The sequence below is a fragment of the Oncorhynchus mykiss genome, chromosome 27, assembly GCF_013265735.2.
Source record: "Oncorhynchus mykiss isolate Arlee chromosome 27, USDA_OmykA_1.1, whole genome shotgun sequence".
In the NCBI taxonomy this organism is placed as follows: domain Eukaryota; kingdom Metazoa; phylum Chordata; class Actinopteri; order Salmoniformes; family Salmonidae; genus Oncorhynchus; species Oncorhynchus mykiss.
In genome coordinates, this window is record NC_048591.1 from 21,122,501 (window position 1) to 21,229,629 (window position 107,129).

The following is a 107,129-nucleotide window of genomic DNA, read 5'->3' on the forward strand; positions in this document are numbered from 1 at the left end:
CCGCCAGCCAAGTCCAGCACATCTACTCTCCATCGCTGACCACAAAACACTTTCCACACGCCTCGTCTTACCACCTCCCTGCCAAGGAGGATAATGCGTCAATGGCAGTCCCAAAATAAATGACAGAACAATCCGCAAGTGGCTCTTCCCTTTTGGTTGAGATAGTGTTGCAGCAAGGCTATGTGACAGAGCAGAGGATCAGGGTGGATCAGACTGTATTTTCTCAGATATCATAGTATTATCAGAGTATCAGGTGCTGTCTGAACTTTGTCCTACTAAATCATCTTTACACAGGCCTTTAATTCCACTATAGAGACTGTACTGTACCGACGTAAAACTCTGTGGAAAGATGCCATGCTGTCTAGAGACATGCCCACCTAAACCATTGAAGCTCCCTGGCAGACCCCCATACCCAAAGCCAGTCTCCTCTCACTCTAACCCATCTGGAAGTCTCTCTTTGTGGGAAAGCCACTCAGCTTAGAAAAGAAAGGTGCTATGTAGAACCTAAAAGGGTTCCTTGGCTGTCCCCATAGGAGAACCCTTTGAAGAACCCTTTTTGGTTGTAGGTAGAACCTTTTTGGGTTCCAAGTAGAACCATTTCAACAGATGTTTCTACATGGAACCCAAAAGGGTTCTAGCTGTAAACAAAACAGGTGCTCCTATGGAGACAGCCGAATAATGCTTTTTTCTAAGAGTGTACTAACGTCTCTTAAGGGGCAGATCTCTCTCAGCTCCTGCCAATGCTTCTGGAATAACACTTCTATTTCTTCTGTAGCGCTCTCTCTCACTGGGACACTAAAATGGGTTAGCTATCACGTCCAACATTCTTCCTAAATGATTAAATTGAACCTGGCTATCATGCCATGTTTTAATGTTCTTAATTTATTAGTGGGATTCAAGGTTCTCTGTATGAGCCATTGATAAGCCATAGAGAAACAAACTGCATTGTTATCTAGTAGTTATACCCCACCAGTCTTCATTATTTACGTGGTTACATACTACAATGTTATGTGAAAAGACGCCTGTGTGTGAAATGTTTGACACTCCAGCAAGTGTGACAGACGTCACTGTGCATGCTTAACAGCTTTGCTTCCACAAGTCTGCTACAAACAAACTCTGTTATATACAGTAGGCAGCCGGATTCAAGTCATTGTGGCCCTAGTGCAACCTGAACCCTACGACTCATCTGAGCACTTCTCTGAGTAGCGGGCAGTGGTACCGCCCACCCATTTGGACCAGACAGCTCCATTGAAATGAGGTTGCAGGTGCTTGTTGTTTTGGGGTGACAGTGAGTGTACATTCTTAGCCTCCATTGCAGAAGGCTCTGGAACCCTATTAAACCACCTCACCATCTCACCGCAATGCTTGTGACACATCTGACATTTCTGTCTCAATCGAGTCTCTCTCCCCCTCTCTGCAGCCTCCAGCACTCATACATGCTTTCCTCTCTGTGACTCTCTGTCTCTGTCCCCAATGGCACCCTATTCCTGATATAGTGCACTAAATAAGGAATAGGGTTCCATTAGGGATGCATACCCTGTCACTCTCCCTCTATCTTTTTTCAGTGTTGTCCTCCCCCTCTGTCCAAACACTCCTTATTAAATCTTACTGCTGGCTTGTATTTCCTTCATTCTATTGGCAGACATTACTATTTGCTCTGCTATCACAATTAGCTCCTTTCCAATGCATTTCTCTTGTGATTCTTTGATTAGCACGGACATGTAGCATGAGTTAATACCTGTCTCCTGCACCTCGTCCTGCCCTGTTCAATGAAATATGACATGACAATATAGAAAGAGGAACAATGTATGACTAGCTTTCAGCACCCTGTGTGTGTCCCAAATTGCACCCTATTCCTTATATAGTGCAATACTTTTGACCAGGGCCCATAGGGAATAGGGGACGTACAAAGCTTTTCACTCCCCCCTCCTCCCTCCCCCTTGTTTCTTTGCCGTCCTGCCCATCCAATCTAGCCAGGCAGCCAGCTCTAAATCACCAGTGTTGTGTTGTGTTGTGGCTGCACAGTCAGGTAGACAGACCACTGTTTGTTTCACAGTTGATTGACTTTGGTGATTATCAGCATTGAAGGTAATTAGGAGGGACTTAGAGCAGGGACCATGCTTGGGTTTATGGCTAGGATAAAACCCCCCTCAGGATCTCTTTAAATAACATTAACTTTGACTGCATCCCAAATGGCACCCTATTCCATACATAGTGCAATACTTCACCAATAAGGCTCTGGTCAAAAGTAGTACACTTTATAGGAATTACGGTCCCACATGGGACGCAGACTTTGGCATGCAGCAGCCCTGATATAGGCTGTGTATGGATGTAGTGAAGACAGTATAAATCGCAATGGCTTTATGGAAAGCCGTACAGGGGCAGCTTTTCTGCCTGGTCTCTGAGCTGTGCCATGGGTCATGTACGGTCATCTCACCCAGCCAGCAGACTGCCTCAGCACAGCTCACAGCTTGGGCTGCCCCCGTCTGCTCCGCTCTACAAGGAAATCAAACAGATTACTCACAGGATAGGGCCTATAGTAACAGGCCTATGGAGTCCAGTCTTTGTGAAATAAATGTACCTCATTGCTTGCAGTTATTGTGTGTTTGTTGTTACGTTTCCTGAATCACATAATTCAAATGTAATGTGAAGAATGAAAGGATACCCAAAGGCAGAATAAGGTCAAGCAGTACACTGTAGTGCATGGAATTCTCCATCCTGTGTTCATTCTCTGAGCCTTTCGTTCAATCCCCTAATGAGACCAGCCAGACCTTCACAAGGGCTTGGTAACTGTCCAACAGCAGTCATAGAACTGGGATGTCTATGGTTGTGTGCATTCCAAATGGCACCCGTTTCCTAATGTAGTGCACTACTTTTGACCAGGACCCACAGGACTCTGGTCAAAAGGAGTGCACTATGTAGGGAATAGGGTGCCATTTGGGATATAACATAGACATCACAGATCTGATTCCTGCTAAAGGTATCAGGTTTTCCTCTAATCTTTTCTCTTTGTTTTCTTTGACTCCTTCAAACTCCGACCATGAGGGCCACTGGCTGTTCTTACAAACAGCAAACACTGGCATTGTGTCTTGGTTTGGAAAGTTTCAAGTTCAAGTATGCTTCCTTGTAGTTATATTAGTAGACATCGGTCAACTATGGCAGCCACAGGCATGAAAGATTATGGCAAAGATTGTGACATTTTTTAAAAGATGCAGTTGTTCCTGTCTATGTTTTCAAAGGGAACTTCCTTTTGGAGAGATGTCCCATGTGACCAGCTATGTGATGCAATTTAGGTGAAGTTCTGTAGACTACCTAGTAGCAAGTCAGATTTCACCACCATTTCATGAAAAATAATGTGTGGTACTCCCAACCTATTGTACCCTATCCATTGCAGGTTACACTGCACTAGATTATCTCTGCCTGTATCAAAGGCAATCATCTGGAACTAGCCAGCCATTTTGTTTTTCCCCCTAAAGCTGATGAGACTGAGTGAGGACATTTGCCCCATCTCAATGAAGACAATTCTGATGGAAAAACTGATGTTTTTGCAATAGACAAGAATAACATTTCAGCATTATGCCCACAACCAAAGCATGTATTTCAGTGGTCCAAACTCTACGTTTCCTTACTGTAGCCTAATTCACAATCATGAGTCCGAGATTAGATGGTGAGTGTAAACATCTCTTTCTAGCTGTCTGACAGCTTCTTCGACTGCGTTGTTTAGAGGGGAGGCGCTTCATATCTACCACCTAGGTTTTTGCTTCAGTACCGAATGTTTTCCTGCGCGACACAGTTGCTGCGCAAACGTTGGAGAGCTGGCTGAAAACATTTCATTCGCATGGAGTTCTCTCTCTGCTCACTTTGACGTTTTAGTGATATTGTTACATAATAATTCATTAATATTCTATTTATTTCCCACAAGGCTACGACTGTGAATTCTCTGCTTTGCCTAATGTTCAGAGTTTTAATCATCTGCAACCGCATGCCTGGAGTGGTTGGTGTGTTAGCAACGCGCTTGGAAAATCACCGCCTCAGGCAAAGTAAAGTGGTTTGGTAAGTTGGTTTTATACTCTATGCTATCAAATTTCTAGATTTTGTTTTATTCTTGTGAAGATAATATTTTATGTAAAACTCACATATTATGCAAAGCATAGCCTATGCATGTCTTTCTGAATGATTTTCTACAATATCTTATAGGAAACAGAGAAGGTAGGATATACTGCTTATCAAAGCCTGACAGTAGCCTATTAGTCAAGAGACCAAAACATGTTATCAAGCCTATATCGCTCTATATATATTCGCAATTCATTTGCATAATTTGTAGTTATTTTATTATATCCTGCTCATTTGGTGTGTGACTAAAAGGGGAATAATGTGTTTGCCCTTCAATCAAATAGACTACTGTGTGATTTACAGGACATTACAGAAATCACAAGTCCTTGTATTCTTGTTGTCTACTGGAATACTGTTCAACACATGGCATACACGCACACCTATTCACTTTGCGCGCACACACACGAGCGTGCACACACACGCGCACGTACACAAACAAACTGTAACAGGTTGAGGTTTCCACTCTATGAAAGTAGAAGGGATGAAAAGGAGAAGACTACTCAATGAAACAACCTTCCATAAGAAATACAGTTTCCTCTTTTCCATGTATTTCCAACCTCTTTTTTAATACTGTACAATGTCATAGTCTGATCATCACAGGTAATACTATACCTGTGACATAAATAGTAGGAGATTGTACAATACTCACTCACTCACTCACTCACTCACTCACCCCCATCGTGCCAGCTGGCCATAGGGCAGCAACAAAGGCTCTCCATGTTAGCAAATGCATTATAAATAAAGTGATACCTATCATATCATTTATACGGTATATTTTGCCACAACACCAATGTGTTCATTCTTTGTGTCTGTATCGACTAGAGAGAGAGAGGGATCAAATGATATACATTGAACAAATCAAACAGCATAGGCAAAAAAACAACAACAACATTTAAACATAGCCTTATCTTATGGTCACTCCTCCATAATGTCCTGTCATTAAATGAGCTGGTGCTGCAGGTGGCTGTAGTCCACTTCTCTACCTGGGAGAGAGAGGGACTTTAAAACCCCAGGGCTGGACTCCCTGTGTAGCCAGTTACACGGCAGCTTCCACAGACAAGCGACAAATTGGTGGTGTGAATGAGCAGCACCCAGTCGATGGTGTCACAGGGAGGTGGTACTCTGCTCAGACAGGTGCCAAGATAGCCTAACCCTGACCTCAAGTGTGAGGTGTCATCTCTGATATACTGGAAAACATACATAACCAACCAGACCAGATTCTCATCTAGCACTTCAAGTTAGGCTGAAGAGGTTCACTAATCGATGGCTGACCCGGTGAAACAACACATTTCTATGCATCTATCTGGTGTAAGTAACAACAATATATCATCTTTAAAAAAATATCAGAATCAGCTAAACGTATAAGTGCAGAGCCCTTTATTGTACATAGAAGGCTCTGGGTAGGTGTACAGTTTCTCACAGCTCCCATTTAGCGATAGAATAAAGAGTAACTCTGTGGGAACACTGTCTATGAGGGTGATGAGGGTAATATGGATTGCATTGTGGGAAAACAGCACACTGCTGCTTACATCCCTTTTTGTTCCATTCAGACAGCCACTTGTTGATTCAGGAATTTTCAGTGTTTTCAAACACGTCTTGTCCGGTGGGTGTGATTGTCATTGAGCTGCTAAGCTAGCTGCACATGCCCAGTTCAGATCTGGTTTTGAATGTCCACATTTGGTGTGGGAGAAGAGCCTATTTATGAGGCTCCATTTTCTCTGCAATGTCGCTCACATTCCCCATTCGTGCTGTCGGAGGTGGAACCAGACCTGCGCGAAATCTCCCCATGCAGAGAGAGAGAGAGTCGAGATGTGCATCAGAGAATCTGTGATGGGCCCTGTGTTGACAGGCCCTGAAACGCACACTGAGTGATGGGCTGTGTGTTTGCAATGCAGATGTAGGAGAGCCAAGTAAAGTCAAGCACCAGCCACATGGCAGGCCCGTGTGGTGAGAACGGGCCCTGATGTGCCTCCAAAGCGGATGGACAGATAGATATTAATGTTAACACTGTGGAAGGTGCTAACCACTTGTATAAGCATCCTGTAAATGTGTCTCAAGCTGCTCCCTCTCTCAGCTCTATTTTCCGCTGACATATTTATTCTGGAGAAATAAACGACAGAGCAGATTCGATTGACAGAGAGACATCTCTTTGCCAACATATAGTAGGCTCATTTCTGTGATAGCCCCTGCATAGTCTCCTTCTCTCCTCTTCTCCACTCCCTGCCTCCTCAGCCCCTCTGCCCAGGCCAAGCCAGATATAAATAGCCATGTGGATGGAGAGAATGTCAGCAAAGCCAGTGCCATGGCACATCAGCACTTTGGAAGAGCCAGGCAGGAGTTTTGTGCTTATTTCCTGTTTTTTCATTCCCTCCATTGCCCTGTTTTTGGCCGGCAGGTACTGCCTCACGCTGGTCACATGAGCTCTGTTTATACCTAGTTCTAACATGCAGCCTTTGTCCTGATCTTCAGGTGTTGATGATTAAAAGACGCATTTCGATCTGATTGTGATGAGATATTATAAGTGTAAACAGACAAGATCAGGTCATGACAAAGGACGGATGTTAACCGCAGGTATAAACAGGGCTTGGGTCACTGCAGCAAAACAGTTAGCCTTTATTCTGACTATGGACTAAACTTAGCCTTAAAAAAGACGCACAAAATGAATCTCAGGCCAGTCGGTGTATGTGGTATGTCCCAGGGAAGTCATGTACCTCAAAAATCTGAGGGCACACAACGTACGTAAGCATGCCGAGGGGGTGGTTTGATAATTTTGCTTTTTCAAACACCTGAAACAGCTTTTTCCTGCAATCTAGAGCCATACTCATATCATACTATGTCAAAAATGTATTTTTCTGCATATCTAAGCATACCTCATATCTCAGCATACTTCCTGTTTGTATCCTCCTGACTGGTGCTTATTATGCTTCTCTCCATCTCTTCTAAAAATCTGGTAAAAGATTGAAAGGAATGTGAGTCTTATTCAGTACATTCAGTAATTGCTTCAAAGGTCTACCAGCCTTGCCAGCAGGCATGCAAGATAAGATAGCTAGACAAGCTAGCTACTCTAACTTGATTGACAGCCTGAAAGGTTGGGAGATTGGGAACCTATCTGGGTTAGCTAAAGCCAACTTCATAAAATTGCTCGGTGGACAGAAGTATTACAGAGAAACCATTTTTTTTCTGTTCAAAAAGATAAAATAAATTAAAAGAAGAGGACAAATCTGAGGGGACACGTGCCTCTGTGCCCCCTATGGGCATGACGCCTCTGGCATATCCTGTCCACTTTCTCCCATTAAATGTAATTTTGAATCAGTCACTATCTGTCTATACACAGTCATAAACTGCTCCTAGTATTGCTGTCACTGCAGGTATTTTATCACCAGCGGCAACTGTGAGAAAGATTGTGGTCAGCTGCACCTAAGTGTTTCATGGCAACCACTGCATGTGTGAGCAGGCAAGGTGCAGACCAGAGTGAATGGTAGCTCGGGAACCGGGCTGAGAAGATTTCTATGCCGTTAGCATCGGAGGGGAATAGGATAGCAGGATGTGTATTAGTCCTGGGGAGGGAGAGAAGGCAGTGGGATAAGGGAGACAAACAACTTGCTCAAACTGGGCCATATAGGTTCATTGATGGGAATGCAGCCTCAGCCCCCAGGCAGAATGACATTCCTGTGCTGTGCACTAAAGCAGAAGGATATTCCTGTTACTACCATTAAAACTAAGCTCTCTGGTAGACAGCAGGCGCTATCTGTCCTGGTTAGTGGCATTATGATATGTGTGTGTGTCATACAGAGAGAACCTCAAAATACAACCACATTGAGGTGGAGGGTGACATGGGGTGTGCAGGTGCTTCCAGCACAGACGGCAGATTTAATTCCAATTTAATGTGTTTGATTTGATCCGTGTGGCTTGTTAACCAGACTGTGGCAGAGAGGGAGAGAGACAGCTCCCCCGGCTAGTGTGCAAGGTGTGGATGGGATGGCGCACGACGGTGCAACAGTGTGTGAAGTAGTGCCTTAAGCTCTGTGCTCCCCCAGATAACTAACTTCAATTTAAATGCAGATGGATGAAGGGTCCTACTCATCAGAGACTGGAGCGATATGATCTGTATGTAGGAGATCTGGAGGAGCTGGTGTTGTGTATCTGCCTCCAGAGGACTAATGTCCATATGGTAGGTGGAGGCAGGGGGAGAGAGACAGACAGAGGGATATATAGAGGGTCAGAGAGAAACAGGGGGAGTCAGAGAAAGACAGAGAGAGGCGGAGAGAAACAAGGAAGAGGGAGGCCAACCGAGTCAGGGGGAGACAGGAAGACAGGGGGAGACAGGAAGACAGAGGGAGATAGGGGGAGACAGGAAGAGACATAGGAAGACAGGGAGATAGGGAGAGACATGAAGACGGAGGGAGACAGGAAGAGACATAGGAAGACAGGAAGACAGAGGGAGACAGGGAGATACGGGGAGACAGGGAGACAGGAAGACAGAGGGAGATGGGGAGAGACATAGAGAGGCATAGGGAGACAGGGGGAGATGGGGAGAAACATAGGGAGACAGGAAGACAGGGGGAGATAGGGAGAGACATAGGGAGACAGGAAGACATAGAGAGGCATAGGGAGACTTTATTTTCTATTTTTATTTTACCTTTATTTAACTAGGCAAGTCAGTTAAAAACAAATTCTTATTTACAATGACGGCCTACCAAAAGGCAAAAAGCATCCTGTGGGGACAGGGGCCTGGGATTTAATTTTTAAAATAAATACAATATAAATATAGGACAAAACACACATCGCAAATAGAGAGACAACACAATTCTACATAAAGAGAGACCTTCGACAACAACATAGCAAGGCAGCAACACATGACAACACAGCATGTTAGCAACACAACATGACAACAACATGGTAGCAACACATGGTAGCAGCACAAAACATGGTACAAACATTATTGGGTACAGTCAACAGCATAAAGGACAAGAAGGTAGAGACAACAATACATCACAGAAAGCAGCCACAACTGTCAGTAAGAGTGTCCATGATTGAGTCTTTGAAAGAAGAGATTGAGATAAAACTGTCCAGTTTTCAGTGTTTGTTGCAGCTCGTTCCAGTCGCTAGCTGCAGTGACCTGAAAAGAGGAGCGACCCAGGGATGTGTGTGCTTTGGGGACCTTTAGCAGAATGTGACTGGCAGAACGGGTGTTGTATGTGGAGGATGTGGGCTGCAGTAGATATCTCAGATAGGGGGAAGTGAGGCCTAAGAGGGTTTTATAAATGAGCATCAACCAGTGGGTCTTGCGACAGGTATACAGAGATGACCAGTTTACAGAGGAGTATAGAGTGCAGTGATGTGTCCTACAAGGAGCATTGGTGGCAAATCTGATGCCGAATGGCAAAGAACATCTAGCCTTCGAGAGCACCCTTACCTGCCAATCTATAAATGATGTCTCCGTAATCTAGCATGGGTAGGATGGTCATCTGAATCAGGGTTAGCTTGGCAGCTGGGGTGAAAGAGGAGCGATTACGATAGAGGAAACCAAGTCTAGATTTAACTTTAGCCTGCAGCTTTGATATGTGCAAAGAGAAGGACAGTGCACCCTCTAGCCATACTCCCAAGTACTTGTGTGAGGTGACTACCTCAAGCTCTAAACCCTCAGAGGTAGTAATAACACATGTGTACACCATAGGGAGACAAGGAGAGAAAGGGGAAGACATAGGGAGACAGGGAGAGACCGAGGGAGACAGGGAGAGACCGAGGGAGACAGGGAGAGACCGAGGGAGACGGGGAGAGAAAGGGGAAGACATAGGGAGACAGGGAGGGACCGAGGGAGACAGGGAGAGACCGAGGGAGACAGGGAGAGACCGAGGGAGACAGGGAGAGACCGAGGGAGACAGGGAGAGACCGAGGGAGACAGGGAGAGACCGAGGGAGACAGGGAGAGACAGGGAGAGACAGGGAGAGACAGGGAGAGACAGGGAGAGACAGAGGGAGACAGAGGGAGACAGGGAGAGACAGGGAGAGACAGGGAGAGACAGGGAGAGACAGGGAGAGACAGGGAGAGACAGAGGGAGACAGGGAGAGACAGAGGGAGACAGGGAGAGACAGAGGGAGACAGGGAGAGACAGGGAGAGACGGGGAGAGACGGGGAGAGACGGGGAGAGACAGAGGAAGACAGGGAGAGACAGGGAGAGACAAAGGAAGACAGGGAGAGACAGGGAGAGACAAAGGAAGACGGGGAGAGACAGAGGAAGACAGAGGAAGACAGGGAGAGACAGAGGAAGACAGGGAGAGACAGGAAGACGGGGAGAGACAGAGGAAGACAGGGAGAGACAGAGGAAGACGGGGAGAGACAGAGGAAGACGGGGAGAGACAGAGGAAGACGGGGAGAGACAGAGGAAGACGGGGAAGACGGGGAGAGACAGGGAGAGACAGAGGAAGACGGGGAGAGACAGGGGAAGACGGGGAGAGACAGGGGAAGACGGGGAGAGACAGGGGAAGACGGGGAGAGACAGAGGAAGACGGGGAGAGACAGAGGAAGACGGGGAGAGACAGGGGAAGACGGGGAGAGACAGGAAGACGGGGAGAGACAGAGGAAGACGGGGAGAGACAGGGGAAGACGGGGAGAGACAGGGGAAGACGGGGAGAGACAGGGGAAGACGGGGAGAGACAGGGGAAGACGGGGAGAGACAGAGGAAGACGGGGAGAGACAGAGGAAGACGGGGAGAGACAGAGGAAGACGGGGAGAGACAGAGGAAGACGGGGAGAGACAGAGGAAGACAGAGGAAGACAGGGAGAGACAGAGGAAGACAGAGGAAGACAGGGAGAGACAGAGGAAGACAGGGAGAGACAGAGGAAGACAGGGAGAGACAGGGAGAGACAGAGGAAGACAGGGAGAGACAGGGAGAGACAGAGGAAGACAGGGAGAGACGGAGGAAGACGGGGAGAGACGGAGGAAGACGGGGAGAAACCGAGGGAGACGGGGAGAGACCGAGGGAGACGGGGAGAGACCGAGGGAGACGGGGAGAGACCGAGGGAGACGGGGAGAAACCGAGGGAGACGGGGAGAGACCGAGGGAGACGGGGAGAGAAAGGGGAAGACATAGGGAGACAGGGAGGGACCGAGGGAGACAGGGAGAGACCGAGGGAGACAGGGAGAGACCGAGGGAGACAGGGAGAGACCGAGGGAGACAGGGAGAGACCGAGGGAGACAGGGAGAGACCGAGGGAGACAGGGAGAGACAGGGAGAGACAGGGAGAGACAGGGAGAGACAGGGAGAGACGGGGAGAGACAAAGGAAGACAGGGAGAGACAGGGAGAGACAAAGGAAGACGGGGAGAGACAGAGGAAGACAGAGGAAGACAGGGAGAGACAGAGGAAGACAGGGAGAGACAGGAAGACAGAGAGACAGAGGAAGACGGGGAGAGACAGAGGAAGACGGGGAGAGACAGAGGAAGACGGGGAGAGACAGAGGAAGACGGGGAGAGACAGAGGAAGACGGGGAGAGACAGGGGAAGACGGGGAGAGACAGGAAGACGGGGAGAGACAGAGGAAGACGGGGAGAGACAGAGGAAGACGGGGAGAGACAGGGGAAGACGGGGAGAGACAGGGGAAGACGGGGAGAGACAGGGGAAGACGGGGAGAGACAGAGGAAGACGGGGAGAGACAGAGGAAGACGGGGAGAGACAGAGGAAGACGGGGAGAGACAGGAAGACGGGGAGAGACAGGAAGACGGGGAGAGACAGGAAGACAGAGGAAGACAGGGAGAGACAGAGGAAGACGGGGAGAGACGGAGGAAGACGGGGAGAGACGGAGGAAGACGGGGAGAGACGGAGGAAGACGGGGAGAGACGGAGGAAGACGGGGAGAGACGGAGGAAGACGGGGAGAGACGGAGGGAGACGGAGGAAGACAGGGAGAGACGGAGGAAGACGGGGAGAGACGGAGGGAGACGGAGGGAGACAGGGAGAGACGGAGAAAGACAGAGGAAGACAGGGAGAGACAGAGGAAGACAGGGAGAGACAGAGGAAGACAGGGAGAGACAGGGGAAGACAGGGAGAGACAGGGGAAGACAGGGAGAGAAAGGCGAAGACAGGGAGAGACAGAGGAAGACAGGGAGAGACAGAGGAAGACACGGAGAGACAGAGGAAGACAGGGACAGACAGAGGAAGACAGGGAGAGACAGAGGAAGACAGGGAGAGACAGAGGAAGACAGAGGAAGACAGGGAGAGAAAGGGGAAGACAGAGGAAGACGGGGAGAGACAGGGAGAGACAGGAAGACGGGGAGAGACAGAGGAAGACGGGGAGAGACAGAGGAAGACGGGGAGAGACAGAGGAAGACGGGGAGAGACAGAGGAAGACAGGGAGAGACAGAGGAAGACGGGGAGAGACAGAGGAAGACAGGGAGAGACAGAGAGAGACAGAGGAAGACAGGGAGAGACAGGGAGAGAAATGGGAAGACAGGGAGAGACAGGGAGAGAAAGGGGAAGACAGGGAGAGACAGAGGAAGACAGGGAGAGACAGAGGAAGACACGGAGAGACAGAGGAAGACAGGGACAGACAGAGGAAGACAGGGAGAGACAGAGGAAGACAGGGAGAGACAGAGGAAGACAGAGGAAGACAGGGAGAGAAAGGGGAAGACAGAGGAAGACGGGGAGAGACAGGGAGAGACAGAGGAAGACGGGGAGAGACAGAGGAAGACGGGGAGAGACAGAGGAAGACGGGGAGAGACAGAGGAAGACAGGGAGAGACAGAGGAAGACAGGGAGAGACAGAGGAAGACAGGGAGAGACAGAGGAAGACAGGGAGAGACAGAGGAAGACAGGGAGAGACAGAGAGAGACAGGGAGAGAAATGGGAAGACAGGGAGAGACAGGGAGAGAAAGGGGAAGACAGGGAGAGACAGAGGAAGACAGGGAGAGACAGGGAGAGACAGAGGAAGACAGGGAGAGACAGAGGAAGACAGGGAGAGACAGGGAGAGACAAAGGAAGACGGGGAGAGACAGAGGAAGACAGAGGAAGACAGGGAGAGACAGAGGAAGACAGAGGAAGACAGGGAGAGACAGAGGAAGACAGGGAGAGACAGAGGAAGACAGGGAGAGACAGGAAGACGGAGAGACAGAGGAAGACGGGGAGAGACAGAGGAAGACGGGGAGAGACAGAGGAAGACGGGGAGAGACAGAGGAAGACGGGGAGAGACAGAGGAAGACGGGGAGAGACAGGGGAAGACGGGGAGAGACAGGAAGACGGGGAGAGACAGGAAGACGGGGAGAGACAGAGGAAGACGGGGAGAGACAGGGGAAGACGGGGAGAGACAGGGGAAGACGGGGAGAGACAGGGGAAGACGGGGAGAGACAGAGGAAGACGGGGAGAGACAGAGGAAGACGGGGAGAGACAGAGGAAGACGGGGAGAGACAGAGGAAGACGGGGAGAGACAGAGGAAGACATAGGGAGACAGGGAGGGACCGAGGGAGACAGGGAGAGACCGAGGGAGACAGGGAGAGACCGAGGGAGACAGGGAGAGACCGAGGGAGACAGGGAGAGACCGAGGGAGACAGGGAGAGACCGAGGGAGACAGGGAGAGACCGAGGGAGACAGGGAGAGACCGAGGGAGACAGGGAGAGACAGGGAGAGACAGAGGGAGACAGGGAGAGACAGGGAGAGACAGGGAGAGACAGGGAGAGACGGGGAGAGACAAAGGAAGACAGGGAGAGACAGGGAGAGACAAAGGAAGACGGGGAGAGACAGAGGAAGACAGAGGAAGACAGGGAGAGACAGAGGAAGACAGAGGAAGACAGGGAGAGACAGAGGAAGACAGGGAGAGACAGGAAGACGGAGAGACAGAGGAAGACGGGGAGAGACAGAGGAAGACGGGGAGAGACAGAGGAAGACGGGGAGAGACAGCGGAAGACGGGGAGAGACAGGGGAAGACGGGGAGAGACAGGGGAAGACGGGGAGAGACAGGGGAAGACGGGGAGAGACAGGAAGACGGGGAGAGACAGGAAGACGGGGAGAGACAGAGGAAGACGGGGAGAGACAGGGGAAGACGGGGAGAGACAGGGGAAGACGGGGAGAGACAGGGGAAGACGGGGAGAGACAGGGGAAGACGGGGAGAGACAGAGGAAGACGGGGAGAGACAGAGGAAGACGGGGAGAGACAGAGGAAGACGGGGAGAGACAGAGGAAGACGGGGAGAGACAGAGGAAGACGGGGAGAGACAGAGGAAGACGAGGAAGACAGGGAGAGACAGAGGAAGACAGGGAGAGACAGAGGAAGACAGAGGAAGACAGGGAGAGACAGAGGAAGACAGGGAGAGACAGAGGAAGACAGGGAGAGACAGAGGAAGACAGGGAGAGACAGAGGAAGACAGGGAGAGACAGGGAGAGACAGAGGAAGACGGGGAGAGACGGAGGAAGACGGGGAGAGACGGAGGAAGACGGAGGGAGACGGAGGAAGACGGGGAGAGACGGAGGAAGACGGGGAGAGACGGAGGGAGACGGAGGGAGACAGGGAGAGACGGAGAAAGACAGAGGAAGACAGGGAGAGACAGAGGAAGACAGGGAGAGACAGAGGAAGACAGGGAGAGACAGGGGAAGACAGGGAGAGACAGGGGAAGACAGGGAGAGACAGGGGAAGACAGGGAGAGACAGAGGAAGACAGGGAGAGACAGAGGAAGACACGGAGAGACAGAGGAAGACAGGGAGAGACAGAGGAAGACAGGGAGAGACAGAGGAAGACAGGGAGAGACAGAGGAAGACAGGGAGAGAAAGGGGAAGACAGAGGAAGACGGGGAGAGACAGGGAGAGACAGAGGAAGACGGGGAGAGACAGAGGAAGACGGGGAGAGACAGAGGAAGACGGGGAGAGACAGAGGAAGACAGGGAGAGACAGAGGAAGACAGGGAGAGACAGAGGAAGACAGGGAGAGACAGAGGAAGACAGGGAGAGACAGAGAGAGACAGAGGAAGACAGGGAGAGACAGGGAGAGAAATGGGAAGACAGGGAGAGACAGGGAGAGAAAGGGGAAGACAGGGAGAGACAGAGGAAGACAGGGAGAGACAGAGGAAGACACGGAGAGACAGAGGAAGAAAGGGACAGACAGAGGAAGACAGGGAGAGACAGAGGAAGACAGGGAGAGACAGAGGAAGACAGAGGAAGACAGGGAGAGAAAGGGGAAGACAGAGGAAGACGGGGAGAGACAGGGAGAGACAGAGGAAGACGGGGAGAGACAGAGGAAGACGGGGAGAGACAGAGGAAGACGGGGAGAGACAGAGGAAGACAGGGAGAGACAGAGGAAGACAGGGAGAGACAGAGGAAGACAGGGAGAGACAGAGGAAGACAGGGAGAGACAGAGAGAGACAGAGGAAGACAGGGAGAGACAGGGAGAGAAATGGGAAGACAGGGAGAGACAGGGAGAGAAAGGGGAAGACAGGGAGAGACAGAGGAAGACAGGGAGAGACAGGGAGAGACAGAGGAAGACAGGGAGAGACAGAGGAAGACAGGGAGAGACAGGGAGAGACAGAGGAAGACGGGGAGAGACAGGGAGAGACAGAGGAAGACGGGGAGAGACAGGGAGAGACGGAGGAAGACAGGGAGAGACAGAGGAAGACAGGGAGAGACAGAGGAAGACGGGGAGAGACAGAGGAAGACGGGGAGAGACAGAGGAAGACGGGGAGAGACAGAGGAAGACGGGGAGAGACAGAGGAAGACGGGGAGAGACAGAGGAAGACGGGGAGAGACAGAGGAAGACGGGGAGAGACAGAGGAAGACGGGGAGAGACAGAGGAAGACGGGGAGAGACAGTGAGAGACAGAGGAAGACAGGGAGAGACAGAGGAAGACAGAGGAAGACAGGGAGAGACATAGGGAGACACATAGGGAGAAACAGAGGAAGACAGGGAGAGAAAGGGTAAGACAGGGAGAGACAGAGGAAGACAGAGGAAGACAGTAACAATCTTCTGGTTCCACTTACTGGAAGCCACTGTGTGACCTGTTACAGGAATAAGTCCCCAGCCCAGTGCATATTTTTAGTTTGCTGTGTTGTTCAGTTTGTTCTTGTTAGCCTCTCCTGTGCTGTGATGGGGCATCTGGCTCTCTGGCTCCAATCCATAAATGCCTTCGAGGCGTTTTACAGCCACTGACCCACCACCATACCTTCCGTGAGGGGGTAAAAAGACCCTGGCTGGTACTGGCACTGCAGGCCACACACCCATCTCTCTCTCCTGGAAAAGCGATGGATGACTTGGCGCAACATTTGCCATAGACAGAACTGTTCTGTCACAGCACAAGGTCATCCAAAAAGATCAATATACCTAATTTGATGAGTCATTGCAAATAGCTTTAATGGCACCATCCGATGTAATTGTGTAGGTAACTTCCAAAATAATGGAAACATTTGAGTAAATGAGGGATACCAAGTATATTGAAAGCAGATTCTTCCACATAGGTGTGGTTCCTGAGTTAATTAAGAAATTAACATCCCATCATGCTTAGGGTCATGTATAAAACATGTATAAAACATGCTGGACAGGCCATTATTTTGATTACCGTGGATATGCCCCCATAGGATGACAATGCCTCCATTCACAGGGCACAAATGGTCACTGAATGGTTTGAGGAGCATTCAAATGTCAACCATATGCCATGGCTGTCTCAGTCACCAGATCTCAACCCAATTGAACACTTATGAGAGATTCTGGAGTGGCGCCTGAGACAGCATTTTTCCATCATCAACAAAACACCAAGTGATGAATGGTGTCGCATCCCTCCAATAGAGTTCCAGACACTTGTAGAATCTATGCCAAAGTGCATTGAAGCTGATCTGGCTCGTGGTGGCACAACGCCCTATTAAGACACTTTATGTTGCTGTTTCCTTTATTTTGACAGTTACCTGTATGTTTGCCAGTTGAATAATTTATTTTTATTTTTATATATAAATGGAAAGAACTGATGCCCAATTTGGTCTGAAATTGGGATGTGTGCCTTTGTTGTTTCAGGTGAATCTCCTGCTGTCTGCTTCTGCTGTTCCAACATGACCTCAGGCCTCTGAAGACCTTTCTGTTATTCATCCTCCTGCGCTCTCTGTACCAATCTCCTGTCACTCTTACTCTATTCTACAATGGGTTCCCGCAGTCAAGGCAGCTTTTTCCACCATCACCACCACCACCACAGCTCGGTGGTGCCTACGGCCGTGCCAAGGCTTCTCACAGAGAACAGCAGTCTGCTAGGGGGCATCGCCCAGATCACCCCCAACCTCTTCCTGAGCCGGGGAAACGTGGCGTCCAACCGCAGCCTGCTGCTGTCCAAGGGCATCACCTGCGTGGTCAACGCCACTATCGAGCTGCCCAACTTCAACTGGCCCCACGTGGAGTATGTAAAGGTACCCCTGGCGGACATGCCCCACTCCCCCCTCTCCCTGTACTTCGACAGCATAGCTGATAAGATCCACAGTGTGGGGAGAAAGCGGGGGGCCGTGTTGGTGCATTGTGCTGCAGGGGTGAGCCGCTCAGCCTCCCTGTGCCTGGCCTACCTGATGAAGTACCACCGTGTGTCTCTGGCCGAGGCCCACGCTTGGGTCAAGTCCCGCCGGCCAGTCATCCGGCCCAACGGGGGCTTCTGGCGTCAGCTCATCGACTACGAAAGGAAGCTGTTTGGCAGGAACTCTGTGAAAATGGTACAGACACCTTACGGGGTGATACCTGACGTCTACGAGCGGGAGCGCAGGAATCTGGCACCCTACTGGGGCCTGTAGAGGAGAGCTGGGGCCTCGCCAATGGGAGGGAAGGAGACTGAGATTAGAGTGAGCAGGGCGGATGACCGACTCTGTTGCATCCCAGTCCTTCTCCCCTCCAGTCCTCCAGGGCTGCCGGTTCATGCATGTTCCCCCAGCCAGAGATGCAGAGTGAGATGAAGCGTGTGACTGTCTGTCTTTGTGAAGCTTAATTAATGAATGCATTGGGATGTAGGGAGTCTTAGTAATCAGTCACTACACTGCAGACTGGTTACTGGTGGGTGATGCTACACTACACTGCATCAACCCCCATCTGTCTGTCTCTGAGAGGGAGCAAGGCCTCCTCAAGTCTGGAATCCTCAGGACCAAAGGAGTAACAGAACCACGACCAAGCCAGACCCCAGATCAGCTGAAATGGCCAGACCCAGACTGTGACTTTGGAGTCTAGCTTGACTCCCCAGACTCCAAAGAACAAGAGCATTCTGGGAAGGTGTAGGTGGTGCTTTAGACTCAGCAATTCTGACAGGCAGCGGTGTGACTCACTGAAGTCCAGTCCCGACGTAAAGTCATGTGATAGTTTTGTGCCAGTTTTGCTGTTGTCTTTAATGTGAGAACTAGCAGCAGTCCTGTTCTGAGTTTAAAACTGTACAGAAATGTTTTGACAAATTGAATTATGCTCTTGGGAGATATTTGAAATCAAGAGAAGAAAATATATGGTGCCCAATGAATATTTAAAGCTGTTAGTGTATACACATTTGTAATCAATACATCTAAGGTTTAGTGTATACACTTAAAGGTCCCTATTTACTATGGGGATGATATTGCAGAATATACTGTACTGGTACTAATATTGTACAATATTATGCTGTTTTAGAACGTCACCACCCTCTGTTAAGAGGATGACAGTACTGTGTTAGAGACTTGGGAGAAACACTTTCTATTTCCCTCTTTTTGCCTCATATTGATGTTTAAGTGAAAAGAGGTCCTAGAAAGAATACAACCAGAGAGTCCTGGCCTTAACTGGTGTACTGTCATTGATAAACCTTCCTCTTTTTGGGGTTTTGGAAGAAGTCTATACTCTATACATGAAAAGATTTTAGATAAAATACTAATATTACTGTAGCAAGTGAACAATGCCCTTGTCACAGGTGTAAGCAGAAAGCCAAGTTTACATGAATTTAGTGCTCCATTCAATCTATCGCTGAAGCGTTACAGATTGTGCAATAGAAATGTAAAGGTCATTTCCGAATATGCAGCGTTTACCGTGAATGCAGTCTCTGCGGACATTGCCTTTACATTTGTATTACGCTGTAACTCTGAACTTCCACGATACGGATTGAATAGAGCCCTTAGTTTCATACCCTAAGGCATTGAATGATTGACAAGCTAATGTAACTGTTTGTGTTTGAAATTTATGACAAAATAAAATAAATTACTGATATGCATTGTCAGTTTATACTTTGCCTTGTAAATATGGAATAATACTGAAGCAGAGTAACATAATGGATCCAGATACAGTGTGACTGCACTAGTGTATATACAAAATATAATATATACACTGGGATTACCAAACATTAGGAACTAATATTGAGTTGCCTTTTGCCCTCAGAACAGCCTCAATTCGTCGGGGCATGGACTCTACAAGGTGTCGAAAGCATTCCACAGGGATGCTCCTCCCCTTCATCTACACTGATTGAAGTGGATTTAACAAGGGATCATAACTTTCACCTGGATCCACCTGGTAAGTCTATGTCATGGAAAGAGCAGGTGTTCTCAATGTTTTGTTTATGGAATGTTTCGGTAAGAATTTGGGGGACATTTTCAAGTCTTTTACTCAAGCACCTGATTCCTTTTTTGTTTTAGCTGGGCTCTTATTTTTTTATTTGATTGATAATGGTCAATATTCATCCTTGGTGTTGGTAAAGTCATCATCAGTTTGAGAGCTAATCAGTTAATTGTAACTGACCATGTAGATACTCATTGTAATATTCATAGTGATACTCACGGCCATGACATTGTTTGTCAGGTTTATTATTCAGACCAGTGGCGAATAAAGACGTAGTGAGGTTAACAGGACAATCAGTTTAGAATAATTGCAGCATTTTTCACTTTTGATAGATCCTGTTAAAGTCCTGCTATCCAGCCGTGCCAACAGTGAGGTTGGAATGATTATAACGTGGCTCTCTATAGCAACAAGAAGTTGCTGTAAAACATGATTGAATTTCATGGCTAATTTCAAAATGTACATTCCTACAACTTAACCGTGTGCTCTCTGTGTTTCTGTGACTTTAAATGTCTTTAATAGAGAGGTTGCTATAAAAGTACTCTGTACAGCAGCCCCTTCAACAGAAGACCATGGGTGCATCCCAAATGGCACCCTTATCCCTATATAGTGCACTTTGTTTGACCAGAGCCCGATGGTGTCTGTTCGCAAGTAGTGCTCTAGAAGGGGAATAGGGTGTCATTTGATTTGGGATGCAAACTATTGATGTTACTCACAACCATTTCCCCACAGAAGTCTTCAGATGGCACAGAAACGGTCTTCATTTGGCATGGCCACAGAGAACCAGACAGACAGTGATGGGGACTGTCTTGTGGCCCATTCTACTGAGGGATCTCCAGAATGGCCTACACAATAAACACCATTAACCACCCAGACACTGCCTCCATCAGATGACAGGCCAGGCATGATGAAGATGCAGGAGGGATGGATCCAAGTGATACATTTCTGTACCCGCTTGCTTTCCCCAATGGATTGACGCTCTGTGTGTGTGTGTGTGTGTGTGTGTGTGTGTGTGTGTGTGTGTGTGTGTGTGTGTGTGTGTGTGTGTGTGTGTGTGTCTCTGATTCTCAGGGAATAGTTAGACATCCTAGAGTAAACACATCTTTCATTAGCAGAATATGACTATTAATCAGGAAACCAGTAAGCAGAGCGATCTACATCACCCTGAACATCAAAGGCAGTAGACTGGGCAACAGTGCCGTAGTGTGGGCCATGCGGAACAAACTGCTGTGATGAACTTGGATGAGATGTCATTAGGCTGTAGGAAGGAGATGTGACCTGCCTGCCTGCAGATTATTTTGCTCTGCAGAGCTTGGAAGGTTGCACCCACACTGAATTTGTCTCTTAGAAGATCCTCCATTTTAAATTAGAATATGATTAAATGCAAACGATGTGAACAAGCAAATAATATTTCTCATGACACTAACATAGCAGTAATAGTAGTTATGTTATGTTGCATCGCCTCTCTGTAAAAAAGGAAAGCGTTCCTATTCCATCAACCTTGAACTTGAATTGATGCCCTGAACACTACAGATGTAGAATCTTAATTTGAGACAGTTTGTTACAGCAGGAAATGTGAATTAATTAATTATGTGCATTACAATTCATGGATATTTTTTGTAGAGGTTGATATTTACGTTAGGGAACATCAAGTGTCAAATGTTAGTGTAAATTACAAACTCTAGAAGCCTTTTAAAACCTTGATTTCACGACAAGTTTGCATTTCCTGCTGTGCAAGTAAATTCTCAAAATAGTGATCAAATTAAGATCCTACATCTGTATAATTCGATTTAGTGTTTTAATTCATTTTAATTAAAGCAGCTTATACTGTTTTTTTCCTGGTATATATCATGCTTTTCTATTTACTAACCAGGTACAGACGAGAGCATAGCCACAATATTCGGACAAATAATAATCACGCTTGTCACACCATTGATGGCATAAGAGAAGACTGCCTAAAAGGGACATGATCTAAAAGGGGTCACTTTGTGTGACAATACCTTGACAGTGAATTAAAACTACAGTAACCTTGGTAACCATCACCAATGGCAACGGTGCTGTTAGCGATGAATATTAACACTTAATCAATGCCTGGGCACAGTAATCAATTGCTGTGGCAAGTGGGCGTTGTGGAGGAAAAAATGGTGGAAGAGGAAGAGAGAGAGAGAGTGTATTGTATGAATGATAGACTGAGTTCATGTGCATTTGAAATTGAAAGTCAATAAAAAAAATTGAGACAGAATGTGATGGGTGAGGAATAGCTCAAGCATCATCAAAGCACTGTGACAAATACAATTTGATTGGATATATTTGTCCATTACGAAACACTCTCTGTGTGTTCATTCCAAAACCATTTGGTACAACGACAATCATGGATGTTTCGGGAACCGATCAAAGAATTCTTGCTCCTTCTCCATAGTCATATAGTTAAAGATTGAAGTTCAATCGAGAGAGAGACTAAGTAATTCAATTTAAGCAGGGTTGGATAAAGTCATTCTTTATCAGTCAGCGTTTGACTGTGATTCTAGCCTCTCTTCGAGACTGCCTTTCACTCCTCTATCCATTCCCTTTTAGAATGAACTCACTGGGTTGTCTGGTTCCAACTATAGAAAGGACATAGATGCTGAATACTGCTATCTATTTGAAAGAAAACATTTATAATAAATGAATGATTAATACATAGTAAGGAATTCTAATAGTTCCATCTTGTTATAGTTAAACTGAACAATTGAAAGTGTCTATAGGAGATATGACAAATCTTGTCCGTGCTTTCTTCAAATACCCATATTTGACCAGACTTGGTCAACTGAACAGGGGTTTCAAATCATTCATTTCAAAGTACAAGATCTTGGACACTCAAGTGAAAATATTCACAGATCTCAAGCCCTTTATGCCTCAAGCCTTTGAACATCTGCAAAACTACAGCTTAGTCTAAATTACACCCAGATTAGGCTGTGAACACTAGCTTTTATGGCCAATAGGATTACAAAGACAACAAAAATTATCTAGGGACATCAAAGTAATAAAAATACTCGCTAGAGAATTAACGATAAAGGCAATTATTTATATCAGGTGACTGACAATGGGCAGAAAATAGAAAATATGAAAGTAGCACTCCCATTCTCCCGAGGTGATCCTCTGAGGCACAGCCCAGCAGACAATACTAGGCATGAAGACAGGACATGGGGAGAGACGGGTGGATATGCATTTCAAATTTACACAGCCTTATTATTCAATAATTGATTTGTAATTTTCTGTAATCCAACAGCTCACAGTGAGTAGAGGACACGACAGAGAGAGGAATTCATTTTCAGCAGGATGTTCAATTAGGGAATGGTGAGAGATAAAATGTATGTTGGAGAACACACACACACACCTGTCCTGGACACACGAGACAGAATGATAATGAGACTGGTTCCATACATGGTGCCACTGTAGGCATCTTTTTCATTTGATTGTTTTAGCGCGCTGTCCTCCAGCAATGGCCCAGCAGGCTTGTCTGATGATAATGTACACTGCTCAAAAAAATAAAGGGAACACTTAAACAACACAATGTAACTCCAAGTCAATCACACTTCTGTGAAATCAAACTGTCCACTTAGGAAGCAACACTGATTGACAATACATTTCACATGCGGTTGTGCAAATGGAATAGACAACAGGTGGAAATTATAGGCAATTAGCAAGACACCCCCAATAAAGGAGTGGTTCTGCAGGTGGTGACCACAGACCACTTCTCAGTTCCTATGCTTCTTGGCTGATGTTTTGGTCACCTTTGAATGCTGGTGGTGCTTTCACTCTAGTGGTAGCATGAGACGGAGTCTACAACCCACACAAGTGGCTCAGGTAGTGCAGCTCATCCAGGATGGCACATCAATGCGAGCTGTGGCAAGGTTTGCTGTGTCTGTCAGCGTAGTGTCCAGAGCATGGAGGCGCTACCAGGAGACAGGCCAATACATCAGGAGACGTGGAGGAGCCCGTAGGAGGGCAACAACCCAGCAGCAGGACCGCTACCTCCACCTTTGTGCAAGGAGGAGCACTGCCAGAGCCCTGCAAAATGACCTCCAGCAGGCCACAAATGTGCATGTGTCTGCTCAAACGGTCAGAAAGACTCCATGAGGGTGGTATGAGGGCCCGACGTCCACAGGTGGACACACCGTGCAGGACGTTTGGCATTTGCCAGAGAACACCAAGATTGGCAAATTCGCCACTGGAGCCCTGTGCTCTTCACAGATGAAAGCAGGTTCACACTGAGCACATGTGACAGACGTGACAGAGTCTGGAGACGCCGTGGAGAACGTTCTGCTGCCTGCAACATCCTCCAGCATAACCGGTTTGACGGTGGGTCAGTCATAGTGTGGGGTGGCATTTCTTTGGGGGGCCTCCATGTGCTCGCCAGAGGTAGCCTGACTGCCATTAGGTACCGAGATGAGATCCTCAGACCCCTTGTGAGAACATATGCTGGTGCGGTTGGCCCTGGGTTCCTCCTAATGCAAGACAATGCTAGACCTCATGTGGCTGGAGTGTGTCAGCAGTTCCTGCAAGAGGAAGGCATTGATGCTATGGACTGGCCCGCCTGTTCCCCAGACCTGAATCCAATTGAGCACATCTGGGACATCATGTCTCGCTCCATCTACCAACGCCACGTTGCACCACAGACTGTCCAGGAGTTGGCGGATGCTTTAGTCCAGGTCTGGGAGGAGATCCCTCAGGAGACCATCCGCCACCTCATCAGGAGCATGCCCAGGCGTTGTAGGGAGGTCATACAGGCACGTGGAGGCCACACACACTACTGAGCCTCATTTTGACTTGTTTTAAGGACATTACATCAAAGTTGGATCAGCCTGTAGTGTGGTTTTCCACTTTAATTTTGAGTGTGACTCCAAATCCAGACCTCCATGGGTTGATAAATTTGATTTCCATTGATCATTTTTGTGATTTTGTTGTCAGCACATTCAACTATGTAAAGAAAAAAGTATTTAATAAGAATATTTCATTCATTCAGATCTAGGATGTGTTATTTTAGTGTTCCCTTTATTTTTTTGAGCAGTGTATTTCATTTGGTCACAAAGTGATAGAGATGAAGTCTCTCTGGTCTCAGAAAAAGCGTGCTACTGAGTGAAATAGAAAAGGTGAGAATCTCAATCCATTTGGCATTTTAGAAGTACTGCTTATATATTGCTGCAATAGACTCTGAACATAATTGGTCCAGATTAAACGACTGGTGATATTGGGACAATAGAATGCCTTCAGGATTCATGTTGACATTCAAACCAACCTTCTCAATTATATCAGAAAAGATTAGTAACAAAAAACAATTCGGCCGAATTGTGTAATACTCTGTAAATTGATTAGTATGGTAATAGGCTTCCAGGTAATACATTAATTGATCAATGACCATGAAAAGTATTGAATTTATGCATCAATGTATTATTTATGTAAATATCATCACATCCCCATCATCAGAGCGAGTATATATACACTGGCACAGCAAGACAGAAAAACAAAACCTACAGCCAACAATCTTTAAGAGTTAAGACTCCCTTTCAAGTCCCAATGTCACAAAAACTTTCAAAACAGCACATGAACATTAATTTAGATAAAGCAGTCCTTATCAAACAATACAAAGACATTAAAAAGCAGTCAATGTCACACTTACTTAAAATGGTAAATATAAATTAAAATGTTAACAGCCATGGACTATGCTTTTAGAGACCCGACCATCAAAGTGATTCAGTACCAGCAGTGTAATCAAGTGACATCAAGGCAAACAACAGATCGCTTTATATCTCAGTCTGTCTCCAAGTTCCTTCAGTCTTCAATGTTAGTATATTGCAGTTTTAATAGTTTGGTATGGACTTGTTGAGAACAGAAAGAGTGCATTACAGAAAGTGTTGAGAGACCCACAATCATATTCATATAACTGTCCACATTTTCTCCTGCTGACATAGGGACTAGACCTCCATTGGGTTAACATAGCACAACATTGGTTAACTATCTGAATACTGTTTGCTGAAATAAATCAAGCCTGCCAAAGAAGTCACAAACATCAATGCTAAAAGGCTTCCTGTAACTTATATTGCATTATACTGTATATGAGACCAGACAAAGGAAAAAAGTAGCAATGACACCATTAATAAAGTACAATTGTACAATACATTATGATACAGAATAGGCTTTACTGTGTCAAGCCTTGAATTTGTACAAACTAGCAGATTTGCACTTCTTCACCACTGCAAAGAGCATGGAGACTCCCTCAGAGAGAGAAGGAAAAGGAGAGAATAGAAGGCTAATAAATAAGAGAATTACAGTGACTTCTGAGGTCTCTCTCGCTCTGATCTCTGCGCTCGCAGCCCAAGGTGAGAGGCTGTGCGGTGTGCAGGGAGAACCCGGCTGCTGAACCTCGTCGGTGTTGATTACTCGGCGCCCGTTGCCATGGCAATGGTGTCCAGCACTCAGAGCAGGTCGGGCAGAATGAGGCCCGGTGGTTTGGGCTCCACGCAGTTAATCCAAAAATTGGCACAGCTGGCGTGGTACTGGTGGCCCCCGTACAGCAGCTTGAAGTTGTCTGTCTCTGAGTTGAAAGCCTGGCGGAAGGGTCAAATAAGGGCGAAATGGGGGTGATGGTTAGGACAACAAGGTTCAACTGAATAGTTAATAAACAGATGAACCTGGCAGGAGCTCTGGCTAACAAATAGAAAGCAGTGGTAGAGATAAATCAACAGGAACTAAATCATTCATCTATGAGAGTAACGCTAGAAGCAGGGATTTGTGGGCAGCTTAACCTGCATATCTCCACTGTGGCACACAAACAAGAGGTCAACAAAAACTGACCCTTTGAAAAAATATGACTCATGTTTGGCACAATGCTCGGTCTACTGATCAATAAGAGTGTTGCTCATTGCTCGATCTCCTGACAGTTAGTTGAATCTATCGAGATAGCTGAATGGCACTCCCACATAACATCTGAATATAGCCGTTGAGAAAATTGAGTGAACTGAGAGGGACAGAGAGCTGTTATGTGAGCTTGCATTTAGTTAGCTGAGCCCAGGTTGGTGATAAGGAGGAGATGCTAATGTTGGTGTTGTGCAGTTTAAGAGTTTGCATCCCTGATGAAATATCCGAGCTAAAGCATGAAAGAGAATGTGGTGAATCATATCCTCCCACAGACAGACTGCATATACAACAACCTGGGAACACACACACACAATATAGTATACTCATACCTGTCCACATGCTCACAAACCATTTACAGTACATTTACTATGCTGCGCACATCTGTTGCCTTTCTCACATACTCTGACACACACTCAGGTTTCACAACGTATTCTCGTTTCATCTGCCTCATCCAACTTCTTTCCTACAACCTTTATTTAGCCCGCCTGCCAAAGCCTGGTCTGTTGGAGAGGGAGTGGGTAAAAACAGAACACAAAGGCATAACCCCTTGTCTCCTTCTCCTCTCTCTTCTTCAATCCCACCCCCTCTCCCTCCCCAGTCCTTGCCTGCATAACCGGGATTATGTGCAATTTACCCATCAAACATGATTGTGCCAACAGACATGTAATATGGGAGAGACATAACAGAAGTAGAAAGTGCTGGAGAGAGGATATGCTTGGAAGAGTTAGACCATTGGATGGTAGAATAAAACCAAAATGAAAGGTCAGCATGATTAATCCTAGGTGTTAATTCTAACTGTAATCTAAAGGTTAATGACCCTCCATTAGGAAACCAAGACGACAGTGCTGCTCATGGTGCTACAGGGCTACAGACTAGAAACACCACCTGTTAATGCGAGGGGCATCATGCATAAAGGTGGAGGCTACAGTCTACTGCTGTTTAAGAGGCGAAAATAAGTGAAGCATACCCTTACCCTTAACCTCTTGTCATGGTCTTTAGCCAGTGCCTGTAAGTAGCACAAGAGGTGTCAACATTTTTCTGGTTTCATGCATTGTCCTGAGTAAGCAAAGTGAAACTGTACAGTAACTGAGTCCGTCAGTATGAACGTAACCAAAGGAACTGAAAAAGCAACCCGTCTCCAGAACATTCCAAGAGCCCCAAAGTGAAAGAATCTAAAGTACCACCCTACGACCATCCATCTCATTTTCCAATAAACATCAAACAGGGATGGGCATCTTTGAAGCAGGATTCCAGACTCTGCAATAGATTTGAGAGAAATACTGTGCAGTCTGCAAACCCATTGAATTAGGCACCCACTGCCAAGTAAACTTCATTTAATGTTATCGGCCTTTTCCAGAGAAAGCCATAACCAAATTAAACTAAAAGATCACTTCAAATCCTTGAGATATTTCAGAATCTGACATTTATGAATAATAATGCAACATGCTGCATAAATTATTATTCTGAAAAAAACGTCACTTCTACTTTTAGGAATAATTACACTCATTAGCATTTATTATTGGGAGAAAATAGCAATACTTCATTAAACTCAAACGATCACAGAGTTTTATAGCTTGCTGCAGTCTCCAAGTTTATTTTTCATGTATTTATTTAACCTTTATTTAACTCGGCAGTCAGTTAAGAACAAATTCTTATTTACAACGACGGCCTATGGGACTCCCAATCGCGGCCGGATATGATAGAATCTGGATTCGAACCAGGGACTGTAGTGACGCCTCTTGCACTGAGATGCAGTGCCTTAGACAGCTGTGCCACTTGGGAGCCCAAGTAACAAACTATGTTTAGATCCAGATGCTATCGGTTGCTTAGCCTGATAGCAGATACACTACATGTCCAAAAGTATGTGGACACCTAATCGTCAAACATCTCATTCCAAAATCATGGGCATTAATATGAAGTTGGTCCTTCCTTTGCTGCTATAACAGTCTCTACTCTTCTGTGAAGGCTTTCCACTAGATGTTGGAACATTTCTGCGGGGACTTGCTTCCATCCAGCCACAAGAGTATTAGTGAGGTCGGGCACTGATGTTGGGCGATTAGGCCTGGCTCACAGTCATCCCAAAGGTGTTCGATGGGGTTGAGGTCAGGGCTCTGTGCAGGCCAGTCAAGTTCTTCCACATCGATCTCGACAAACCATTTCTGTATGGACTTCGCTTTGTGCTCGGAGGCATTGTCATGATGAAACAGAAAAGGGCCTTCCCCAAACTGTTGCCACAAAGTTGGAAGCACAGAATTGTCTAGAATGTCATTGTATGCTGTAGTGTTAAGATTCCCTTCACTGGAACTAAGGGGCCTAGACCGAACCATGAAAAACAGCCCCAGACCATTATTCCTCGCCCACCAAACTTTACAGTTGGCACTACGCATTGGGGCAGGTAGCATTCTCCTGGCATCCGCCAAATCCAGATTAGTCCGTCGGCCAGCCAAACGGTGAAGCATGATTCATCACTCCAGAGACCGCGTTTCCACTCCTCCAGAGTCCACTCCAGCCTACGCTTTGCATTGTGCATGGTGATCTTAGGCTTGTGTGCAGCTGCTTGGCCATGGAAACCTATTTCATGATATCCTGACGAACAGTTCTTGTGCTGACGTTGCTTCCAGAGGCAGTTTAGAACTTAGTAGTGAGTGTTGCAACCGAGGAGAGACAATTTTTTACACGCTACGAGCTTCAGCACTGGGGCGCTCCCATTCTATGAGCTTGTGTGGCCTACCACTTCACGGCCTAGCCGTTGTTACTAGATGTTTCTACCTCACAATAACGCCACTTACAGTTGACCAGGGCAGCTCTAGCAGCGCAGAAATTTGATGAACTGACTAGTTGGATAGGTGGCATCCTATGACGGTGCCATATTGAAAGTCTGAGTTCTTCAGTAAGGTCATTCAACTGCCAATGTTTGTCTATGGAGATTGCATGGATGTGTGCTCAATTTTATACACCTGTCAGCAACGTGTGGCTGAAATAGCCAAATCCACTCATTTGAAGGGGTGTCCACATACTTTTGTATATATAGTATATTTATGTGCTTTAGCCAACCCCTTTGTCATGCCATACATGTTTGACATGACGTCAAACATGACTTAGCAGATCAGTCTGGGTTTTAGCTAACAGGCTACATGTGTAGCTGTTGCCCATCCCTGACTCAACATATGAGGATGATTGGACGAAGAACATGGAGACAGGCCTCCAATGGATAAGATAAAACCCAGACCCGAGTCAGCAGTATCAAAGACCAACAACCTAGCTCCAGTCTCTCAATGGTGCCCATCATAATATTATGCCAGTGATGCCATCACCACCACATGCCTATCTCTAGTTGGTAGACAGACAGAACCTACCTGTACTCTGAAGGACAATAGTATTATCGGCTTCTGTATTAAAATGCTTTCTGTGTTTTCATTATTCTCAGAGGGGATGCTATTCTGTGTTTAGCTTTTATGCTTTCTTACGAATGCTCCTCTAGACAAAAATGTAATTAAAAGGTGAGTTATTCATCTGATGTCAGGGGAATACAAAAAAACAACAACTATTATTTAGCCTGACTCACTCCACACGAGAGAGCGAGAAAAGCACAGAGTGTGTGAGAGAGATAAGATAGAGAAACAGAATGATAGAGAGAAATTGCATTAGACAGACAGACAGGCAGGCAGAGAGAGAGAAATACCCTAACCCTCAGCAGATTTCTTAGCACCTAAGCTCCCGGCTCCTGCCTGGTCTGATGCGTGAGGCTGTGAGCCACATCTGCTGTCTAAACTCAGTCCAGACTCCAGAGTCACATCCCTCTCAGCCATCCTCCCTCTGCCTCGCCTCCTCAATCTATCTGGCTAAATGATGCAGGGGAACAACGCAAGAAACAATCAAAGCAATCTTGCCCTGCAGACCGTACAGTCAAACTATATTATAAATGGTCCCCAATTTGACACCTAGTTACTGATGATCAGGTTTTGACAAGTGGAAAAGAAAGTGTTACAATAAACACATTTTAAGCCATAGTAGAACTCAAATGATGAGATGAGTAGTTAGAACACACAGATATTGATGCGTATGGCATAGACTTGCTGTTAGTAGCTGGTAAGAGGTGAAGTGAAAGGTGGCCGTCAGATGAAGGCATCAGCGCTACAAGCCTGATAAAGTTGAAAAGTTGAATGCTTCGCTGACCCTCCAGAAACCTACCAACAATTCCCTCAGCCCAACCAGAGGTGCCAAAAGTACAACTTTACTCTTATCCCGTCTGTCTCCTCTAACTCTATTTTTACCTCCCTCTTTTTCAATTCAATTCAATTCAAGGGCTTTATTGGCATGGGAAACATGTGTTAACATTGCCAAAGAAAGTTTTTCTCCTTCTCTCCCTTCCAGCAGAGTTATCATCTTAACAGTTATCATCATCTCGAATAGGACTCAGAAATGAAGATGACCTGAAATTATTGTGGAGTGGAATTTGGTGTAATAGGATAGCCTGGTCATTTCTAATGCGTCTGTGCATGAGCACAGTGCTGCGTCTGTGCATGAGCACAGTGCTGCGTCTGTGCATGAGCACAGTGCTGCGTCTGTGCATGAGCACAGTGCGGCGTCTGTGCATGAGCACAGTGCGGCGTCTGTGCATGAGCACAGTGCTGCGTCTGTGCATGAGCACAGTGCTGCGTCTGTGCATGAGCACAGTGCTGCGTCTGTGCATGAGCACAGTGCTGCGTCTGTGCATGAGCACAGTGCTGCGTCTGTGCATGAGCACAGTGCTGCGTCTGTGCATGAGCACAGTGCTGCGTCTGTGCATGAGCACAGTGCTGCGTCTGTGCATGAGCACAGTGCTGCGTCTGTGCATGAGCACAGTGCTGCGTCTGTGCATGAACACAGTGCTGCGTCTGTGCATGAACACAGTGCTGCGTCTGTGCATGAACACAGTGCTGCAGCTGTCGGCACTGGTAACGTCTCAAATGGCACTCTATTCTCTAAACAGTGCACTACATTTGACCAGGGCCCATTGGGAATAGGGTGCCATTTGGGATGCAGACAGTGTGAAGGGAGGGAGCTGTGAGAAGAAAAATGTGCTGTCATTTTGGCACCCCATCGCCTGTCTGTCAGTGGCGAATTTGGCCCCCAGGCCCCCAGTAGGAGAGACTGAAGTGAGATTCAGTTGACAGTTCACTGCATCATACTCTTTTAAACAGACATCCAATAGTTGTCTCTTCTTTGCTCTGCAAAATGTTCAAAGTCAAAGAAATGATCATTTAGTTATTATTAGTTATTATGCGTCATCCACTAGTTTAAAAACAACTGGCAAAATGATTCATGGTTTATTCAACTTGAGAAATGTGTTGGAACATATTTGTAATCAAATGTTTCAACAGTTGTTGGGTCCATCTGTTGAGGGATTGAGGGTGTGTTGGTTGGCAATCGTGATTGTGTGTTGACTGAGAATTAGTGTATGTTTACAGTATATGTGTTGACTTGACACAAGTGTGTGTCTGTACATGAGTGTGTGCAGACCTTGCTGCGTGAGTCCACGTTGAGCAGGCACACCCCACAGGCCAGCTCTTTGGCGTTCTTGATGCCGTGTCTCAGGATACAGGAGGAGAAGTCCAGCGAGCTCTCATCAGGCTGTACAGAGAAACACACAGATGCACACACATTTTAAATACTTTATTTGAATCCACAAATCAAATTACATTCAAGAAGGATTCAAAACATTTCAAAGGTCTTTGTATGCATGGACACTTAAGGACAGCTGAATAACAGAGCCATTTTTTTTTGCTTTAGGCAGGCCTGCAATCTGGAGGCCACGTACTGTAAGCCTATATTTGTGATTGAGACACACACACAGGTTGGTGTCAGATTGATCACCTGATCATAGGAATCTGCTGTAGGGCACACTATGTTGCTATGCCTCACATCAAGAACCATTTGTTACTTCACAAAACACTGCATGAAATGAGGGATCTACGGTTGAAATTTGAGGAAATGTACCATATGTGCAAGGATTTTAGTCGGGTGCCAACCAATTTACATTTAAAAAACAAGTTATTTAAGCAATAAGGCCCGAGGGGGTGTGGTATATGGCCAATATGTCATGGCTAAGGGCTGTTCTTAGGCACGGCACAACGCATCAGGGCGCAACGTGTTCAGGGCGCGAACGACCCGGTTTATACCTGGATACAGACCACAGTACACATGGATTTTGTGTTGTAGATACAGTGGGGCAAAAAAGTATTTAGTCAGCCACCAATTGTGCAAGTTCTCCCACTTAAAAAGATGAGAGGCCTGTAATTTTCATCATAGGTACACTTAAACTATGAAAAAAAAATCCAGAAAATCACATTGTAGGATTTTTTATTAATTTATTTGCAAATTATGGTGGAAAATAAGTATTTGGTCAATAACAAAAGTTTATCTCAATACTTTGTTATATACCCTTTGTTGGCAATGACAGAGGTCAAACATTTTCTGTAAGTCTTCACAAGGTTTTCACACACTGTTGCTGGTATTTTGGCCAATTCCTCCATGCAGATCTCCTCTAGAGCTGTGATGTTTTGGGGCTGTTGCAGGGCAACACGGACATTCAACTCCCTCCAAAGATTTTCTATGGGGTTGAGATCTGGAGACTGGCTAGGCCACTCCAGGACCTTGAAATGCTTCTTACGAAGCCACTCCTTCGTTGCCCGGGCGGTGTGTTTGGGATCATTGTCATGCTGAAAGAACCAGCCACGTTTCATCTTCAATGCCCTTGCTGATGGAAGTAAGTTTTCACTCAAAATCTCACAATACGTAGCCCCATTCATTCATTCATTCATTCATTCCTTTACACGGATCAGTCCTGGTCCCTTTGCAGGAAAACAGCCCCAAAGCATGATGTTTCCACCCCCATGCTTCACAGTAGGTATGGTGTTCTTTGGATGCAACTCAGCATTCTTTGGCCTCCAAACACGACGAGTTGAGTTTTTACCAAAAAGTTATATTTTGGTTTCATCTGACCATATGACATTCTCCCAATCTTCTTCTGGATCATCCAAATGCTCTCTAGCAAACTTCAGATGGGCCTGGACATGTACTGGCTTAGGCAGGGGGACACGTCTGGCATTTGGATTTGAGTCCCTGGCGACGTAGTGTGTTACTGATGGTAGGCTTTGTTACTTTGGTCCCAGCTCTCTGCAGGTCATTCACTAGGTCCCCCCGTGTGGTTCTGGGATTTTTGCTCACCATTCTTGTGATCATTTTGACCCCACGGGGTGAGATCTTGCGTTGAGCCCCAGATCGAGGGAGATTATCAGTGGTCTTGTAGGTCTTCCATTTCCTAATAATTGCTCCCACAGTTGATTTCTTCAAACCAAGCTGCTTACCTATTGCAGATTCAGTCTTCCCAGCCTGGTGCAGGTCTACAATTTTGTTTCTGGTGTCCTTTGACAGCTCTTTGGTCTTGGCCATAGTGGAGTTTGGAGGGTGACTGTTTGAGGTTGTGGACAGGTGTCTTTTATACTGATAACAAGTTCAAACAGGTGCCATTAATACAGGTAACGAGTGGAGGACAGAGGAGCCTCTTAAAGAAGAAGTTACAGGTCTGTGAGAGCCTGAAATCTTGCTTGTTTGTAGGTGACCAAATATTTATTTTCCACCATAATTTGCAAATAAATTAATTAAAAATCTTACAATGTAATTTTCTGGATTTTTTCTCTAATTTTGTCTGTCATAGTTGAAGTGTACCTATGATGAAAATTACAGGCCTCTCTCATCTTTTTAAGTGGGAGAACTTGCACAATTGGTGGCTGACTAAATACTTTTTTGCCCCACTGTATGTGGTAGTAGAGTGGTGGCCTGAGGACACATGTGTTGTGAAAGTATTATAATATTTTTTAAATTGCATAACTGCCTTCATTTTGCTGGACCCCAGGAAGAGGAGCTGCTGCCTTGGCAGAACACTGCTCTAAGGAATACACATTTCTCTTTTCATTTATTCATTAACCAGCTTAATAAACTGAAGTAGAAATGTGTCTTTAATCTGGGAAATGAAATACAGTCCATTAGTCTGTTGGCAGCAGAGCTGTGTGAACAGGTGAGTGTGCCCAGACAGCTCCTCTCTCTCTCTCTCTGATGGCAGAGCCTGCAGAATCAGAAAGCAGCTGTGGGTCTACGGTCAGAGATAACTCAGATTACTACTCACTCACTACGTCTCCCTCTACCTTCCCCTGTCCCTCTTCCTCTTTGCTTCACTAATTCTCTCTCTTTCTGTACTGACATTATCTCGAGTCAGGAGATGGCCAGTCTGTTTTATCTGCTGGCATTTGAGAAGCAATGTTCTTTGTGAGGCTGACTGAGGCAGTGAACTGTCAACTGAATCTCACTGCCTCTGTTCTCCACACATCACTACAGCCTACAACAGACTGCTCTACACTCCCCATCCACACAGCTACACACACTAACAGGTACCACCATAGGGCTTGGTTTAGTACACTGTCACACAATCAAGGTTTCATTGACAATCCTACTTTGCATGAGTCAATGGTAATCCACTCAACATTTCATCAGGAACATTTTCTAGACAAAGCAGTTAGTTACAATTAAGTGTCAATTTCTCAGGTCTATGTGTAGCCTAACCCACTGCATTGGAGGAAGGGAGGTCTGTGTGTGTGTGTGTGTGTGTGTGTGTTGACTGTGTTTCTTACCGCCAGGTTGGCCAGGGACATGAAGCCCATGAGGTTGTTCCAGACGCGGCTGATGTCCTTCAGCAGCTGCTGCAACTTCTCAGAACACACGGCTGTGGCCTTGATACCCAGCTCCACACGCTTGGTCACGCGGTACACCTCCACCACACCTGCCACATAAACACACTTCGACGTTAACACACAACCTTAACACACCTGCTCCCTGTTCTTTCCCACAGCCAGCTCCAACATCAGCCAAGGTTAGACAGTGAGAAATACAACAGGGACAATAAAAAAACGTTTCCAGGAAAACAGCTAACAGGTCTACAGTCCCCTATGTTGAAACATGCTCTGAAGTTGTATCATTAGACTTTTGGCAGTGCCATGAGAAATACCTGGAGTATAACAGCAGCAAACATATTAAAATAGCCCTCTGAAGCTGGATCAACCTGACATAATGTTGGCTGTAACACTACGCTCTCTCTAAGGGTTAACATGGAACGGTGATTGACAGAGTTGTTGTTCTCCGTTGAAAGGGGGACAGCTCAGAGTTTTATAATGGTGTGTTTTTGGAAGAAGACTCACAGCAGTGGTGGTACACTGTGTTCTGTTCTCAGCCCCTCACAATGGTATGTGTGCCTGTACCAATCTCACAGCTCATTAAAAAGAGACACCGCTGTCTGTTTGTCTGTGCGTACCAAATGACACCCTATTCCCTACAAAGTGCACTACCTTTGACCAGAGCCCTATGGGGCCCAGTCTAAATGAATAAGGTGCCATTTGGGATGCATCCACAGTTAGGCCGAGCACAGATAAGCCATCACTAGTATCCACAGTGTGTCAGGCCAGCGAAGATAAGCCATCACTAGTACCCACAGTGTGTCAGGCCAGCAAAGATAAGCCATCACTAGTATCCACAGTGTGTCAGGCCAGCGAAGATAAGCCATCACTAGTACCCACAGTGTGTCAGGCCAGCAAAGATAAGCCATCACTAGTATCCACAGTCTGTCAGGCCAGCGAAGATAAGCCATCACTAGTATCCACAGTCTGTCAGGCCAGCGAAGATAAGCCATCACTAGTATCCACAGTCTGTCAGGCCAGCAAAGATAAGCCCCCACAAGGATCCGCAGTCAACTCTGTAGTGCTGGACAAATCTGCCAGAGGGGATCAGGCAGTGTTTGGGGTTCTAGCTGAAGACTGTTGGGCCTTTTTAAAGCTCAGGACCTCCCTGTCGGCGGGTGTCGGTGTGTGTGTCAGTGATGTATGTGTGTCAGTGTTGTGAGTTTGTCAGTGTGGTGTGTGGTGTGTGTGTGTCTCACCCAGCAGGTACTCCATGCCCTGAGCAGACTGGATGACCTCAGTGCAAACAGTAGAGCTGCTGATGCTGTTCAGGGTGTTGTTGGCTTTAGTGATGACCTGGGGACAGAGACGGACAGCAGAGTGGGTTAGGGTTACACACACAAACACATGTGCGGATATAGCAAAAAAGGAGAGGGGGAACATTCCTGTACAATATCTTACCTGTAGAGCACTCACCAGACACCTCTGCCACTCATATGCATAGCGCTCACTCTCCTGAAACAACATGCAATAGTTGTTAGAATGAGTTCAGATATATGAGAAACATTTATACATTTCCATTAAAAAATACAAAAAAACAAATTTGTTAAGGCCAAAGCCTCTGTGGTTTGCTACTGAAATCAATGTCTACTGAATATGTAAACCCTCCACAGAGCATCTGGATAATTGGCAAATGTAGTTAACATGTCTGGGATAGTGTGACTGTGTGTGGGTCTCACCTCCACCTCCCCAGTCAGGTCCTTGTACTTGTCTCTGATGACGGGCAGGGCAGGCTTCTTCTCACTCAGGGTGCTGGAGCGGTCTCTGAAGGGCTGCTCCGGGGCCGGGGAGGGGGGCGAGCGCCCAATCTCCTTCTCCCCCAAACTGTGGCTACGCTTGTGGGAGCCTGAGGCAAGGACAAGAGTAGCGAGTGTCTTGATACGTACATAAATAATATATACAGGCAATGTCTGGCATACATACAGTACATACAAATGCCCTTTTAAATGGTCACTTATACAAACCCAGAGATGTTGGCTAATTCCAGATATGCACCTGTTTGTTTACTATGGCATAATTGGGACTTTTTACCCAAGCTCATATTCTGTTGTGGCTAATTACTTCCGGACAAGGACACAGACGACAAACACTTCATTTACAACAAATGATAATTATGTACAAAACAACGCCACGGCACCCAACGCAAGTATGAATAATTAATGAGGGCTCACTCGCTCAAACACACAGAAAAAATGGACATATACATACACACAAACACGAAAATAGACAGGCACACGAAAAAAGACAAACACAGAGTCACATGCTGAGCCCAAACTATTCAACACGGGCTTTGTCTGTCTGAGTCTGTGTGTGTGTGAGAACCAGGTAATCATCTCCTGCAGAGACATGCATCATCTTCCCCACAATATGACAGCACTAATACATTCCCCCACTACCACACACACCGATCAGATAACCATTCAATAAGGACAGGGGAATAACAACTGAAAATTAATTACATTTAACACTGGGAGAGAAATCAATGAGGCAAATTAGCTTTTATCACTTTGGAGGTAGAAAAAGCTAATGAACTATGCATGAAAAGTAACACTGGAAAACGACAGTGAAAAATGAACACCCAAGGAGTGAATACAGTTAATTTCGTATAGGCACGGATTTCTGGGCTGTGTTGTTAATTCATCTCATCTGCCAGTGTACCAAGAATGTCCACAACACTGCCATCTATTGTCTGACAGTGGAACTGCACTGAGCTGCCGGAGGGGCCACAGATGCTCCAATAAGAGGTGATGAAAGTCCTGACATCCGGGCCAGCTGATCTGATTCATACCACTACATCAGAACTAGAAGGCATGTTGTAACTGGATGCAATTTACATTTTGAAACCAGCATTTACTGACTGAGGATCAGAAAATTAATGTATATCTACTTATCAGTTGACTTCCAAAAATAAATCATTGAGAGAGAGAGTACAGGTCAGATGACTCACCTTGTACAGAGAGGTCAAAGGTGGCGAGTTCGCTCTTGATCATCTCTTCACTGGACTTGACCTTGGTCTGAGAGCTGGCCTTCAGAAAGTCTGACTTCCCAAACTTGGCCTTGTCCCCATGAAAGGCCCCGAACTCATCTGAGGCCTCGTTCAGGTTCACCTCAGAGCCTGGCTCAGCCGCGGGGGAGTCTGACTTCTCCGACACAGTGCTGGCAAAGTCCCCAAAGTCATCATCTTCATCCCCACCCAAACCTACTGGCTCACAAGATCCAAAGTCAGCAAAGGCCTCAAACTTGCTGTCGGTCGACACACTATCGTCTGTTGAGAAGGTGGTGATCTTCGTCTGGCAGGTGTGTGTGATGGGGATGTTTTCTGTGCTGCCGAACGGCGTCTCCTTCCTGTGGACTACGTCTGAGGAAGGGAAAGAGGAGGAAACACCAACACCGTCCAGGACCAGATGCTTCTTGGCCTGACCCTGAGCAGACAGGCATTCCTCTCTTTCTGACCAATCATAGCTGGCCAGCCTGCTGACTGCTGACGTTCCGAAGGGGTCAAACTTCATGTCGTCTCCTTCTGTAATGACAACACAAAATACACACTGGTGGCTCTAAGTGGGAAAAGCATAGTGTGCTGAAATGATAGCAACTAGTCAGTCAGCCATGATAGAGTGACAAGGCATCTGGCGAAGCTTTGATATGTTATACAAAACATACTTACTGTGGAAGCCATATTCTGTTTCTGATGCTGAATTTGTGTTACTTTGGTCAGAGTAACACCCCATCTACCCTACATTGTGACAGTGAGATCATATGCACTGCATTTAATCTAGTGCTGCACTATAGTGTGTGTAAGGGTTCACTTATTAGGATGTGATCACCAGATTAAAGGAGGGATAAAAAGCTGAAATTGATTGTGTTCTAAAAATGTCTATTTCCAATTGGTGACATAGATGACAGAAAATATAGGGGTACACCATACGTCGCTCACATACAGATACAGACTCACTTGATCTGTACAGTCGTGGGCAAAAGTTGAGAATGGCACAAATATTAATTTTCAAAGTTTGCTGCTTCAGTGTCTTTAGATATTATTTGTCAGATGTTACTATGAAATACTGAAGTATAATTACAAGCATTTCATAAGTGTCAAAGGCTTTTATTGACAATTACATTAAGTTGATGCAAAGAGTCAATATTTGCAGTGTTGACCCTTCTTTTTCAAGACCTCTGCAATCCGCCCTGGCATGCTGTCAATTAACTTCTGGGCCACATCCTGACTGATGGCAGCCCATTCTTGCATAATCAATGCTTGGAGTTTGTCAGAATTTGTGGGGTGTTGTTTGACCACCCGCCTCTTGAGGATTGACCACAAGTTCTCAATGGGATTAAGGTCTGGGTGGTTTCCTGGCCATGGACCCAAAATATCGATGTTTTGTTCCCCGAGCCACTTAGTTATCACTTTTGCCTTATGGCAAGGTGCTCCATCATGCTGGAAAAGGCATTGTTCGTCACCAAACTGTTCCTGGATGGTTGGGAGAAGTTGCTCTCGGAGGATGTGTTGGCAACATTCTTTATTCATGGCTGTGTTCTTAGGCAAAATTGTGAGTGAGCCCACTCCCTCGGCTGAGAAGCAACCCCACACATGAATGGTCTCAGGATGCTTTATTGTTGGCATAACACAGGACTGATGGTAGCGCTCACCTTGTCTTCTCCGGACAAGCTTTTTTCCAGATGCCCAAAAAATTGGAAAGGGGATTCATCAGAGAAAATGACTTTACCTCAGTCCTCAGCAGTCCAATCCCTGTACCTTTTGCAGAATATCAGTCTGTCCCTGATGTTTTTCCTGGAGAGAAGTGGCTTCTTTGCTGCCCTTCTTGACACCAGGCCATCCTCCAAAAGTCTTCGCCTCACTGTGCGTGCAGATGCACTCACACCTGCTTCACAACAATTGAACCGCTCTCTTTGAAGTTCTTGATGAACCGATAAATAGTTTATTTAGGTGCAATCTTACTGGCAGCAATATCCTTGCCTGTGAAGCCCTTTTTGTGCAAAGCAATGATGACGGCACGTTTTTCCTTCCAGGTAACCATGGTTGACAGAGGAAGAACAATGATTCCAAGCACCGCCCTCCTTTTGAAGCTTCCAGTCTGTTATTCGAACTCAATCAGCATGACAGAATGATCTCCAGCCTTGTCCTCGTCAACACTCACACCTGTGTTAACGAGAGAATCACTGACATTATGTCAGCTGGTCCTTTTGTGGCAGGGCTGAAATACAGTGGAAATGTTTCTTGGGGATTCAGTTAATTTGCAAGGCAAAGAGGGACTTTGCAATTCATTGCAATTCATCTGATCACTCTTCATAACATTCTGGAGTGTATGCAAATTGCCATCATACAAACTGAGGCAGCAGACTGAAAATTAATATTTGTGTCATTCTCAAAACTTTTGGCCACGACTGTAATTGTGACAGTGGAATATTTGTTTTGATAATACCAATAGGTTTAGGCTAAAGGGATACTTCGGTATTTTGGCAATGAGGCCCTTTATCTACTTCCCCAGAATCAGATGAACTTGTGGATACCATTTTTATGTTTCTGTGTCCAGTATGAAGGATGTTAGAGGTAGTATGGTGAGCCAATGCTAACTAGCGTTAGCACAACGACTGGAAGTCCATGGGTATCTGCTAGCATGCAGATAGCGCAATGACTGGAGGTCTATGGGTAACGCTAGTTAGCAATTGCACTAGCTAGCAACTTCCTTCAAACCATATGCCAAGACATAAAAATGGTTCATCTGACTCTGGGGAAGTAGATAAAGGGCATCATTGCCAAACTCCCAAAGTATCCCTTTAATTGCTACTGAAAAGGAGAACATAGCATTGACCTCTATTCATTTGATGTGTCACATGTAAATTAACCAAGGGTTGAGTTAGCTATCCTCTGATACAAATTAATTAGATGTCCTGAGAGGGTTGGCTGCTGGGGCTGAGGTAGATTGGAGATCAGACAGTTCTGAGGCAGATAAGACAGGACATGAGGCCCTGCTGTAGAAAACCTCTCCGTGGTTTTATCTAGGTGTGTGACAATACTGTAGCACAAACTATTAGGAGCAGACAGTTCTGCTAACATGACGATACAAAATGACATCCATTTCATGAGATTGCCATGGCAACGTCAGTCGTGGAGTGGAGCAGTTCTGTCTGTATTGATTATCTACCCCACAAACTGTGTTGTACAAGCAGAACACTGTTCAATTTGGAACATATCAGGCAGGAATCATAATTACTGGCAACACAAACAAGCACACATTCTTACAAGTGCTCACAGTCACACACTCAGAGATACACACACTTCTAAGATATAGTATAACCTGCAGGCACGTGTGGACCCCCGTCAGCGTAGCCTAATGCGTGACACAACCCTTGCACACAAAAAAGCAATTTGTGAAATTGACAAGGAACTAGTGTAGTAGTAAGCCGAATGTAGCTAGATCATAATCTGCCCTCAGGATAGGGAAGGGAGAAAATAAGACGGTACGCATTTCAGCAATACCAATAGCAATATTTATTACGACAACATGGGTAAAGAGAGAAAGATCACAAAATACTCTGAGAGGTCTATTGTTACAAGAGGTTTGTCAAACTAACACTTGTAAAAGTATATTTGAATCATTTAGAATACTACGGCATGCAGAGTCAGAAAAGAAGAAAAACAAACGGTAAAAGAAAGAAAAGCCCCAGAAGAATATAGATGCAGAATGAGAAGGCACAGTTACAGACTAAAATGAGTAAATCTCGGTAGAAGACGACACACTGTAGTTGTACTAATAGGGTGGAAAGCAACAGGTTGATTGATAGAAAGATAATTGAATACAGAACACTTGAAAAGCCAAGGTGATTTAAAGGACAGGTTCAAGGCAGGAGAGTGATTAACCCTTTGAGGACCTGAATGCTTCTCTACTGTTCTCGCCATGATAGTAACTCAAATGTCAACAGCAGACTTTTGAGATAAAATAAATAAGGGTTTTGTCATTTTTACATCACAACTGTTTGTGTCTTACTACAATTACATAACGTCAACATCATATACATAGGATATATTTCAATGGTCTAATACATTCCATTGCTGAGAATTTGGAGGAGAGGTACGGACCTCCAAATCCATTATTTAGCACATGTAAACTTGTCAAGTGATCCAGCTACATTTCTCTCCATTTGTGTTTTTTGCATGATTCTTTATAAAAACCATTCTGCTCAAGCTCTCAAAGGGTTAAATAAAACAAGTGGACTATCCTACCACAAGACCTTAGAGAGAGTATTCATCTTGTCCAATCACATGTGACAAAATAGATTTAAAGAGACAGTATCATTTTTCTCTCGCTACCTGTTAGTTCTAGGCTCCTGTGTACAAGCTCTTAATAGTAGCCATTCAATCACTAACAACAAGATGGGGTTTCTCAAGACAACAATCTGAACCAACCTAAAATATTTTCCATAACTTGCCTATCCTCATATATACATTTAATATTCAAATAGTTTACACAACACATTGTTTAAAATAATATCAGGGAGTCTATCTAGTTTGAAAATAAATATGAATTTTCCTGTAATAAAAATACACTATTAAATCTGTATACATAGTATTTTTTTCTTTTCTTAATAAAAAACAACTCGTAATACTGTTATGCATAAAAATGTCATCCTATAATATGTTCTTGTCAATTTCACAAATTGAACAGGCAGGCAAAAAAAAGCAAGGCAGGGAGGGTATCACTAACTTCAGTGTGTTCTCAGAGAACCTGTTCGTAGACCAACACATAGCAAAACATACCTGAATATCAAAGACAAATGAAAAGGCTTCCTTTTGAGCTGCTCTGACCCAAAGGAGCACCGGGTGGGGAAAATAGATACTGTCTCTTTAAGGTTGGTTACATTTTCTCCAGGATTGAACACAGTGCAAGCATGGTGAGGCTTTCACACTCCAAGGCCTGCTACTGTACACTTTCTCAGCGATGAAATTTGATTGGTGCTGTCCAAGAACAACAATACTGATTGGATGAACGTGGGTCAGAATAAAAGGAAAAGCAATTAACAGGTTCTGGGGAATGTTTTCAATGCTCCACTACACTATCTTCATCATATTAATGGCAACCATTTTGCTGCAGCTCTGGGATCAGTTGCCATTGGTTATTGTCTTACTCTCTCCTTCGAGAGTAGCCTAACCATTTCAGTTAAACTGAAAGTTGATTTATTCTGATGTGCAATAAAACTGAAACAAATAAATTGGCATCATTACATCGATAATTTCCGATTTAGAATAACTCAAATGGTCAATTCCTAGATGAAATTTGATTGAGATGCCCCTTGCCCAAACTGATAAAACCAATGAACTGATATGTCGGCTAGTGTTGAAATATTATAGTTTATATAATAAGGACATCTCACTGCAAACTGGGTGCTAAAAGGAGTGTGCTGCTCAAACACAGAGGCTGTAAGGAGAGAACTTGAAGGAATATATAAGACATGACATGGAAGATGAGATGCTTGGTAAATTAATTATGATCATGGGAAGGGAGGGGAGAGGAGAGGGTGCTGATATGGACAATGCCTGGACATTAAGGCTAATTAGATTCAATGAGAGTGTTTCCATTTAGAGGTTCAGGGCAGGGCAGACCCTGAGAGCAGTGCCTTTGTGCCTCTGTCTGCTATGCCAACCTTTGACCTCTTTGTAGTGATGTGGGCTGTGTGAGACCACTTAGGTTAAGGGAGTTGAAACAAAAGCACTAAGGGAGATTGGGTATCAACACTGGGAGTGCCAAGGTATACTATATGGGTACTCTCACACACTGTAGGAACAAAAAAAAAAAAAAAATCACTCGTACACATACAAAACACAATCAACCAATCACAATCACACATACCAACACACAATGAGCAATCAAAACAATTTTCTCAATGCAATATTAAACTGTAGAGGTTGAGGGGATTTCTGCCATTCATAAATACATTCTGCCTTTTCCTAAATACTTTCTTTTCACATAATAAGTATGTCCACTATCAGGGAACATCTTTACACATGTTTCTTGTACGCCTCGTATTATCATCATGCTTGATTTGATAACTGAGCATTAAGCGTCAACATAATATAATCAATCTGAGGAAGAATCTGGCTTGCTGTGATTAAAATGAAAGCCTATTGCAGCATACAGGAACTGGCCATTCTGAAAGTGATGAGAATATATAACATCTCCTGGTACAAAGGCCCATCACCATTACATGGCCCTGTGTTCATCTGCATTCAGCTATTTTAGTCTCATCACTCAACACACACATAATCACGACTGGGGAGACAACAGGTGCATTGAGGTGATGAGCAATGTGGGCTATGACAGCACAGACAGGGAATGAAGGCCAGTGGTAGCATAGAGCAGACTGACTACATCACATCAACCTGACTGTCTCTCATCAACTCTATATGAATGGAGCTAAGAGGAGGCAGAGAGGCTTGTGCTTTGTGTCTGTGCTACAAACGCTAAACAAATTAACAATAAATTAATTAATCTAAAGTACCTTAATATGTTTAATAAATAATAAATAAATATTAAGTGAATAAATACACTGAAATGAATACCAGGTAATGATGGGTTTGGGAATGAATGACTGGTGGGTGTGATGAGATGATATGATAATAGTGTGTGGCGTTTGACTGTCTCATCATGATTCAGCAGTGATGTGGATGAGCTAGCTCACTGCTTTGCCTTCTAGTCTAACTCCTGGTTTAGTGCGAGCTAAGGGGCATTGAGGGGGGTGGAGACAAAGGGGCCACCGCCAGGGCTACGATTGGTTCTTTATGTGTGACTGGGCGGGGTCTCACCAGAGGAGGCGCACTAGTTCCTCACCTGTGGCGGGGGGTTGGTGGGCCGAGAGGCCCGGCAGATCCAGAGAGCTGTCTGACATCACGTGCTTCAGGTCTCCACCCATGTCTGACAGCTTCATGTCCAGCTGCACTGACAGAGCGTCCTCAGAGTCCTCCTTGCCCACGCTGCTGCCCCCGATGGATGGGAGGTCTAGGGACTTGACTGATGCAGAGTCCTCCTTGCCTCCTTGTTTGAAGGCTGCCACCTTATCCACCAGGCTCTTCTCCGAGGCCCCCAGAGCTGTGCAGAACTTGGATGACTGGAAGTCGGTGAAGTCATCTGCTTCGCTCCTAAGGGAAGAGAACGAGCCGCCGGCGCTGTGCTTGTTGTCGTCATATGCCAGGCCTCCTTCCTGAGACAGCTGCTTGAACACGTCATACTTGTCAGAGCCCTGCTGGGGGCGCTGTGGAGTGGTGGTGGTCTCTCCTCTCCCCCGTGCCCTCCCCTCTCCAGACCTCAACCCCTCACCCTTGGCCTCCCCCCCAGAGCTGCCGAAAGCCATGAAGTCTGCAAAGTCATCATGAGACGCTGCCACACCCCCTCCTACATCAGGGCCAATAGGAGCAGCCTCCGAAGAGGAGGTGGGGCCAAAAAGGGAAAAGTCACCAAAGTCCTCGGCCCCACCCCCGGGTGGCTTGGCCCTGCCTGGTGGGAGCACTAGGGAGGGGGGCACAGAGGGGAAGGGGCTGGGCTTGATCTCAGCAGGGGTGGGGGCTGTGGGAGCCATAGAGAAGAGATCCAGGTCAGCCATGTTGAGAGGGTTTTTAGGCTGAGAGAGAGAGACTGCTGGTTGTTGTTGTTGATGTAGCTGGTGTTGTAGTTGCGGTAGAGACTGAGAGTTCGGGAAAGCAGGAGGGAATGCTGGCTGAAACATTTTGGCCTGGTCTGAAGGTTCTAGTGGAGAGATGCTGTCGGCGGTTTTAAAGTCTGTGAAGCCATCATCCACACTGACAGACTTGAAATCGGCAAATCCTTCCCCTGCGAAACAAACAGAACAATTGAAAGGCATTGCAAAAGCATTTAACACAGCAGCCAGACAGGGAGGACATTGGCATGACACAAAGTAACATCAGTCGCCTCACTTCCAGTTTTTTTCTAATTTCACAATCCTACAAGAAAGAGAGGGGATTAGTTACGCGTCTGTCACATAGAGGAGGCTCGTGGTGAATTTCAAGCTGTGGAGAGACCTGCGCTGGGCTGTAGTCCGAGACACTGCTAAGAGAGAACAGCAGCAGCAGACATCAGTGCACAAACCAGGCTAGGCTGTCTACAGAGACAACACCACCACATGCACTTGCCATCTGTCAGTCCCTAACTGGGACAGCACATGATTAAGCTGCGACTTCAGAGGAAAGAAGTCCCTTCCTACAATCTACAAAGACTTCCTCAGTACGTTTTTAGATTTTTAGAACCACACAATCATGACAGGAGGGCTATAAGAAAACCCACAAAGGAACTAATGGGCTCACTATGGAGAGTGAGCCTGGCAGGCAACACACAGGAAAGGTCACTGCAATCAGACTCAGGCAGGACTTACTGGAGTCGTGGGAGCTGCTGTCCCCATCAGAAACTGTTCTAGTGAAACAGGGAACAGCAGGAAACAGACCAACATCAGGGATACTGCTGAATGTACTGAGTACTCTGGAAATGTGTGCAACATAAAAGCACACAGACCACTCAGATATTATACAAACAGCATTCTTCTTGGTACACAGTCTCTCTCCAACCTATTTCTGTCTACCTACAAAAACAAGTCATCCAAATTATTAGGAGGAGGGAGAGCTCTACTTACCTACTGGTTTCCTGTCACCTGGTGGCTCTAGCTGTCGGAACACACTGTATTTGTCTCCGTCAAAATCTGGGTCAAACGAGATAAACAAAACAGGTACGCTTTCAACTGAATGATAAATGACAGCATATTTGGCAGGCAGGCAAATGTACTGTACTACAATACCACTCAAATACTATTAGGCAAGTATTCTACGACAAACATCAGAAATGTCTTCTATTTTCTACACATCTGTTAGTTGTGGTGGAGGATGTGTATCAGTAGTGATTAGTTGTTGAGGTGTGTGTGTGTTGTAGGGCCAGGTGAGTGTGTACCTGAGGCAGGCTGAGTGGGCTCTGGAGGCTCCTCCACAGAGAGCTGCTTGAAGACAGCATACTTATCAGAGGATGACGAGGAGGAGCCAGAGACCGGTGTCAGAATGGCAGGAGCACTGCAGACAGACAACACACTATGCTCAGTCCACAGGGGAGTCTGGGGCTGTGTCCCAAATGGCACCCCATTCCCTACATAGTGCACTACTTTTGACCAGGGTCCTGGTCAAAAGTACTGCACTATGTATGTAGGGAATAGGGTGCCATTGGGGACACACCCTGGGGTCAATGCTGCGCCCATCTCCTCTACCTTAATCCCCTTAAGCTGCCTGAGCTGATTGGACACATACAATGGTGAAATTCCACTGCAGTTGTACACCATACTGGACCGCAGATAAGACCCAGGAATCAAAAGCCTGGAGGGAATGAGGGATCTCTCCTGAAGCCTTCCACTGAACATCATCTCGTTAAGAGCCATTGTACTGCTGCTGTCAGAGTACACCTTTCTATCCTGACTGGCTGAAGATTCAGCATGGGGCTTCCTTTAAATTAGAAAGGGATCTGAAACCAGGGGGATTGGAGATACGCAGGAGGAAACAATTAAGCTTTTGTTTTTGAGGAAGTGGAAGGGGATTGTAAGTGACTATGCCACTCAGGCGTTAGATCCTTTATTTCCACATTCTCTTTGTCTTATAAAATAACGGGCTTTGGGCTGCCTCTCCCTGAGAGACAGACTCCCCACGCAGGGATTGAAAAGTAATATTAAGCAACTCTACTGTCCATTGAAATGGATTCATTAAGAGATGGCGAGGTGCAATTGTTATGCTGGAGAAACTACTACAAGCAACTAAGTGACCATGTACTTGTTACCCACAATACCTGTATAAGATGTAGAATTCAGCTTTACTTCCATACAGAATGTGTAATCTGATTTAAAGTAATACCAAACACTGATCCAGCCACTGAAGTCAGTCACTCCAGTCAGTCAGTCACTCAAGTCACTCCAGTCAGTCACTCACTCCAGTCACTCCAGTCAGTCAATCCAGTCAGTCACTCCAGTCAGTCAGTCAGTCACTCCAGTCAGTCAGTCAGTCAGTCACTCCAGTCAGTCAGTCCGTCACTCACTCCAGTCAGTCAGTCCGTCACTCACTCCAGTCAGTCAGTCCGTCACTCACTCCAGTCAGTCACTCCAGTCAGTCACTCCAGTCAGTCCAGTCAGTCAGTCCGTCACTCCAGTCAGTCAGTCCATCACTCCAGTCAGTCAGTCTGTCACTCCAGTCAGTCAGTCCGTCACTCCAGTCAGTCAGTCCGTCACTCAGTCCGTCACATCAGTCAGTCAGTCACTCACTAAAGTCACTCACTCACTCCAGTCACTCACTAAAGTCACTCACTCGTCAGTCCGTCAGTCCGTCACTCCAGTCAGTCAGTCCGTCACTCGAGTCAGTCAGTCAGTCCGTCACTCACTCACTCCAGTCAGTCACTCCAGTCAGTCAGTCAGTCCGTCACTCCAGTCAGTCAGTCAGTCCGTCACTCCAGTCACTCACTCCAGTCAGTCACTCCAGTCACTCACTCCAGTCAGTCACTCCAGTCAGTCAGTCCGTCCGTCACTCCAGTCAGTCAGTTCGTCCGTCACTCCAGTCAGTCAGTCCGTCCGTCACTCCAGTCAGTCCGTCACTCACTCACTCCAGTCACTCAGTCAGTCCGTCACTCCGTCCGTCCGTCACTCAGTCAATCAGTCCGTCTGTCACTCCAGTCAGTCAGTCCGTCACTCCAGTCCGTCAGTCCAGTCCGTCACTCCAGTCCGTCACTCCAGTCCGTCACTCCAGTCAGTCAGTCCGTCAGTCCAGTCAGTCACTCCAGTCAGTCAGTCCGTCCGTCACTCCAGTCAGTCAGTCCGTCCGTCACTCCAGTCTGTCAGTCCGTCCGTCACTCCAGTCAGTCCGTCCGTCAGTCACTCCCCCAGTCAGTCAGTCAGTCACTCCCTCCAGTCAGTCAGTCATTCCCTCCAGTCAGTCAGTCAGTCAGTCACTCCCCCAGTCAGTCAGTCAGTCACTCCCTCCAGTCAGTCAGTCATTCCCTCCAGTCAGTCAGTCAGTCACTAGCTCCAGTCAGTCAGTCAGTCAGTCACTAGCTCCAGTCAGTCAGTCAGTCAGTCACTCCCTCCAGTCAGTCAGTCAGTCAGTCAGTCACTCCCTCCAGTCAGTCAGTCACTCCCTCCAGTCAGTCAGTCACTCCCTCCAGTCAGTCAGTCAGTCAGTCACTCCCTCCAGTCAGTCAGTCAGTCAGTCAGTCAGTCAGTCAGTCACTCCCTCCAGTCAGTCAGTCAGTCACTCCCTCCAGTCAGTCAGTCAGTCACTCCAGTCAGTCAGTCAGTCACTCCAGTCAGTCAGTCAGTCACTCCAGTCAGTCAGTCAGTCACTCCAGTCAGTCAGTCAGTCACTCCAGTCAGTCAGCACTGTACCTGTTCTGGTGCAGAGAGGATGTGGTGGTGGGGAAGGTTTCCCCTGACTCCCCCTGGAACTCAGTGAAGGGCTGATCCCCTCCTCCTGCCCTGGGGGCCTCCTGGAAGTCCTGGAAGTCATCATCGTCTGCTTTCCCCTAAACACACCACCAAGACGATGGACACATGAGTGTCTACTAAAAGTGTCTACTAAATGGCATAAATTAAACATACTATTATAAATAATGTGAAATGAAACCACATGTATCTGTATATACTATGGAGAGGCTTGGTTGGCCCATTGGCTGGATGTGTTACCTGTACATGTGGGAAGTTGGTGATGAAGTTGGTGGGTGGTTGGGCGGAGGGTAAAGGAGCAGCAGGAGGAGCCCTGCCCATGACTGTTGGTGCAGGCATGGCCATGGACACAGGGACAGGGGGCTGAGTCATCATGGGCTGCTGGTGTTGGTGCTGGATGACAGGGGCCATAGCCATGGCCAGGGCAGGCAGGTTGGGCACCGGGGGAGAGGGGAACTGGCTCAGGATCTCCACATTCATGGCTGGAAGACCACTCTGCAGGGGAGGGATGAACAGGGATCAGTGGTCAGGTTCAGATGAGGCTGCATCTCCAGAATGATGGACTGTTAGTGTGACATCACTGAAAGTCCAAGTTAATGTGCTTAATGCGTTAATGTGGATTTTCATATGTTAGACATTTACAAAGTTACTTAAACGGGTGCATTAAACATCGCAAAGTCACCGTGATCATATATTATACAGACAATACTGTCAGTATGAGTGCATCGTTATTATAAAGCAGTGATGCTGGAAAATGTTGATTTTTCTTTCATCCAACTCAATCATCCATTAACATTCTATTCCATCCAGCAGGAGATGGAAAAACAGATGTTTTGCTGAAATAAATAATTCATTAAAGTCAAGTTCCATTTTAACAGCCTCCACTGGCGCGGCTTCCCAAACCTTTTCATCACTCTACAAAGGATGCAGCTCATGGCGGCACTACCTCAAGGCTCTTACATTTACATAACTAAATAAGTGTTATTATTCTCGCTGTGGCAGGTGGCGGTGGAGTGCAGATTGAGTTGTGAGGTGCCTGGGATTGTCAGTCTCCCAGGGGTGCTGGTGAGCGGCAGGGCAGATAAGAGGTCTGCTGTCACACTAGGCTGAGAGGAGATCCAGTCACCTTCACCTGGCTGCCTGAGCTCAGTCACACCACCACCACCACCCTCCCAGAGCAGAGATTCAGCACAGTCACTCACTATCAGTCTCAACTGCACACGTCATAGCATGTCTCAACTGCACACGTCATAGCATGCAGTAGGCCTAACTACTGAAGTAAGGTGCAATGAAACATAATATTAGAGACTGTCCTTTACTTCACATGAAGAAAATATCACAGTGAAGGATGGTCTTATGTCCCCACTGACAGAAAAACACCTCAAATCTTTCTGTTGTTAATAACTCCGACTCTTTAAAAAACACAAGGTGATGCAAATGCCTACCTGTGCCACACCAATCAGAGCAAGGACTGTGTAGAGCTCCTCCTTGGTCAGCATGCCAGGCGTGGTGCGATTGGCTGAGGCCCAGATCTGGCCCAGTGCTTCCCTGGGCAGGCCTGAGGACATCAGGATGGGGTAGAGCTTGGCTGTGTCGATACCCCCCGGAGTCATGGTGAACTGCAGGACCTTTTTGAACATCTCTGGAAAGGAGAAAGAGAAGGCATAGCAACAGATCAAACATATTACAGAAAGAATGGGTAGAACTAGGAAGTTATCTGATTGACTTGTTGGAAAGGATCCGAGTAGACACGATAGACCATAATACATAAGTGGTAGAAATCTATTCAAAAACGTAGGCGTTTACCTGGGATGAGGCTGTCGTTGTAGAGCCAGCCTGGAACCATGGGCTGGATGTGCTCTTGTTGAGGGTAACCACCAACACCTGCTGTCAGCAACACAGGGACAGTTGGGTTAGGAGCTGAAGCAGAGACTTAGGGCTGGGTGTACTACCTGCTCTGCATCTCACCAGACCAGAGCCTGCCTGTATAGTATTCTCCACCTGTCTGGAGATCTAAGTAGAAGTGTAATGCTGCTCTGCACTGATTCACTAAGGATGCATCCCAAATGGCACCCTAGTGCATTACCTTTGACCAGGGCCCATATGGATCTGGTCAAAAGTAGTGCACTATAACGGGAATCAGGTGCCATTTGGGATGCCACATCCTAAGCTTCCTGGTGCTTCATACAACTATTCATCTTTCCTTGGACCAGAACCAACTACTCCAACAGCTCCTGAGAGGGAAGAGAGGGTTGGATTTGGGTTGTCAAACAAAATAAATTAGCCTGTCTCTTCAATTCATACCAACATTGATCTAAATCTTCTGTGCAACCATGAGGTCATTTTTTCATTAGTGTACTAGGGTGGAGTTAGTGTAAAAGCAGGTGTAAAATCAGCTCCTAAAATACACTTAACAATGTGCATTTGGAGAGGAAGATGCCTCAATGGAAGCCTCAGACTAGTACGTCGAAATGACAAATGTTGACTCAAGCAGCAAATCCTCTCATCAGACCTCTATGATGAGGAACCTCCACATTTCCCTGGGACAGACAGCGAGCGACTGAGGAGAAAGACAAACAAACGAGAGAAAATAGATAGTAGCAGAGTGTCAGAGCGGCAGAAAGGCTGAGCGGCAGAAAGGCAGGGCGGCAGAAAGGCAGGGCGGCAGAAAGGCAGGGCGGCAGAAAGGCTGAGCGGCAGAAAGGCTGAGCGGCTGAGCAGCAGAAAGGCAGGGCGGCTGAGTGGCAGAGCAGCAGAAAGGCTGAGCGGCAGAAAGGCTGAGCAGCAGAAAGGCAGAGCGGCTGAGTGGCAGAGCAGCAGAAAGGCAGGGCGGCTGAGTGGCAGAGCAGCAGAAAGGCTGAGCGGCAGAAAGGCTGAGCAGCAGAAAGGCAGAGCGGCTGAGTGGCAGAGCAGCAGAAAGGCAGGGCGGCTGAGTGGCAGAGCAGCAGAAAGGCAGGGCGGCTGAGTGGCAGAGCAGCAGAAAGGCAGGGCGGCTGAGTGGCAGAGCGGCAGAAAGGCTGAGCAGCAGAGGGGCTGAGTGGCAGAGCAGCAGAAACGCAGAGAGGCTGAGTGGCAGAAACGCAGAGTGGCTGAGTGGCAGAGCAGCAGAAAGGCAGAGCGGCTGAGTGGCAGAGCAGCAGAAAGGCAGAGCGGCTGAGTGGCAGAGCAGCAGAAAGGCAGAGCGGCTGAGTGGCAGAGCAGCAGAAAGGCAGAGCGGCTGAGTGGCAGAGCAGCAGAAACGCAGAGCGGCTGAGTGGCAGAGCAGCAGAAAGGCAGAGCGGCTAAGTGGCAGAGCAGCAGAAAGGCAGAGCGGCTGAGTGGCAGAGCAGCAGAAAGGCAGAGCGGCTGAGTGGCAGAGCAGCAGAAACGCAGAGCGGCTGAGTGGCAGAGCAGCAGAAAGGCAGAGCGGCTGAGTGGCAGAGCAGCAGAAAGGCAGAGCGGCTGAGTGGCAGAGCAGCAGAAAGGCAGAGCGGCTGAGTGGCAGAGCAGCAGAAAGGCAGAGCGGCTGAGTGGCAGAGCAGCAGAAAGGCAGAGGGGCTGAGTGGCAGAGCAGCAGAAAGGCAGAGCGGCTGAGTGGCAGAGCAGCAGAAAGGCAGAACGGCTGAGTGGCAGAGCAGCAGAAACGCAGAGTGGCTGAGTGGCAGAGCAGCAGAAACGCAGAGCGGCTGAGTGGCAGAGCAGCAGAAACGCAGAGTGGCTGAGTGGCAGAGCAGCAGAAAGGCAGAGCGGCATGCAGAATCCGACTGAGGCACCAGCTCTAGACCCACGGGACTCCAGTAGGTATGGGTCAATCCAAGCGTAGCATCTCATCCATGTTAAACCCAAGCAGTCAGCAGCACGCGTGAGTCTCTCTCTGACGGCGTCAAATGACACCGATTCCCTACAGAGCTCTATTTAGGGAATAGGGGCCAAGCAGAAAGATTCCTCAGCTATATAGGAGAGTCCCGAAGCACTTACTCAACAAAACAGGATGAATGACATCAAGAGCTTTTAGGGTTGGTTAGTATGATTTCCATTACAGATAGGACAATCAAGAGAAGCATCAGGGGTAGAGACAGTAAAATCACATTGTCTCAAGTCTTATTAGTCAACGTTGAAGTGTTTGCTGCAAAATAAGAGAGAGTAATCAGGGGCATTCAACCATTCGCTTGAAAAAACAGGCCCCATGCTCTGCGCTGATTGTGTGTTAATTCTGCAGTGATCGAAGGCAGAGAAAGAGACTGTTAATAAATGGTTTATTTTCTCACCACCATCACTACTGGTTTGGGGAGGAGGGGGGTCAGCTGCTGGTGAGGGGGCTGTGGGCCCCAGTGCTGGTGCCTCTGGTTGTGGTGTTTCTATAGTGAAAGCAGAAATCAGGTCCCCAGGAGCCTCAGCCCAGTTCCGGGCCTTGGTGCTGGAATGAAACTGGGCCGAGACTGTAGCTCGGTTAGGGGCCAGGGTCCTCTGGGACTTAAAGCTAACCTGGGCCTTCTTTTCAGCCGTTAAATCACACGAGGAGAACAGTTTCTCTTCCAGGGACGGGCCTAGAGAGGTGAGTGAGGAGGAACACAGCTGATTGATATCACAACCATTCATAATGCCCGTTTCTTAGTTCTATTGGCCCCTCCTCAGTAATGAGGGTAGAGCGAATTTGGATTCAACAGAAACTGACCATCATTACTTTACAGCTGTCAGTCAGTGTGTACATCTCAACTCAGGGACACTTTAAGAGTGTAGAAATGTAGTGCTTCAGCAGCTTCACACATTACATGACAAATATGTTCAACTTCTGCACCTAGGTGGAGCTACTGGCTACTTATTGAATGCTACTGATAGGCTAGGCTAGGCTATCACTTTCCAAATCGGTGGCACTGGCAGCATATCAAAGAGCTAGAGCAGTGGTGTCAAACTAATTTTGCCCCAGAAACCGCATTAGGCCTTCAGCGAGGTCCGGAGGGCTGCACTAAAAATTGGTTGGAATTTTTGATGGTCCATGTCTGTTTAGCTTTCATTTCGGTGATTATAAGCGAGCTGGAAACAGTCAAGAAACTGTAGGAATATAGGTCCATTATAATTTCTACAGTTTCTACCTGGTTTTAGTCATTTAAAAATGACCACCCGCGGACAGGATTGGACACCCTCGCAGGCCGGATCCAGCCGTATGTTTGACACCCCTGTGCTAGAGCAGGTTTGCGCCATCTAATTGTCTCATGACAGACGGGAGACAAGTACCAGCTCTGTCTCCTGTCCTCCTGATGTGTTTACTGTCTGTCAGAGTCTTCCATCTCTTCCTCACTAGAACTGGCTTATCAGGGCCTCTGCCAGCCAGAGTGAGCAGTGACACTGGGAGTATTCTACTAAATGTCAGTACTGATTTTAATGGAGGCAGAACTGGTTGTTGGGTACAGCACTCACACGGTTTACTTTGTAGTGTGCGTTAACTTAAAGGCTGAAGCGATCTGACCATCTGTCGTGCCGTCTGTATGCTTACACACAGTAAACTGACTACAAACCGAGTCTGACGCTAGAGAGCCTTCAACACCACGATGCGGTACGGCTTATTGTCTCATCAGCAGCACTGGTCACAATTTCCAAACTGTGTTATTGGTTGATTATGAACATTAAAGACTGACTTAAGAGGTTGATGTGAACAAAAAACAGTTACCTTGAAATGCAGATGGGGAGCTGGAGTTGACAGTAGAGTGTTGGGTGGCAGTAAGAATGGACATAGAGGCAGGGAGGGACTGGGGGAAGGGGGCAGAGGAGGGTCTCTGACCAGGACCTGCGTCTAAAGAATGGGCCTGGGAGGAGGGGGGGAAGGAGGAAGAAGCATCTAAGGGACCCTGCATGAAGTCACTAAACTCGTCATCGGGGAAAGCAGGGGGGAGGGAGTGAGAGGTGACAGAAGAGTGGGATGGCGATGAGTCTGTAAAAATTGAGAAATAATAATAATGGCAGAACAAGACAACACAGGCTACGATGACGGGAGGTGGACACGGTGCACAGTGCTATAGTAGTGAAACAAAGGCTAGTTTGTGCAGGATCAGAAAATGTATCACACATTTTTAAGATAATTAAAAAATATATATGTTTATCATATGAAATAATAAATATGATAATGTCCATAGTTAGTATGAACTAAGGATGTCAGATCAGTTAATACTAAATAAATAAGGTGGTTAGTTTGATGTTTGCTAATAGACAACATTCTGTAATGCACAAGGTAATCACAGTGAGACACAGTAGGTCAAGTTTTTTAAAATAAATTACAAGTGAAACGTGACAGAAAAACAGAAGATTATGTTGGTCTCCTACTAAGTATGATATAATATTTGTGAGAGACAGAGGCAGATACAGACTGCTCTGTCCATTGCAACTGCTGCTGTCACATAGGCTGGCAGGCACCAGCCTGTCTGTCTCGTCTGTCTGTCTGTCTGTGTGTGTGCCTACACCCCAGAGGCAGCCTTATCATTCTCAGGGGTGGCTGTTCAGTCAGGCAGCAGGGGAGTGGAGCTGTGTCCTGACTCCTGGAAGACAGATAAGGAGGAAACACAGAGTGAAGGACAATGACTGTACTGATGAGTGTACCTGGCTTCTTGGGGTGTGAGGATGGCGTGGGGTGCATCTTGGCGTCTCTGCTGAACCCGTCCAGGTTGCCTTTGATGGCCTCCAGCGCGTCGTCCCGACTCGCCCCCATCTGTCCCTGTGGATGGGACAAAGCAGGGCTCAGGAGGGGAATGTGTCTAGACTGACAGCATGGATGCATTCTACATTGCACCCCATGTGTCTTTATCACACTGTGGGAACTAGGACAGAACGAGGGCAGTACTGAGGCAGTAGCCAGGCATGATGATGATGTGGCTCACCTTGGGTTTGACGCTGCTCAGCAGCCTCAGCTTCTGTTTCTGCTCCTCAAACTGCCTCCTCTTCCTGTCCTCCTCCAGCATCCGCTGCTGCTGCTCTAGACGCTTCCTACACAACATAACACATAGAGAGCATACAACTAACACACACTGACCACATAGACAGACAGAACAACATGTAAAGAGAAAAACAGAGGGGGGAGGGAGAGAGAGGGAGGGAGGGAGAGTAAGGGAGAGCAAGACAGACAGAGACAGAGAATGGCCCTTACTGGTGTTCCTCGGCCATCTGTTTCTGCATGTCGGCAGTGTACTGGGGCCCGGGGCCCCTCATGCTCATGAACTGTGGCTGGCCCATGAACTGCATCCCAGGGGCCTGCATTCCCATGGCCATCCCACCCTGCACAAAATGAACGCACACACACACAAAGCGGAGGCCTCGTTAGCAATCATAGCATTCAATATTATCACAGCAGTAGCAGGAAACCAATGCATTTCTAAAGTGGTTGTCATACAGCAGTCACTGCATAACTACAACCACTTAGACTGGGAAAAATGTGTGCTATTAACACTATGCAATGCAGAGATGTCCTAACATGACAGCAGTGAATAGAGGAAAAGTTGTCATTTGATAAAAGAAAGAGCAAAGAGACCGAGATAAAGGCAGAGGATTTGGTAAGGATGAGGCAATACCCTGCAAAGGGCTCCTTCTTCTAAATGTCTAGCCTGAATGAGAGAGGTAGCTTGAGGCAGTCTGCTCTCTTATAAAGAGCAGCATTACAGGAGAGATGGTCTTGCCCTTCTTCTTTTGGCTTATTTAAAACCTCAGAGGACCACATTGCCTGTAATGTAAAACAGAGTACCTTCACTCTAGAGTAGGGGTGTCAAACTCATTCCACGGAGGGCCGAGTGTCTGCAGGTTTTTGGTTTTTCCTTTCAATTAATACCTAGACAACCAGGTGAGGGGAGTTCTTTACTAATTAGTTAACTTAATTAATCAATCAAGTACAAGGGAGGAGTGAAAACCCGCAGACACTCGGCCCTCAGTTGAATAAGTTTGACACGTGCTCTAGAGTAATATGTTGTGGCCATTGCCTTCAAATACACACACTCGTACACGCACACACAAACCACCTGCATAGGCATGGCACCAGGAGGCATCTGGCCTCCGAAGTTCATTCCCATCATTCCTTGCATGTTGGGCTGCATTTGGACTTGAACCATACCAGGGAATCCCTGTTGTTGCTGCTGCTGCTGCATGGGCATCATACCTGGAAGAAAACACACAACAAATGTCCAGTCAATCATAAGCTCTGCAAATGGCTATACTGACAAAGGGTTGTTGCAAACCGTAAAGATAACATGTAGTCATTAAAGCGTGAACATGTACTATATAAGTAGAGTTGGCCTAACTGGACTGGAGTGTGCTATTGGTACTCCCCCAGACATCGGCTAGATGAGCATTGTGCCAGTGAATTATTATTGCTAACACATTTCCTGGACAGCGAAGAGTAAACAGAGGCTTGGAAACAACCCAATCTGTTTTGCCTGTGTGAGTGGAGTGTTGTGACAGCTCAGAGTAAAACAGAGGAGTACTAGGGAATAGAACTAGAGAGTGCGTTTGTTTGCACAGATGCTCTGGCTGACAGTCCCCCTGGAGCCTCCACATGATTTACCATATAACGCCCCAACCGGGCTGAATAATGGGTTATGGCTCATCCAAACAAAGTGCTGCATGCATTCTGATGCGTATTGAAACATCTAACGACCCCCAACACAGCCACAAGGGTGTGTGTGTGTATGTTTACCTAATAAACTATCATGAACAGATAGGACATAAGCCTAGGCCCTATGTATTGTATTTGACTGATGGTGTTGTTGATAGTGCACAATGCACATCTGAACTGACTTCACTCTGATAGAAAAACATCCTTATGAGTTATTGGTTAGGTCTATTTACTGAATTCAAAAATGTCTCAAGAAACCAGGGCACATAGGAGAGTGAAGTGCCTGTGGAGATTTGGAAAAGTAGTGCTGACTGACAGGACACGTCACACATGGCACACTATTCCCTATATAGTGCACAACTGGTCAAAAGTACTGCACTAAATAGGGAGCCATTTGGGTTGCAGAGTGTAGGATGACTCACCTTGTGGCGGTCCCAGGCCCCCTCCAACAGGATAAATAAAACTGCAGGAGAGAAGGAAAAACACAGGTCAATAAACACAGCTAGAGACAAGCCTAAAGGGAAGACTAATGGAGAACATCTAGGCTGAAATCATTCAACTGTCACTCATATAGGTTCAGAGATGTTAGAAATCAAACTGGATGGACAACAAATTTCTAGTTAACAAACTATAGTTTTGGCATGTCGGTTAGGACATCTACTTTGTGCATGACACAAGTAATTTTTCCAACAATTGTTTAGACAGATGATTTCATTTATAATTCACTGTATCACAATTCCAGTGGGTCAGAAGTTTACATACACCAAGTTGACTGTGCCTTTAAACAGCTTGGAAAATTACAGAAAACTATGTCATGGCTTTAGAAGCTTCTGATAGGCTAATTGACATAATTTGAGTCAATTGGAGGTGTACCTGTGGATGTATTTCAAGGCCTACTTTCAAACTCAGTGCCTCTTTGCTTGACATTATGGGAAAATCAAAATAAATCAGCCAAGACCTCAGAAACAAAATGGTAGACCTCCACAAGTCTGGTTCATCCTTTCCAAACGCCTGAAGGTACCACGTTCATCTGTACAAACACTGACTCAGTTACACCAGCTCTGTCAGGAGGAATGAGCCAACATTCACCCAACTTATTGTGGGAAGCTTGAGGAAGGCTACCCGAAACGTTTGACCAAAGTTAAACAATTTATAAGGCAATGCTACCAATACTAATTGAGTGTATGTAAACTTCTGACCCACTGGGAATGTGATGAAAGAAATCAAATCTGAAATAAATCATGCCCTCTACTATTATTCTGACATTTCACATTCTTAAAATAAAGTGGTGATTCTAACTGACCTAAGACAGGGAATTTTTACTACGATTAAATGTCAGGAATTGTGAAAAACTGAGTTTAAATGAATTTGGCTACGATGTATGCAAACGCCTGACTTCAACTGTATACAGTGCCTTGCGAAAGTATTCGGCCCCCTTGAACTTTGCAACCTTTTGCCACATTTCAGGCTTCAAACATAAAGATATAAAACTGTATTTTTTTGCGAAGAATCAACAACAAGTGGGACACAATCATGAAGTGGAACGACATTTATTGGATATTTCAAACTTTTTTAACAAAACAAAAACTGAAAAATTGGGCGTGCAAAATTATTCAGCCCCCTTAAGTTAATACTTTGTAGCGCCACCTTTTGCTGCGATTACAGCTGTAAGTCGCTTGGGGTATGTCTCTATCAGTTTTGCACATCGAGAGACTGACATTTTTTCCCATTCATCCTTGCAAAACAGCTCGAGCTCAGTGAGGTTGGATGGAGAGCATTTGTGAACAGCAGTTTTCAGTTCTTTCCACAGATTCTCGATTGGATTCAGGTCTGGACTTTGACTTGGCCATTCTAACACCTGGATATGTTTATTTTTGAACCATTCCATTGTAGATTTTGCTTTATGTTTTGGATCATTGTCTTGATGGAAGACAAATATCCATCCCAGTCTCAGGTCTTTTGCAGACTCCATCAGGTTTTCTTCCAGAATGGTCCTGTATTTGGCTCCATCCATCTTCCCATCAATTTTAACCATCTTCCCTGTCCCTGCTGAAGAAAAGCAGGCCCAAAACATGATGCTGCCACCACCATGTTTGACAGTGGGGATGGTGTGTTCAGGGTGATGAGCTGTGTTGCTTTGACGCCAAACATAATGTTTTGCATTGTTACCAAAAGTTCAATTTTGGTTTCATCTGACCAGAGCACCTTCTTCCACATGTTTGGTGTGTCTCCCAGGTGGCTTGTGGCAAACTTTAAACAACACTTTTTATGGATATCTTTAAGAAATGGCTTTCTTCTTGCCACTCTTCCATAAAGGCCAGATTTGTGCAATATACGACTGATTGTTGTCCTATGGACAGAGTCTCCCACCTCAGCTGTAGATCTCTGCAGTTCATCCAGAGTGATCATGGGCCTCTTGGCTGCATCTCTGATCAGTCTTCTCCATGTATGAGCTGAAAGTTTAGAGGGACGGCCAGGTCTTGGTAGATATGCAGTGGTCTGATACTCCTTCCATTTCAATATTATCGCTTGCACAGTGGTCCTTGGGATGTTTAAAGCTTGGGAAATCTTTTTGTATCCAAATCCGGCTTTAAACTTCTTCACAACAGTATCTCGGACCTGCCTGGTGTGTTCCTTGTTCTTCATGATGCTCTCTGCGCTTTTAACGGACCTCTGAGACTATCACAGTGCAGGTGCATTTATACGGAGACTTGATTACACACAGGTGGATTGTATTTATCATCATTAGTCATTTAGGTCAACATTGGATCATTCAGAGATCCTCACTGAACTTCTGGAGAGTTAGCTGCACTGAAAGTAAAGGGGCTGAATAATTTTGCACGCCCAATTTTTCAGTTTTTGATTTGTTAAAAATACTTTCGCAAGGCACTGTATATATATATATATATATACATACACACATATATATATATACATATATATATACACATATATATACACATATATATATATATATGGGTATATATGTATGTGTATGTATGTATGTATGTATGTATGTATATATATATACATACATACATATATTCATACATACATACATACATACCCATATATATATACACACATATATATATATATATATATATATATATATATGGGTATGTATGTATGTATGTATGTATGTATGTATGTATGTATGTATATATATATATATATATATATATATTTACCCCAAAAATATATGGGGGATTGGAAATTACATTGATGGAAGCCACAATCTATCCTCAATATTAAAGCTGATCCACCCCCTAAAAAACTATAAATAAACAAAAACTGTCTCTCATAATAGGCTATGGCATAAAGCTAGGAAAGATTGAGCTATTCATCAAACATCATTCAGCAAATGGATCATTATCAGTTCACACACCAATAATTTGTCAGACTTTAGGCAATGTGACACAATAGCTATTATTTTAATCATTCACGTTACAAAGCATTGCCAAAACTGGAGATTGGATATGATTTCCTTACAATGGCACGGAGACCATTGTAAGGAAGTAAAATAATAAACATGCAACTGTATGGTGATGTGGCAGCACCTAACCTCCCTTTCTCTGTTCCGTCTTTTTATTTTGGGCACTTTTCTGTTCGGCTAGGCAGCCTGGACTTCAGTGTGGCCCTTACTGTTCTAGCTCACCGCTTTCCAGGGAATGCATGAATGAATATTGCATTGATCGCGAGGACTAAACTTGACAGGCAGGAAGAAAAATGTATCAAATAACACTTGGCTGTTGCTCAGAACAACATTTATTGATCAGGGAATGAGCTCCTCTGACAACAGCCATTACGGAATTCTTCTCCTAGTGTATCCATGCTCTAATTTGCCATAATGGTTAAGTAAAAACAGCCAGACATATGGTTTTAATGGGATGTACATCAGTGCACATCAGTGGTTGTTTCATGTGCTGTAATTGATGGAGACTATGTCTAGATCAAATTCAGACAGACAGGAATCTATAGAAACTTTTTTATCTATAGAAACACAAAATGTAGGCTAAATTCTAAGAGCAGACAGTCAGAGAATGAGGTAAGAGACAGAGGGATAAAGAGTGAACAAGGCCAGCTTGGCACTATGACGCAGTCTGCTTCTTCTCTGACGCCTCCTCTCATTGGTTCTGTGGTCACACTGATGCTGGAGGAGAAAAGAGATGGATGAGGATACAAGAAGACAGCACTAGCCTACCTGGGCCCATCATAACACCTGAGACTACCAATACCCAGCTAAGCCCACTAGCCCAGTCCATCCTACAGAGCAGTACACTGGACAATGAGGCTTCACTTCACAACTGCCATTTCAGGCAAATCTGAGTTCGCGCCCAGGCTCTGTCGCAGCCGGCCACGACCGGGAGGTCCGTGGGGCGACGCACAATTGGCCTAGCGTCGTCCGGGTTAGGGAGGCCGGTAGGGATATCCTTGTCTCATCGCGCACCAGCGACTCCTGTGGCGGGCAGGGCGCAGTGCGCGCTAACCAAGGTCGCCAGGTGCACAGTGTTTCCTCCGACAGAAGCAGTGCAGTGTTAAGAAGCAGTGCAGCTTGGATGGGTTGTGTTTCGGAGGACGCATGGCTTTCGACCTTCGTCTCTCCCGAGCCCGTACGGGAGTTGTAGCGATGAGACAAGATAGTAATAACTAACAATTGGATACCATGAAATGGGGGTAAAATTTAAAAAATAATAATAATAATTTTAAATAAATAAAAAATAATCCTTTCCCAATGGTACCAAAGTGTCATGCGACAGAAAACTTCTGTTTTTCTATTTTAGAATTCCCAGAATCATAAAATGATCATTTGAAAAAAACGTAACATTCCTTTGTTTACAAATGCAATAACAATACCAGGACGCTTTCCCTTGACCTGGGCTTGATGTGGAGTGAGAGATTCTGGCTCACATCTGTTCTCCCTCAGATTTAGCCTGTAGCTTTACAGAGCTTTAATAGCAGTGCTATGCTACGCAACCACAGCAATTAAAACCCCCTGGAATAACAGTGCAGATTAACCCAGAGTGAGATCAGCAGTGCCAGTGATGCGAGCTGTGGGCTCTGTATAGGCCATCGTAGGACTAATTTAAGGCTTGAGCCATGCCACCAGGTGCTTCTACCACAGTAACTAGCATACCAGATCCTTGTCTATTATTAGGCCTAATGTGCTTACTCCTTTTCACTCTGGTAACAAATTTCAACAAAAGCACTGATCATTCAACATTAATGAACACCTCATATGAGCCTTAAATTATGTAGTGCATCTATCTATTGCAATGTGCACTCACTGCACTGTAACCTAATGTAAACCATACTTTTGAAGCCTTTCATACTTTAAATTCTCTTGGCATTTTGGACACAATTAATGAATAATGTGCACACTGAAAGTTCTGGAAGCACCAATTGTCCTATTAGCTAGGTTGTTGTCCTACATCTTAGTCATGTACCCTCCCAAAATCAGATTAAACAGCTCAGCTTTAAAACATTAATATGACACTTAACTATGAACCTATTTATTATACTGTATAACCATTTAACCTGTCTTGAGCAATTCATCCAAGTACAATTTCTCAGTCTCACTCATCCAACCACTTTGAATGAAGATTAATGCTACATATAGCTGAGGTTTTCCCACAAGCTCAACAGAACTCCAAAAGTGATCTAGTACCTGTTGCTATAGTACAGCTCTCCTATCGCAACTCCCTGTAGGCCTAGTGGTGTGCTAGTCAAATCATTCCTTATTTGCCACATGCGCCGAATACAACAAGTGTCAATGGGTCAATGTAGGGTCAATGTAAATTGTCCGGTGGTGATTTTTATGAGTTGTTCAGCAGTCTAATGGCTTGGGGGTAGAAGCTGTTGAGGAGCCTTTTGGTCCTAGACTTGGCTGACAATTTTATGGGCTTTCCTCTGACACTGCCTATTATATAGGTCCTGGATGGCAGGAAGATTGGCCCCAGTGATTGTTGTGGTGTGGTTGTTCGCAGTGGTTGTTCGCACTACCCTCTAGCGCCTTACAGTCAGATGCCGAGCAGTTTCCATACCTGGCGGTGATGCAACCGGTCAGGATGTTCACGATGGTGCAGCTGTAGTACCTTTTGAGGATCTGGGGGCCGATGACAAATCTTTTCAGTCTCCTGAGGGGGAAATGGTTTTGTTGTGCCCTCTTCACGACTGTCCTGACTATGTTTGGACCATAATGATGTGGACACCACGGAACTTGAAACTCTCGACCCGCTCCACTACAGCCCCTTCGATGTTAATGGGGGCCTGTTCGGCCCGCCTTTTCCTGTAGTCCACGATCCATTGTCTTGCTCACATTGAGGGAGAGGTTGTTGTCCTGGCACCATACTGCCAGTTCTCTGACCTCCTCCCTATAGGCCGTCTCATCGTTGTCGGTGATCAGGCCTACCACTGTTGTGTCGTCAGCAAACCTAATGATGGTGTTGGAGTCGTGTTTGGCCACGCAGTCGTGGGTGAACAGGGAATACAGGAGGGGACTAAGTACACACCCCTGAGGTGCCCCAGTGTTAAGGATCAGCGTGTGACAGAGTCTTGTTGCCTACTCTTACCACCTGGGGGCAGCCCATCAGGAAGTCCAGGATCCAGATGCAGAGTGAGGTATTCAGTTCCAGTGTCCTTAGCTTAGTGATGAGCTTTGTGGGTACTGTGGTGTTGAACGCTGAGCTGTAGTCGATGACCAGCATTCTCACATAGCTGTTCCTTTTGTCCAGGTGAGAAAAGGCAGTGTTGAATGCCATTGAGATTGTGTCATCTGTGGATCTGTTGGGACGGTATGTGAATTGGAGTGGGTCTAGGGTGTCCGGGAGGATGCTGTTGATGTGAGCCATGACCAGCCTTTCAAAGTACTTCATGGCTACCGACGTGAGTGCCACAGGGCGGTAATCATTTAGGCAGGTTACCTTCACTTCCTTGGGCACAGGGACTATGGTGGTCTGCTTGAACCATGTAAGTATTACAGCCTCAGAGAGGTTGAAAATGTCAGTGAAGACACTTGACAGTTGGTCCACACATGCTTTGAGTATACGTCCTGGTAATCCGTCTGGCCCAATGGCTTTGTGAATGTTGACCTGTTTAAAGGTTGTTCACATCGGCTACCGAGAGCATTATCACACAGTCATCCAGAACAGATGGTGCTTTCGTGCATGCTTCAGTGTTGCTTGCCTCGAAGTGAGCATAAAAGGCATTTAGCCTGTCTGGTAGACTCACATCACTGTGCAGCTCGCATCTGGGTTTCCCTTTGTAGTCTGTAATAGTTTTCAAGCTCTGTCACATCCAACGAGCGTCAGAGCTGGTGAAGTAGGATTCAATCTTAATCCTGTATTGACACTTTGCTTGTTTGATGGTTCGTCTGAGGGCATAGCGGGATTCCTTATAAGCGTCCGGATGAGTCTCCCGCTACTTGATGCGGATGTTGCCTGTAAGCCATGGCTTCTGGTTGGAATATGTATTGACGTCATTGATGCACTTATTGATGAAGCCGATGACTGAGGTGGTGTATTCTTCAATGCCATTGGAGGAATCCCGGAACATATTCCAGTCTGTTTTCTAACAATTGCTAGTAAAACAGTCCTGTAGCTACGAATAATACAGATGATAACTCTCTTGGTAGATATTGTGGTCGACAACTTAACATAAGGTACTCTACCTCAGGCGAGCAATACCTCGAGACTTCCTTAATATTAGACATCACGCACCAGCTGTTATTGACAAAAAGACACACCCTCCTACCCCTCGTCTTACCAGAGGTAGCGTCTCTGTTCTGCCGGTGCATGGAAAATCCCGCCAGTTCTATATTGTCTGCTTCTTCGTTCAGCCACGTCTCCGCGAAACATAAGATGTTACAGTCCCGTTGGTAGGATAATCTTAATAGTAGGTCATCAATTTTATTTTATAACGATTGAGCATTAGCAAGGAGAATGGAAGGAATTGGGAGCTTATTCGCTTGCCTCCGGCTTCTCAGAAGGTTCCCCTATCTGCGTCTCCTTTCCCGGCGTCTTTTCTTCACACAAAAGGCGTGGATCTGGGCCCGTTCCAGTGAAAGCATGATATCCTCCTCGTCGGACTCGTTAAAGGAAAATGTTCTTCCATTCCGCGGTGAGAAATCGCTTTTCTGATGTCCAGAAGCTATTTTCGGTCATAAGAGACGGTAGCAGCAACATTATGTACACAATACGATACAAAATAAGTTACACAAAATGCTAAAAAAAATTGCAAAATTGTTTGGGAGAATGTAAAACGTCAGCCATGTTCTTCGGCGCCATCTTTTATTTTCTTAGACCCATGATATGTCAGACTTTCTGGTCAAAAGTAGTGCACTGCATAGATGATAGGGTGCCATTTGGGACATAACATCAGTGCTATGCCAGGCAGCAGGGCCAATGAAGAGTAGATTCATGCCTCTGGCTCCTGTTGACAGCCTGGTATCAGGATGGGTTTCATTATTTCCAGGCTTGCTGCCAGCACATCGCCTGCCTGCTCCTCTTCCCTGGCTCAGTGTGCCACATTCTGTCATCAAGTACACCACACACTATCAGTCATACACAACACAGCAAAGCTATACACAGCTAGCCCCGGTCACGTTCGCTGATCTGAGACCACTCTTCTTGAACTGCACTGTTGATTAAGGGCCTGTAAGTAAGAATTTCATGGTAAAGTCAACACTTGTTGTATTAGGCGCATGTGACAAATAAAGTTTGATTTGATTTTATAGACTCCTCACTAATAGGGAAGGGGGAGAGGCCTGAATAATACCTATAGAACCAGAGAAAGTATTCTCTACAGATCTTAGATTTCAATATGGATGAGTTCAGCTGCTCAGCACTCTAAATCAGCACTTCACCTATATCTGACCCCCACCAATGGTCTTAATGTACACCAATGTCAGGACAAGAAATGTCTCCAGAACATTTGTTAGCCAGAGACAAACATCACCTGTTATTTTCTATGAGACCATATGTGAGATAGGCTACTCTGGCCAGCCTAATCTGTAAACCTAATCTTAAACTATTTGGTTTCCTCAGCTGCAGTATCTGTATCACCTGGCTGGTCGGGTTCAGAGGCAAGTAGCAGGCAGACATTCATTATTCACACTGCTCAGCTCAGGCCCAAGCTGGTGATGAAAAAGTCATGGGGCTAGCCTTTTCATCTCCACTATAGGACGAGCTGCTGCTTCACCTATATCAACAGGCTCATGCAGGAGTCAGCAGGACTCAAGATTTAACTAAATATTTACCATTTATCATAGACCTCTACACCAATCACTAATAACTGAGAGGAGATTTAAAACCAAGGCCTTATTTCACTACAACAGCTCAGGTTTAACACTTGAACTGCCTGGCCTTCAGCCTAGAAGTACGCTGGTGATTCGCTGATCCACCTCTACGCAGAAAACACCATTCTGTATACATCTGGCCCTTCTTTGGACACTCTGTTAACAAACCTCCAAACGAGCTTCAATGCCATGCAACACTCCTTCCGTGGCCTCCAACTGCTCTTTAATGCTAGTAACCAATTGCTCTTCAACCAATTGTTGCCCGCCCGACTAGCATCACTACTCTGGACGGTTCTGACTTAAAATATGTGGACAACTACAAATACCTAGGTTAGACTGTAAACTCTCCTTCCAGACTCACATTAAGCATCTCCAATCCAAAATTAAATCTAGAATCGGCTTCCTTTTTCGCAACAAAGCCTCCTTCACTCATGCTGCCAAACATACCCTCATAAAACTGACTATCCTACCGATCCTTGGCTTTGCGATGTCATTTACAAAATAGCCCCCCACACTCTACTCAGGAAACTGGATGTAGTCTATCACAGTGCCATCCGTTTTGTCACCAAAGCGCCATATACTACCCACCACTGCGACCTGTACGCTCTCGTTGGCTGGTCCTCACTACATATTCGTCTATAAGTCTTTGCTAGGTAAAGCCACACCTTCTCTCAGCTCACTGGTCACCATAGCAACACCCACCCGTAGCACACGCTCCAGCAGGTATATTTCACTGGTCATCCCCAAAGCCAACACTCCCTTTGGCCGCCTTTCCTTCCAGTTCTCTGCTGCCAATGACTGAAACGAATTGCAAAAATCACTGAAGCTGGAGTCTTATATCTCCCTCTCTAACTTTAAGAATCAGCTGTCAGAGCAGCTAACCGATCACTGTACTTGTACACAGCCAATCTGTAAATAGCACACCCAACTACCTCATCCCCATATTGTTATTTATCCTCTTGCTCTTTTGCACCCCAGAATCTCTACTTGCACATCGTCATCTGCACATCACTCCAGTGTTAACGCTAAATTGTAATTATTTCACCTCTATGTCCTATTTATTGCCTTACCTCCCTACTCTTCTATATTTGCACACACCGTACATAGATTTTTCTATTGTGTTATTGACTGTACGTTTGTTTATGTGTAACTCTGTGTTGTTGTCTTTGTCGCACTGCTTTGCTTTATCTTGGCCAGGTCGCAGTTGTAAATGAGAACTTGTTCTCAACTGACCTACCTGGTTAAATAAAGGTGAAATATATATATTTTTTAAACACACTAGAGAACGTTGAGAACTTAACTGGGCATCCCTTTTAGGATATTCATCAGATTCATAAAGCACCTAGACTTGAATAATCGCGCATAAACAATTGTAAAGCATGAATTGCATGAAGAAATATTGGTGAAAATATATGACTAAATATAACAATAAAAAAACGTAGGCCTAAAGTAAATTCGACACTTCCAGCAAATGCCACATTAACATTTTAAAAGTCTAATAAATACATTTCATATATGCTTTCGGAAGAATAATCATTTGGTTGTGCTTTTAAAGGTCTTAGGTCACATTAGAAAACTAAAAAACTATTATTTCAAAGAACATAATAGCATTTTCATTAGTTTGTTATTTTAGGCTATAAGTAAGTCCATCACAAAGAAGTCTATTATAATTTTGTTTTGGTAGGTCTATAGAAACATTGCAGAAATAAGAAAAAGCATTTAAAAGAAAATAGAATAGCATATTTTACATTTATTATGTTACTAGTCTTTGCTTAGTTGCCAGAGCAATGTTGAACGCATGGATAACACAAATATTCTTGGAAAAAGTGACGTTCGAAAATAGAGCTGCACCTCTTGAATTGAGAGTTATTTGACAAAGGTGTCATAGAAACTGCAGAATATGTCTTTCTGATACTATATAGAAAGCAAAAAAAATGTACACACATGTGACTCTGAAGATGCACCCACCCATCTCTTCATTGTACAATTTGACAACTGATAATATTATCACTCAGACTATTGTCAATTTAATCTTGTCTATAGGCTATGTCTGTCTATAGGCTATGTCTACAGGCTAACTCTTATTGTGCGTGAAATTAGTTTTGGTATAGTTTAGGTGTAGCTTCGATGGGCCGGCTACGCAGGCTGACTGGCATCGTTTGTTTCTCCTTGCTCGTCAACTTGGATAGCCACGGACAAGTTTTGCATTATTCTCAAGGACTAGTGCAGCACATAGCATGTTTTCGTTTCCCTTACAATAAATGTGATTAAAAATATAGTTAAATAAATAAATCAGTACTGTAACAGCTTCTTTTTAGCAAAGTAAAACATCCAAAGAAAATTAAATTAACCTGCTGTGCCCGGTCAAATTATTTGCCATAAACATGAGCGCCAACGCTGATAAATAGGCGTAACACAAACTTATCATTACAATATTGTCTTTCTAAATTAAATCAACCTCTTCACCCTCCTTATCATTCAGTTAGGCCTAATTTTTAATTAAATTGTGAAGTAAGGTGCACAATTATCACCCATTCATCCAGTAAGGAGAGATACACATTAGCGCCTGGGTGGGTACCAACAGCAAAAAAAAATTATACAAAATCAAACCTCAGTGTTTGTCAGCCTATGGTGGTTCTAGTGTTAAGACATGAATGATAGAGCTGACTGACTGAACTACAATAGATGTATTATAATATCAGACCAGAAGCAAAGATCAGAAAAGCAACGTTTTTAGTCTGAGCATGGATTTATCTTTCATGGGGGAGATCTAGGCTATAAGCAGGTGAGAGAAGATCATGATAAAGCCTAGATTTGGCCACTGAAAGTATAAGGCCATGGCAGCGTGCACGTCATGTCATCCCACATCTGATCAAACATCAACTTTGTCCAGGAAGATTCACCATGGCAGCACAGGTTAGCTGCTTTAGTGCTTGAACATTTAGGGATAACATCTCATGGGATTTGACCTCGGTTTTTTACGAGTTCCCAGTTGTCTTGAAAGCACCATCACCATTGAAGGAGGTTGGAGAGAATGTGTGGATGCTCTGATGTAACGTTAGTTGCTACCTTATTAGTTCGGGCTATATGTTATCTCACCACCTTGTCAGCTCAATCCAACAATCTGAAAATCACTGTGTTTAGGTATCGAATCATCTTAGCACAGGTATGGGCTGGCAGGCTGTTTGCACAAGCTAGTTAGCGTTACAGTAACGTTAGCTAGCAAACAACATCTGACAACTCAGCTGACCTGGCTACTAGCTAACGTTAGCTGGATGGTTAGTTAGAAAACTACATTACCGTGCTGCAAATACGCCTTATATCAGCTATAACATATTGTTCATGTTGTTATTGGCTATTATTATTCGACAGCCAGCAAAGATGTGACACAGTACAGCTACCGTTAGCACTTCCCCAAAGCTACATTCCTATGATAGTTAGCTAATTTAGGTAAGGTAACATTATTAGCTGTCTGGCTAGCCTGTCTCGCCTACCAGAAACGCTCATTCTTCACTCGCTATTCCGTGTGTAAATAGAATTTTCGAACAATTTAAACCACAGCGGTCAAGTGCAGAATACCGTCAGACAAATAATTGACTCGTTTCTTTTTTTTACACACATAAAATAAGTACCTGCCACCTCCCCCAGATCCTGGCCGTAACGCCATCTTGATAACAGTGGTCTGTGACAAAAAAAATCGTCGGCAGTGACGGATCTTCCGGGTCACAGTTTTTTCTTCTTCACAAGATGTCGCTGTTGTGCTTCTGTCAAACTCAAAATGTTTAGCCTTGCATCCATGGAACATGATGCCAAGACTTGGCAGGTTTACCGTAAGTATGTCAATTGTGTACCTGTCTTCATTATATGGAGAAGATGCTTCTCATATCATGAAGGGTCTAGTAGAAATAATTAAAATCACAAGACTAACCTTATCAAATAGTCCCACATTTCTCAGTTATTTTAGATTTGAGATAAATTAATTTCACTAAGTCACTGTTGATGATTAATTGTCCTAGGACTGTTCCGTATCACTGACATTATAACCCTCTCCTGGGCTCTATTGGATTAAACCTGCCTATGCAAGGTTTGCAATATGTGTGTTTTACACAAATACTGTCAGTTCAACACATGCATCAATCATGGTGTTTTTTCAGTCGCTCAAACACATGGGAAAAGTTCTCTTCATGGGTAGGCCTACTGCAACATGAGTTCAATTGACTTGACCCCTCAGTCTTACTAATTGATAAGATTAAATTTCCCTAATACATATGTAGGATCTTAATTTGATCAACCTGTTGCAGGAGAACTTTCCTGCCATGGAGGACATTTTAAACATTTAGTGTATTTGAGGTTTAAAAAGGTTTCTGAAGTTTGTCATTTCCACTTTGACATGTCATACTTTATTTTCCATTTTGAAATGTTTTATCAACCCCTACAAAAAAATGTTGATTAAATATAATCCACATAATAATGAACATTTCCTGTTGCTGCATTATTATTATTTTATGTAGCAAACTGGCTCAAATTAATATTCTACATCTGTATAACTGTTATCAGCATGTCAAATAAACAGATATTCTTTACAGATTGTTGTATTTCATGGCACCTGCATTTGTCCCATGAAGGATTTGTCTAACATTTATACAGGATGAATGAGGTATTGAGGCTATTTTGTGGACCCTCACATAAATGTTTTCAGCAAGCATCTTCATTGTTGCACCAGGTAGAGTTACAAGGATGAGCCCTTCTCCCATTGTTCTGTGGGTGTTGTTGTGAAAGATTTACAGTTTAATGAGGGTAGGGTGAGGCATAAGATGACAGGCCCCTCTGCTATCCATCACCCGGTCTGCCTCACACCCAGCCTCTGCCCCAGATCTATTCAAAAGATACATTCACAGTCATATCCACAACAGAAAGAGCAAAGCCACCAGCTAGGATTGACTGCATTTATATAATTTTTACTCTGAATGCATCTGATGCTCTCAGCAGTTCACAGTTCAGGGTAGATCCTGATTGTGTAGAATAATACCCAGATATGCAAAGAAGGATATTGCATATTTATACCTTTGTGTATACCAGTGTGCATCCACATTGGTATACTGTACTTTCTGACAGAAGCTACCATTGCTAGGATATAAATTGCTACGGGTAAATGACTGCACTACAAATATAAACAAATGACTTAACCCCTCAGTCCACATTGAATCCATATTAGTACACTGACACATGGCCAATGACACAAATTTAACTGATACTTGGTGCAATACATTCTTTGAAATAAAATACTAACTACTCTTTACTAAACTCTTATTACAGATACACTTATTAGCAGTTGTCCTATCCTGTGATTTGTTTTATTGTGAAGTGCTGATTTATATAATATATTTTGAAGTAATTTAACTTTGTTTGCTACTTTTTCCTCCTTGTGAATCTTCTCAGCAGCTCCTCATCAGTCTCCTCAGTCCCTCCTACACAGCTCTTTGAATCCATTCACAGGCCTTGAAGAGAGCATGGGTCTCCTACCCTGCTGGGAACCAAGAGTTTAGCTGGAGGCCAGCAGAGTCAGGCAGGTCCCCCTACCGTGGAGCTGCCTGGGCAGGCTGTGGGCAGGCAGACCCCAGAAGTAGCCCTGTGAGAGAGGTGGACATTAACCAAGGCCCACTCTGGGCATCCCACCATTCTCCATAAATCATTAACCTCTTCAGCACCAGGCCAGTGACAGCATCAGCATGACAACTGCAATCTGTCAGGATCCTTCTGTACTGTATATGATCTGTCTCTGACAGGAGAAGACGAGATGAGACACATCTCATTTACTATCCATTTAGGAACAATGGGCCAAAAAGAGCCCTCATTCTTATTCTGCCTTATTCCTCTGATGGCCTGCTAGTAAGATTGATTCCCTCAGGCTGTGAAAGGACTCCCTATTGGACTCATGTATCCTTTAACAATGTAATGTATCACATCTGATGGTTTATGGCCTACTGGATAAGATCATTTGTTGATATTTGTAGGGCAGTAATTTACTTGGAGCAATTTGTATCCTGGGAATGGTTATTTCTGTCAGAAAGTTTAGTATAAGCTACTCTGACAATAACTCTCAGAAGTATAGCACTTACGTAGCTCTATTGACTGTTTGTTTCTCCACTTCAGTTGTGTTGTCTCCTGTGTTTATGATACACTACTGTCAGGCTCTCTACTAAATTATGGCTTATAATAGATAGACCATCTACCAGGAGGATTTGTCCCACTTTTTCCATGTTAATTGATCCCTTTGTGTTGACCTGGACAACTACTTTTTCATTCAGTATGGTATAAGGATGTATATACTTGCACGCTGAAGGCAATAAAGTAATTCCACAACAATGACTGAGCAGGTTACATCCACTTACAGTACTATACATTTTTACTTGAAGTAGGAATTTCTGTCAGTTTAATTGCTAAGAAAAATGACTGCATATTAATTATATGCCGAGGAAAAAAGGAGATAAAATGGTTTAAAAATATCACAAAAGCAAAAGTGTTTTCAAATGTAATCTGAACCTACAACAACAAGGAATTGCATTGAAATGCGTATGTAAGAAAGAACCAAAGGCCTCCTATACTGTCTATACTTGTCAAACTACATCTCTGTAGGTGGTAGTGAGGGAGATGTACGGTGAAGGGCTATGATTGTTCTAATTCAGGCCTGTCTGAGAACAGAAGCACAACAGAGGAGCTCTCTCTCAGTCAGATCAAGGGCTTTGATGGAAGACGCCTCTATCAAAGCTGCTGTATACATGTGTATGTACTTCTCCATGGAGGGCCGGCCGGTGGGCCTGAACTCTGTTCGCTGTGGCCAATTAGCCCTGGTGGAGAGTGGCCTCCTGACCCATAACCCCTGCTGGGCAGTCTTATCCATTAACCTCTTGGGCCCCAGCTGGAGTTGATGTAGTACCCATTCTTTTGGGACTGCTAAACACACGGCCACATTCACCCTGCCGCTTCCACTTTCCGTGCCTTTGTCCAATCCCTCTGTTCCCCACGTGTCCATCTCGCTCCTTGCGTTGACCTCTGGGTCCCCACTGGAAATGAAGATTCCCTCCTCTCTCATGGCAATACACCAGTGAACAAGTGTAAACTCTCCGGGTGGTGAAACCTATCCTTACATGTTCTACTCTCTTATTACAATTTAGACATGTTGTAATTGGTATCTGCATGGCTTTTCTCTTTCCGGCTTAACTTTCTCCTCTACCTCCCTTTATCACCAACTCCACATCTTCTTTCTTTTTCACATTGTGGTCAATGACATGAATGACGACAACACCATGTCGGTGATTAACTTGAGCTTTCTCGCTAGAGATTCCATAACAGAGACAGACTGGATGACAAATGGGGACAGAAGTCGGGGAAGAGACTGTAGGTTCATTTGTTTAACAATGGTTGATGGATCAACATCACACCAAATACTATTGAAACAAAAACAATGATGTAAGACTAAAATAAATGCACAAGTAAAATCACTAGATTCTATGTTCAGATATTACAAGCTGCATTTAGATTGCCCACCAATTTTAGTTAGGATATAATATTTAAAGATAGACAGTCAAATATTTCCTCTCACAGAGCCAAAATGCAAACGTTGCCAAAATGTTGCAATAAAACACACAATGACAATGTACAATATTACATATTCAGTCCAATGCTATTGTCAATATCTGCTCACATGCGCAAACATAATCTGTGATTTCAATTGTAAATCAGATGAGCCCCAGAAAAATTTTACTATTTATTGAATTATAATTTTATTGAAATAGTTGTGTTAGCCAATAGGCTATTGGGTGACTTTAGTGCTGTATAATATAGCATTGTAAACTGCATTTTCCAAAAGGATGCAAATGAGTATAGTTCTCTTTCTTCTATAACCTGTGTTTCTTTCAGTGAAAAGTAGTAAAAGAGCAGAAGTCAGATCTTTAGTGGCTCCCTGGGCCTAAAATCAAAGGGCTCATTGATAACCAAACAAAGCAACATCATTGGATTACAAGGGTTTCCCCAGCATGACTCCTCCTCTTAGAACTATGGAGGACAGTCTCTTTCAGGGTCTTTCAGTTCTCTTTAAACTCAAGATAGAATAGCTCAGACAGAGTATTACTAGAGTAATTTTTCATCACATTACATGAACTCTCACAAGAAATATCCAATCACCCTCCTGTATATTGCTGTCCCTCATTGTGTATTCAGGTTTTCTTGGACAGCACAAAATAAATTGCATTGTAACACTTCGTAAAATAACATGCTCACTGACTCACAGATTAATTTATCAAAGTTGTCCCCTTCCAGAGAACAAAAAAACATGGGGGCTAATCTTGAACGTTGCTTTTTGTATGGCTGAGATGAGATCCTGTCATAAACAAATAATATGCAAAGCACTCACTGGTGTCAGTGGGGGAGAGCCGACCTTGAGAGTTGGACACTATAAACTGGATGAATGCTATACTTAAACCATATCATATTACTCCACAGAGGATGCGGTTTAAGTTCAGACTTGAGACACTATATGTTTGTTTTAGTTTTGAGAAAATGTTGTTGTATTGTACAGGTGAATTAGTTTTGTCTAACTCTGACTCCCACTATAACTGTGTTTTCAAAACAGTTTCTACATATGAATATTTCCATCCTCCCCATGTGTCATCCTCCCCGTGTGTCATCCTCCCCATGTGTCATCCTCCCCATGTGTCATCCTCCCCATGTGTCATCCTCCCCATTTTCAACGTTTGTAATAAAATTTGCATGAAGGAAAGACCCTTGGTTATTCAAGCAAAGAAATTATAAACTAACCTGTTAATGATTCACTCATTTCAAGTGCAAGACATTTCCAAATAATTTCTTTCTCAACCATAACAAGTAAAATGTAGTATTACTTTGATAAGGAAATAGTGTATACCAATTGGTTTTATATTTGTAAGTATAATCAAGTAATGATCAAGTTATCAGGGGCCTCATTTTTTTTTTAAATTGCTTAATTACAAGCAAATCTGCACCTATGAACGTTTTTGGAATGAGGCCCCTTGGAATGTCAGGATATTACAGTATGTGCAAGTCAAACATTTGCACATTCAAATATACACACACACAAATTTCTCAACAGCAGTCAGGTCCTCATTAATTAGTCCATCATAAAACAGCTGAATTCTCACCTGGAGACCTAAAAGCCTGAAGGCAATAAAGGATCTATAAATAATCATACATTTTCTTCAAAATATCCACATACAGTTGAAGTCGGAAGTTTACATACACTTAAGTTGGAATCATTAAAACTAGTTTTTCACTCCACAATTTCTTGTTAACAGACTATAGTTTTGGCAAGTCGGTTAGGACATCTACTTTGTGCATGACACAAGTAATTTTTCCAACAATTGTTTACAGACAGATGATTTCACTTATAATTCACTGTATCACAATTCCAGTGGGTCAGAAGTTTACGTACACTAAGTTGACTGTGCCTTTAAACAGCTTGGAAAATTCCAGAAAATGATGTCATGGCTTTAGAAGCATCTGATAGGCTAATTGACATAATTTGAGTCAATTGGAGGTGTACCTGTAGATGTATTTCAAGGCCTACCTTCAAACTCAGTGCCTCTTTGCTTGACATCATGGGAAAATCAAAAGAAATCAGCCAAGACCTCAGAAAAAATATTGTAGACCTCCAGAAGTCTGGTTCATCCTTGAGAGCAATTTCCAAACACCTTAAGGTACCACGTTCATCTGTACAAACAATAGTACACAAGTATAAACACTATGGGACCACGCATCCGTTGTATCGCTCAGGAAGGAGACACATTCTGTGTCCTAGAGATGAACGTACTTTGGTGCAAATCGATCTCAGGGCAACAGCAAAGGACCTTGTGAAGATGCTGGAGGAAACAGGTACACAAGTATCTATATCCACAGTAAAACAAGTCCTATATCGACATAACCTGAGAGGCCGCTCAGCAAGGAAGAAGCCACTGCTCCAAAACTGCCATAAAAAAACAGACTACGGTTTGCAACTGCAAATGGGGACAAAGATCGTACTTTTTGGAGAAATGTCCTCTGGTCTGATGAAACAAAAATAGAACTGTTTGGCCATAATCACCATCGTTATGTTTGGAGGAAAAAGGGGGAGGCTTGCAAGCCGAAAAACAACATCCCAACCGTGAAGCATAGGAGTGGCAGCATCATGTTGTGGGGGTGCTTTGCTGCAGGAGGAACTGGTGCACTTCACAAAATAGATGGCTTCATGAGAAGGAAAATGATGTGGATATATTGAAGCAACATCTCAAGACATAGGTCAGGAAGTTAAAGCTTGGTGAAAAATGGGTCTTCCAAATGGACAGTGACCCCAGGAATACTTCCAAAGTTGTGGCAAAATGGCTTAAGGACAACAAAGTCAAGATATCGGAGTGGCCATCACAAAGCCCTGACCTCAATCCTATAGAATATTTGTGAGCAGAACTTGTCACGCCCTGGCCATAGAGAGGCTTTTATTCTATTTTGGGTAGGCCAGGGTGTGACTAGGGTGGGCATTCTAGTTTCTTTATTTCTATGTTTTCTGTTTCTATGTTTTGGCCTGGTATGGTTCTCAATCAGGGACAGCTGTCTATCGTTGTCTCTGATTGGGAATCATACTTAGGCAGCCTTTTTTCCTTTGTATTTTGTGAGTAGTTATCTTTGTTAGTGGCACTATAGCCCTAGTAAGCTTCACGGTAATTTCTTTGTTTCTTGTTTTGTTGGCGACATTTACATAAATAAAGGAAAATGTACGCTCAACACGCTGCACCTTGGTCCGGTCATTTCCACCACGACGGCCATGACAGAACTGAAAGTGTGTGCGAGCAAGGTGGCCTACAAACCTGACTCAGTTACACCAGCTCTGTCAGGAGGAATGGGCCAAAATTCACCCAACTTATTGTGGGAAGCTTGTGGAAGGCTACCCAAAACATTTGACCCAAGTTAAACAATTTAAAGGCAATGCTACCAAATACTAATTGATTGTATGTAAACATCTGACCCACTGGGAATGTGATGAAAGAAAAAAAAGCTGAAATAAATCATTCTCTCTACTGTTATTCTGACATTTCCCATTCTTAAAATAAAGTGGTGATCCTAACTGATCTAAGACAGGTAATTTTTACTAGGATTAAATGTCAGGAATTGTGAAAAACTGAGTTTAAATGTATTTAGCTAAGGTGTATGTAAACTTCCGACTTCAACTGTACATACCCACCACCCCTCCACTGTCCTCTTCTGTAGGCAGCATAGGTTATCGATTGATATGGGACTAAATGTATACTTATGACTTAGCAGCAGAGGAAGGTCAGAGGCAGAGCTATAGAGATATACTGTCTAGTTCTGGACAGAGACACCCAAGAGGGCCCTGTGCAGCCTCTCACATGGCCTCTCACATAGCAACACAATCATGCTTAACCTCAGCTGAGCAATGTGAGAGACGGTGTACAGGGTGTATGAATTACACGTCATACATGTTGTTAGCGGTGGCGTGCCCTCTAAGGACCTAGCCACCCATAATAACAATGTGAGACTCCCAATATGGTGCTTACCGAGACACCAGACTGGGCCTTTCAAGTTGTTCTTTCTGAGGGCTTTTCAGTTGTTATTCCAGACAAGTGGGAGAGGTCTTCCACTGACTCCCTGTACTGTTGGTCTGTCTGTCGCACAGGGAAGGAATGAAAATAATTCTCTGCAGTGACAATATTATGGTTTAATATGTGGACGTTTTCATGTCTTTGTTCAGATCATAAGAAATGTACTGATGATGCTTAGAGCACACCATGGTAGGTGCACTTTAGGCTCTGTCGTCTTATCACATAGCAATACAACAGATCTTTGTAGAGGGCGCTGTCGTCTTATCACATAGCAATACAACAGATCTTTGTAGAGGGCGCTGTCGTCTTATCACATAGCAATACAACAGATCTTTGTAGAGGGCGCTGTCGTCTTATCACATAGCAATACAACAGATCTTTGTAGAGGGCGTTGTCGTTTTATCACATAGCAATACAACAGATCTTTGTAGAGGGCGCTGTCGTCTTATCACATAGCAATACAACAGATCTTTGTAGAGGGCGCTGTCGTCTTATCACATAGCAATACAACAGATCTTTGTAGAGGGCTCTGTCATCTTATCACATAGCAATACAACAGATCTTTGTAGAGGGCTCTGTCGTCTTATCACATAGCAATACAACAGATCTTTGTAGAGGGCGCTGTCGTCTTATCACATAGCAATACAACATATCTTTGTAGAGGGCGCTGTCGTCTTATCACACAGGAATACTACACATCTTTGTAGAGGGCGCTGTCGTCTTATCACATAGCAATACAACAGATCTTTGTAGAGGGCGCTGTCGTCTTATCACATAGCAATACAACAGATCTTTGTAGAGGGCGCTGTCGTCTTATCACATAGCAATACAACAGATCTTTGTAGAGGGCTCTGTCGTCTTATCACATAGCAATACAACAGATCTTTGTAGAGGGCTCTGTCGTCTTATCACATAGCAATACAACAGATCTTTGTAGAGGGCGCTGTCGTCTTATCACATAGCAATACAACAGATCTTTGTAGAGGGCGCTGTCGTCTTATCACATCGAAATACTACAGATCTTTGTAGAGGGCACTGTCATCTTATCACATTGAATACTACAGATCTTTGTAGAGGGCGCTGTCGTCTTATCACATTGAATACTACAGATCTTTGTAGAGGGCGCTGTCGTCTTATCACATTGAATACTACAGATCTTTGTAGAGGGCGCTGTCGTCTTATCACATTGAATACTACAGATCTTTGTAGAGGGCGCTGTCTTCTTATCACGCAGGAATACTACAGATCTTTGTAGAGGGCCATAAACACAGAAATTGACCAACAGGGCTCACTGCGTCAAGGGTTATGTGCATTGTGTTACACATTGCTCCAACTGGCAAGGGGCACGCACGCACACACGCACCCGCACACACACACACACACACACATACACACACACACACACACACACACACACACACACACACACACACACACACACACACACACACACATATACACACACACACACACACACACACACACACACACACACACACACACACACACACACACACACACACACACACACACACACACACACACAGGGACAATGTGACAATGTGTACTCCTGGGAATTCAGTGTGTCAATCAGATAGCTTGAATAAACATGATTTGCAAAGGCATGAGGTGTGTGGGGTCATCTGGTCGATAGGAATACATTCCTTTCACACTTCTCATAAGGAAACGGTCAGGTGAAAAGGTAACACTAGGGAAGGCTAATGTTGTCAAATGCCATGAAAGTTTTGGCTATGGTTAGGGTGATAACCATTTCCCTCAAGGTCCCTCATGAGTCATGACTAAGTATACATTTAACAAGGTAGGAAGAATCAATGTATTGCAAAATCTGTTTACCACTCTTCCCACTGGGCAAAATCTGGTTGAATCAATGTTGTTTCCACATCATTTTAACAAGAAAATGAAATGTGATGACATTGAATCATTGTGGAAAACTGATTGGATTAGAAAAAAGTCATCAATTTAAGGGAATTCAGTCTTTTTTTCACACAACTTTGAACATAAATCCAATGACATTGGTGAAATTGTTTGTTGATTTCATGTTGAATTCAGGTTAGTTGACAACTCAACCAAAAGTAAATCAAAACTAGATGTTGAACTGATATCTGTGCCCAGTGGGTTATTATGTCATCAAAAAATAGAACCTTTCTGTAAATACACATGAAAACAGAAAACACTGACCAACACTGATTCATTCATTTTGAAAAAAAGCTTTACTTGAATATCGACATTTTCTCAGAAAGAATAAATAATGATTTTAAAAGATTGATTTCCATTTAATACAAAAATAATACATTAAAGAGAAAATCACGTTGTCTGTCATCTACAGTTGAAGGTGGCCCTGCATTCCCTCTGGTTAGATGGCAGTGGGTATGTTTAGAACAAATTGAAACAAGGTAGTACACAATAATAACAAGGTAGTGACCTATTGAAAGGGAGTCTCTATGTGCCTACACCAGAATATGGAGGTGGAGAGGGTATGACTTCCATTTACAAAATATAATATCAAAATTATTATTCAGAAAACAAACAGACAGTCAAATGCAGGCTACACAAATACTCATGATAAAAACCTGATTGTTTGTAACCTCTGGTTGTTTTTTCTGGACGCCCCTGGTGGACTGGGATTGCAAAAGTAACTAATATTGTTTGTGTGGCTGGCTGTCCAACTCTCCATAACATTCCTTAACCTCTGTGGAATCCAGCCTGATTACAAAGGTTACTGTCACAACAAGAGGCACTTTCATCTTCCACCCCTTCACAAATTGCAAGACCCATATCACTGTTTTGCTTGCAAATACTTGTAAATACTGTCATTATCACAGGGGGGAGTCCCTGTTATGATTTATGACGGAGAATATATGTTTTTAAAACGCTCCAATTCCATATGTGTCTTTAAATGAGGAAACGTTGGGAATGAGGAAGTGGAAGGAGAGGGGATGGAGCCTGGGAAGGCTAAAGTCCCATTCCTGAAGTTCACCTGAACCCTATGAGCAAACATCAGTCAGAGAGAGGTCTCCCAGGAAGGCAGGCAGGCAGGCAAGGGATTGGGACTATGTGTGTATCCTAAATGGCACCCTATTCCTATTTTGTGCAAAACTTTTTTACCGAAAATAGTGGATTATACAGGGAATAGGGTTTGGGACAAAGCTATAACTAGGTTTGAAGGCATACAGTGAATATTTGAGTCAACCCTCCCTCAAGGCAGACTTTGTTTATGATGTCATGGCACGCTGACTCTCAGTTCAGAACGAAACATGGGAAATGGGTGAAAGAAAAACACCCAAAGTTTCCAACTGATTTTCTGGCTACTGTATATACAGGATGTACTGTACATGTATATAAAAACAAAATAAAACTTTGGTGTAATGTTTTGTGTCGTGTTGTGGGCAGCTCTGACAACAGAAACAACATGGTGGTCATTAAGTTCATAGAGTAATGGTGCGTCTCATAAATTCCTCTGTCTAAGTGTGGAGAACTGTACACGTTTCAGTCTTCTGGGGCTTCATATGCACTTCATATGCACATTGCATAGTCCTTAAAAATTCTAAAGATTGTCATATCTTTCAATCACAGTTTAAAAATGGAACCAAATAAAAAATACAAGTATATTGTCTATTATATTTCCCCCGTGTTGGGAAATAACAAATGTTGAAATCCTTTAGACACATAAACAAAGTTCTAATTATTGGCACTATTTACTGTTCAGTACAGAAAATGGCATTGTGAAAAAACAACATGGAAGACTCCTTCAAACAGAACAGGTATGTATGTATATGAAATATCTACAAAAAACTATACAGTTGCTCAGGACAAAGTTAATATGATTGTCATCCAGTAGTTCTGATAGTTGTGCATGGATGTTGATAATATACAGTATAGTGGGGAACAGATTATTCAGATCTGCTACTATGAGTGGGCACTTGGCTAGATGGAATCACTCAGTCCCTCATACACTCCTTCCCCACCACAGCCCAAAATAGCTGTGCCGACTGAGGCTGATTGTGTCCTCTCAACTCAGCATCCATATGTCTTCATCTTTCCACATCAGATCACAGTATCATGTTAGTTCTTCATGGACATCTACTCCACCAGTCTTATTCTTACATACCACAGTGTGTCAGGCATAATGTGAAGATCCATTTGTTTTGTTAGAGAAATGAATACTGTTTTCACAAAATTGGTTGTAGTGAAAAATCATACATCCTTGTTGATCCTCTGTATGTCAGAGGAAATTCAGTTCCTCCTCCCTTCATTTAGGTGTCTATTAATGCAAACCTGCAGTGTTTGTTTCTCTCCCCATCTCTCACTCCTCCCGCCCTCCACCTCCGCCACTCTGGATTTGTTGACTGACTCATTGTCCAGTGCACTGTTGACAGTTATTAGGAGTTGTCACAGTTACCGCAGTGAGAGGGTGGAAAAATGTGCTCCTGTTGCTAGGCACCAAGGAAGTCAGGTGCGTACTCTCACCAGGCTTGAAGAGGACACTGCAAAAAGAGAGAGCGAGAGAAAGGGGAAACAAACGTCAGAGTGAGTACATCACACAAATAAATTAAGAAAATCTATTCAAAAACACAAGAACCATTTTCTGGTGAGGATGTTTATAATATGTGGTGTCATGATAATAGGTCCCATTTCTAAAGTCCCCTGGGTATCAGATTCAGATAGGATGTAAACGGCCTACCTACGCCACACCTGACCAAATACATTCCACATTCTTCTTCCGCTTCACTCTGAAAAGCCTTGTTTACATTCAAATGGCCTTTTGGAGATTGTTTGTGGAATTTATTTTTTCCTTTCTCTCAAGGGGTGGAGGCAGTTGACCAGCAAACAGCCCTACCTGATAAAGGTGGACAGCTGCTCAGACCACAGTCTTTAGACACTGTGCTCTAAGTGGAGGTAAGTTTAACATGGGGTGAGAGGAGAGGGGGGTCCTCAGCAAATACGAGAGTTATAAAGCCTCAGCATGTTGTTCATGTCATAAGAAGAGCCTACTGGTCTCTCTGCACCACCAAGTACAAATAAAGGCCTGATAATGTAGAACAATGGGTCCTACATATATCAAACCAAAGGCAGCCAGTCAGTATCTAGTTAAACCACTCTATCAAGGGAACAGGTAGGTTTCAAGCCAATCGGAGCATCTGCCACATCTCAGCCCATCAACCCAATGAGCAGTGACAGTGCTGCGGCCCGGGCGACGTAGAGTCCTCTGTCTCAGGCAGCGTGGGAAATTGAGCGTGTGAAAGCAAAACACAGAGGAAGGCATTTCAGGCTAGAGCGATCACTGAGACAGGGAGAAGTAGGAAAGAGGAAGAGCTGTAATTACAAAAAAAGACCCCCCATAATAGACCACCCCCCACAATAGCAGGGAAGTAAGTAGCAGGACACAAGCCTCCTGAACTTTGATTACCAGTGGGTTTCATTTCCTGATCAGGGGACTAGGTCTGGCCAGGGATCGGCCAGCCTTCTCTCTCCCCAATGGAGAGGAAAGCGAAAGGAGGCATCGTTAATCAATTTAAGTTCAGGATGAGGGCACAGGTGATTGATTGGTCCGGCCTTTCAAAGGAAATAGGAATTCTGAGGAGTGTCCATACACCCGACTCCTTGGTCCAATGATTGAGATTTGTGGTCCACATGCTCTGACAAAATCAGAGTGAACTGAGTACTAGCGTCAAACCCAGCATCAAAGACAGAGCCAGGCAAAAACATTAGCTGTGAAACCGTTAAGTAAATAAATAAAAGTTGCATTAATCCAAATCTCATTGGTCTGATCTCATATTGCCATTCATTGACTTTACATGCATAAGAAGGGTAGTGTGTCTTGATTATGTGAGTTAAGGTTCCTGTATCAGTCTGTATAAACATTAATTTATGCCTATAAAGTAATGGAAAGCACACACATTTACTACGCAAAATATGGTATATTGCACACAAATATTCAGTAGAATGGTCTTGGCTTTGGGACAACAACACATCCCATTTGGATGAATTCACTGAGCCAGTCCAGTTAAACTAAGTTAGCCTGGTCCCAGATCAGTTTGTGCTCTTGCCAACTCCATTGCTGTCATTTTCAAGACAAACATAGTTGGCATGATGGCACAAACAGACTGGCACTCAGGCTAAAACTAAGTGATTTTATTAAGTGACCGTACTAAGAAAATAGTATTTACCCAGGAGAGACCCCCCAGTTGCACCATCTTGTTTACGGTAGAATCCTAATGTAACAGGGATTAAACAAGTCAACACACAATCACAACTCACACATCTAGTGTGCGTTCCAAAAGGAACCCTATTCCCTTTTGCCACTGGTCAAAAGTAGTGCACTAAGTAGGGAATAAGGTGCAATTTCAGACAGCCCTACTGTATCTATCCTAGTCTATCAGCCTACTGTATCTATCCTAGTCTATCAGCCTACTGTATCTATTCTAGTCTATCAGCCTACCATATCTATCTTATTCTATCAGCCTGCTGTATTTTTCCTTTAATTAACTAGGCAAGTCAGTTAAGAACAAATTCTTATTCTCAATGATGGCCTAGTGGGTTAACTGCCTTGTTCAGGCGCAGAATGACAGATGTGTACCTTGTCAGCTCAGGGATTCAATCTTGCAACCTTTCGGTTACTAGTCCAACGCTCTAACCACTAGGCTACGCTGCCGCCCGAGTCCTAGTCTATCAGCCTACTGTATCTATCCTAGTCCATCAGCCTACCGTATCTATCCTAGTCTATCAGCCTACTGTCTCTATCCTAGTCTATCAGCCTACTGTATCTATCCTAGACTATCAGCCTACTGTATCTATCCTAGTTTATCAACCTACTGTATCTATCCTAGTTTATCAACCTACTGTATCTATCCTCGTCTATCAGCCTACTGTATCTATCCTAGTCTATCAACTTACTGTATCTATCCTAGTTTATCAGCATACTGTATCTATCCTAGTCTATCAACCTACTGTATCTATCCTAGTCTATCAACCTACTGTATCTATCCTAGTCTATCAGCCTACTGTATCTATCCTAGTCTATCAGCCTACTGTATCTATCCTAGTTTATCGACCTACTGTATCTATCCTAGTCTATCAGCCTACTGTATCTATCCTAGTTTATCAACCTACTGTATCTATCCTAGTCTATCAGCCTACTGTATCTATCCTAGTTTATCAGCCTACTGTATCTATCCTAGTTTATCAGCCTACTGTATCTATCCTAGTTTATCGACCTACTGTATCTATCCTAGTCTATCAGCCTACTGTATCTATCCTAGTCTATCAGCCTACTGCATCTATCCTAGTCTGTCAGCCTACTGTATCTATCCTAGTCCATCAGCCTACCGTATCTATCCTAGTCTATCAGCCTGTATCTATCCTAGACTATCAGCCTACTGTATCTATCCTAGTCTATCAGCCTACTGTATCTACCCTAGTCTGTCAGCCTACCGTATCTATCCTAGTCTATCAGCCTACCATATCTATCCTAGTCTATCAGCCTACTGTTAGTGAGTGCTCAGTTTGGGGAGGGGGTTGTGTGTCGGTTGTGAGGAAGATGTGGTGTGTTAGTAGATAAAGAAATTGATCAATCAAATCTCTAATTGAAGGCTTGCACAAGATACAGTACAAAGCCTCAGCAAGCTGGGAATTCATTTTCAAGCTTTCCAACTTACATTTACAACCAACTATCTTAGTTTAAATGTAGCTTATGACCGAAATTTATGCAAACATCTCCCAGAGAGCAGCAAAAGGGATTATTACAAACATTATACATGCACATGCTCTAATACACTGAGGACAGACACTGAGGACAGACAGAGAGGACAGACACTGAGGACAGACACTGAGGACAGACAGAGAGGGGAGACTGTATTGACTGAGTCAGGGCCAGGGTAGAGGGGGGGGGGGGCCTGATTGTGGCCTGTGTTAGGTGAGACTGAGTCATGTTATTGACTGACCTGTTTGCTGGATGACATGGAGCTGAGAGTACTGAGGCTGTTGGCGTCTGTCACCACCATGGTTGAGGGAAACCGTGACTGGTGAGAATACTGCGGTGGCTCCTGCTTATGAGGGTACACTGCCAAAGACAAAGACATAGAGAGAACGTCTCATTGTTAATTTTACCCCAATAGATTCACTTTTATTAATGGGTTAGCAATAGGTTTATGATTAGGGTTAGGATTAGGCTACATATGTACATGCTGAAATGTAGTTTTAAGATCTCTTGTCAACTCCTTATGGAATTGTCACGCTAAACATGACGTGTCAATGAGTGAAAAGGTGTTGGCAAGACAGCCGACAAATATCTGGGACAAGACTATATTGGCATTATATCCCATCTATGACATGGCATTAGCAACCGTTTAGTGCTTACTAAGAGGCAGGTACTGACTGTGTGAATGAGTCACGGTGGCCATGAAGGGCTGCTGGTTCATGTGGCTGGGAGACTGCTGCATCAGGCCATGCTGGTGGGGACTGTGGAGCTGCTGGGAGAACTGCACCGGCTGCAGAGCTGCAAGGCTCCCCGCCACGCTGTTGATCACAGGCACTGACTGCGACGTGTTCAGACCTACAACCACATAGAACTTAAGTTATTTGTCTCATATCTAAAGCATGACAATACAAGCATAACTACATTCGCAATGTAGTGCATTACTTTTGACAACTATGGGGCGTGGTTAAAAGCATTGCACTATATAGTGATTCAGGTGCCAATTGGAGCTCAACCATTGTGAGCATAGAGGTCATACGAGAATATGTGCATAAAGAGAGGAGAATAAATGGACAGTTGTTATATTAAGAGAATCATTTGTGGAGACATGGGTAACACAGAGCACTGGCTGGTTGGTTGATTGGTTGACTCACTCTGTGCGATGGTCATGACTCCAGAGAGAGGCATGATGAGGTTCTGTGTCTGCTGGTGTGTGTGGTGGGAGCTGTGGATGTTGGTCAGCGTGCTCACAGGTGGCAGGCCTCCACCTGACGCAGACATCTAGAGAGAGAGACACACTAAGAAACTTAGTGACACCATTCTGGACCAAGAATGAAGTCATGTACTGACAATATCCTAAATCTAACATGCTAACTGAATATAAGGATGGTTAAATCAGGGTATATAGTAAAGCATGGCGATCACTTTAGAAGTGAAACCAGATGCTCTCAGCAATGCAGCTCACACAGATAAATGTTGAGTTAGTTCTGCTGCTTTTGTCTAACACTGTGCTTGTGTAACTCCAGTCATCTATACCAAGCAAACAATGAGGAGAAAATAAATACAAAATAATCCAATAATGAAGCGTAAAAGCACAGATTGAAAGTAGTAGTGTGTATGCATGTGTGTGTGTGCGCGTGTGGGTGTGTATGCATGTGTGTGTGTGCGCGTGCTCGTGTGGGTGTGTATGCATATGTGTGTGTGCACGTGTGGGTGTGTATGCATGTGTGTGTGTGCGCGTGTGGGTGTGTGTGTTGTGTGTGTGTTCATGCACTGTTTTCACATTTCCTGCCAGCTGCTCTGAGAGGAGGGGATGGTCAGACAGTGGATTCGTCTCAAATGGCACTATATTCCCTATATAGTCCACTACTTTTGACCAGAGCCCTATGGGTCTTGGTTAAAAATAGTGCACTATATAGGGATTAGGGTTGCATTTGGGATTTAGACAGTCATCTGTACGGTGCCCATAGATAACAACCTGTCTGCTCTGACCTTTTCCACAGTATACTGACCGGCACTCCCTACAAAAATCTAACTTCCTACTGACAAGAGATAATGATAAATGCACTATGAATCATCAGGGATATTCTCACTAAATAAAGATTGTGATGTTCATCTTTGTTGGATTTAAACAACACAAATCTGGTTAGTGCCATAATATCGTTATTATTCTGATCCTAAGAATACGATATAATTTTTTTTTGGGACCAGCGTTCAAGAGTTAGAAATGTCTGCATGTACGGTACTGGCCAAGTTTCGCTTTCACCAATCAAATATTGGAATAGGACAGAGGGCTGAGTTTCTCCCCTCTAGCTCCCTTTTCTGAAGGTAGAAAAAACATTGAGCATAATCAAGTGCTATCGTCATTTCCCAGGCAGAGCAAGCAGTGCTGAGCGCTCCACCCTCCACTTCTCTTTACAGGGCATTTAATCAATAAGCTCAGAATGCTTCTTTGTCAAGTTTATTGGCTCAGCTCTGGACCTGCCCAGTTCACTATGGTGGTGAAGGCTGTACTGTATGTTAGGCCTCAGCCATGGCCTGCCACCTGTCTCCACTTTCCACTGAGAGCAGCACAATGCTCTAACTGTTGTTCCCTATAGACTGTTCCATGGGAGTCTGGCTCAGGGACCTGCTTTATATGTCTATGGTTGCGTTCCAAATGTCACCCCATTGCCTTATGTAGTGCACTACTTTTGACCAGGGCCCATAGGACTCTGGTCAAAAGTAATGCAGTACAGAGGGAATAGGGTGCCATTTGGAACGTACCTCATGTTAAACGCAGCCCTGGTCCTTATCTAATCAGAGGCTAGGAGGGCCCAGGTGTGTTACTCACCATCTTGGCGTCAGGTGACAGCAGACTGTGGCTGGGGTCCAAGCCTCCCGGAGACACCTGCTGTAACACCGACTGGCTGGTCGCCATGCTGCCGTGGTGACTGATGGTCGTCGAGGAGCTGACCTCACCGGGTCCCTGTTGGCTGTACCGCACTGGAGAGAGAGAGGGAGGGAAAAAGAGAGAGAGAGAAAGAGAGAGAGAGGGAGGGGAAGAGAGATAGGGAGGGAGAGAGAGGGGGATGGTGGGGAAGAGAGAGGGAGGGAGAGAGAGAGAGGGATGGTGGGGAAGAGAGAGAGGGAGGGAGAGAGATAGGGGGATGGTGGGGAAGAGAGAGAGGGATGGAGGGGAAGAGAGAGGGGGAGGGAGACAAGGAGACAAGAGAAAGAGTGAGAGAAATTTAGAGTTTGTTTCTTGAACTAACAACATCTGTGTCACACAGGATAACAGTATATAGGGCAGAGAGACGGTAGCAGGCCTCTCAGTATGACTAAGTGTGTTGTGTCCAAGCAGTCGCTCCAACCCACCAGACTCACCTGCTCTTTGACTCAGACAGGGAGAGCAGAGCAAACAAACACACTGACCCCTCCACTGGTGCTATCAGCCCAGCTCAGCCAAGGCTATTCAGTGTTTACAATACACCGTACACCAGCCCCCCATAACCCCAGTCCTAGACTTTATGAACTCATGCACCATTTTTTTATTTAGGGGAACCCATTTATAATGGTACCCGGAGGACAATAATACAATAAACAAAATATCATCAATAAAAACAAAATAAACTACAAATTAGAGACTCAACGCTACAGCTTCAAACATCACAAATACAATTATTTACATTCAATCCAAACAGTTGCAATTCTCATTAAATTCATTCAACATTCAAGTCCTAAACTGCCCTAGAGGCACCAGAGAGTCAAAATGTAGGGAGTTTTGTAGGCTATACCAAAAAATGGGGGGCACTAAAACTGAAAGCAGATGTACCTAAATCGGTGCGTACTAGAGGAACCTTGAAAGATAACCATCCCTGTGAACGGGTTTGGTGTCTCGTGTTTTTTATTTTAACAGTGAAGTAGGTTGGAAGCTTAACAGTTTAACAGTGAAGTGAGCTAGGTTGGAAGCTTGTGTAGTAGATATTTTAAACAAAAAGGGTGTAATGAACTTTAACGAGGACCAGTCAACCTTTTGATACAGGATGCAGTAATTAGTATTAAAACTGTCATGTGATAAAGCAAAGGGCACTATGGTAGATGGCCTCCATAAATTGAAGAGTAGTGGCTGTTGCATTCTGATAAATGGTGTCACCATAGTCAAGAACTGTCAGGAAAGTTGACTACAATCTGCTTCCTGCTGTTTAGGGAGAGGTATGATCTGTTTCTTTAAAAGAAGCCTACTTTACATCTCAGCTTCTTAACTAGCTCATCTGTATGTTTTTTAAATGTCAAATTATTGTCAATCCAAAAGGCCATATATTTTTTTTATAAGCGGGAACCTTTTTTCAGATGGACCAATATTATTTATATAAATAGTAAAGAGGACAGGTCCCAAAATCGACCCATGACGGGTACCTTTAATAATATCGAGACACCTTGACACCAGCAGAAAGCACACATTGTGTTCTGTCTGGCAGATAGTTCTAAAACCACTTGCAAGACACCTGGTCGAGGCCCATTTCAGACAACCTTTAAATGAGTAGGAGATGGTCAACAGTACCAAAGGCCTTGGATAGGTCTATAAATATGGCAGCACAGTGATTCCTACCCAGCATGGAAAGGATCTCTCTGTGCCCAGGTAAAGGTATGGAAGTGAAGAAATGCCTTCTACGTACAGTATGTCATCAATAGGGAACCCTGTCATGTTCTCACCTATCCTTCCACTCTCCAAACACTTAGTCACTGAATTCTGTGACATCACTGAATGACCCATCATCTCTTAATCCCGTGTCTAGACCCCTTGTTGTCTCCCACCTCCATTCGCCACCGGGGGCCAAAGGAATGCTGCTCTCCTCCTGTCAAATGGATGTTTGCCAATCTTGGCCCCCTTTGATACCAACAGAGCAAACATTACACAATTACAACCAATGTCAAACACATTCTTATCCTGTAGTCTCAGTCTCACACAGAGACTCCCTCCCTCCCCCCTGCAGAGCAGAGCAGTGGGCTGTGACACTGGGCCAGTCCCAAATGGCACCCTACTCCCTATATAGTGCACTATTTTAGACCAGGGCCCATAGTAGTGCACTATGTAGGGAATAGGGTGCCATTTAGGACAGTGTTTACTCTCAGATCCCAGATCATCCCTGGGCCCTCTGTCCCTGACCCACGCATGTCACACTGAGCGCCCTGGCTGCCACTGTCCCAGATAGTCACAGACAGTCACAGACAGTCACAGACCGGGGACACCAAGCACCATATGTCTGCCATAAAATAATGGAACATCATATCTCACCCAAAATAAAGTTTATCCTTAGCAAAAACATGATCTACTGCCTGGGGAATACAACTAAATCAGACCAAAGAATTGATCATTTTCATCTTGACTGTATTTCATCCACTAACAACTAACATGTTGTCCAGTCTTTCCAGGCAGACCACAAGAGAACCACAGACAGAGCTCATATTCTCCTGAACAACACACCAGCAACCCCACAGCACTCCACAGTGTCTTATTAACACCGCTACAGGACAATAATGCACTCCATTGGGCCCATAACCACCATAGCCTCACAATGGCAGAGGACTCATAAACAGGCATTTATCTCCAAGCTGGGCAACCTGTAAAGTGTCAAGGGAGTGAGGTGCTATTCTAGCCAGTTTTGTCTCCCTGTGTCAGGCAGTAATTCTGGCTGCAGAGAACCCTAATCCCATTAAGGAAGGCTTCCGTCGTCTAGTTGGTGTGAGGCTATTGGTAATTTGGACGGAGGAGAAGGGCTCCATTTCTGGGATACCAGTGGGGCGGCCAGCAGTGTTATTGGGATATTATAAAGATGCTCTCAATATAGCTTGAGATTAAGAAATCTTTCTTCCTCAGGATTTTTTATTTTATTTTTAAATTTCACCTTTATTTAACCAGGTAGGCTGGTTGAGAACAAGTTCTCATTTGCAACTGCGACCTGGCCAAGATAAAGCATAACAGTGTGAACAGACAACAACACAGAGTTACACATGGAGTAAACAATAAACAATAAACAAGTCAATAACATAGTAGAAAAAAAATAATCTATATACATTGTGTGCAAAAGGCATGAGGAGGTAGGCAATAAATAGACCATAGGAGCGAATAATTACAATTTAGCAGATAAACACTGGAGTGATAAATGATCAGATGAACATGTGCAGGTAGACATACTGGTGTGCAAAAGAGCAGAAAAGTAAATAAAATAAAAAACAGTATGGGGATGTGGTAGGTCAATTGGGTGGGCTATATACCGATGGACTATGTACAACTGCAGCGATCGGTTAGCTGCTCAGATAGCAGATGTTTAAAGTTGGTGAGGGAGATAAAAGTCTCCAACTTCAGAGATTTTTGCAATTCGTTCCAGTCGCAGGCAGCAGAGAACTGGAAGGAAAGGCGGCCAAATGGGGGTTTGGCTTTAGGGATGATCAGTGAGATACACCTGCTGGAGCGCGTGCTACGGGTGGGTGTTGCCATCGTGACCAGTGAACTGAGATAAGGCAGAGCTTTACCTAGCATAGACTTGTAGATGACCTGGAACCAGTGGGTCTGGCGACGAACATGTAGCGAGGGCCAGCCGACTAGAGCATACAGGTCGCAGTGGTGGGTGGTATAAGGTGCTTTAGTAACAAAACGGATGGCACTGTGATAAACTGCATCCAGTTGAGTAGAGTAGAGTAGGAAACTATTTTGTAGATGAATTTGCCGAAGTCGAGGATCGGTAGGATAGTCAGTTTTACTAGGGTAAGTTTTGCGGCGTGAGTGAAGGAGGCTTTGTTGCGAAATAGAAAGCCGACTCTAGATTTGATTTTGTATTGGAGATGTTTGATATGAGTCTGGAAGGAGAGTTTGCAGTCTAACCAGACACCTAGGTCCACATATTCTAGGTCGGAACCATCCAGGGCGGTGATGCTAGTCGGGCTTGCGGGTGCAGGCAGCGAAAGGTTGAAAAGCATGCATTTGGTTTTACTACCGTTTAAGAGCAGTTGGAGGCCACGGAATGAGTGTTGTATGGCATTGAAGCTCGTTTGGAGGTTAGATAGCACAGTGTCCAAGGAAGGGCCAGAAGTATACAGAATGGTGTCGTCTGCGTAGAGGTGGATCAGGGAATCGCCCGCAGCAAGAGCAACATCATTGATATATACAGAGAAAAGAGTCGGCCCGAGAATAGAACCCTGTGGTACCCCCATAGAGACTGCCAGAGGACCGGACAACATGCCCTCCGATTTGACACACTGAACTTTGTCTGCAAAGTAGTTGGTGAACCAGGCAAGGCAGTCATTAGAAAAACCGAGGCTACGGACTCTGCCGATAAGAATATGGTGATTGACAGAGTCGAAAGCCTTGGCCAGGTCGATGAAGATGGCTGCACAGTACTGTCTTTTATCGATGGCGGTTATGATATCGTTTAGTACCTTGAGCGTGGCTGAGGTGCACCCGTGACCGGCTCAGAAACCGGATTGCACAGCGGAGAAGGTACGGTGGGATCCGAGATGGTCAGTGATCTGTTTGTTGACTTGGCTTTCGAAGACCTTAGATAAGCAGGGCAGGATGGATTTAGGTCTGTAACAGTTTGGGTCCAGGGTGTTTCCCCCTTTAAAGAGGGGGATGACCGCGGCAGCTTTCCAATCCTTGGGGATCTCAGATGATACTAAGGAGAGGTTGAACAGGCTGGTAATAGGGGTTGCGACAATGGCGGCGGACAGTTTCAGAAATAGAGGGTCCAGATTGTCAAGCCCAGCTTATTTGTACGGATCCAGGTTTTGCAGCTCTTTCAGAACATCTGCTATCTGGATTTTGGTAAAGGAGAAGCTGGGGAGGCGTGGGCGGGTAGCTGCGGAGGGGCGGAGCTGTTGGCCGAGTAGCCAGGAGGAAGGCATGGCCAGCCGTTGAGAAATGCTTGTTGAAGTTTTTGATTATCACGGATTTATCGGTGGTGACCGTGTTACCTAGCCTCAGTGCAGTGGGCAGCTGGGAGGAGGTGCTCTTGTTCTCCATGGACTTTACAGTGTCCCAGAACTTTTTGGAGTTAGAGCTACAGGATGCAAATTTCTGCTTGAAACTGACTGCGTGTTATGGTTCCTGACTTCCCTGAACAGTTGCATATCGCGGGGACTATTCGATGCTATTGCAGTCCGCCACAGGATGTTTTTGTGATGGTTGAGGTCAATCAGGTCTGGAGTGAACCAAGGGCTATATCTGTTCTTAGTTCTGCATCTTTTGAACGGAGCATGCTTGTCTAAGATGGTGAGGAAGTTACTTTTAAAGAATGACCAGGCATCCTCAACTGACGGGATGAGGTCAATATCCTTCCAGGATACCCGGGCCAGGTCGATTAGAAAGGCCTGCTCGCAGAAGTGTTTTAGGGAGCGTTTGACAGTGATGAGGGGTGGTTGTTTGACCGCGGACCCGTAGCGGATACAGGCAATGAGGCAGTGATCGTTGAGATCCTTATTGAAGACAGCAGAGGTGTATTTGGAGGGCAAGTTGGTCAGGATAATGTAATTAGGGTGCCCATGTTTACAGATTTAGGGTTGTAGCTGGTGGGTTCCTTGATGATTTGTGTGAGATTGAGAACATCTAGCTTAGATTGTAGGACTGCCGGGGTTAAGCATATCCCAGTTTAGGTCACCTAACAGAACAAACTCTGAAGCTAGATGGGGAGCGATCAATTCACAGATGGTGTCCGAACTGTTCGAACTGTTTGTGCATAGACCTGGAAAGTATGACAGAACTTTGCAGGCTATCTCTGCAGTAGATTGCAACTTCTCCCCCTTTGGCAGTTCTATCTTGACGGAAAGTGTCATAGTTGGGTATGGAAATCTCAGAATTGTTGGTGGCCTTCCTAAGCCAGGATTCAGACACGGCAAGGACATCGGGGTTGGCAGAGTGTGCTAAAGCAGTGAGTAAAACAAACTTAGGGAGGAGGCTTTTGATGTTGACATGCATGAAACCAAGGCTTTTCGATCACAGAAGTCAACAAATGAGGGTGCCTGGGGACATGCAGGGCCTGGGTTTACCTCCACATCACCCGAGGAACAGAGGAGGAGTAGGATGAGGGTGCGGCTAACGGAGCAGATGTAAACTAAAACAATGATAACTAACCTGAGCAACAGTATACAAGGCATATTGATATTTGAGAGAGACATACAGCAAGGCATAAAGTAATCGCAGGTCTTGATTGGGAGAGCTTGCTAAAACAACAGGTGAGACAACAACAGCTAGTCAGCTAACACAACAACAGCAGGTAAAATGGTGATGACTAGGCAGAGAGGGTCGGATTAACTACACACAGAGCCTGAGTTCGCAGCTGGGGCCGACAGATAAAACATAAATAAACAGAATGGAGTACCGTTATAAATGGACAGTCCAGCAGGCATCAGCTATGTAGCCAAGTGATCATAGTGTCCAGGGGGCAGCAGTAGATGGAACAGAGAAGCCGGTCCAGAGTTTACAGCAAGGATCCGGTGGAGTATTGGGCTCTAGCCGTGTATGAGTGGGGTTCGGGTGAACAGCTGAGTAGGCCGGAGGTGGGCCTCAGGGATAGCTTCGGTACTGGGTGCAAGCTAGCTGTGAAGATCAGAAGTAGTGGTCCAGGGATTACGGCAGGAATCCGGCGTTGTTGTGGAGAGACAGTTCGATACTGGTAGACTGGCGAGTATTATCCAGGCTAAAAACAGGGCTGGCTGTGCAGAAGGTAAAAGCCGCTAGCAGTGGCTAACAATGACTAAACAGCTTGTAGCTAATTAGCTGGCTAGCTTCTGGAGGTTCTTGAATGTATTCTAAAATTAAAAATAATAGCGATTCCGTATCACATTGGGTGAGGCAGGTTACCGGAAGGTATAATCAAATAAAAAATTGAAAAGAGATTGAAAATAAATATGGGTCCAGTGAATGGTTGGGCTGGCTGGGGACACGGCGATTCAGACAGTTAGCAGGCCTGTGCTAACAAGCTAACAATTAGTAGGCTGGGGCTAAACAAGCTAGCAGTTAGCAGACCGGTGCTAAACAAGCTAGCAGTTAGTAGACCGGGGCAGGCTAGCAGCTAGCAGGCCGGGTTAGCAAGCAAGCAGATAGCAGGGGCTAGAAAGTTAGCCATTGGGGAACATCGCGATGGGGTTAAGTCTGTTTTTACCTCTTCATACGATGACGTCGATAGACCGGTCGTGGAATTAACAGGGTTCCAAGTAGCTCTAGGTAGCTAGCAGGCCTAGCTGGTTAGTATAATGGGCCTTCAGCGGGCGTCACGCCTGAGGGGCCTGTTGGAGTCTTCGGGCAGATTATGTCGGTATTCCAGTCGTAGGGGATCTGCGGGGTTCCATGCCCCATACCGGCTGTAGAAGGGGTCCGGATATTGTAGCCCAGGAGTATGCTTCGGTGGTAGCACATGAGCTCTGGCCGGGCTAGCTTCAAGCTAAGTGGATGGAAACGCTAGCCAGGAGTAGTCATCCGGGGTTGCGGTTAGCTAGTTGTGAAGATCCAGATGAAAATTTTCAGATTGCGGTGGGAATCCGGGGATAAAAATAATAGGTCCGTTATGCTCTGGTTAGAGTCACGTTGTTCTAACTGGCAAGAGCTATTCGAGCTGAAGGTTAGCTGATGACCGCTGGCAATGGTTTGCTGACTGATAGCTGGTAGTTAGCTGGCTAGCTTCAGTTGAGGGATTCCAGATCCGAATTAAATATAGATACTTTAGGGGGAAAAAAGCAGATCCACGCTACATTGGGTGAGGTGGGATGCAGGAGAGTATTTAGATGTTGAGGTTTAGCAAAAATATTTTAAAAGATATGCGAAGAAAAATATGTAAAAAACGATATATACAAGGGACACGACAGGACAAAGACGTCTGACTGCTACGCCATCTTGGATAACTGACAGGATGACATTATATTGCAGAAAAAAGCAACTCAAAATTGTACTTTCTGACATTTGACCATTTGACATTTGACATTCTAAAAAAGGTAGCTATCTCCCCTCTATCACTCTCTAAATTGTCATCTTAAATAGTGTTTGAGCTAAATCAACCCCAATACCCAAGCACTCTGAGTATTGGACCAGGGGTGACTAGAAGTAGACCAGGGGGAGGGTGAGAACCCTGTGAAGGGGAGTGATAGCGTAGGCAGCAGGGAGTTACAGCAGGTTTAAAAGGCTTCAGTGCTCTGTGTGACGCATGTAATATCAAAGCCTCTCTCCTCATCCCCAGGCACTGGTAATTGTAGCTCCAGTGCATACGAGAGACCTCCCGGGTCTCTGCAGGACGTAGCAGGCCTTTGTACCTCTCTGACCAGGCTGGGGCTCCCAGTGGACAGAGCAAGGCCAGGCATAGGGCAGGCCTTGCCTCTCTATCCCTCGGCCAGGCCAACTCCCCACATAGCCTGGGGTGACACAAGGCATTGAGGCAACACAACCTGCTCACTGTTTTTCCCTCCTATAATATATGATGTTTAACTCTCACTGTTGTTAAATCAAATCACACTGTTTCCAGTCTACCAGATATTGAACCACACTCCCCTCACTGCCGTCTTAATCTTACAGCTAAAACCTTTCCAGTGTGTCAGATTAGGTGGGAGATTCATGAATCAGCAGGCTTTGCCGTGTGAGAGGAGGGAATAGTCTTCAGACAAATGAGATATCAGCAGGTTATCAGGCGTTCAACTCAATCTCTTAGCACATTCTGGTGAAAAAGATGCTACTGTTGCTGAATTATTTGTGCTGATTGGCCCGTCAACGTTTCTATCTGAACTTTGATGCAGGTCAACATAAAGAGATTTAGAACCCCAGACAGAAACAACAAAAAAGAAAAGCCTCCCACCTCTATACTTTGTTGAGAGATGTATGAAACTTGCTCCCCATGCTCAGCTTTCAGATTCACCCTCAAAGTGGCCGAAACATTCATCTTTTAACTTAAAATAAAACAATGACTTTTTAATGGTCACTGAGCGTTACGCCTTTTCCTTTTCAATGATAATCACATTTTTAGGTTGCACCTCGACTCACGTTGGTTAAGCACCCTCCACTTCTTTCAAAGAAATAAACCTGACAACTATAAACAACAGAACTGTATGGTCACGTCATCCTTCTCTCATGAAGTATGGTAAAACACACAGACACACACGTATTGGCATCTGTTTGTAATAGAACAGGGTTGAATTCCAATTGCCTGTTCTCATCTTTTCTATAAAAGCACAGGTTGTATGGTTAAGTGAATGATCCAAGGGGAAACTACGGCCCTAAAAGTATCATGGCTTCAGACACAATGGATCATTCAGCTGATGAAACAGTTCGATCAGACCAACAGTGTGTGTGCATCACCTATTTACATTTTGAGACGTGACTAGTAACAGAAGGCATCTATACATTTGTTTTGTTTGGTCTTTTGCCAAACACTGACGATGGAATAACCTCGTCTGTCCCCCAAAAATACTATTTGACCGTTTTGGCCAATCAAGTTACCTCACCTTTATCAACAGAAGTAAGAGAATCAATGAAAACTCCAGGAGTAAGAGGTTTTCTTTGATGTGACACTTTAGTGACCTCCCACACATAACTATTGTAGTGGCGATAGCTGGAGGAGGGGGTTACCCACACACACCTCTCTATAGGCTGGAGCACATGGGGTCATCAGTCCTGTCTGGCCAGAAAAGAGCCAATACCCCAGAGGACAGCTCCTGCTGCTCTGGTCTGCAGAGCACCCAGCCTCCCTCGGCCACTATACTGCCGCCCCATAAAGGTAAGGAGAGCTTTAAAACAGACCCTACCCAAGGCCCAGCTGAGATAGAATAACCTAGGTTACAGTCACTGCAGTCTTCTAATACACCACAGACAATAGGAACCCCTGCCAGGCTGGGGTATAGAGAGGAGAAGTCAGGGGAGCCCCTTATCGAAGGCCTGGGAGATGTAGTAGCCAAGGATTTTAATTGTCCATTCAAGCATGCATAATACAGGCCGTGGCCTAGCAACACGATGAGGCAACCTGCTGGGGTGCTATTGTCAGGCCAGGGGCTGACAGTGAAAAACAGCTGATGCTGTCGGCAGGACGCCGGCAGGACACCTTGTAAGCAAGCAACCGAGGACTAGGGGGAGCAAAGTACCTTCTGCTTCTGACCCTTACCCTCGCCCTCTCTACAACCAGCCCCTTCTCCCTCACCTCCACACAAGCCTACCACTGAACCTACCTCCTTACTTTGCAACCTGAGGTCAAAGCTTGGTCAGGTGTGCTGGGAAAAACCACAAGCAAACAGAGCATGGGCCAATGGGCCCCAGTATAACCAAAGGTAAAAGAGCAACCCGAGGCAAACGGCTTGTTTTTCTAGAGAGTTGACCTCGTGTTCTAACGTGAAAAAACAACACGAGGCTTTGTTTCTTCAATCATTGCTTTTATGGTGGTAAGCGATGGCACTGAGGATAATACTATGCCAAGATATCAGCTCCATTTTATGTCTTATAGAGGCGAAGGTAGACGCCTAAATTGCACTGAGTGCAAACAGCATTATGATATCAAATGGTCAGTTCATTGGATCCCCCAAAAAGTCACAAGCAACCGACCGACCTTATGCTTTTATGAATGTGGAAGTAATGGTTGTAGGTTCAGCTACTGCTGAATCCCTCCGTGACCCTGTCCTGACCCTGGCCTGTCACAGGACTGCTGCTCTTTGTGCCACTCTCCTGCTCCTGCCTGCCTGCCTGCCTGCCTGCCTGCCTGCCTGCCTGCCTGCCTGCCTGCCTGCCTGCCTGCCTGCCTGCCTGCCTGCCTGCCTGCCTGCCTGCCTGCAGGCCTGCCTGCCTGCCTGCCTGCTGACTTTGGAGTGGAGATTTCAGGTACAATGTGGATTGTTCTCAGTGTGTTTTTAAAGATCATAATAACAATGACATTTGCTCAGCTCCCTAAGTCACTCTTATTGATCACTTGCCCTCTCTCTTCTCTCTCACTGATGTCATCAACTGTTTTTCTTGCCACTTTTCACCCTCTCTTGGGGATGGAAATAAAATCATCCAAAGCTTTTGCCAACCATTGTTCTTTAACTGTCAAAGGCATATATATCCCTGATCAAGATGCCATAGTGATTACATGCACTCAGATCATGGATGAGACAGGTACAGCAAGAGGAAAGACCACATTTGAATGATTCCATTGTTGTGTAGTATTATATTAGATATAATAGCAGAGTAATGTGCTGTGATATGCATGTGGTGTGGAGACGCTACCTTGCATCTTACTAGGGGGGGATGCGCTGATCTGGGAGCTGTGGTGGTGTGGGGAGTTGTGGCTGTGAGACAGGAGAGGGTTCATGCTGTGGGTGGGTATGGGATAGGCGTCCATCGCCAGCTTCTGACGGAAGGCCTCCTCCTTACGCCGGTTGGCAAACCAGTTATAGACCCGTACCTCAGTGACCAAGTTAGAGCCCAGCCCATGAGCTTTAGACGGAGAGACCCCTCTCTGAAGACACTCAGCCCTATAGGAGGAGAGATTGAAATAGTATCAATGGAATACAATGGAAAAGAACAAAGGGAAAACATAATGATAGTTGCATTGGAAGATAGTTGGATAGTGTAAACAAAGAGAGACATTAAAACCTGTCAAAATCATTCTAAGCTAAGGCCATGTGCTGCAGTAATGATGGCGTTAGTATCAAATAAGATGTGCCAAACATTCAATTATTCAATGAGAGAACAAAACTGTATCCCAAGTGGAACCCTATTTCCTCTATAGTGCACTACTTTTGACCAGAAACATATTGGCAACAGTGCACTAAATAGGGAATAGGGTGGCATTTGGGACTTTCTCATTCTCCAAAGCCTCCTCCCCTCACCTGTTGCACTCCTCCACCAGCGCCTCCCGCTCCTCTTTGCTGGGGTTCTTCTGTCTTTCATAGGCCTGGTAGAGGATCTGTTGGGATGCAGGCCCCCATTTAAAACGGTTCCGTCTCATTTTCTTGCAGGAGGGTTCAGAGCCCACCTCCTCCCCTTGTTGCCCCATACCCTGACCAGGAGGGTTGAACTCTGGGAAGAAAAACAGCACCTGATCCTGACTGCCTTTGTCGGTCATATTGCTGTCAGAACCTTGCACTGCCTGGTTGAATTCTGAAAAATAAGAACAAGGTCACATAAAATATTGTATTGGGGGGAATGGAGACAAAATAAACCAATAACACAATAAGAAGAAATAAGACATAATTTAATGAGGGACAATTGCACAATACAGTATGTAGCCTAGGCGATAATGATAAATCAGACACTTTTGTGGCATAGGCTTACTGCAATATGTTTCTTACCATATGCATAGCCGAGATATGACATTTATGTTCATGCACATTGTGTTGTGGATGGCCATTAGAATTATGTCGCCCAGGCCAACACACCTCTGTGCCTCTAACTGTATCGAAGGCTGTGTGAGAAACTCAAATATTAACTTACGTCTGAGAACTTCCCGCTGTTTCCTGACATACCAGGTGTAGAGCGCCGCTCGCTTCTGAGTTTTCATGGGCGTGCCTTTGTTGAGGTGCTGTGAGAGGTGAGACTGATTTAGCCCGGTTACATCCACCACCTCACGTTGTGGTATGTTGTGCTGTTGCATGTAGCCTTTGATCATGCGGGCGGCACGCCAGGGGTCCTCACTGCGGTTACATAAAACACATAGAACCTAAATACATGTTATTCGTTCTATTAGAACCCCAATAGCGTTATGTGTATAATGGTATATAGGTTGTGGTGCTACATTAGCACTCACACTAATAGAACCAGTTATCTAACGTATTATTCATCGGCCAAATAAGTTCCGAACCAATCTACAGCACCTAGCTACAGCACAAGCATGTATTTCCCTTGGTTTATTCTATTAGGCTTCTTCGCCTGATGCTATCCGTGTTATCCCCAAGTTTTGGACAATTGTTAAGTACCCTAATAAATGACTGTTAATCATTATAAAATAATGTACTTTTTACTCCATACATTTTCCCTTACACCCAAAAGTACTCTCGAATGCATTTGGAATGCTTAGCAGGACAGGGAAATGGTCCAATTCACGCAATTATAAAGAGAACATCCCTGGTCATCCCTATACTGCCTCTGATCTGGAGGACTCACTAAACACACATACTTTGTTTGTAAATTATGTCTGAGTGTTGGAGTGTGCCCCTGGCTATCCATAAAACTTTTTTTTGTTTTTAAATAAGTTTTGCTTAATAAGAAATTTGAAACGATTTATACTTTTACTCTTAAGTATATTTGAGCAATTATTTTTTACTTTTGATACTTAAGTATATTTACAACCAAATACTTTAAGATGTTTACTCAAGTAGTATTTTACTGGGTGACTTTCACTTTTACTTGAGTCATGTTTTATTAAGGTATCTTTACTTTTACTCAAGTATGACAATTGGGCACTTTTTCCAACGCCGGTGGTTTCATAATACATTCAATAACCTGAAAATACTCCGAATCAGGCCTATTTTCAATTCAGTGTTTTGACTGTAGCTAAGAGGCAAAACTGAGAAATTAGGAAATCTAAATCCTAGACCTTGGCCTATAACTGATCCACAGTTTTTGAAACGTCAATATTTCATAGCGAATGTGAGATATCAAGGATATAGGATACAGAAATATATTACAAATGTTACCAAATTAGGTTATCAAATAATCTAAACTCCACGAATTGGAAGGGCCTAGAGTACATTGGTTTAGAAGTGCAGAATTTTATGTCAGCTGAGTCTGACACACACTGACGTTATAGCCTGCTTTTTCCTATTTGGACAATAAACCCATAGGCCTAATTAAATTCAGACTAAATAATCCCAGAATCGAGTATGAATCAAATCAAATAAATAAGTTATTTGGTAAAATAAATTCAAGTTGTTTGGTTAAATGCAGGAAATTGATAATACATTGATAAGAAATTGAAGAAATTGATCAGTTCAAGGCTTCCATCCAAAATTGCATTCAATTATCGAAGAATACATTTGCCCATGGGGTAAAATCATCTGAATTATTCCAATGCTTCAATTATATCAATAATAAACACAACTGAATTGCACCCATCGATGACAACGCAATAGGACGCTTTATGTCGATAAAGAAAATGTATTTCAAACGATTTAAAAGGCCTAGCCTATGTGCGCAGCGTGCTCTAAAATAGTAAAACTACACTTACTTAGCCTATACCATCACAGACATCTCAGATTAAGTATGGACTTCACATGGGTAATTGTTTCAAATCTACACACAACTGTTTGTTTTGGAGAATTAAGTCTGTGGGTTTATACGTTGGTTTAGATGTTGGTTTATAACTTTCGACAATGAATAACCAGATCTCCATTCACTCTAATCATACGACACTGTGTATCTTTCAGTTGATGATTTATAGAATACAATTAATAATAACTTAACTACACGTGGGTTAGTTTTGATTTTCTGCTGGCCAGTTGATCATGTTACTAGCGTAATGAATGAACATTTATAAATGTCTTTTAGAAGATAAATTAAGACAATATGAACATTTACAAAGAGTAAGGCCTTTATAGACTACATTCATAAAACAAAATAATATTTGCTTTAAGAAATGTTGCAATATTTCGCCAGAACATTATTATTATTAGTGGAGCCTATATCTAGTGCAACATTGAATCCTACGTAATAAACAAATACGTTGATATGAATTAACTTTCTTGCATTGCATTGCCAGATATAATCTAAGTGAGAGAGATCGAGTAAGTTAAATATAAATAGATCTCGTTAAGTTTATAGTTTGCGAAGGGAAAAAAATAATAACCCGTGTGGATAATTAATAACTAAAACGCGAAAAGTACTATTGGCGCGTTATTTTAATTTGTTAACACAAGGAACATTGAGACCTATTGCCAAGCGCTTGACATGTACATTAAAATACGTTTTTACACTAATTTTGTCATCATTCTAAAATACAGACACAATGCAGATACACTTCTGAGTATTGCGGTCAGGCAAGTAGGCTGTAGTTTTCATGGGCCACACGTCTGAAAATTATTCCTGGAAGAAATAACTTTAACAGGCAGATAACCCTAATTGTTGTCCTAATTTACCCTAATTGTTGTCCTAATTTGTCAGACAATGTTAAATATAAAACGCTTTAAATACACTGAAATTACTCCTACATCTAAAATAAGTAGCCAGATAAATAATACAATATTATTTTGGTTATGCGCCTATACCCTACACATTCATTCGGTAATGAACATCCCTAAATGTGTGAAATGAAACATTTAAAGTTCTATTCACTTACGCTAATATTCGGTCAACTTCTTCCCTCTGTTCCGCTGCTTCCTCCGTGTTAAGTGACTGGAGTTCTTTCAGTATCGGTGGGGTATCGAAATCGTCCCCGTCCTCGGACCCCTCATCTCCCGACAGTTTGCCCTTACTATGCCCATTGGTCAACGTAAGAAATACCGGCTTCGAATCATTTCCGTTCATTTTAGAACTTGGTGGAGACATCTGTAGATTCTCCAACTTAACTCCAAAGCCATTCGGGCTGGGGTCCATATCGTCCAACGCTTGGATCAGAACATCTTTGGTAACTCCGGAATCTAACAAGGCGCTCAAGAGCTCCTGTTGGAGAGATGTCAACTTGGACACCATTTTCGAGAACATTAAAAAAAGTTATATTCTGAACTAAAAGGGAAAGGAAGGTTGTGGAGAAGAAAGATCTAAAAAAAATACTAAAAAAGTCCGTTCTACCCTCCTCTCCTGCTCCAGTGTTTATGTGAATTCCCTACTCCTGACACCTGCTCGGAGAATCTGGTTCACTTCCCAGTTGAGAAGAGTGATATAATTTGCCATGATGCTTTCGGAGGGCAAGGAATATACAACATGGTAATTTGTGGGCTGGCTGATGGGGCCTTTATGCAAATCATAAGAAGAAGGTTGCACTGACTAACTGAAGCAGGTAGACCTGACAGTGTTTACACTGCAGAGCTGTTGCTTTTATTGGCTCTGCTTATCAGCAGCAAAACTTTCATGAACTTCGGACTGTTGTATAAAGACTTTGGTGAAAGAGGAGGGGTAGTATGCTTGTGATAATAATAATAATAATAATAATAATAATAATAATAATAATAGTGATAATAATAATACATTGTAATTATAATAATATTGTATAGACAATATAGGATATTATTAATTAGAGCATTTATCTTATCAACTTTGTTTATTTTAGTGGTTCTCTTTAAATTCAACAGAAAAACATGCAAAGTGACAAATTCAAAATTATTCACCTACTGTATAAAAGGTCTGTCAGTCTTGGGCTTGTGTTTTTGTTTTCTATATCTTTCTCATAGGCTTTATAGTCTATAATAATATCTGACCCTTTTAAACCTCTTTTACAGTGAGTTCTTTTTCCATATATATCAGAATAAACATTAGAGGAGGAGGAGCCCTTCCGTGAACAGATCAGCGCTGTGATCATCGCCATAGTTCAAACGCTCCAGAGGCACAATGGCACGCTGGGGGACGCACGAGATTCACGGGGCGAACAAGCAGGTGCTGCTGATTATCATAGTGGGCCTACATCATGGGGCAGGTTCGGTGACCTGTAGGACGGGGTGAGCTAAACAAAGTAAATAGGCTACTAGAGAAGAGTTGGTCGGTACAGTCATAAGAACAAAATGTCGCCTGATATTATTTTATTTTTAATGTAAATTTAATGAATGTATTAACATTGTTCAACAAATTGGTTAACCATATGTGCATTTTATCATATCTGATACAGTGGTATTACCTGACAATAATTATACAGCCCTTACTGTCAGTGTAGTATCAATACTCGTGGTTGATCATTATATGACCAGAGGACAGAGCTAATCTACAGGAATTTGTCTGCAAATAATGTTTACATTATGCCTATGTTATGCCCCATGTCATGTAAGGATAACGCTCATAAACTAAGACTGTATTGAATTGTATTACTTAGGCAATTCCTAAATGTATACACATTTTCTTTATAAATATCAATTCATTATTGTAAGTCTAGGCCTATACACTATATATACACAAGTATGTGGACACCACTTCAAATGAGTGGATTCAGATTTTTCAGTTGACACAGCTGTTGTTGGCAGGTTGAAAAAAATTGAGCACACAGCCATGCAATCTCCATAGACAAACATTGGCAGTAGAATGGCCTTACTGAAGAGGTCAGTTACTTTCAATG

At 44.6% G+C, this 107,129-nt stretch overlaps 3 protein-coding genes across 16 annotated transcripts; 1 reads left to right on the forward strand and 2 right to left on the reverse strand.

Moving 5' to 3' along the window:
* The first annotated feature begins 3,342 nt into the window (after positions 1–3,342).
* On the forward strand, positions 3,343–19,259 carry LOC110507760 (dual specificity protein phosphatase 14). Its single transcript, XM_021587973.2, has 3 exons — positions 3,343–3,667; positions 3,923–4,053; positions 17,085–19,259. Exon 3 carries the CDS (start codon positions 17,207–17,209, stop codon positions 17,837–17,839), a length of 633 nt encoding a protein of 210 aa, XP_021443648.1. The 5' UTR covers positions 3,343–3,667; positions 3,923–4,053; positions 17,085–17,206; the 3' UTR covers positions 17,840–19,259.
* Positions 19,260–24,616: 5,357 nt separating this feature from the next.
* On the reverse strand, positions 24,617–71,359 carry LOC110507761 (synergin gamma). 10 transcript variants are annotated; one of them, XM_021587975.2, is made up of 24 exons: positions 71,244–71,359; positions 58,739–58,779; positions 57,724–57,860; positions 56,862–56,989; positions 56,596–56,701; positions 56,318–56,432; positions 55,395–55,655; positions 53,995–54,273; positions 51,554–51,631; positions 51,193–51,389; positions 49,988–50,242; positions 49,691–49,827; positions 47,233–47,348; positions 46,922–46,987; positions 46,667–46,699; positions 45,112–46,107; positions 38,214–38,786; positions 36,946–37,112; positions 36,668–36,721; positions 36,466–36,562; positions 35,168–35,316; positions 32,001–32,111; positions 27,472–27,504; positions 24,617–26,188 (listed from the first exon to the last, which is right to left on the reverse strand). In XM_021587975.2, the coding sequence occupies exons 1-24, from the start codon at positions 71,276–71,278 to the stop codon at positions 26,057–26,059; spliced, it is 4,296 nt and encodes a 1,431-aa protein (XP_021443650.2). In that variant the 5' UTR covers positions 71,279–71,359; the 3' UTR covers positions 24,617–26,056. The 10 variants fall into 10 exon arrangements, with proteins under 10 accessions (XP_021443650.2, XP_021443649.2, XP_036821623.1 ...); XM_021587974.2 differs by having other exon boundaries at positions 51,554–51,634; XM_036965728.1 differs by lacking the exon at positions 53,995–54,273.
* A 10,097-nt stretch (positions 71,360–81,456) lies between these two features.
* Positions 81,457–105,844, reverse strand: LOC110507762 (hepatocyte nuclear factor 1-beta-A). 5 transcript variants are annotated; one of them, XM_021587986.2, is made up of 10 exons: positions 105,207–105,844; positions 102,368–102,567; positions 101,764–102,034; positions 101,171–101,406; positions 89,783–89,934; positions 88,104–88,230; positions 87,613–87,807; positions 87,197–87,315; positions 85,424–85,468; positions 81,457–83,740 (listed from the first exon to the last, which is right to left on the reverse strand). In XM_021587986.2, the coding sequence occupies exons 1-10, from the start codon at positions 105,569–105,571 to the stop codon at positions 83,720–83,722; spliced, it is 1,731 nt and encodes a 576-aa protein (XP_021443661.2). In that variant the 5' UTR covers positions 105,572–105,844; the 3' UTR covers positions 81,457–83,719. The 5 variants fall into 5 exon arrangements, with proteins under 5 accessions (XP_021443661.2, XP_021443660.2, XP_021443662.2 ...); XM_021587985.2 differs by having other exon boundaries at positions 101,159–101,406; XM_021587987.2 differs by having other exon boundaries at positions 87,631–87,807; positions 101,159–101,406; positions 105,207–105,843.
* Between the last annotated feature and the right edge of the window lie 1,285 nt (positions 105,845–107,129).

Bases quoted from the DNA above. Each gene is read 5' to 3' on its own strand.
- LOC110507762 (XM_021587985.2), bottom strand. From the start codon at position 105,571: ATGTTCTCGAAAATGGTGTCCAAGTTGACATCTCTCCAACAGGAGCTC. The intron at 89,935-101,158 runs GTAGCGTCTCCA...CTCTCTCTCCAG, and splicing joins CCCCCCTAGTAAGATGCAAG to TGCGGTACAGCCAACAGGGA. The intron at 83,741-85,423 runs GTAAATACTATT...CTCTTTTTGCAG, and splicing joins AACTGGGGGGTCTCTCCTGG to TGTCCTCTTCAAGCCTGGTG.
- LOC110507760 (XM_021587973.2), top strand. From the start codon at position 17,207: ATGGGTTCCCGCAGTCAAGGCAGCTTTTTCCACCATCACCACCACCAC.
- LOC110507761 (XM_021587974.2), bottom strand. From the start codon at position 71,278: ATGGCGTTACGGCCAGGATCTGGGGGAGGTGGCAG. The intron at 56,433-56,595 runs GTGAGCCACATC...TCCCATCCACAG, and splicing joins TGAGCAGCGTCAAACCCAAG to GGACAGATGGGGGCGAGTCG. The intron at 36,722-36,945 runs GTGAGACCCACA...ATGTTGTTTCAG, and splicing joins ACCTGACTGGGGAGGTGGAG to GAGAGTGAGCGCTATGCATA.